Source organism: Cynocephalus volans, chromosome 3 (genome assembly GCF_027409185.1).
Source record: "Cynocephalus volans isolate mCynVol1 chromosome 3, mCynVol1.pri, whole genome shotgun sequence".
NCBI lineage: Eukaryota > Metazoa > Chordata > Mammalia > Dermoptera > Cynocephalidae > Cynocephalus > Cynocephalus volans.
This window is the reverse complement of record NC_084462.1, coordinates 3,992,867-4,137,045: the sequence shown is the minus strand read 5'-3', so window position 1 is coordinate 4,137,045 and position 144,179 is coordinate 3,992,867. Positions and strand designations below refer to the sequence as shown.

Genomic DNA, 144,179 nt, shown 5'->3' with positions numbered 1-144,179 from the left:
GGAGATACAATCTGGAGTCAATCCAAGGTGACTACAGGAGGGTGGTGGCCTGACTTATTTCCAGATGTGTGTAAACTAGCTTTAGGAGCCCCAGGCAACTGGGATTTAGACGAATACTTTGATGGCCATCGGATGGGAAAAGGGATTTACATGGGGACTACGGTTTTACAAAACATAATATGAGGCCGGCCCGTGGCTCACTCAGTAGAGTGCGGTGCTGATAACACCAAGGCCACGGGTTCGGATCCTATATAGGGATGGCCGGTTTGCTCACTGGCTGAGCGTGGTGCTGACAACACCAAGCCAAGGGTTGAGATCCCCTTACTGGTCATCTTTAAAAACAAAACAAAACAGAATATGATGAAGGGCTGTTGTTTACCATCAAACTCAAAATAGAAACCCAAAATACTGCCATAGGCCCAAATAAATACTTAGTTCCAGGGGTCAAACCAAAGACTACCCCAGCACCCCCGGGTACCCAACCAGAGCCCACAGTCCCCACTGCAGGGTCAGAGGCTGCAGCACCAAAGGAAATAACTCAGCCCCCTGAGCCTACACCTCAAAAACAACCTGGGTTATTCTGCTTAATTTCTGAAGCCTTCAAGGTCTTAAATAGTACCAACCCCAATGCTACCCTCTCCTGCTGGCTTTGTTATAATGTTGCTCCCCCATATTATGAAGGAATAGCCTTCAGAAATAAAATTAATACTACAACTGATGTCTCCAACTGTCGTTGGCAGCAACAACAGTCCAAACTCACTCTGTCAGCTGTTACGGGGCAAGGAACATGTGTGGGAAAAATACCTTCCTCACACAGCCAGCTGTGCAACCAAACTCTTAACCAGGTGGTCTGGTGACACATATCTGTTGCCCCCTCCAGAAGGATGGTGGGCCTGCGCTACAGGGGTCATGCCCTGTGTTTGCTTACAGGTCCTAAAAGGGACCCAGGAGTTCTGTGTCTTGGTTCGGTTGTTGCCTCAGCTCATTTATCATCCCTATGAAGAACTATTATCATATTGGGATAAAGATAATGGGAACTACCGAACCAAAAGGGGGGCCCTAAGTATCACGCTCTCTGTTCTCTTGGGCTTAGGATTGGGAGCAGCTGGGACAGCTACAGGAGCTTCAGCTCTGGCTATTCAACATCAGAATTACCAAAGTTTACAGGCAGCCATAGATGCTGATATTAAAGGAATAGAAAATTCAATTACTAAATTACAAGAGTCCCTCACCTCTCTTTCTGAGGTGGTCCTGCAAAATAGAAGGGGACTAAACCTCTTGTTTCTTCAGCAAGAGGGGCTCTGCGCTGCACTAAGAGAAGAATGTTGTTTTTACATTGATCACTCAGGGGTAATTAAAAACTCCATGGCCAAAATTAGAGAAGGCCTGGCAAAAGGAACAAAAGAAAGGGAACAAAATCAAGGCTAGTTTAAGTCATGGTTCAACTCCTCCCCATGGCTCACGACCCTCTGTCTACCCTGCTGGGACAATTAGTTATTTTAGTATTGCTTCTAAGCTTTGGTCCCTGCATTTTAAATCGCTTAGTAGCTTTTATTAGAAAACGTGTTAGTACTGTCCAAATTATAATGTTAAGACAACAATATCAGGAATTAAATCAACAAGAGACAAGTATTTCATGACTGAAATATGCACAAGAAAAAGGGGGGATTGTAAGAATAAAATATAACTTTAACATGCGCAATTTGCTTCTGACTAGAAAACATAACTAATGCCATTTTAAGTAAGGCGGCTTCTAAGGGGATATGCAGAGGCCAGGCAAGTCAAGGCAGGCCCAGGCACGCTAAATTCCAAGAAGGGAGTAATCACCACCCAGTTCCAGGAACTGACCAGTTCCTTATCTAGAGGCCACCTGGCCACAAGGAAGATAAACGATTGGGAAATACCCTATTGCTTATCGGTGTGCCAGCCCGCTAAAGCCCACCAATAAATCCAAAGGTCATCTCTGATAACTTGTAAGCAATAAGCAACTCATCCTGTTGCCAAAGTCTATCTAAAAAACTGTATAAAAAGTGCTTGTGTTAAGAGCTCGGGGTTGCTCCTGTCCAGGAGACTGAGTGACCCCAGCACGCTGGAATAAACTCCTCTTGCTTGATTACAGCGATTTCTGTCTTGTGGTCTTTGTGAGGTGAGCCATCCCGACGTGTGGGATTTGTGCATGGTGCACAAGTCTTACACTGATTGTGAAGAAATATGTTTAGCAGATAATACATGTGAGAATGCAAACTTAGAAATATATTAAATGTGGGGTTGACTGCACCATGAAATATAACCAAATTCTATCTAAGAAAATTAATACATAGAAAAAATTGAATCAGGTTAATGAATTGGGGAAAGCATTTTCCTTACAAATAATTTTCTAAAGTAGGTTATGTTCTTGCAGTGAATACAACTTTGATAATGAAAATATTTCAAAAGTATGGAGATGAAACAGGTGTTCACTGCTTTTCTTTTCATAAACTGAATGAGACTTTTAAAGTGTGTAAATAAATGGAATAATCAGAACAAAAGATGAAGTTATCAGCAATTTTGGCTGTATCTAAGGGTTTTGTTCCTGAGAATGTCCTGAAATGTAAAATTTGTGGCTTTTTGAGTTTTGTATGGAAGTATAACTTTTCTAAGCATAAGATGAATACATGTATTGTTTGGTAACTTTAACAAATAATTTAAAAATTACAGAAAAGTTGCAAGTAAAGTGCAAAGAACTCTTCATTCAAATTTCTCAATTATTAACATTTTACTACTTTGCTTTAGTATTTTCTCCTTCTGCCCCCCTCATATGTACAAACATATTTTATTTTTCTGAACCATTTAAGATTTTCAGACATGAAGCCTCTTTACCCCTAATTACTAAAGTGTGTATTTACTAAGAACAAGGACATTCTCTTACACAATCACGGTACAACTATTAAAATCAGCAACATTGATCCAATACTATTACTTAATCTACAGATCTTATTCAGCATTCATCAATTGTCCCTAGTGATATTATTCATAACCAAAAATATGATCTGGATTCAAAACCACATAGTTGTTTTATTTCTTCAGTCTCCTTTAGTCTTGTTTTGTGGGAGCCTTAAATCTGAAAATACTTGCATAGTGTGCACCTCTTCTGAAGAAACTCACCCAATATTGCAGTAGGTAGAGACATCGGTTTATTAGACTGATGGGAGGTGCTGGTGGTGGCTGGTCAGCTAGAAATCTGCACTGCCATGGGGTACATACAACAGTTATATAGTGCACAGATTAAAGGAGAGGTGTAAATCATTTGCATGCTTATGTGTAGACCTTCACCTGACTCAGAGCTCACAGGAGATTTGGCTGAGTAGATAAGTTAACCGCTGCTGCCACCAAAGTAGTTAACACTAGTGTTCTAACTCCATTTACATGCTAATTCATTTACTCAGGGCTCCTGCTTCCTACTGTCTTCCATTTGTCTTAAAGGAGATGTGCCTTTCCTTGGGTAAACTACTTTGGCTAGGGGCCGTTTCCCAGGGTGGAGGGGGAACTCTGGCTTACACAGGAAGGGTGGATAGGTCTATGTCCTGCATTTACCTTAAAATCTGGAAGAGTTCCTGTTTTTGCCCTTCATGACCTTGCCATTTTGAAGAGGAAAGACCACTTATTTTGTAGATTGTACTTTGAGTTTGTTATCTCCTAACGATTGGCTATGTATTTTTGGTAGGAATACTACATAAATAATATTATGAGAGATCTTCAAAAAGTTCATGGAAAGATTCATAATTTTGTCTTTATAAAGAAAAGAAATTTATTTGGCTCTTGATTCTGGAACAGTTACATCTGGTGTGGGCCTCAGGCTGCTTCTACTCATGGTGGAAAGCAGCAGAGCAGCCAGAGAGTGCAAGGAGATCACATCACCAGAGTAAGCAAGGAGGGGAGGTGTCAGGATTGTTTTTAACAACCAGCTCTCGTATGAGAACTAATCTACTCTTGGGAGGGCTCACTCATACCACCACCTCCACATTAATCTGTTCATGAGGGATCCGCCCTCATGACCCAAACACCTCCCAACACTGTTACACTGGGAATCAGATTTCAACATGAGCCTGGGCAGGATGAACATAGCTAAACTATTCCACATCTAGCCTCCCCAAACTCATGTCCGTCTCACATACAAAATAAAATAATTTCATCCCAATAGTCCCAAAAGTCTTTGCTTGTTTCAGCACCAACTTAAAAGTCCAGAGTCTCATCTAAGACTCTGTGAGCTACTAAATAGCATGCTGACAGAGTCCTTGCTATTCTGGGAATAGGCCACCAAGGCTGGCTTCCTGTTTCCCTGTTTTCGTCTTCTTCCTTCCCTTGAGGTCTGACTTTTGATTGAAACTGGGACCCTGAAAGCTTTGTAAATGAGGAACTTATACTCTTATTTTGCTGGTAAGTGGTTATCCATGAACCTTCCAGCACCGTGGCAGTGGTGAATGTTCTATAAATAGCTTTGTACCAGACATAATTGACTTAATCAGTACAATTTGTCATTTTTACTGGCTTATAAAAAGGAACCTAAAATAAACTAAGCTGCTTTACAGGTCATCAACCTGTATAACCCTCCTGATCCCATAAGCATGTTTCTTCAATTCCCCACCATCTCCCCTTGGGAACTGGTCAACAACAAGTGGTGCCCAAACATGGATCTGAGTACAGAGAAACTTCTTGGAAGGTGAGGGAATCTTCATGTTTTAGGGTGTGTACCTATTCTGTTTAGGAAGGAAGGCATATAGTCAGGCATAAAACTAATGGGGCAAGGAGGGAGCAAAGGGCGGGATATCTTTCTCTAAGTTTTGAAATCTATGCTTAAAGCCCAGGGCTGCAAGATCTCTATTGTTCAATTAGAAAAATGTTTACATCACATTCAAAGTCTGCCCTTGATTTCCTGAAGAAGGGACAGTCAATATTGAAACTTGGGAACATATTGGGAGACAGCTCTGAGACCATTATTGTGTTGTGGGTCCTTCTAAGGTCCCTGTTGATACCTTTTCTTTATGGAATTTAATCAGAGACTGTTTACATCTCAGCCATGGGTCTTCTAAAGCCCCTGTGGTCTCAACTGTCTCTAAACCTATTGAAGTTTCTGATATACTTTCTCCCCCCACTGATGTTAGTGAAAAATCTTTGATTGGGGAATGCACTGAAGAGATAGAGGATAAGGAGGAAATAGATAGGCAGAATCACTTCCTGCTGAGCCATTCCCTCCACCCCCACCTATGGCCGTTGAGTCCCCTTTTTGTTGGCTTTTAACCATCTGATGAAGTTCTGCCATCAAAATCTTACAGTCTTCAAAGGCATCCTCTCTGTGTTCCCATGGCCCTGTGGCACCTCAAACACTCCCTATCTTATGCTGTGCCCCTCAAATTTCTCCTGTACAGAAGGCTCTCTTACTGGCACAGGATAGAGGGAAAGATGGCTTGCATGGATACAGATGTTATCCTGTTACTGTGTCTTTAAATGCTGAGGGACAAGCAGTGCAGGATTATCAACTGCTCCCTTTTAAAACTCTGAAGGAGCTAAAACCACTGTTGCACAGTATGGGGCCACAGCTCCTTTCACTTTAAGCTTACTTGAGACAATGGCAGTCATAGCTCTCTCCCCACTAGACTGGAAAAATATATCAAAAGCATGTCTTAGTGGAGATGAATACATTTTTGGAAATCAGAGTTTTCTGAACATGCTCATGAAAAATCTGAGCACAATCACTGGGAAGTCCCAGCAACGGAGATGCATTTTGGTAAAGGAATCACAGGCAGCTCTTGATTAGTGGTGCACGTCTGTGGTGGGTCAAGTCAGGTCTTTTCAGCCCCAAAGTTTTGTTTCTCTTTCTTTCAGTTTTAAAATATGGGGACTCCCTTATCTAAGGAGGAGACTCAACATAAATTATAGTTGCAATGTCTCCTTAAAGCAGCCAGCTGTAAAGTAACTAAATGGTAGCTTGTGAAACTGTTAGTGGTTATTAAACATTGTCCTTGGTATCCCAAGGGAGGAAGCCTTGACATAATAATTTGGAAATGAATTGGTCACTGGTTAATTATGCAATAGGTCTTGTCAAGGATTCCCACCTAACAGTTTGGAATCCATGTCAAGTCACTCTAAGACCTACTCTAGACCTTAACAAAGATAAAAGACATGTTTGTGTCACCAAAATAAGGATAAAACTTAATCTTTGCCAGTAACTGAAAAAACTTTAAATTGGACAAACTAAAGTAAAAAAAAAGTTAATATTTCTTTTCAACCTTGATTTTGTTTGAACATGTTTTCTTTTCTTAACTTCATGTGCTTCTCCTCTTTGCCAGGGACTCTGAGGCTTCCTGAGAAATGCAGCCCTGGCACCAACCAGACCTCCTTTTGGGAATGCTGCTTTTCTCTTGAAACCCCAAAAGTCAATGGTTATATCTCTGTTTGCTCTTTAGCTCAGCCTTAAGCTCAGTAATTCTTTTTAAAAACAAAAAACTAAACTAAAATCAACCTGTTTTGTTAACTTATTTTCTCTAAAACAACGTGAGGCCTCGCAGATAAATTTTGACATTTTTTAATAAAGGAAAACAATTTAAATCTAACTTTCCTTTTATGCTAGTGAGTTTTCTATTTTATCTGTCTATTTATGTCTACATATGTGTATATAAGTGTACGTTATGTCTATATGTTCATGTCTATATGTGTGTTTGTATTGTCTGCATGGTACCAAATTGATATATTAGTGTGCACTCATTAAATAAATAAGCATACTTTTCAAGTTCATGTGACTTTAATTTTCTAAAGTTTTAATAAAGTAAATATGTTTTCAAAATTTGATTTAAACCTTCTGCCTAAATTTGCCTTTGGGTTAACACATTTTGTGATATATTTGGTACTTGTTTAATTTTTATTTAAAAACTAAAAACTACAAAAAAAAAAAACTGCTGGGTTTCTCTCAAACCCTACACATGCCTTGTTGTTAGCTTATATTTAAATTATTAATCAAACAAGATTATATATGTCTTTACTAAAAACGTTTTAGTTATAAACTCAAACTATAACAAAATGTTTTATCTTAACTTTAAAACCTTGATCTATAGCTTTTGCTTTTTCTTTTAATTAAATAAATAAATAAGAGAGATATGTGGAGGATGGATCTATAATTCCTGCAGTAAATAGGTCTGTTAATTACTCTGCTCATTCTTCTGCTTTATCTATTTGTTTTACCACTAAGCCTAGGTTCAGTTGCTTTTATACTCACATCCAAGGAAAATTGGCACACAGGATAGTAGTGTCTTCAGAAAGACTCCAATCTCGTCCAGGAGCTCATATGCAGACTGTAATGATGTACTGGTTGGATGGGATAAAAAATAAAATAACTGGTGCTTGAGGAGCCCTCCCAGGTCTGTCTTCCTGTGCGGATCAACATGGACAGCCTTTTGTCAACCCCCCTCCCCACTGGATGGAATGTTATCCCACTCCTGTATTGCACCACCCTGTTGGGTTTCCTGCAGATGATGAAAAGGTATAATGGGACTGGTATCATCATCACCTAAAATCCCAGATGCTGTCCAAATGGGTGGTACCTGGGGGCTGGGTGACTAGTATATGGTATACAACTCAGGGTATAGCCCATCTGGACTTGTGGGGATTGCTTGCTTCATTCAGTGTTGTTACTGTATCTATCATAGACCAAGTTCAAAATCTTGTGGTTTCCTATGGTCTACACTCCTGTGTAACTCCTCCCAATGTGCTACTTGTGGGAAAATTTGAAATAATGCCCCATGGTAGTGGTTATAATATTTCCTGTAACCAATGTATTTTAACATCCTGTATCTCTTCCAGTGTTGGGAATGAATACAAAGAAAGGAGATTAATGGTTTTGACCCAACCCCCTTTTGTAGTCCTTCCTGTGCATGTAAATGGCTCTTGGTATGAGGATACAGGTACTCAGGTCTTATCTCATGTTTCTCTACTGTTATCTTGAAATAAGTGCTTTCTAGGGTTGCTTATTGCTGGAGTCCTTGTGCTTATTTCTGTTGTGGCTAGTGAAGTGGCCTCTATTCTTGCTCTGTCTCAAAGTATCCATACTGCCCATTATGTAAATCAGTTGGCTCAAAATACTTCATGAGCCTTGATGGTACAAGAGGAGATAGATAGAAAAATTAATGCCAAGCTTAATGCTCTTGAAATGGCAGTAGACTATTTAGGAGAAGAGGTACAGATTTTAAAAACGTGCATGTCATTGTGATGCCATGCTGCCTTTAAATGGATTTGTGTAACTGCAAAGCCCTATAATGAAACAGAACGGGAATGGGAGAAAATACATCACCATCTGCTGGAGGTCTGGCATTCAAACAATTTTAGTGTAGATTTGAACATTTTACATCATGACATTTTAAGCATTCAAAATAGTCAGTTAGATATTGTGGCTCCTGAGGAACTTGTGAAGACATTGAGTGATAAATTGTCTCAGCTAAATCCTTTGAATATGGTGCAATAAATGTTATACCTGTTGGTAGCTTGTATAATTGCCTTGGTATTTGCCCTTTTGTGTCTTTCAGTCTGCCTCCACTGTAACAACCACCAATTGCAACAACTCCATACTATCGCCCACCAATTATGACTTCAGATACGAGGTCCCAGCGTCTTCATCATCCAAAATACAGAAGGGGGAAATGTGAGGTACTAAATAGCAAGCTGACGGAGTCCTTGTTATTTTGGGAATAGGCCAGCAAGGCTGGCTTCCTGTTTTCCTGTTTCCCCCTTCTCTCTTCCCTTGAGGTCTGACCTTTGATTGAACCCAGGACCCTGAGAGCTTTGTAAATGAGGAACTTATACTCTTATTTTTCTGATAAGCAGTTAGCCATGAACCTTCAAGCACCATGACAGTGGTGAATGTTCTATAAATAGCTTTGTACCAGACATAACTGACTTAATCAGTACAATTTGTTATTTTTACTGGCTTATTGAAATGAACCTAATATAAACTAAGCTGCTTAACAGGTCATCAACATGTATAGCCCTCCTGATCCCATAAGTCTGTTTCTTCCATTCCCCACAATCTCCCCTTGTGTACTGGTTGACAACAAGACCCAAGACAAAACTCCTTCCAGTTGTGAACCTGTAAAAATTAAAAACAAATTTATCTAATTCCAAGATACAATGGTGAACCGACACTGAGTACATATTCTCAATTTGAAAGGGAGGAATAGGCCAGAAGAAAGGAGGAACAGGCCCCAAGGAAGTTTGAAACCCAGCAGGGCAGGCATTAAATCTTAAAGGTCCAAAATAATTTCCTTTGGTTCCAAGCCCCACAACCTGGACATTAGGTAGGGTTTGGACTCAAACCCTCAGGCAGCCCTGCTGCCATGGCTCTGCAAGGCCCAGTCCATGTGGCAGCACTTCTACCTATGGGTTTTCCAGGTGGGTGTTGCAGGCTGCCATTGGCTGTATAGTTCTGGGATCCTGGCAGTGGCCTCACTTCAATGTCTCTACTTGACATTGCCTGGTGGGGGCTTCAACCTCACATTTCTGTTCTGCATTGCTCTAGTAGATGCCCTCTGCAGGACTCCACCCCTGTGGCAGGTCTCTGGCTGGGCCCCCAGGCCTTTCCACACATCCTCTCAAATCTTGATGGAGGCTGCCACAGCTCCACAGCTCTTGCATTCTGCCAGCCTTCAGATTTAATGGCACGTGGACACCACCAAGACTTACTTGCACTCTCTGACATGGCTGCATGGACCATATTAGGGAAGCTTGAGGTATGGCTACTCCAGCATCCCCTCCCAAGGTGGCACAGGGCAGCAGGTCTTTCTCCTGGAACAATTCAGTGCCTCTGAGTTTGTGATGGGAGTGGCAGCCTGTAAGACTTGTGAAATGCCTTTGGGGCCTTTCTCCCATTGCTTTGGCTATTAGCACCTGCTGCCTCATAGCCATGCTAATATCTTCAGCAACCAGTCCCTCACTGCACCATTTGATTCTTCTAAAAAATGCTCTCTCATTCTCTACTACATGGCCAGGTTGTAGATTCTCCAAATCTTTATGCTCTACTTTCCTTTTAATTGTAAATTTGGTCTTTAGGTAATTTCTCTGTTCTCTCATTTTACTATATGCAATTAAAATCAGCCAAGCAACACCTTCAATGTTTTGCTTAGAAATTTCATCTGCCAAATATCCCAGTTCATATCTCTTTTGTCTCATCTTCCATAAAGCCCTAAGGTGTGGTATTGGGAAAATAGAGTAATTTAATCAGGCCACCTTGCCTTAGGTCTGGTTGGGAGTGGTATGGTACATTCTTTGTAAATAAGTTGTGTGGGAGTGGAGTTAGTGCACATGCATGGCACTGTGACTTGGCTGGTGTTGACTGCCTCAGGTGTCCACCCCACATGGCCATGCTCTTGAACCTATGGCTTCCAAGGACCTTTTGGCCAGTTACCTAGATCATAGACCTGTGTGTGAGGTGTCTGATGACCCAACCTGGTGTGTGAGGGGTCTGGGGACCCAGCCTGGTGTGTGAAGGGTTTGTGACCCAGTCTGTGAACATGCCGTAGCTTGACACATGGACACAATGCAGCCACATTCTTTGCTACAGTGTAGCAAGAGTGATCTTTTTTCATTTCCCAATAAGTTACTCATTTCCATCTGAGACTTCAGAATGTCCTTTACTGTCCACATTTCAATCAGCATGCCAGTCACAATCATTTAACTAATCTCTAAGTTCCAGCTCTTTCCTTATCTTTTCATATTCTTCTGAGCCCTCCCAAATCCTCCAATCTCTGCCCACTACCCAGTTCCAAAGTTGCTTCCACATTTTCAGGTATCTGTATAGCAACACCCCATTCTTGGTACTAATTTTCTGTATTATTTTGTTTTTGTGTTGAGACTGGGTAATTTATAAAGAAAAGAGACTTATTTGGTTCATGATTCTGGGACAGCTGCATCTGATGCAGGCTTCAGGCTACTTCTACTCATGGCAGAAAGTGGCAGAGCACCCAGTGAGTGCAAGGAGATCACATAGTGAGAGGAAGCAAGAGAGTTCATAATATCTTTTAATTCTATTTTTCCGTGACCTTTTAAAAGTACCCTTGTACATCGAGAGGCGCATGATGTTGGTTTGTCTCACTACTGGTGATATGACCTCTGTTCAGTTGGTCAGGTGTTACTTGCTTTGTTTATCTAACCTAAGGTTATTATTTTTCACTTAGAAGTTAATAGTTTGTGAAGAGATCATTTGAAAGTAGGTATATATCCTGTTGCTTATCACACTTTCATTAGTTTTATCAACCATTAATCATTCTTACCTGGGTTCAATTATTATCATGATGGTGGCAAAATAGCGACTTTCTAAATATTATTCCTTATGTATTTCATAACTGGTGTTCTACTGTAAGGAAGAGTTTCCCTTTCCCCCCATTCATTTCCTTAGTTTTTAAATGTTACTGTGAATTCAAGGGTTTTATTTTATTCATTGGTTTATAATCCATTATAATCATTGTTTTGAGCTAGTTTTTCCAGATTTGGCCAGTGCAAACCCTGTCAAATTGGCTTCTGTGTGTTTTTGACATGTTCCAACCATTTTTTTTAGCACTTCTTTCTGGCTCAAGAATATTTTCCAGGCTCTTGTATTTTTCTTGCCGCAGAACTGGAATCAACCATTTTTCCATGGGCTCCTGTTTTTTGTTTGCTTGTTTGTTTTTTAAATGCAGAACTGTATTTAGAAATCAAGATTAGGGTGCAAAGTGTACTCATCATGCTCAGGTGTCTCAGTGGACAGAGTTAAGAAATACACCTCACACATGCACACACACACACATGCACACATCTCTATACATCTGTGTATGTGTGTATATATGTTTGTGTGTGCATATATTTATAATTATGAATGACATTTGTAGTTTTCATTTTAATCCAGTGCCTCAGATTTATTCTAGTCTTCCTCCTTTTCATATTTGTAACTACTTTCTCCAACAGTGAGAATATCTTTCTTATATTATTCTAAAAATATTTACTTATTTCAAAGATCTAGAATACACAGAAAGGAATTTCAGAATACCTAACCCATACAATTGTAGAAAACAAACTTTCTAACTAGAATTAACATTCATTTATAGTACTTTTTGTCTCAAATATGAAGGTACATAATTAAAGTATTATGTTTAAAAGTTACTTGGAATGGTTTCAAAAATGACTTTGGTGTGATTATGAATAGTATAAAACAGATTATTTTCTGTTTGTAATCCATTTTAAGTTTTTTCCACCCATCCTTGTTGACGTTATTTTGTGTGCAAAACATTAGCATGGTTTTTGAAGTCAAAACTAAACTCAAAGGTATACTCACCAAAGTAATCCATGTATTTTTAACACATAGACTTTCCATAAAAAATTCCAACATTTGTATTTTATATCATAACAATGCAATATCATTATAACTGAAGTAGTATGACTTACTATACCTACCTGCCTATCTAATTACCTATTTTTTTGCATGAGGAATACCTAAGGGGATAGAGAGAAATATGAGGCCATTTCCCTCCAATATTTCAGAAAGGATTGAATTCCTATTTACCATGCTCCTTCATAGCATGGACTAAGAACAGGAATAGTTTCTTTTAAAAAAAAAAGATAGCTAATTATTTCATATATTTTGTATGTGCAAAGTCAAAAAACTCACGCATTCATCAATGGGACACTATATCAAGGTGGAAAGAAATGACCTAGAGCTATATACATCCATGTGGTCGATTCTCACAAATATAATGTTGATTAAAAAAATCTGATCATAGAATACCAAACAGTATAATACTATTTAATAAAGTTAAATGGTTAAAAACAAGTTTCTTAGATGTACATATATGGCAAAACTATAAAGAAAAGTAGGAGAATGCTAAATAAAACATTGAGGAGAGTAATTACTTTTTGGTATGAAAGGGGAATTTGAGAAGGGCAAAGAAGAGGCTTTCAGCAGTGTCGTAGTGTTTTCTCTTGCAAGCTTTTGGTGGATATGAGGCCTGCCTATGAGGTGGATGTGAAAAATTTGATGGGCTTTTTTTTCTTCTATCTTAAATACATGTTATTTATAGTACATTTTTGGACATATATTACAATTTCAAAAAGTACTACTCTGTGAATAAAATAACTTCTCTTTGTCTTCACTGTGATAAGTATTTGGAAAAAAGCTCAAGTACTTTGGAATCAAGGACCCAGTTGTGTTTGATCGTAAGATTTCACGGTGTCTTTCCATTGCTTTTTATCATCTTAGGAATTTACAAAGTTTATGACAATAAAGTCAGAACAACCTTATTATACTAGTCAAATACTTCATAAATACTGCATGCAGAGATTTTGGAGCAATTAGAATTTGAAAACTTGTCATAATTTTTGCTCTACTGCAAATTTCCACATGATGACAAGTTATTAGAAACCGAGGTTTATTACTGTTTTAAAGAATGAGGTATTTTTTTCTTCCATTTATTGCCATAATATCAGTGTAAGAAAACTGTTGTAAAATCACTAAGGTGCCAAGTTATGCCTCCCTTTAAAACTGTATGATCCAAACATTACTTAATATATCGATTCTTCTCAATTATGTCTGACCATGTCAAAAAACCCATAGCTTTTCTGGAATGTTGGTTACAATGAAAGATAAATTAATATTAATCTGAATACCACTTCACAAAAAATTACATTATTCCTCAAGCACAAGTTTTATATTGAACTTATGTATTTAAAAGTAAACTGGGAAGTGGTTTTTTCTCCTGTATTTCCTGGAAGTGTTTCTGGTAAGACTGGGGTTTCTTCGTTCTTAAGTGTTTAATAGAATCCGCAGGTGAAGCAACACAGGCCTGGAGTTTTTAAATGGATTTTGATTGGGAATTCAATTTCTTTACTAGGTATTGTGCTAATTTGATTTTCTATTTATTTTGATGTCAGTTTGCTACATTGTGCTTTTCAAGGAATTTGTCTATTTAATCTAAATTGTTAAACATAGTAATGCAAATTTATTTATAATATCCTTTTAATGCATTTAGTATCTGTAATAATGCCCTCTTTTTTCATTCTTAATGTTGGTAATTTGTGTTTTCTCTCTTTTTCATGATTTGTAATGCTAGAAGTTTATCAATTTTATTGACAGTATAAGCTACTTCTTTACTTTCTTGATTTTCTTTATTGATTGTTCTCTATTTCATTGATTTCCAGATTTCTTGTTATTATTTCCTTATATTTCTTTTGAGTTTAATTTTACCTTTTTCTGTTTTCTTGAGGTAGAAGTTTAGATCATTGCCTTCGCGTCTTTATACTTTTATAAAAACACTGGATGCAGTCAGCCACAGAAAAACTAAAAAAGCAAAACCCCAAAACACTGGAAGGTAAAATTTTCCCTCTAAGAACTGCATTTAGCTGTAAATCACAAAGTTCAATATGCTGTATTTTTATTATCATTCAGTGCAAATATTTTCTTTTTTTTTTTTTGAGATTTATTCTTTGACCCATGGATTGTTTACAAGTATGTTGTTTAACTTCCAAATATATGGGCACTTTCTAGTTATGTTACTTCTATTGATTTCTAATTTGATAGCTTGTGGTCATAGAATATACGTTGTATGTCCTAAATCCTTTGAATTTTATTGAGACTTATTTTCATCCCAACACTTGAAAAGACATTACATTTTGCATTATACTGCTGTTGGGTATAGCATTTTATATATGTCAATTAGGTCACTTAATTAATTGTGTTGTTTAAATCTTTGTATATATTTACTGATTTTTTGTTAGATTTTTTAATGTTTTCCTAAAGATCTTGGATATTCTATTCTGTTTATCCTCTCACTATTTCTCACTTTTTCTTGCAATTTGGATTCTTTCTATTGATCTGAATTTAAGTCCACTGATTCTTGATGTTGAGTTCAATCTGTTGTTAAACACATCTGATATTGTATTTTTTATTTCTACCATTTCCATTTGATTATTTTGTGCAATTTCCATCACTCATGGGATTTCCCAGCTCTTCACACATGTTGTCCAAGTTTTCCACTAATTCCTTTAGCATCTTTGCAATAATGATGGTCCTGTCTGGTCATTTGAAAACCTGGGCAATTCTCTGGTCTACCTTCTGTGTGTTTCTGCTCTTGCATATGTATCACATTTTCTTACTTGTTTTAGTGTGTCTTCAATTTTTTATTTCATGCCAGACTTCTTATATATAAAAAAGTAGAGGCTGAAGTTAATATTTAACTTCTGCACAGTGCTTTTTACAGATCTCTCATGATCTATATTACTTTTCTTTAACCTTTTAAAAATTATTATTGTGAGGTATAACAGAAAAAAATGGCACTTTTTACCGTTTCTTTATTCACACTCCTTCCTATTGGTGGACTCCTGGGATTTTTCCGGATTGGGGCTGTTATGAATAAAGTGGCTATGAACCATCTTGAATTTTTTTGGTAGAAATTTGTTGTTTCTCTTGGGTAAGTATCTAAAAGCTGGGGAGCCTTTTCAGAATACACAGTTTCTTTATCTGCATTTTTATCTTCTTTATTTTTAACTACCTCCCTAGGTGATTCTGTTGTGGCCGCACTTGAGGTCAACATTTTGGAAAATGCCACAGGTGGTATTTGGAGGTGGGGTAAAGGAAGGAATGGGAATGTGAAGGGAAACAGTCGAACAACAGAGACTGTCCTAAGATTTTAAAACATTCATAAACAATTTTATTCTTTCTAATAACAGTGAGGGGTGAAATGAGTTCCAATCCCTGGATGGATGAGGATGTCCTGGATTACAGGGAGGTTGATTATTCAGAGGGTCTCAGAAAACTCACTCTGGAGAAGCTGACAGGGAAGTAAGCAAGCTCTCCTCCTAAGAGTCTCTCCCAGTGAGAATGTAGAAATGAGATTTAGCTAAACTCTCACTTACTTAAGTGTGTTTTAGCTCCAAGCAACCACGAGGTGGAAATTGTGTTTTAACTTCAGTCTTCATTAGTTGTTGGGACAAATAAGGGTAACACGAGTGGCATCAACATCAGGTCAAACTACGGTTGTTTTACTTTTGCTGTCCTTTTGCAACACCTACGCCCCATACCCAATTTTCTTCTCCTAAAAAACCCAATTTAAGACAACACAGTTCTGATATCTAGGAGTGGATTTGTTGAGTCATGGAAAGATTTTGTTTTAATGTTTAAAATGAAAAATTTAAGCATATGCAAGAGTAGAAAGATTTACTTTTTAAAAACATTTTGTTGCTCTCTCATTGATTGCTTTTCCTTTCCCCCGCGGCGTGTTTCTAATCAAGACACATTAGAAATAATTTCCCCCTTAAATACTTTAATATGCATCCCGAACAGAGAAAGGTTTCAAAAGAAAATATAGCCATAGTATTTGGGGCATTATTATACCCCCAAATACTTTTTAAATTGGATTGATCTTTATTAGCCAGCCAAATTGAGCTTTTAGATATACATCAACAAGTCTGTCTCACGGAGAGAATTATCAATAGGCTGAAAAAAAAAATGAAGAGAACATCAGTGACCTGAGGGGCAATATCATGAACCAGTATCCAGCAGTCCTTGAAAAGTCTGATTATTTTCCTTCCATACTGAATAGTCATCCTGGTAAGTGGCCGCAGGTTCCTTTGGGGAATATTAGAAGGATAGATAAATGAATGAATGAATTTATATAGCTATATATATATTTCATTATATTTATTATATATAATTATTCTTGCTGTCATTTATACACAACCTTATTTTCTGTGTCTAGAAAGAAATGGTCATAGGCCTATTTTTTCCCCATCTTTAGCCCTATTTCTCTGCTTCACTTCATAGTCAGAGATCTTGAGAGATGTGCCTATATAATTCCTAACTCCCTTCAGCACCTCACATTTTCCCCTTAAGACACTCTAAACCAACTTCTGTCGTTGGCACTTCCCCGAATGTGCCCTCCAGAATGCTAATAACCTCTTTGTTGACAAATTCAGTGATTAAATCTGTTTTTATCCTGACATCTCAGTTACTTGTGACCTAGTAAACCACTGTCTCCTTTCTCAAACATATGTGTAGATATATATTTTTCATTGTGAACACAGAACTCTTAGATGATGTCTTTCTAGCTCAGCAGCCACTCCTTCTCAGCCCACTGTACTTGTGCCTTCTCTACTTGAAGTCTATATTCAGAATGTCCCAGTACTTCTGTCTGAGCCCTTTCCCTTCTCTACCTACAATCTCTCCACAGGTAATTGCATTTTACCCCATGGTTTAAGATACTTCACCCCTAACTGTTAATCTAAATCTTCAGCCTGGGACTCTTCCCAAAACTCCAGCTTCATAAAATCAATCAACTTCTTGGTATCTCCGTGGACAGAAGCAATAGGCATGTCAAACTAAACATTCTGAAAACAAAATCCCTGATTCTGTCTGTTGGGAAAAATATAGAAAAATGGTCAGGGCCCCTCAGATGTTCAGAATCTTGCCAAGCATCTGATGTGAATATGCAGTGCTCCCAGGTGTTCCTTATTATTGTTTAACGTGATTGCGCATGTGCACCCAGGTGTTTTGAGTTGTGGACTTGAGTATAAAGGACTAATGGCTCTGATAGGTGAAGCTTCTAGAGATGGTCCGGGAAGCCACTAGGGCAGCTGCTCCTAGCTCTGAATAAAGCCTATTATTTCTTCACCCATGGCTCCCAGGACCTTTTCCTGTTGCCTACCTCATAGACCTGCATGTGAAGGGTTTGTGACTCAGTCTGTAAAATGGGCTCACGGGGTCTGTGAGACCTAGCCCTAGCTTTACAATTGGCATAGTCATCAGCAGGATTCTGAGCAGGTACAGGAGGCAAGAACCCCTTGGGAGAAGGAGGAAATGTGGCTAATCTTGAATATGCTCTGCCCTATGGCCGCTTTCTTGTTGACTGGGATCTGGTTGCTGCTCACCATACTGCAAGTCAGCATAGGCCAGGCACTCCATGAAGCAGTGCAGCCTCAAAATATGCAGCAGAGAGCCCCTTGGGAGGGGGAGGAAATGTGGCTGTCCTTGAGTATGTGGTGCCTGGTAGCTACTTTTCTGCTGACCGGAGCCTGGCTGCTGCTCACTATACTGCAAGCTGATTGAGATTTGAAGTGGAAAGCAGAGTTGTTGGAAGTGTGGGAAAATGTCCTGGAGGATGATATGCAGCAACTGGCTACTCCTGCCTCTCACACCAGGGAAGACGACAAACCCAGTGGTGAGTTGGGGGAGACTGTGCGTCTCCAGGCATGACCTGTTGTGCATCAGAAATTGAAACATGAGCAGACTATGGGACTCGGTGGACAACCAGTGTGCAATCAACAGGTGACCCAATTCACTACCTATGTCCTGTATACCTGGGTTGAATTAGTTGACTTGGGGAGACAGTTTTGGTAGAAACAGGGGGACCCCTGGCTGCTTGGTTGCTGCAGTTATGGGACCTAGAGGTGGATAGTGTGATACATTCTGGTGAGGAGATGGAAAAATTGGCCTCCATTACAATACACCTGTCCCTGAGGCAGGGGCTACAGAATAGCCATAGATATGCACAAGGGCCAGGTAATCACTCCTTGATGTAATGAGTGAATGCAGCTGCCTGAACCATGTGAGCAAATGCTGAAGAACTGCCCAAGATTGTTAGTAAATGGAAAACATGCTGAATTGGTTCAAATAATTTGGGAGCTGGGGATGTGGTAGTCCATGCTTAATTTGAACACTCATGGCCTGGACAATGAAAGTTTTACAGGCAGCATGAGAGATATAGTGCTTCAAAATGCCCCATCAATGTCTTTTGGGTCACTGATGGCCATACTGGCCCCATACATTGGTCATCCTATACATGAAGTAATGACCATGATAACCAGCCTGGGTGAAGTAGAGGATAGAAGACAACAAAAGGGGTCCAAAAGGTGGCTAAGACCAAACCCCAAAGAAATGCTCAGGATTTTATTCCAAGGGGACCAAGCAAGACTAGCCTTAAGCAGATGTGGCTTGACTTGGTTGCAGCAGGGGTTGATAGCAAGAAAATTGACCGGCAGCCAAATGCAGTCCTATTTGCCTTGTGGCAGCAATTGCACTCTGAACAGCATTTCACAAAACGTCTGGAAACAGGTAGCAAGTTATGCTCCATGGATTTAAAAGATTTTTTGGTTGCTCCCAAGGAGGCAGATGAACTGTTCCATTTTGACTAGGGAGCATGTCAAGGCACTCATCTTTGGGGGGCAGGTGAGGACTGGAGGCCTCATGTTGAACTGGCAATATATTGGTTGAGGAAAAATGTGCAGCGTGTTTTGGCACTGGTGGATACAGGTGCAGAATGTAGCCTGATATATGGCAAACCAGATAAGTTTCCAGGGGCCACAGTTCGTATAGATGGTTATGGAGGACATACTACTGAGGATAAAGCTGTGTCATTGCCATTGGGCATAGGAAGATCACCTCCTCATGTATACACTGTATATATATATCCCCAGTAGCTGAATACGTCTTGGGTATGGATGTACTTTATGGTTTGTACCTGCAAACAACAGCTGGAGAATTTCAGTTGTGAATACGGACAGTAAAGCCTGTGTTACAAAGATATGTTAAATATGACCCACAGGTGTTACCCAAGCCAAGACATGTAGTTAATGTAAAGCAGTATCGCCTACCAGGAGGACATGCAGAGATAAGTGCCATTATATTGGAATTAGAGAAAATTGGCATTATTTGTCTGGCTCATAGCCCATTTAATGCTCCAGTATGGTCAGTGAAAAAACCTGATGGTACCTGGAGAATGACTATAGACTATCGAGAACTAAACAAAGTAGTGCGTCCTTTGCATGCAGCTGGGCCTTCAGTTCATGACTTGATGGATCAGCTGATGATTCAGCTGGGAACTTATCATTATGTGTTGGACCTTGTAAATGCTTTTTTCTCTATCCCAATTTTGGCTGATAGCCAAGATCATTTTGCATTCACCTGGGAAGGTAGGCAGTGGGCCTTTCAAGTATTGCCTCAAGGTTGTCTGCATAGCTCAACCATCTGTCATGGTTTAGTGGCTCAGGGACTTAGCCAAGTGGACTAGGCCCAGCACAGTTACAATGTTTCACTACATTGATGACATGTTGCTAACCTCTGATTCTCTTACAGATTTGACCCAGGCAGCTCTAATGCTGCTAAGTCCTTCAGAACAATGTGGGTGGCCGTGAACACAGCCAAAGTGCAAGGACCTGGGCTGTCAGTCAAATTCTTAGGAGAGGTCTGATCTGGTAAAACGAGAGTCATCCCAGAAGCTATTCAGATAATGTATGGTACCAATAACTCTTCTGTCTTTTCATCCTTAGTGTTCTGGCTGTAGGCACCACACCAGAGTCACGTGATCAATGTGTCGGCCTACTGAATATGCATTGAACTTCCCATCAGTATGACTACAAGATTCCCACAGAAAATCACACCAATGATGACTACTAACTGGATATGTGCAGCTAAAGAACAAAACTACAGGACAAGCCTTAAGAACAAGCCTTAAGGCATATTGAACAGACAATAGGTTATATGAATATAAGGGTCATTTATCCTCACTAAGGGAACATCACGGAAGATTCTGAACATGTAAATTGTATGGCAAGGGACCCTGAAGGAGTGGATTATGTGGAAAATAGAGTAGTTTAGTGAGGCCCCCTCACCTCAGGTCCAATTGGGGGTGGTGCAGCACGTTCTTTGTAAACAAGTTGTGTGGGGGTGGAGTTAGTACGCATGTATGCCCATGTATCTTTTTAGTTTGTTGCTATTCTTGTGTGTGTGTGTGTGTTTTTTGTCTTTTTTTGTGTGACCGGTAAGGGGATTGCAACCCTTGGCTTGGTGTTGTCCGCACCATGCTCAGCCAGTGAGTGCACTGGCCATCCCTATATAGGATCCGAACCCGCAGCAGGAGCGCCGCTGCGTTCCCAAGCACCGCACTCTCCCGAGTGCGCCACGGGGCCAGCCCATATTCTTGTGTGTTTTTGAGGGTGTGGAGTAGCAGCTCTGAACTGCTGGTCCAGCAGTGAGTTTGCATCTAAAAATAGAGCATGTTTACTTTGCTGGCAGCTACTCAGTTTTTCTTTGGACTTTACTGGTAGCAGTTAGCTTCTCTTTGGACTGTCTAGCTCTTAGACACGGGTGTGCTGAATAAAGACTATTCCTACTTCAACCAGGGCTCCAAGGACCTTTTCCTGTTACCCAGCTAATAGACCTGTGTGTGAAGGGTTTGTGAATGGGCTCGAGGGGTCTGTGAGACCTAGCCCTAGCTCTACAGTGGGGCAACTAGCAGTATATTATCAGAGAATAAGGTTTGGGTTACATTAAGTTCATGGGTAAATGTCTGAATGGTCACTTTAAAGAAAGTGGAGGTAAAAGTGGGGAGCCCAGATTTCAAGACAGGAGAGATGCCTCTAAGTGCTTGTCTCTGGCCACCAGTTTGAGCCACTGGGATGTGGTATAGAACTGTAGACTGTGTCAAGGGTGGCTGAGCCATGCTTCTGGTATTGAAAAATTAAACCTGTATTCAAAAATGGATGCCTAGGCAACATAAAATTATAACCATTTACTGTAATTTACCTCTTGATGCCTCAGCATCATGTTTAAATAGAAGGCAGTTGTAGCTGAGTGGTGGTGATCTGTTGACTATAAGGGGAAAGAGTAGTTGTGGTGGTTATGTTTGGATATGCAAGGCCTGAGACTGTGGCAGAAAGTTAAAGGGTGTAGAAGAAAAAGACATCAGGGTATGGGTGGTTCTCTTTCCAGGGAATCAAGGAATGAACAGATATGAGTCTGGTGCCTCCTGAGAAAACCAATAATCTGCATTAATATCATTAGCATCTATGGAAGCACTCCAGGATCATGGACTAGGCAGACAGTGAGTTCAGGAAGAAAAACAAGAGCTGTCCTGTGTCCATTTTCTGCTTGAGGAGAGGCAGTCCATGGGCGTCATTGGGAGAGGTTTTAGCCTCCAGCATTGAATTCTTGGGTTGGGGCATTGTCATCCAGAGTGATCTCACCTCCAGCAGTAAGATATTGGACCAGGGCTATGTCATTTGGGATGTGAGACTGAGGTGTTCTTTTTAAGAAGGTACCTGCAGTTAATGTTGCCCTCAGCATTTGTAATGTTGGTTGAAACCATGGTCTTCTGGAGGGTTTGAACCTCTGGTGGTAAATCAATGAAAGCACCCAAACCAGTGGTGATAAGACGAATAATCAACAGAATAGTGTGCAGCTCCACGTGACAGGGTTTTGTTTTGGATGGAAGTTTAGGTTTAAATGGGTCTATATCCAATGAGCAGCTGTCTAGCCTGTGAGATGATCTATGGCAACTGGGTCCCAGGAGTATGTATGCCCTTAATTTGGCTTCTAACCCTTGTGAGAAGCAAAATTGATTTATTTTAAGAAATAAGTTAAAGCCTGGGGCAAACTAGAGGACTTTAGGAGTTTATTTTTTGTAATTTGAAAGGAGTTGTTTGAGGACATCATTATGTTTTTTTAGTTAATCTGACTATTAGAACCTATCAAGGACGTGAAAGTTCTACTGAATGCCTCTTCCAAGAGCCCAGTGTGGTGTATTCTAAGTGAAATGTATGCCTTGGTTACCACTGGTAATCTCTGTAACCCCAAAGGGCATAAGGAGTGTTTTAGCAAAGACTTGTATTGTGGCCTTAGTACAAGGGCACTTCAACAAGTTCATGGAAAGATTCATATTATCTTTCAATTCTATTTTTCCTTGAACTTTTTGAAGCAATTTCGTACATGTGGAGATGTGTGATTTTAATTTATACTTTGAGGTGTGTGAGGCAAGAGATTCCCAGAGGGTTTTTTTTTCCCCCTTGAAGGAGAGAATTTTTAGGTAGTTGCCCAATAGTTTATAATAAATATAAAGATGAGATTATTTGCTGGACAAGAAATTGAGTGCTACGACAGCTGCCTGAAGTTTGACCGAGGGTGTTATTTCTTGGGTCCTATCCTTTATCAGGGCCTTCCTAGGTAAGGAATGGGAAGCAACACTCCCCTCTAAACTCCATCATGTATGATGGTTGGCAGTGCCATTTGCATAGTTCATAAACTCCCATTACTGTTTACTCAGTTAATCCCAAGGAGATCCCAGGTAGCGCAATGGTCTGCGGAAGGGATGACCTCCTCCAGCAGCCTGGCATTTGGCAAGACTGAAGACAGGGGAAGCCATCCCCTCCTGCAGGTGAAATATACCAGAGGGCTCATGTTTTGTTCCATCCTGTTTTAGGGAGGCCTTAGTAGCTGTGCCAAGCTTGTAGAGTATTGATTCCACAACCCAAAGCATAGTGGTATGGAGGGTCACAGAATTAGGGTCTGTGACAGCCTCTATTTTCAAGAAATCCCAGTAGATAGCCTATGGTTTTAGTGGTGTATAGCACGAGGCCAAGAGGGGAAATATCTTGTGTCAGAAGCCCTGGGGTAACTAATGGCCACCATGAATGGTCTGGAGACTACAGGAGGCATTATAAAGGGTTGCCAAAGCCTCTACAGTGAGAGTTTTTGAGTTCACTAAGAGGAGTGCCTGTTGGTTTTTAATTTAGGGTAAAATTTATAAATGAAGAATATGTTGCCACCAGAACCCCAAAATACTATGAAATATTGGACTTAAATATCCCTAATGTGTATATCAAATAAATCTCCTTGGAGGAGGATGTCCTCAATGTAATGTTGTAACTGTGCTTCTGGAGAATGTGGATGTCATTGAGATCTTGTCTGCAAAAATTGGGTGTGATGACTAAACTATGGAGGTCCGCCATGGGCAGCTTGGAAAGATTATATTGTGGCCGTCCAGAAGGCAGGCAAACTGCAACTGAGAAGCTGTTGAAAGAGGCACTAAACAGAACATGTTAGCCAAGTCTATAAGAGCAGAACATTTACCAGTTATTGATTGAACAGAATCAGCAATTTTTAATAATATTACATATTGAGAATGGGACCATAGCATTAAGATATTAAGAGTGGAGTAATCCATCAGAAGGCACCCTTTATATGTTTTCTTTTTATTTAGAAACAGAGAAAATTTGGGCTGCTAAATGAAGAAGCAATGGGGATAATCACATCTTTATTAATTAGGTTTTATATAATAAATTTTAGTCCTAGAATGCCCCGTTTCAACTTATAGTGGGCCATATTAACTAACTTAACTGGAGGGTTTACAGGATCCCATTTTATCCAGCCAATTTGCAAGTATCAAAATGTTATTTTGATTTATTACTTATTGTGTCAGAGCATCTGTGTCCAATGTAGAATATGTTACGACATGGGTATATAACTGTGAGAAATTTAGGCAAAGCTGCATATCAAGTGAGCCATACTCATTTTTAAAATTTGTATATTTAGTTATCTTCTCAAAATTATAGGGGCCTGGTGTTAAATTTAGAGGGATACCCAGGTAAAACTATAATTTGAGCCCCAGTATTGATCAAAATCATGGAGTTTTGTCAATTAGTGCATTTTAGGAAATGTTAAAATTAAGTTAGAACCTATGTTGTAGAGGTACAAAAGCCAATTGGTGCCCTTTTATCTTTTTGTGATGTAAGTTCTTTAGTATATAAATTAATGTATGAATTTTAAATTTCCAATCAAATAAAGTGATTAAAGTTTGTTTTGATTTGGTTATGTATCATATATACATATTTTTTCTTATATATATGTATTAATATATATATGTATATGTAATTTATTTAATTTCTTTTATTACACCTTCCCTGCCTTGTATCTAGGGTTTGTTCATAAATCAGTAAGTAATCTGGATCTAGCATTATGTATGCTACATCTGGCATTTACTCAGCACTTAAAGTTTAAAGTTCCTCTTTTATTTCTAAAGTGGCAGCAGTCTCTTTTCTTTTTTTTCTCTTTTCCTTGTTTTTTTTTTTTTAGGCTTTTAGCCACCTGAAGCTGAAGTTCATAGTTGATAAGAAAAGTGGGAAGAGGAAGAGAGCCCAGTGCCTCTTGGCAGTAGCCTTTCACTGGGAGTGCCCTGATCACAAGGTATAGTAATTAGTTTCTCTCCCCATTTTTTTCCTTTTATATAAAATCTTTAGAATGGCTTGCATTTCTAGATGGTGCATATTTTTTTTCTAGATGGTGCATATGGATATTCCACCCCTATCTGGATGTTTACCTGACAAGCTCCTGATGGTGTGAAGTAGCCCCCTGTTGGTTTGATTTTACAGATTATTACCTGAAAAAATTTGGGGATGACCTCCATGCTTACTGATCTGAACCTGTAAACAGCTGCTTACCTTTCCAGGGTGACCTCTGAGGGGCTGGGGAATGAGGGGCAACAGCAGCAAGGAGTGCGGCCACACAGGAGGTGATGCCTCAGCAGCACTTGTTCTTGTGAAACACCGCGCGGACTCAGGTGAAGTCACCCTTTCATGGGTTAGGGTTAGGTAATTTGTTCCTTTCACCCTGGCTCCGCTGCACTGACATAGTGAAGCTCAGCACCATATCACCCTCTCTGACTTGACTAAGGGAGAACCTCTGCCGCCCTAGAACCTGGGAATGCACATAGAGCTTCACTGTCTTGGAAGCTCATTCTGGCTGAACACTAGGAATTCACCATTTATAGCCAATACAGTCCTGACCACTATGATGACCCCAGGTCACTGGAACTATACATCTGGCTAAAAGGGCAACACACCCTCTAGTAGTGGTTTGCTGTTTAGGGACCCAATCCCAGGAAGGGTGGCTGATGCCATGTAGGGAAGCACACCTTCCTTATGCTGGGACCTGCCCTCTGGCAGCTTCAGGGGAGCCCATCATCTGAGAGAGCCATCTATAGACACCACATTTTGGGAGAACTCCCAAGGGAATGACTGACAGTGGTATGCAGCAGCACGGGCAGATGCCAGAAAGCAGAAGTGCCATTTCAGACACACTAGGCATCTGGAAAGTCATTTACAATGGACAGACATTGGGATTTTGGGCAGACTGCCACTGCATTCCTGCTGGCTTTGCCAGCTGCTTTGAATAAAACTCTTCAAGTTTCTCTATCAATTTATCTGATAGCTAAATCTCCAGCAGTCACCAGAAGCCCCAACAAAAGAGCATCAGAGGGAATCCACCTGAATGAGTCCCTTGGGGGTAGTGTATATCAGGGAGTAGGGTGTGGTTCACTGCAAATTGACAGGCAAATATCTGAATGGTCCTTCTAAAGGAAGCAGCGGGAAGAGCAGGGGGCTCAGTCTCCTAGGTGGGAAAGATATCTTAAGTTCTTATCTCTGGCCACCAGCTTGAGTCATTGGGAAACTGTGTCAAGGGTGACTGAACCCTGCTTCTGATATGAGAAAACTAAACTTGTATTGAAAAATGAATGTAGAGGCAACATAAAATTATAAACATCCACTACAGTGAAGAAAGGGGATTAACACCAGGTAAGCATCTGGCAATCTCTACAGCTCATCCTACCCAACATCCCTTTACACTCTTCTCCCCCAAAAGAAAAAGCTGTCCCGTCCTTCCCAAAAGAGATATCCCCAAAGATCTGTTTTGGAACTGTAGACTAAATTGGGTCTACAAGACTTTCTTTGTGGTAAGTATTCCCTAAACTTATAAGCATCCTCAGCTTCCAAAGACCCCAGTATACAATGGTGCAGTGAGAAGTTGGAATACACAATTAAAATTCCTAATGAAGAAAAGAAAAATGGAGAGGATGTAGCAGATGCTATTCTATTGCAATTAACCGAGGCCAGTGGGCAGGAATAGTAAGAATTTCCTACCCTGGCAAGGGAGGAAGTTTCTTAATAAGTCATCTGCAAGCACTAGTTCTCCATCTAGAGGTTGGATATTGTCCTTCATGACTCCTGGCTTTTCCCTCTTGCATTTTTTCTTTCTTATTTTCTATGGCCACACCTTAGTTTGAAATTAAAGTGCAGTCTTCCCTCTCTATCTGAGGATTCTGTATCTGTGGATTCAACCAACCATGGATTGAAAATATTTGAAAAAGAAAAAGATAAAAAACAATATAACAATAAAAAATACAAATAAAAACACCAACGTAGTATAACAACCACTTGCATAGAATTTATGTTGTATCAGGTATTATAAGTAATCTGGAGATGATTTAAGTTATACAGGAGGATATTCGTAGGTGATATGCAAATACTGTGTCATTTGTTATAAGGAACTTGAGCATCCATGGATTTTGGTATCCATGTGGAGTCCTGAAGCCAATCCCTTGCAGATACTAAAGGATGACTGTATATTGCTTTGCCTCTCATGGATTTACTACCCCTTTTTCCCCTGGGTGATGGATCCTCCAAAGATTACTCAAAACCCATCTCTTCTGAGCAGTGAGATGCCCCAGAAAGGGGTTAATCTCCCAGAACCTGCAAGAGAGAGGCATTCCTTCCATTTGGGAAATTAACCATGAATTGGGGTTCTCTTCCCGCATTTATTCTCCAGACCAGGAAGTCACAGGAAGAGAACAAAGGAGGGGTTTTTGCTAAGTACAGTTTAACAAGTTTAAAAATAGAAGCTGCTAACATGCAATTAAGTTGATCCACTAACAAAAGCTTGATTTTAGCAAACATTCTCTTCTTACAGCAATTTCCCAGTATCTTTACATATCAATCAGTAATCTGTCTGTCTTTGAGCCAGCAACTTTGCTGTGTTACAATTCTTTATCTTACAACAGAGACTATATAGCCTGGGGAAATTTTCCTGTCCTTTGCCGGGTCAATATTTGAAATTGCAAGGCTTTGGAAAACCAGGCCCTGTGAGGTACATTTGCTTTATGCATACTCTACAACTGTATACATTTCTTAGGAACTTGAAAGCATTTATAGGAGTCAAGAATGCAAATGAAATGAGTAAACTGCTCTACCTGGAAAGTGCCAAGAACTTTGAGAGAATCATGAGGGAAATGGAAAAGAAAGATGACTGGGTAAAGCTTGGAGTGAGTGAAAAACTTTTAATAACAGGGCTGCCTAATATTCGTTTGAATTTCTTCTTTTGCCAATGCATCTGGAAAGTTCATTATACAATAAAAGACCATTTATGAGTGGTTATTGGCAGAAAGCAAGGAAAAGGGTTGAGTAATATTGTGGGTTGATTTATTTTGAAACAAAGTCATCAGGCAACAGTTAGTCAGAACCAGAGATATTCATGAAAATGTAAGCCACATGGGAATTTGTAAATCTTGTAGGCATGAGGATGATAGTTTAGTGGACATGGCCTGGTTCATGTTATGAGGGTTAGAGATAATTTAATTAGACATTAAATGTTCTCTCTTGACACCTAGGTGATACTATTGTTTATTGACTCATTAATTCAATAAATATTTATTGAGTGCCTATTACTTGTCAAATGCTATTTTACATACAGGGGATGGGGATCAGTGAACAATACAGACCCAAATCCCTGCCCTCAAATAGCTTACATTTGCATTATTTGAAAGAAACTAAATCAAGTTCTGTACACAGTTATACTGTTTCATGCTAATAAATTTGACAGTTTACATGAAATGCCCTAATTCCTTGAAAACCACAGTTTATTGAAAGTGACAGAGCAGAAAAAGAAAACTGAATAGTCTAATAACTGTTAAAGAAATTGAACCTGTTGTTAAAAACCTTCCCAGAAAGAAAATTCAAGCCCCAGTTGGCTTCTTTGGTGAGTTTTTCTAAGCATTTAAAAAAGATATAATACCAGAGAATAGAATCAGAGGAATCAATTTCCAACTCCTTTAGGAGACCATCATAAATTTGATGTAAAACCTTACAAGGACATTAGAAGAAAGTAAAATAACAGCCTTCTTTATGTAAACATAAACACAGAAATTCTAAACAAATCTAGTGAGATAAACTATAAGCATACAAAATATGTCATGGCTAAGTGTGGTTGATTCCAGGAATGCAAGGAAGGTAGTTTGACATTAAAAATTTAATCAATGTAATTTATGATAATGTAAATAAAAGCATAAAAAATAATTATTTTAATATATATAGAAAATGCATTTGATAATATCCAACAGCCATTCATAGTTCTTTAAAAACAAGATGTAAACTCTTAGAAAACTAGAAATAGAAAGGAATTTCCAAATTCTGATTTTAAAAAAGTAGCTACAAAATACCTACAGCAAACATTTTACTTAGTGGTGAAATAATAAAGTTTTCCCCTTACTATACACTATCTCATCTAAGCCTTGCAAATTTCAATCACTCTTCCTTCTTTCTTGTACTCTTTTACCACAACCACATCCACCATTTACCTGAAGGTACAGGCCAAGTTCCCAAAACCAAAAATGACAACCATAGTAGCTTCATTGTCTTTTTCTTTTTTTTTTAGTTGATTAATTAATTATTTTTACTTTTTTTTTACATTCTAAGATGTTGTGGAGCAGTTGGGGGGAGGAGGGAAAGGGGATAGGGATAGGGTGGAAGGAAGAGGAAGAAGGGAGAGAAGGGTTGTCAAGGCTCGTGGCACCCCCCCTCATTCCAGCGGGGGAGCCCAGGGGTCTTCTCGTGGTGGCTTGGTCATTGCTGGGCTGGATGCAGCCATTGGTGGGTGTGGCTGAGGTCCTTGGCCTTTCCCCACCCTGGCTTGGGAGCCTGGGGAGCTTCCAGTCCTTCTAGGTTTTATAGGTGTTCATTGGTGGTGCTAGACCTTTACTGGTTGACATCAGAATTTTGTCTCTGATCTGTGGGTTTTTTCATTTTTTCTTTCAGTTCTGTGTTGGATTATTTACTATTTCCAGCACTTAAACTCTGCACAGGAACTAATTTGTTGTCCTTTGCTTACTTCTAAAATGGAGGAACTTCCTGTGGCAACCAGTAATTGAGCCCTGTGGTTGAGCTAAATTTTTGCTTTGCTGCTAATTCCCTGAGGAAGGCTTTTTGTGCAGCTCAGTTTTTAATTGTTGACTTTGGGTCTTGTGAAGTCCAGTACACATGGGTTGTAGGGAAACTCTGGTCTGGGCCTGAGTCTTTTCAGAAGACGGCACCCCCTGCAGATCTATACTCCTGATCAGTCTCCACTGAGTGGTCCTGTGCTGACTGGGGGGCAGATCAGCTGTCCATGCTGTACTCCTGTGTTCCCCCAGTGGGCCCATCTCCTCCACCCCCCACATGCCAAACACTTCTCAGGGGAGGTGGGTGCACTGGGCTGGGTCACTTGTGATGACTCCCTGGCCCCTGAGTGGCTCCTTTTTTCATCTGTCTGTGGCCCCTTGCTCCAATATGGGTCCACAGGATCCTTGTCAGTGGTTTTGCAGGCCTGGGGTCCACCAAGGCCCTCCTCTCCCTTGCAGCCTCCAAACAACTTCATATGAAGGGCACAGCTGTGGCTCTTGCTCCTTGTGCTCACCAGGGCTATCCTTGAAATGGCCAAGGGCTCAAAATGGTCAGAGCGGTCCCTTCCTTCTCTCATCTCAGTTTCTCCCACCTTTATGGACTTTGTAGTTCTCTCCTCCTCTTCCCCTGAATTCTAGCAGCCTGAGCTTGGTAGTCATTGCATTTTTAATAGTTGTGAATTGGTCGATTGTGGGAGAGAGTGGCACTAGGGACCAAGAATGGCACATTTTAGGAACTGAAAAGGTAGTCAGTGTGGCTGAAGTGGAGAGTGAGGGGGTGTAGTAAGGAACAAGATGAATTGGGAGAGGTAAGAGCTAGAACTTGTAAAGCGATAATAAGGATTTTGGATTGTATTCCAGGAGAAATGATAAGCCATTGAAACTTACCATTAGTAGCCCCAGCTTGGCTGTCATTATTTTTTAATAGTTGTAAATTGGTTGATTGTGGGAGAGGATGAGGCTAGGTGCCATCTGTTCTGTCATCTTGATCGGAAGATCATTGTCTTTTTCTTACCCCCAAATCAGGGTGCACAGAAGTTTTTTTCCCAGTAGATACTTGAGCCACTCATACTTGAGCAGCTCAGCATGACCCAAGGTTAGGTGAAGAAGAAGCTGGGATCCGGGTAGGACAAGGCAGAGCTCAAAAATCTTTCTGAGTTCCTTTCTCACATTTCCTGTAACTCTGCCTCCGTAGGCGGTGAAGCAGAATTGGTTTCTGTGTCACTGGTTTGGGCTTAGTCCTCACTCAGGGCCCTCTTCAGAGTAGCAGGCAGGGAGTGGATCAGTCTCTCTTGGAATTTCTGGCCCATGAAGACATAGAACATTGGGTTGAGGCAGCTGTTGAAGAAGGCCAGGGAGTAGAAGGATTTTGTGCTTGCCATCGAACAATATCTCTTTAAGCCAGGCTGTCATTAGGAGGGAAATCAGTTCACAGGGGAACCAACAGATAAAGAAGGAAGCCACAACAACAGTCAGAATCTGTAAGGGGCAATTGTACTTAATCAGGACCTTTTTTGGAATCTTGGCAGAGATGAGCCCATAGCAGATAGCGATAATGGACATGGGCATGCTGAAGCCAGTTGTGAACTGGATGATCACCGTGACCATAAACATGGCAATGCACACCTTCAAGATCTCTTCAGGTGTCACCCCATAATGTAATGTTCAAAGTACGGTATGTATCCCCTTCCTCAGTGTGTACTGTAGTCACAAAGATGAAAACTGGACTAGGGCAAAAATCCAGACCCCACTAACTACTTTCTTGGCCAGACTTACGGTACAGTGTTTCTGGGACCTAGATTGGATTCAGGACACAAATACAGCAATCCAGAGCAATGAGAGCGATCAGAAAGACAGTTCCATACAGGGTTGTGTCTGCCATGAAATGAACGGACTCAAAGAGGAACCAGCCAAAAGGCCATTTTTGTTGCATGGCCTTTGAGACAATGAGAAATGGTAGGGTGGCAGTGAAGAGAAGTCAGCTAAGGCCAGGTTCAGGTAGCAGAGGGTGGTGACCGTGCGTGTCATCTGGAATCCAGCCACCCAGATCACAAGCCCATTGCCCAGGACACCGAGAACAAAGGCGACCCCAAGCACCACCAGTGAGAGCATCAGCACAGTGTAGACAGCAGACTCATGGAGCACCTCTTCATATTCATTCAGAGCAGTGGAGAGGTTGGTTTCCATCTTGACCAGACCTGAAACATTTCAACAATGGCCATTTCTCACCTGTGGAACCATCATACAACATCTCTATTCATAGCCCACACCAACTTCTACTATATCTCCCACTTCAACCAAGAGACCCACTCTTCTGAGTCTTGTAGTCAGTGATACTATAAAACTGGCACTGTCTCAGATGTTCTTTTGGGTAAGTGTAGTTCTCCATATTCTCATAATTATTAATATGGATTTTGCCTATCAGAATGATTATTTTACAAAGAGGATTACAAGGCCCCTGTCCAGAAGCAGAAATACTAAACAAAAGGTGTAGAGACAACAAAAAATTAAGAATAAGCAGCTTCCACATAGAGAGGAAAGCACTAGATGCAGAATCAGTAGGTTCAAATCAATTTCTACCCATGACTCAATGCAAAAATGCTGGCAAGCTCTGCAACCTCTTCCAATGCCAGGTTCCCCAGCCCCTGTTCCTCTCCACTGTGAGAAACTTTTGCCTATTGTTTAGTTAGTATTCTAGTTAAAGTTTTAGGGTTTAGCTTGAGTTTATAGTTGAAGAGAATCTTGAAGAATTAGTTGCAATATGGAGTAATATGTTACATTCTGTGTATCCTGTGCTGAAGGAAGTCAGCGAGGGGGCGCTATTTCTACTTCAAGTCTCTGTTTTTCATCGTCCCTGTATGATATATAGTTCTTCTCTGTTTGGGATGCAAAGAATGTTTGCCCATTGTATAGATTTAGTATCCACTGGGATAATCAATATGAAAGCAATAAGTTTTGTTAATATATGAAATGTTCTCGTTAAGAGGCCATGCATTGTGTTAATTGCTATATATGGGATCAAGTTTAATCTACATAGTAGCTATAAAATTTTTGCTATTTTTAGTTTTTATAAAAATAAATTGATGTTCAGAGTACTTGTGAAATCCGCTGAAGGTAAATAATATGAGGGTTCTCCAAAAAATTCATGGGAAGATTCATATTATCTTTCAATTTTATTTTTCTACAAACTTTTTGAATTACCTTCATAGTGAAAAAGAACTTCAGTTCAGCTTGGTCTGACTTCTAAGTTCTTCCTACATGATACCAGTTGTGACAGATGTTGGTGGTTGTCCATCCAACATCTCTTTCCACGTCCTTCTTTGCTAACCAAACCACAATTTTGTTTAGTTACTCAGGAAAGTTGCTCACTATCCACCTTCGGATGTAAATCCTGATCAATCTAACTAGTAACTGGAATCCCTTTTGCTCTGCCAGGGATCACTTTACTGGTGGACATATGACTAGATGCTGGATGATAATACCTTGGGAAGATACTCTGGGGAGCTTCTGGGACCAATTTCCTTGCTTTCAAAAACAAGAATTAAAAAGAAAATGTAGTCCCTGACTCTGGACCAAGTCACATCCACAACCATTGTATCCAATTTCAGCTACAGATCTTTGTGACCCCTATGTCCATGTACTGATCAAACTTCTCTGTACAGTGGTCTGTGAGATATATCAGAAAGTTCTAGGATATCTTTTAAAATAGTTATTCATCAACTTCACCCTAGAATTTTTTTGCATAAAATCTAGGATGATTTTCTATTGCCACAAAAATTTAAGAATCATCATACCCTAGGCTATTATGTCTCTATGAGAAATAATTCCTGAGCACTATTGAATTTAACACTCAATAATATTATGAGGCAGCCATTACCATTCCTCTTTTACCAGGGGGAAATTGTGGCCAAAGGTTTTTAGTAGTTTTTTAAACATTATTCCCAGCCAGTCAGTGGAGGCCCCAAGATTTAAAAACCATATATAACCAATTCCAGAGACACTGCCTTTGCCTGTCTATAGCAGTCTTTGAAAGGGGTACCTATAAGGCTACCTGGATATGACCATACCCTAGTGCAATGGTGTTTCTTCATATTTTTCTTTCTCAGTTTCTTCTTTTCTTTCTGTCTTTAACAGTCATTTTCACTGAGGTCTTCTGTGGGACATTGCTAGGTATAATAGAGGCAGGGTTTCTCAACTTTAGCACTACGGACATTTGGGGCTGGAAAATTATTTTTAATAAATGGGGGACTGTTCTATACACTGTAGGATATTTAGCATCATCCCTTGTCTCTATCTTCTAGATGGCAGTAGTAACCTCTTCTTCAGTTGTGAGAACCAAAATTGTCTATAAACATTGTCAAATGTCCCCTACGGGGCAAAGTCACTCCTAGTTGAGAGTCACTGTGAGAGTGTAAAGACTAAAGGGCTCTGGAGTCAGATAGCTATGTGTTCTACTCTCATCTCCAACACTTCCCTAATATGAGTGTTAGGTAGGATGTCTCTTTGAGCTTCAGTTTCCTCATCTGCAGAATGGGGGCAGTAATGTGGTGAAAACTGACTTGAAGGTGAGGATTACATGAGACTAGACATTTATAGGCCAGACAGAGTGAATATTTAACAAATGGAGACTCTTGGTCTTTACCAGGCTTTTTGCTGTTTCTGGGCCATGCATTGCAGAAACTCAAAATCAAGTCAAGAACAATGCTCATAACAATAGTAGCTACTACTTATGAACATTGTCCACATGCCAGGAGCTTCTCTTTTAACTCTCAGAATAACTCATCTCGTAGACTTTTGTGGGTTGCATGTGTTAATATGTGTAAAGCAGTGAGCACCCTCTGAGATACTGTAAACATTAAATAATATTAGTTATAACTAGTGTAACCATCATTCAGAGGAGGAAGCTAAAACTTAGGTTAGTTACATTAATTGTTTAAGGCCCCAAGTGAGAAAGAGGTAGAGACAGAATTTGAGCTCAGCCAGACAATCTCACTAGAGTTATGCTGTTAACCTCCTCCCACCCCATATTTTCTCAACAGACTCAGGTTCACTCTACCCACCTTCAAAATTCTACAAGGCATTTAGCAGATATGACATACTCTTAATCTCTAAATCATTAATTTTAAAATGTTGATACAAGGAAGCATGATTGTGCAATGACACAAGAGGACAGGCCAACCAGGCAAAGTTACAAAATTATGGGGCCATCCCATCTTAGTTGCAAGGTGGGGAAGAGAACATGTGAATCACAGGTGATACTTGTACCATTATGATGGCTGTTATTTGGCAAGCCCCTAGTATGCGCCAGTCACTCTACATTTTATCCTCTTTAATTACAACATCTTTGCCTTGGGACAAATATCATCATCTTGTAATGCAAGAGCAAGTGATGTCTTAGGGCGAATGACCTGCCTGCTGTCACAATTATTAAGGGGTGCAATTGAATTTATGGCCACAGATTTTAGATGGAAACTTAGGACTTCCTTGTTAGCCTACTCTACTTCTCTAGCATATTTGCTTTTCCATGCTTTAAAACAACTTTAAAGCATTCTGGTTCCTTCTTTTAGTCCATCCCCTTTCTCCTCAAACCACCTAACTTCCATCACTATCTACCCTCAGCCAATGCCCTTGACTGATATTTTAAAGAGAAAATGGTCACAATTAGATGTGAAATTCTTAGCCTTCCATGACCAAATACTCCAATTTACCTGCACCTGTGACCGTGGATAAAGAGTTCTCTTTCATTCCAAAGACTAACATCACCACTTTTGCTTCAGATCCCTCTCTCTTTCTCACCTTCCCTGTAAGAACCCAAATGCCCCAAGGGATCACACCGAGGAATGTAAGAACCCAAATGCCCCAAGGGATCACACCCTGATCACATAAGTCCTTCTCAGCCACACCCCATCATGGCGCTTGTTACCCTTCTCTTCCATACTCTCCTTCCCGCTGGCGCGAATCGCACACCAATCAGCTCACCCCAAGCCCCATGCGGTATGCTAAGTAGGGATTGTATTTTAAGCCAATCAGCCTTCCCTAAAAGCCCTATATATATGTGTGTGTGCCGCCTAATAAACGAGCTCTCTCCAGTGGATCATCAACTGGTGTCGACTCTTCCTTTCATTTGGTGCCAAAATCCGGGATGGAGCTTCTCTCGAGCGGCGACACTTTTCGGATCGCAGTGGCAACATCTTCCAAGTCGCCCCTCAGGGCTCCCTCGAGCTGTAACACTTTTCGAATCACAGCGGCAGCACTTTCCAAGTTGCCCCTCGGGAACTCCGTCCCACCAGGACTGGCCTCCGTTCCACCACTCACCATTGATGGTCCACCCTCGTCCATTCTTTTCGGCGCTGGCTCCTTCCACTCACCACCAGCTCATCATTAGGTAAGCCCCCTTTCCTAAAGGGCACCACCCCTTTTTCAGGCTACCACAGGGAGTCTAGATCGTCCGGTAGCCCCTAACACCAATACCCCACCCCATCACGGTCTTCACAACCACCATAAATTCCCAACTATAACAGGTTCCAAAGCCCCGGTAAACTTTTACTTTCATTTTTGGAGGTTAAAAGCCCCATTCTGTTCTCTCCTTCACCCTCCTGTCCACCACTCTCTTCTCTCCACTTCCAGGGTCCGGGACCCTATCAGAAAATCCTGGCACTAGGTTCCTTCAGGCACCAGGCTTTTGCCCTAGAGAAGTGGAGGTCTGAGTGACGACCCACACCTCCCTTCTCTTCTCCTGGTTCGTACCTGAACCTGCTGGGACGGACGTGACCTATTGGGGACGCCCTCTAGGATCCCACCTTTCCCAACCGGCTGAAGGATCTGTCCTATCACTAAATCTCTGTCCGATTTCTGTCTAAATTCCCATTAAGAGACCAGAATAAGCACTTTCTCCTCCTCCCTAGGGGACTCTCCACTTCAATGCCTTCTGAAAAACCTCACCAACCTTTCCCTCAGGCCAGGTATTGAGCCCAAACTCCTCACCAAATTCTGTACACAAGATTGGCCTTATTATCCTTTAGATAATCAAAACACATGGCCCCCTGAGGGCACACTAGATCCTAACATTCTACGAGACCTCTTTAACTACTACCAGCACCTAAAAAAATGGAAGGAGATCCCCTACATCAAGGCTTTTTGCCTCTTGGCTCAGAACCCTGCCCTCTGCTCCTCCTGTGCTCCCTCTCAAGTCCTTTTAGCCTGTCATCCGTTTCACCTTCTGCACCTCCTGCACCATCCACTCCCCCATCTTTACCCTCACCTACTCCTGACCCACTAAGCCCCCCTTTCACCCATTCCTGAGGACCTCCCCCCGCCCCTTTAACAATCACCCCACTATGTGAGGTAGCTGGGGCTGAAGGAGTAGTTAGGGTCCATGTTCCCTTTTCCCTAGCTGACCTTACAGAACTAGAAAAAGGACTAGGCTATTTCTCTACCGACCCTACCACCTACATTAAAGAATTCCAATGGATCCTGCAGGCCTACAGCCTCACACATCACTACATCTTAATAATTGGCCTCAAAAAATCGGCTCAGAAGGTCGTCAATTTCCAAAAATTCAAGAAATTGTCCAAAAAAAGGAGGAAACTCCCTCCGAGTTCCTCAATAGATTAACTCAGGCCTTTCAACAATACACTAACTTAGACAGCTGGCATGTCCTTACGACCTATTTCCTGGCCCAATCCTACCCCGACATTAAAACTAAACTTAAAAAATTAGAGCATGGTCCTGCAACCCCTCAGACCGAAATCCTGTCAGTGGCCTTCAAGGTTTTTCATAATTGGGAGGAGGAAAAAGAACATCAAAAACAAAAGGCCGACCACGCCAACTTCCAGATGTTGGCCCAGCTTATCAAACCCCCTGGGCGCCCTCCCACAGCCTCCACCTCTAAGCCTCCACCTGGAGCCTGCTTTAAATGTGGAAAGGAAGGGCATTGGGCCAAGGCTTGCCCCACCCCCAGGCCACCCACCACTCCTTGTCCAAAATGCAAAAAGAAGGGACATTGGGGATCTGATTGTCCCCTTGCCCGAAGGGGTGAGGGACCAACTGCCCCACAGTCCCCCGAACCGTGGACACCACCTACGGTGGGCCTCGCTGAGGAGGACTGAAGGAGCCTTGGGCCCTTCCCGACCATCTCTATAACAAAGCAAGAGCACAGGTTATCCATGGTTGTGGACGGCCACCCAATATCTTTCCTCCTAGACACTGGAGCCACCTTTTCGGTCTTAAGGGAATATAAAGGCCCCACCACCTCCAGCAGCTCTCCTATAGTCGGGGTAGGAGGTAAACAATTCTTTCCCCCAAAAACCCCTCTTTTAACCTGCTGCCTTCAAGGCACTCAATTTGTTTTCTCCGATTCCTTTCTAGTCATGCCACAATGCCGCGTCCCTTGTTGGGTCAGGACATTCTATCACGGCTTCAAGTCTCCATTACTTTGCCCCTGTCCTCTTCCTCTTCCCCCATTTCCTTCCTCCTAGCGCTAGTTCCCAAGATCCTACTAATTCCACCCCTCCAAAGAAGTCCTTACCCATGCTAATGCACCCTGTTAACCCCACATTTGGGACACTGCCAGCCCCACTCTGGCCCAGTGTTCCCGTGTACACATAAAACAAAAAGACCCCTCCAAATATATTTGTCTCAGTATCCATTAACCACAACAGCCCTCCTTGGGTTAAGCCCCATCATTCAGGCAATACCCCCATACTCGCTGTAAAAAAACCTAATGGCGCCTTTCATGTCGTCCAAGATCTCCACCTTGTACCTATAAAAACAGTTGGACCCCACTGTACAAGGCTGGGCACCCTGTCTAAGAGCCCTGGCAGCGAAGCAGTTACTGCATAAGGAGGCATCCAAATTAACATTCGGGGCACCTCTCACCATTCTCTCACCACATCACCTTAAAGACCTCCTTACCTATAAGGCTCTCCAATCCCTCCCACCTTCCAGAATCCTAACCCTCCTATCCTCGTTTCTGGAAAATCCTGCCCTATCCTTCACTACCTGCCCACCCCTAAATCTGGCCACCATACTGCCTATACCAGATTCCCCCAACACCCCTTTGCACAGCTGCATAGAAAGCCTTCAAAATTTTATACCTTACTGCTCTTCCATCACTGAGGGACCCCTATCTCACGCTGATCTCACATGGTTCACGGATGGGTCCTCATTCAAGGAAGGAAACACTCATTACGCAGGGTATGCCATAGTCTCCGTTGATTCGGTTATAGAGGCCCAACCTTTACCCAAGGGTATTACGAACCAGCAGGCCGAACATATCGCCGCCACGCGAGCCTGCGTTCTAGCTGAAGGAAGAACTCTTAACTTATACACTGACTCCAAATATGTCTTTCATATACTTCTCTCTCATGCCGCCATTTGAAGAACGTGGTCTGCTTAACACCAAGGGTAACACAATCACTAACACAGCTTTAATCTCCACATTAATTGAGGCATCCCATTTACCTTGTGAATTAGGAGTCATTCATTGCAGATCCCACCAGAGGGACGATTCCCCAATCACTCGCTTGAATTGTAAGGCTGACCTCGCTGCACGCACTGCGGCACGGCACCCACAGACACAAAACCAACTTCCCATTCTTCCATACGGCTCCCAAGGTTCACAGATACCCTCTCAGCCTCAACCGCCTAATGATGATAAATCCTCTCTGTTTCACTTGCTACGTGTTTCACTCTAGCCCTCAAGCTTTCCTCCTCATGCACAATCTGCCAGCGTACCAATCCTAACACCCCTCTCAAACCTGGGCCATACCCCTCCCACCAGGCCAGAGGTCTCACACCCACGGCCGACTGGCAAGTCGATTTTACGCACATGCCTTCTGTCCGGCGCCTCAAATACCTCTTGGTGTTTGTTGATACCTTTTCAGGATGGGGAGAGGCATTCCCAACATCCAATAAAAAGGCCTCCACCATAGCCCAGACTCTCCTTTCCCAAATCATCGCACGATTTGGGATGCCCACTTCCATTCAATCTGACAATGGATCTGAATTTACCACCCAGGTAATACAGAAACTCTCCCAGTCACTCTCTCTCCCCTGGCACTTACATTGCCCTTACCGACCTCAGGCATCCGGAAAGGTAGAGAGAACCAACAGAACCTTAAAGGACATACTAACTAAATTGTCTCTGGAATTACACCTTGATTGGGTCCGTCTTCTACCTCTTGCTCTACTCAAGACCAGAGCTCTCCCAAAAAAGCCCTCCAATCTTTTCCCTTTTGAAGTCATGTATGGTAGGCCCCTCCTACCCCTGGGGATCACAGCAACTGAAGGACCCATACCACCCACCATGGCCTTACCCTTGCTCTCCCACCTTCGCACCGAATTATGGAAGTACCAGGACTGGCTACTTCCAGATCCGTCACTTTCCAATAAGTATTCTACACTTCCCCGGAACCCAAAACCCCCCTAACCCCTAAGTGGGAAGGCCCATGTCCTGTCATTCTTTGCACTCCAACTGCTGCTAAACTTACCCTGCCAGGTAATCATGTTACTCCATGGATTCATATTTCCAGACTGAAGTCTTACACTCAGGATCCGCCCTCGGCCACTGAGAACTCCAATAACAAGCTGCAAAAGAACTTAACACACCATTCTTTTAAGTGTATCCCTCATCCTACTGACCCTTTCAAACTCCGCCTATCCCAGACCTCAGCCTTACCCACAATTCCGGAGACATGAACCTTCTCCTTGGCCTTCTCCCGTTCTTTTAATTTCACCCAGGGAGCTTTCAGGCCCCTCTGCTAGCTCCCCAGGGTCACCCATTTACACCTGGCAACAGATCATTTCTGAAACACTCATCTTTTTCTCTCTCTCCCGGAAATGTTTTTCTCTCATGCAACCGCTCCTGGTGGCCGTCCCCTTAAACGCTTCCCATCCTCAACCATTTATAACCACACCGTCGCCCCACCAGGCTCTTTTTCTGGTGCAATGGAACCCTCTCTACCTCCATTCTGCCCAATCTTACCTCTTTAGCTCAGGTCACCCTCCAAAACCGTAGAGCACTAGACCTCCTCACCACAGGAAAAGGAGGTACTTGCATCTTCTTTGGGGAAGAATGCTGTTATTACATCAATGAATCTGGTCTAGTAGAAACAAACATCATCAAACTCACTGACTTAGCTTCCAGCCTACAAACCACATCCAGTTCTAACCCCTTTTCTTCTTTTATCTTAAACCCTATCCTAACTTGGATTTGGCCCATTTGGGGACCTCTAATCATTATCCTCATAACCTGCCTTTTCTTGCCCTGCATCATTAGGTTTCTTCAAACCCAAGTGGGAAAAATCTCTAATCAGGCCTTTAACCAGCTTTTGCTTAGAAACTACCAGCTTCTAGGTACCGATGAACCCCCCACCTCATCTCGTGAGCACCTCAGCCGATGCTGAAGAGACACCACCTTACAGAGGAAACGCATTCCTACACGCCCTTGCCACCGAGGCCTGGCTGCTCCCTCCAGTCTCCAACTACGAACAATGGAACTGGTGCATATTCGACTTGTGGCTTCAAGGAACGTTTATGGACTTTTCCCCTTTTGAAATTACTTGTTTCTCCACCCTCCTTTGGGGTTTCATAATGGGTATTTATGTACCTTTCTCCCTTTGCCCCCCCACAACACCCCAGTTCAGCAGGAAGTAGCTCGATGACTTCAACACCCCCTTTCCTAAAACAAGAAAAAGGGAGGAATGTAAGAACCCAAATGCCCCAAGGGATCACACCCCGATCACATAAGTCCTTCTTGGCCACACCCCATCATGGCGCTGGTTGCCCTTCTCTTCTGTACTCTCCTTCCCGCTGGCACGAATCGCACACCAATCAGCTCACCCCAAGCCCCATGCAGTATGTTAAGTAGGGATTGTATTTTAAGCCAATCAGCCTTCCCTAAAAGCCCTATATGTGTGTGTGTGTGCCGCCTAATAAACGAGCTCTCTCCGGTGGATCGTCAATTGGTGTCGACTCGTCCTTTCATTCCCAAGAACTTTCCTCCTGCATTTTTCCTTCTCTCTTTTGCAACCTCCCCCACAATATTTTCTTTCTATTAGATCATTCTCACTTTCACATATACATTTGCATATCCCCTCCCTTTAAAAGGAAATCATCCTTCACCTATAGTCCTTTCCAGCTTCAGCCCTACTTCTCTGAAGAGAACTCTTTCTGTAAAGAGAATTCACAGCCAAACTTTAGACAGAGTTGTCTATAGTTGCTCACTTCACTTCCTCATCTCATGTTTTCTCATGAACTCACTTCATACTGATTTCCAACCTCAGCACTCCACTTAATGAGCTCTTCTCGAGGATGCTCATGACCTCCATGTTGACAAATCCAGTGGTGCCTTCTCAGTTCTTATCCTGATATCTCAGTGACGTAGGACTCATTGGATGCCTTCCTCTTTCTTAAGACATTTTTCTTATGCCATCAGATGGTAAAATGTACACACAACACCCTTATAGATCACTTGACCACCTCTTTTCAATCAAATTTACTATTTTTTTCTGCTTTAAACTTGACTCTAAATTTTGGGGTATTCCTCAGCTTGTACCTGCTACCCTACCTCCCATCTTCTCTATATAGTCTTTTTGTAGATGATATCATTTAGTCTCATGGCTTAAAATATCATACTGAACTTTTATATAAATCAACAGCCTTGGCCTATCCATGGAGCCCTCAACTGATATAATCAACTGACTTCTTGACATCTCCCATGGGAGTCCCATGGGCACACCAGACCTAGTTTTGCCCAAACCAAACTACTGAGTGTCCCATCCTCCCAAACCCACCACTGGCCCCATACTCTGTATCTATTTGGATAAACATTTAGTTCTTCAAGCTTAAAATCTGGAACTTATCATTGATTTTTTTTTTCTCTTGCCACCCAATCCAATCCAAGTTCTATTGATTCTATCTTCAGAACTTGCTGAAAACACAGCCAGGATCATCTCCATCATCAGATCCCTTGTCCATGGCCCTTGCCTGGCCTATATATTTGCACTAATCTTGTAAATAGCTTTCTCCTCCTCCTAATCCCCCTTCCCTAAAATCCATTGTTCAGACAGAAGCCGAATAATCTCTTTTGTTTTATTTTGTTTGTTTGTTTGGCAGCTGGTGGGTATGGGGATCTGAACTTAGGACCTTGGTGTTAGAAGGCTATGTACTAACCAAGTGAACTAACTGGACAAATAATCTTTTTAAAGGACATAGAAATTAGAATGTTATTTCAACACCCTCTAGGGGCTTTCATACTTCTAACTGAAGCTTACCAAACACCCCTGGATAAACCCTGTCTATCCTTCATACCTCATATATCCACCCTTATCTTATACACTGTGTTCAACCACACCGGTTTCTTTCAATTTCTTGAACATGTCAAGCTAATTGGCATCTCCGGAATTTTGCATTCTGTATTTCTTCTACCTAGAATGCTCTTTCTTTTAAGCTTCCCACACCAGGCTCTCTGAATATTCATATCTCAGCTTAAATATTACATTTTCAAAGAGGTTCTGCCTGACCCACAATTCAAAGTAGCTACCATAGGCAGAGCTTATCTCACTAGATACTTCTCTTGTTTATTTATCCATTCATTTATTTTCTATCCTAAATACCTTCTACACTAGTATATAAGCTCCAGAAGACTACCAAGTTCTTTCAGTGTTATATCTCTAGAGTAACACTGTTCAAAAGAAACAAAAGGTGAGTCACAAATGCCAGTCACATATGTGACTTACAATTTTCTAGTAGCCATGTTACCAAAAAAGTTTAAAAAGTGTGCAGGAATTAATTTTAATACTATATTTTATTTAACCCAATATGTGAAAAAGAATATTATTGCCACATGTAACCAAAATAAAAATTTTTAATGAGAAAGTTTACATCCCTTTTTTCATATTAAGTCTTCAAATATGTTAGGTCCATTTATTATAGCACATTTCAGGTCAAACTAGAAATATAGCAAAAGCTCAAGAGCCATATGTGGCAAGTGGATACTATGTTGGTCACCACTACTATAAAGTTTATGAGATGGCTTTCAAACAATAATTTCAAAGTTGTCAGACCCCAACTTACCACCAGCTGAGATTCTTTTGCTGTGGTTTCTTTCTGGCTTCCTGTGGAGGAACTCAGGCTCTAAGGGCTTGCCAAAAGACCAAATTACAATAAATTTAGTTTAGTGATCTTAATTGGCTTTATTTGCAATTCTAGAACCAAGCAACATCTCATTCTAAAGAACAGAATGAGTGGTTTGATGTGCTGAGCAAAGGAAGTTGATTTTATAGGTAGAGAAGGGCTGAACAAAGCAGAAACAAAGAAGGAAAAGCAGATTAGTCATTTTTAATTCACTGTTTTTGTAAAGCGGGAGCAGAGAAACAGAACAAAAGAAAAATATCTGATTGGTTGATGTCAAGTTACTTCAGATTACTTTCTTTGTTAGCATTAAAGCATAGGGAACTTCCTTATCATGTCAACTGAAACTGGCCTGTTTCAGAATTTGCCCATTATCTTTGCTTCCTAATTTCTAAGAAGGTCAGATAAACAGCTTAGTTTTGGTTTGGTGATGTGGAACTTTAGTATGATTGACTCCATTTTGCTTCCTGGTAGTATGGCTCAGTCCAAGTCCAGAAGCCTCACAACCAGGTGAGCCAGTGGTGTGATTCTCAGCCTGAGGTCTAAATCCTGAGAGCTGGGATTGCCCCTGGTGTATGAAGAAATCTATTACTAAAAATATTTTTGAAATTAGGTAATTCTGAATCTGAACAAAATTGAGTTGAATTTAACCCTTCCACTCCTCCCATCTACTGTTTTTCTTCCATGGGCTTCTTGAACATGACCACAAATGGCTGCCACTGCTCCAGACGTCACAGCCACATGACCTCTCATGGCGGAAGGATGAAGAAAGACAGAAAAAGTGACTTTGTTCTCATACTTCTCTCATATAAGGAAGAGAAATCACTTCCAGAATCTCTTCAGGACCTCTTTTATCTTTCATTGGCAGAACATGCCATCTCTAGATCAACCGTGGCCAAAATAAATAGATAAGTAGGGCATGTGGTGGCCCAAGAGTGTGGGAGCTGTGCTGGGGCCTCTGCCCAGTGATGACTGACTGGGCTTCACTTGTACAAGCACATTACCTCGCAACCAGATGGCAGGTGCCACCCATGAGGCATGAGGCATGAGGTGAGGAAACATAATGTGCAAAGGCCCAGAAGCCACAGGGAATACGGGATGGAGCCAGGGGAAGCCAAATCTAGCCACAACCAGGTAAAGAGCACACCAAAAGCATCATTTTCAAACGGGTAGCCCACCATAGCCACTGTAATTGCCACTGCTGCTGCAAAAATGGCTAGTATCTAGCCACTGTGCAGATGTCATGCCAGACTCTCAATTGCACTGACAAAAGAAGAGGCACCAGCAGAACCAAAAAAAAAAAGAAAAAAAAAAAGAAGAGGTCCTTTCTCTCCACAAAGCACCCTCCAGAGTAATAGAAGGAGCATCTGCTTTATGATAATAGGAGAGGACTTGATCACAGCTGTCTCAGTCCTGGATAGATCATCTAGACAACAAATCAACAGAGGAGCAGTTAATCTATCAGATGGAGAGAGCAAATCTATGGTTATCGGAGGAGGGAGGGGGAGAGAAAGGAGGGGGGAGAGATTGGATAAGAGGCATAAAGAATAAGTATGATTTGTAATAATGACTATTCTAATAATTTTTTTTCAGCTGGCTAATATGGGAATCTGAACCCTTGAACTTGGTGTTATGGCATTGCACTTTACCACCTGAGCTAACCAACCAGCCTAAAATTTTTTTAAATGAAGAATTATTGTGGTATAACATATGTAGTCAAGTGCACAAACCTTCCATGGCATTGCACAGGTGCACACACTCATGTGCTGACCGCCTAGATTGAGATAGAGAGAAATGCCAGCTCCCCCGAGCCCCGTGCAGTCAGTTCCTCTTCTCCCCTTCCCCGGGTCCCTGTGGATCAGACTCTGTCACCAGAGAATCCTTTTCCCTGTTCTTGAGCATCATATAACCAGAATCATGCAGCGTTTAGTCCTTTGCATCTGGCTTCTTCCTCTGAACGTGATGTTGGTGCGCTTCACGCATGTGGATGTGTGTGGTTCCATGCATTCATTCATACTGTGCTGCAACATTCCATTGTAGGAACAGGCCACCAGCTGTTGTTCATGGGTCCTGTTATTGATGAGTTCTATGGTTTCTAGTTTGGAGCTGTTATGAATAGTGCTAATATGAGCTTTCTCGTATGTGTCTTTTGGTGATCGCATTTCTCTTTGGCATATGGTTGGAAGCGAGATTGTGGGGTCTGAGGCTGTGCACATGTCCAGCCTCAGGAAATACTGAGATTTCCACAGATTACTAGAACGTTGTATCAATGCACACTCCCTGCACACTCCCTGCAGCAGCGATTGGGAGTCCCGGTTGCCCCCATCCTCACCACACTCGGTTTTGTCCTTTTTATTTTGCCTCTTCTGATAGGTGTGTTTCAGAGGGCTGTTCATTTGAAGGTGACAGAGGTCAGGGGTCACTAGGGATGCTTAGGTCACAGGCTGTGCGGTGAGTGTGGCCACTCATGAAACCTTCTGTGAAGAATCAGTGGTTGCAGGGCTTTTAAGATCAGCTCTTGTCCAGTACAGGATCCTGATAGAATGTATAAAATCACCTGGAGTCTGTGAGAAACGCAGACTCTTGAGTCCCACCTCACACCCACACTATCAAGACCTCTGGTGATGGGGCCTAGCTCAGGATATTTCTGCAAGCCCCAGGGGACACCAGAGCAAACACATATGTGACAACCACTGTCCAGAGTTCTGTAACCTTGAACTTCGTGCTTAACCTGTCTGGCCACAGGTTCTTTGTGTGTAAAATGGGCACAGTAGCAGTACCTACTTCATAGGATGTTTTTGAAAATTAAATGAGCTCATATTTGCACTGTGCTTAAAACAGTCCTTGCCATCTAGCTAGCACTCAATAAAATTTGGCTGTGAAATTCTGCCTGGCCCAAGGGAGGTTGGCACCAATGTTGCCTGACACATGAGTTCCTATCATGGTTGGTTTTGTTGGAACCTGTGGAAAAGCTTCCACTGACTTCCAGGCAAATCTTCGAGGCTGGGGGTCTGGGGGAGGCAGACTGTCACTCCAGGACTTTCAGGGCAAGGGGCCCTCCTGGCACTTATCTCTGAGAAGTGGCCCCACAGCCAGGTCCCTCACTCTCAAGGAGCTTCCAGCACTGCCAATGATACCTTTCCCTGGTTTCACTTTCAGTTTCTTGGAAAGGGCATTCCATCCACACCCCAACCCCCTCCCCTCAGCCCCCACCCAGGCACTGCAGGCACCAGGCATCTCATGGCCAGTCCTAGGCTGGCAGATAAGAAATGGGCCTTGTATCATACACACCTGGGTGGGGCAGTCCCCCTCTGGGAGGCGCAAGATGACTTAGCACAGCAATGCCAATGGTCATAAAAGACTGGAAAGAAGCTGGGTGCTCAGCAGTGTGGAAGTGGAAAGGTGAATTACACTACGTCCGTACCATAACCCATGTTTCAGCTTGCATGTGCAAGTGTTAAAAGCAAGGGCCAGGTCTGCATGTAGAAAATGCTGCCATTCAGCTATTATCAACGAGACAGAAAGTAACAAATGCTGGCAAGGATGTGGAGAAAAGAGAACTCTCCTATGCTGTTGGTGGGACTGTAAATTAGTACAGCCATTGTGGCAAACAGTATGGAGTTTCCTTAGAGAACTAAAAATTAAACTACCTGTGACCCAGCAATCCCACTACTGGGAATATACCCAAAGGAAATGAAATCAAGATATCAAAGAGACACCTGCACTCGCGTGCTTATCGTAATGCTATTGACAATAGTCAAGAGATGGAGTCAACCTAAATGCCAATCACCAGATGAATCGATTAAAAAACTGTGGCATATATACACAATGAAATACTGTCATTTGCAGCAAAATGGATGGAACTGGAGACCATCATGTTAAGCGAAGCAAGTCAGGCACACAAAGACAAACAATGCATGACATCACTCATATGTGAAATCTAAAAAAAAAAGTGATTTTCATAGAAGTAAAGAGTAGAATAATCGTTGCAAGAGGCTGGGGGTAGGGAGGGGAGGGGGAGAAGTGGTGGACTAACTATGCTATCTACCCTAAGTGAATCATTGTGCAGTATATGCATGCATTGAAACAACATACTGTACCCCACAAATATGTGCAAATGAATGTCAAAATAAGTAAATAAGTAAATAATAGATAAGTAAATATAAATAAATAGTTTGCCCTAACTGGCTTAGGCCAATCATGATTGATCTCCTAGAATGGTGTCACATTGCCACCTGAATAAAATGGAATTTATTTATAAAAAATAAGGGGTGGTAAGTATTGTACAGGTACAGCCCCCTGAAGAGGTGCTGCCTTGCTGGATCCTGAAGATACAGAGATCAATCAGACATAAATGCTAACCCGGAAAAGCTGAGGATACGGATGGACAGATGAGAGGGTACAGTTCTTAGTCACAGTAGAGTGGGGGTATATTTAGTGATAGAGGATGCTGGTTCATTATGGGATCCCCAAAAGGAAAAACAATCTCAGACTGACAAGGTCTTGGGTCACTTCCTGGAGGAGATAACATCTAGGCTGAGTCTTGTAGCCTCACGTAAGATAAGGGAAAAAATGTTTTGGTTTTTTTTTCCCAGGTAGCAGTAAGTAAAAGTGCAGAGGAAAGGGGCCAAGAAATATAGCAAATTACCTTTTTTTTTGGAGCATAGGTTATGAAGCAGGGAGCAATAAGTGATGAGCCTGTAAAGGGTGGCAGGGACATCTCTTGGAGGGTCTTGAATGCTACAAGAAGGACTTGGAATTCTTAAGAAAATGAAAAATCATTTAAGTAGGAGAGAGATTTGTCAGTATGTGATCCAGAAAAATATTGTTCTAGAGTCCTGCAGGGGGATGGACTTGAGAATGTTCCCAATTGGAGGCAGGGATCTGAGAGTGAAAAACATTGCAACAGAGAAAGGTAAACTTGTTGAAGAGTTACCCAGGGGTGAAATAGTGTGATAGGGAGGAGGTGTGGTTTGGGAGAAGATTGTCCAGGCTTTGTAGACCAGCCTTGGAAACTGGATGGCTGTGGGACATAAGAAAGAATGAGGGCTCTTTATTAATCCCCCAATCATAAAGTTACTGTTGCTGCATCATAAACCACCTGCTATGGTCTGGATGTTTGTGTCCCATGCCTAGAGTCAGGCATGTTGAAATCCTAACCCCTAAGGTAATGGAAGTGAAAGGTGGGACCTTTGAGAGGTGATTAGGTAATGAGTCTCTGCCCTCATGAATAGGATTAGTGTCCTTTAACAGAGGCCTGAGGAAGCTTGTTTGTTCCTTGTACAATGTGAGGATACATATTAGATACTCTTTATGAGGAACAGGTCCTCACCAGATGCTGAATCTGCTGGCACCTGGATCTTGGGCTTTCTAACCTCCAGAACTGTAAGCAATACTTTCATGTTGCTTATGAATTGCCCAGACTAAGGTATTTTGTTATAGGAGCCCAAATAGACCAAGAGAAAAATTGGTACTGAAAAGTGGGAATGTTCCTATAACAAATACCTCAATATATGAAAGTGGATTTGGAACTGAGTAGTGAGCAGAGGCTGCAAATGTTTGGGGGTGTGTGCTGGATAAAGCCTGCATTGCTATGAATGGAGCATTAACAAATTCTGGGGAAGGCTCCAGAAAAGAGAGCTATAGGAAAAGCCTTAATATTCTTGGAGATTACCTAAGTGGTCATGATCAGAATATTGGTAGAAATATGTAAATAGAGGTTATTCGAATGAGGTCTCATATGGAAATAAGAAATGTTATTGGAAACTGGAGGAAAGGCCATCTTATAAAGTTGCAAAGAACTTGGCTGAATTGCATCTGTATCCTAGTGCTTTGTGGTGGGTACAACTTCTAAGTGATAAAATAGAATATTTGGTGGGGCAAATATCTAAGAAAAGTGTTGAGAATGCATCATGGTTTCTCTTGACTGTTTATGGTAAATTGCAAGAAGAGAGAAAGAAATTAAGTACAGCAATTATAATCAAAAGGGAAGCAGAACCTAAAGATTTGAAAAATGATCAGCCTGTTAAAGATGAGAAAATACGTTCAGGTGAGAATACCAAGGGTATGGCCAAGGGAACATTTGATAAGGAGATTAGAATGGATAGAAAGCAGCCAGATGCTATTCATGAAGGCAATTGAATAATGACTCTAAAGGCATTTCAATGATCTTCTGGGTCTGTCCTGCACATCACAGGCCCAGGATGCCAGGGCCTTGGGTACAGAATGATTGCAAGTCTCAGTTCCCCACATTCCAGTGCAGCACTTCTTGGCCACCCCAGCTGTGACTTAAGCAGGCTCAGATATGGCTCAGGCCACCCTCTGGAGGGCACAGGTGGTACGTTTATATGATGTCATCTCTACCAGTGTACAGAATGCATGAGCTGTGGGGCTGTGGCAGCCTCCACGCAGATTTTGAAGAGTGGAACGACCTAGAATCTTAGGCATGTGACCTAGGCAGAGGGCTGCCTCCAGGGTGGGGCTACCACAGACAGCCCCCACTAGAACAATGCCTAATAGAGCCCTGGGGGAGGGGTTGCTCCTGAGTAACCCAAGAACTGTAGAGACACCAGTGTGCCAGCTTGAAAGAGTTGCAGGCACCTGAATTCAATTTCTAAGAGCTGCTGTGTGGGCTATGCCCAGCAGAGCTGTGGGTATGGGGCCCAATCCCTGCACGAATGTGTCCAGAAGGTGAGACACGGAGTCAAAGAAGATTATTCTCAGGATTTAAGATTTAATGTTTGCCAAGATGAGTTTTGGAATAAGTTACCTGTTTCTTTCTTGGAATCAGTTACCCCTTTGTTCCTTCTTCCTATTTCTCTCTTTCAGAATGGAAATGTCTATTTTATGCCTGTCCCACCATTGTATTTTGGAAGCACATAACTTGTTTTTCACAAGCTTACAGATGGAGAGGATTTGCTTCAGGATGAGTCATACTTTGAGTCTCACTCATATCTGATTCAGATAATATTTAGTTGAGACTCTGGACTTATCCTTTTGAGTTGATGCTAAAACAAGTTAAGACTTCTGGGGCTACTGGGATGAAATAAATGTATTTTACATGAGAGAAGAACATGGATCATGGATTTTGGAGCGGAAGGGTAGAATGCTATGGTCTGAATACTTGTGTTCCCCCCAAATTTATGGCAAATTCCTAACCCCCTAGGTCATGGCATTAAGAGGAGGGACCTTGAGAGGTAATTAGGTCATGAAGGCTCTACCCTCATAAGTGGGATTAGTACCTGTATAAAAGAGGCCTAGAGGAGATACCTAGCCCCTTCCACCCCATTTACCATGTATGGATGCAGGAAGAAGGTAGACACTGAATTGCTAGACACTGAATTGCTGGTTTCTTGACCTTGGACTTCCCAACCTCCAGAACTGTGAGCAATACATTTATGCTGCTTGTAAATTACCTGGTCTAAGGTATTTTGTTAAAATATCCTGAAGAAACTAAGGCACTATCCCAAAACATAGTGATGTAAAACAACCATTTTATTATGCTCATGGAGTATGTGGGTGTGAAATTAGGATAAGGCACAGAGGAGAGGCTTGTCTCTGCCTCAAAGATTCTAAGGTTTGGGGAAGACTTGAAGGCTGGGGACTGGAGTCATGTGGAAACTTCTTTACTTACATTTCTGGTACATGAGTTGAAATGACTCAAATGCTGAACTAGGCTGGGACTACCAAGCAAAGAGCCTACACACTGCCTCTTCAGCATGGCAGTCTAAGGGAAGTCAAATTTCATTCAAGATGGCTGCCTTCCTTCAGAAGAAATGTACCAAGAGAACTAGCAGAAGCTTCATGGCCTTATCTGACATAGCCAAGAAAGTCATGTGGCATCATTTCTACCACATTCCACTTGTAAAAGTAGTCCCAACCTCATCCAGATTCAAGAGAAGAGGGCATAAACCTTACTACTCATTGGGAGAAATGTCAAAGAATTTTGTGGCCATTTTTGAAAAACTACCACACTGGGGTTGTTGGGTAGATTTGGAGGCCATCATTGAGATGGGAACCCATGAGGAGAAGCAGAATGTATTAGTTTGCTAAGGCTCCCATAACAAAATACCATAGACTGAATGACTTAATAATAGAAATTAGTTTTCTCAACAGTTCTAGAGGCTGGAAGTCCAAGATCAAGGTGTCAGCAGAGTTGATTTCTTTTGAGGCCTCTTTCTGTGGCTTGTAAAATGGTGATCTTCACCCTGTGTCTTCACATAATTGTTCCTCTGTGCTTGTTTGTCTTAATCTCCTCTTTTTATAGACACTAGTCATATTGGATTAGGGCCCTCCCTAATGGCCTCATTTTAAGTTAATTACCTTTTTAAGGTCCCTCTCTCTGAATACAGTCACACTCTGAGGTGTGGGGATTTAGGGCTTAAACATAAGAATTTGAGAATGGGACACTATCTATTTCCATAACACAGAGTTATGGGAGAAGGTGATGAAAGCAAATGCTGGATATTAGTTTGAAGAGACCAATGAACCCCAGATGATGTGTCTGGAGCTCAAGAGAAGAGACTGAGCTGGAGACAGAGATTTGGGGATTGTTGTCTGAGGCATGGTTGAAGCGTTAAGCATGGATAGGTTTACCTAGAGAGCATGTAAAATAGGAGATAAAGAGATTTTATTCTAATTACCAGAATATAAATAATGTGTTGCACAAGAATTTAAGCTATGTGCTTTGCATCAGTTATCTTATTTGTTCTGCTACAAAGAGACTTTTGTAAAAGTTCTCAATTCACAGATAATGTTACTGAGACTCAGTGCAGTTAAATTAAGGGTCAAATCCAGCCCACCACCTGTTTTATTTGGCCTGTGAGCCAAGAATTGTTTTCACATTGTTCACTGGCTGAAGAAAATCAAAAGAAGAATATTTTGTGACATCTAGAAATTACACAAAATCCAATTGCAGTTGTCCTTAAATAAAGTTTTATTGGCTCACAGTCGTGCTTACCATTTACATATTGTCTACGGCTATACTTGTGCTATGACGGCAGAATTGAGTAGCCGTGCTGAAAACCCTATGGCCTGCCAAACATAAAATATTTACTATTTGGCCCTTTAGATAAAATGGTTGTGGACCGCTGGGTGAAATGGCTTGTCCAATCACAGAAATAGTGAACAATAGGCCTGGGATTCCAGACTAGGCAATCTAGCTTCACTGTCTCAGGTCCCATGATATACTAGAGCCTTTGCTGCTCAAAGAGACCATATCAGATGTTTCAACTATTAAAAAGTCAAAGATTTTTGCAGTACAGGCAGAAATTTCCCCCACCCAGGTTATCCCAATACTACTTCCACTTCAGCTTTACACATTAGCAATGGAGCCACACAAGAGTGGAAGTCCATTTTGATACTTTTCCTCTTTTCTTCACCCTGGCCGCTTTGGGCCACACACACCTGCCTCCATTTATTTTTGCAAATTCTGGTGTGTTAATTACAGGCCATTTGGTAGCAAGGAATGAAACCTGCTTATCCTTTAGGGATGAGGACTTACGTACCGGGGCATTCCAAGAAGTCCAGTTTCAGGATGAACAGCCAGACTTTAAGTGACTTGGGTATTTGTCTGGCAGTTACTCTCTGTGGGGTCCCTTGTTTCTTGTTTCATCTCAGCACCTGAGCCCTTCTTCTCTATGCATGATGGTGGCCTCTGCCATTCCCTTTATTTTGATTCCTTCACAAAATTTTGGCTTCCTTGTAACTCTTATTCACACTCACACTTTTTACTCTTCCTCTCTTTGGGATTTTCTAAAATGCAGCTGTTATGTATAAGAATAAAAAATTTTTATGTAATACAAATCTGAACATATCCCACTTTTGATTAAAAATATTCAGTGACTTCTCATTTTGTCCCCATCCTCTTGGCTTGGAATGCTGCTGTGTGAAGTCGGGAGCAAGGGCAGTTATCTTGCAGCCATGATGTGGAAATCCCCAGTAAGAAAGTCACCATATTGGAGATGATAAAGTGGAAGAATTAAAATAAACATGTTTCTTAATGATGATATTATTGAGACAGAACCTACACTCGTACCACCCATGTCCAATATTCTTGCAAAGTAAGCTATAAATGTCGTGTTTGGCCTAAGCCATTGTTAGGTGTAATTGTAAATTGAAAATTTCTTACAATTGAAACAACCTAACTGCAATGTCTTAAAAATAAAGTTTTTAGGATGACTGTCCTCCCCGCTGTCTCTGTCACTGACTTTCCATTGTGTGATACTGATAATTTCAGAAAGACAGTCTTTTGTTTGAAATAGACGCCTATAAATGAGCTTTCACAGGAGCAGAGTATTATGGGATTAATCTTTGCAGAGGTGGGTGTGTGAGGAGTGCTCTGTCCTATTCACCTGTCTCAACTTCTCTGCTGCCTTCATATACATATTTCTTCATACGTAAGAAATGGCTCCCTGGGGGCTGGGAAGCTTGACAAAGGCACACGCAGTAGAATGATGGGAACGTAACTCTTTCGAGTGAGTTTTAGAGACATGCAAGGTAAAGAAGTGAATACAGCAAACTATGCAACTCTTTTTTTTTTTTTAAGGTCAATTGATTTCTTTATTTAATTTATTTATTTATATTGGTTATGAACATTCATGGGGTACAAAGCAAATTGTCACCACTCATGCCTAAGATGTGATGGCCAGATCCATACTGACAGCATGCCCATTACCACAAATTGTGATCATACCCTGTGTCCCCCACCCATTTATCCCCCCATTATCCACAATGTCCTTCCCCATCCCCCTTTCCCCACTCCGCTTTGTATCCCTAGGTATGTTCTCTCCCTCTGCAAGTCCTACACACCATTCTGGTCTTTCTTTCCTTCCTTCTTTCTCGCTTCGCTCCCATTTATGAGTGAGTACATGTGGTATTTATTCCTCTGTGCTTTGCTTATTTCACTCAACATAAGTTTCTCCAAGCTCATCCACGTTGTTGCAAATGGGAGAATTTCTTTCTTTTTTATGGCAGAGTTGTATTCCATGGTGTATATATACCACAGTTTCCTTATCCAATCATACATCGATGGACATTAGGTTGGTTCCATATTTTGGCTATTGTAAACAGAGCTGCAATGAACATGGGAGTGCAGGTATCCCTTTGACATGATGATTTCCATTCCTCTGGGTATATACTCAGAAGTGTGATTGCTGGATCATATGGAAGATCTATCTGTAGTTGTTTGAGAAACCTCCATACTGTTTTCCATAGTGGTTGTAGTAATTTACACTGCCACCAACAGTGCCTTCTCTCCACATCCTCACCAGCATTTGTTTTTCTTTGTCTTTTTGATAATAGCCAGTCTAACTGGGGAGAGATGAAGAAGAATGGAAAGATGGCAAGTGAACAACCTAACACTTCACCTTAAAGAACTAGAAGAACAAGAACAATTGAAATCCAAGTTAGCAGACAGAAAGAAGTCATTAAGATCAGAGCAGAACTTAGCTATTGTAAACACTGCTGCAATGAGCATTGGAGAACAGGTATACCTTCAACTTGATGATTTCCATTCCTCTGGGTATATTCCCAGCAGAGGGATAGCTGGGTCATATGGTAGATCTATCTGCAGTTGCTTGAGGAGACTCTAGGCCATTATCCATAAAGGCTGCACCATTTTGCAGTCCCACAAACAATAAGGAGAGTTCCTTTTTCTCCACAACCTCTCAGCATTTCTCATTCACAGTCTTTTGGATATTAGTCATCCTGACTGGGTGAGATGGTATCTCAGTGTAGTTTTGATTTGCATTTCCTGAATGCTGAGTGATGTTGAGCATTTTTGTATGTGTCTGTTGGCCATTTGTATATCTTCCTTTGAGAAATGCCTATTTAGCTCTTTTGCCCACTTTTTAATTGGGTTACTTGTTTTTTGTTGTTGTTGTTGTAAAGTTGTTTCAGTTCCTTGTATATTCTGGATCCTTTGTCAGATGTATATTTTGCAAATATTTTCTCCCACTCTGTTGGTTATTCTTTAACTCTGTTAATTGTTTATTTCACTGTGCAAAAGCTTTTTAGTTTGATATAATCCCATTTGTTTATTTTTCCTTTAGTTGCCCGTGTTTTGGGGTCATATTCATGAAATCTGTACCCAGTCCTACTTCTTGAAGTGTTTCTATGTTTTCTTTTTTCTTTTTTTTTCTTAATGTTATTTTGTTGATATACAATGTGGTTGATTATTGTGGCCCATTACCGAAACCTCCCTCCCTCCTCCTTCTCCACCCTCCCTCCCAACAATGTCTTTTCTGTTTGCTTGTCGTATCAACTTCAAGTAATTGTAGTTGTTATGTCTTCTCCCCCCCCCCCGGTTTGTGTGTGTGTGTGTGTGTGTGTGTGTGTGAATTTATTTATTTATTTTTAGCTCCCACCAATAAGTGAGAACATGTGGTATTTCTCTTTTTGTGCCTGACTTGTTTCACTTAATATAATTCTCTCAAGGTCCATCCATGTTATTGCAAATGGCAGTATTTCATTCGTTTTTATAGCTGAGTAGTATTCCATTGTGTAGATATACCAAAATTTCCGTATCCACTCATCCGATGATGGACATTTGGGCTGGTTCAAACTCTTGGCTATTGTAAAGAGTGCTGCGATGAACATTGGGGAACAGGTATACCTTCGACTTGATGATTTCCATTCCTCTGGGTATATTCCCAGCAGTGGGATAGCTGGGTCATATGGCAGATCTATCTGCAATTGTTTGAGGAACCTCCATACCATTTTCCATAGAGGCTGCACCATTTTGCAGTCCCACCAACAATGTATGAGAGTTCCTTTTTCTCCACAACCTCGCCAGCATTTATCGTTCAGAGTATTTTGGATTTTAGCCATCCTAACTGGGGTGAGATGGTATCTCAGTGTAGTTTTGATTTGCATTTCCCGGATGCTGAGTGATGTTGAGCATTTTTTCATATGTCTGTTGGCCATTTGGATATCTTCATGAGAGAAATGCCTACTTAGCTCTTTTGCCCATTTTTTAATTGGGTTGCTTGTTTTTTTCTTGTAAAGTTGTTTCAGTTCCTTGTATATTCTGAATATTAATCCTTTGACAGATGTATATTTTGCAAATATTTTCTCCCACTCTGATGGTTGTCTTTTAACTCTGTTAATTGTTTCTTTTGCTGTGCAGAAGCTCTTTAGTTTGATATATTCACATTTGTTTATTTTTCCTTTGGTTGCCCATGCTTTTGGGGTCGTATTCATGAAGTGTCTGTCCAGTCCTATTTCCTGAAGTGTCTCTCCTATGTTTTCTTTAAGAAGTTTTATTGTTTCAGGGTTTACATTTAATTCTTTAATCCATTTTTAGTTGACTTTAGTGTATGGTGAAAGGTATGGGTCTAGTTTCATTCTCCTACATATTGATATCCAGTTCTCCCAGCACCATTTGCTAAAGAGGCAGTCTCTTCCCCAGTGTATAGGCTTGGTGCCTTTGTCAAAGATCAGATGGCTATAGGTGTGTGGGTTGATATCTGGATTCTCTATTCTATTCCATTGATCAGTGTGTCTCTTTTTATGCCAGTACCAATTGTTTTCATTATTATAGCTTTGTAGTATAGCTTAAAGTCAGGTAGTGTTATGCCTCCAGCTTTATTTTTGTTGCTCAGCATTGCTTTGGCTATGCGTGGTCTTTTGTTATTCCATATAAATGTCTGGATAGTTCTTTCCATTTCTGAGAAAAATGTCTTTGGAATTTTGATGGGGATTGCATTAAATTTGTATATCACTTTGGGTAGTATGGACATTTTCACTATGTTGATTCTTCCAATCCAAGAGCATGGGATATCTTTCCATCTTCTTGTATACTCTCTAATATCTCTGAGCAGTGGTTTGTAGTTCTCATTATAGAGATTTTTCACCTCCTTGGTTAAATCAATTCCTAATTTTTTTCTTTTTTTGGTGGCTATTGTAAATGGGCAGGCTTTCTTGATTTCTCTTTCTGCATGTTCACTATTGGAGAATAGAAATGCTACTGACTTTTGTGTGTTGATTTTGTATCCTTCTACTGTGCTGAAGTCATTTATCACCTCCAAGAGTTTTTTTGTAGAGGCTTTAGGCTGTTCGATATATAGGATCATGTCATCTGCAAACAGGGACGGTTTGACTTCATCTTTTCCAATCTGGATGCCTTTTATTTCCTTCTCTTCTCTGATTGCTCTGGCTTGTACTTCCAACACTATGTTGAATAGGAGTGGTGAGAGTGGGCATCCTTGTCTAGTTCCTGTTCTTAAAGGAAAAGCTTTCAGCTTGTCCCCATTCAGGATGATATTGGTAGTGGGTTTATCATATATGGGTTTAATTATGTTGAGATACTTTCCATCTCTACCTAACTTAGAGGGTCTTTGTCATGAATGAGTGTTGAATTTTATCAAATGCTTTTTCAGCATCTATAGAGATGATCATATGGTCCTTGTGTTTGATTTTATTAATATGGTGTATTACATTTATTGATTTGCATATGTTGAACCAACCTTGCATCCCGGGGATGAATCCCACTTGATCGTGGTGAATAATTTTACGTATGTGTTGCTGTATTCTGTTTACTAGTATTTTAGTGAGGATTTTTGCATCTATATTCATCAAGGATATCGGCCTGTAGTTTTCTTTTTTGGTTATATCTTTACCTGGTTTTGGTATCAGGATGATATTTGCTTCATAGAATGAGTTTGGGAGACTTGCGTCTGTTTCAATCTTTTGGAATAGTTTATAAAGTATCGGTGTCAATTCCTCTTTGAATGTTTGGTAAAATTCTGCTGTGAATCCATCTGGTCCTGGGCTTTTCTTTGTTGGGAGCCTTCTGATAACAACTTCAATCTCCTTTATTGTTATTGGTCTGTTCAGATTTTCTACATCTTCATGGCTCACTTTTGGGAGCTTGTGTGTGTCCAGAAATTTATCCATTTCCTCCAGATTTTCAAACTTGTTGGCGTATAGTTGTTTATAGTAGTCTCGAATGATTCCTTGTATTTCAGATGAATCAGTTGTAATATAACCTTTTTCATTTCTGATTTTTGTTATTTGAATCTTCTCTCTTCTTTTTTTTTGTTAGCCATGCTAATGGTTTGTCAATTTTATTTATCTTTTCAAAAAACCAACTTTTTGATTCATTGATCTTTCGTATTGTTTTTTGGGTTTCAATTTCATTAAGTTCTGCTCTGATCGTAATGTTTTCTTTCCATCTCCTAACTTTAGGTTTGGATTGTTCTTGTTTTTCTGGATCTTTAAGGTGAAGTGTTAGGTTGTTCACTTGCCATCTTTCCATTCTTCTGAGGTGAGCATTTAATGCAATAAATTTCCCCCTTAATACTGCTTTTGCAGTATCCCACAGGTTTTGGTATGATGTATCATTAGTTTCATTAGTTAGAATGCTGTTTAATTTCCATGTGTTAGTATAGTTTCCAGAATTTCGTTTGTCATTAATTTCTAGTTTTAATCCATTATGGCCTGAGAAAATACATGGGATAATTCCAAATTTTTTGAATTTGTTGAGACTTGATTTGTGACCTAATATGTGATCTATCCTGGAGAATGATCCATGTGCTGATGAGAAGAATGAATATTCTGAGGTTGTTGGGTGGAATGTTCTGTAGATATCTGCCAAGTCCAATTGGTCCAGAGTATTTTTTAGATCTTGTGTTTCTCTGCTGATTCTTTGCCTAGATGATCTGTCCAATATTGACAGTGGGGTGTTCAGGTCCCCTGCTATTATGGTATTAGTGTCTATTTCCTTCTTTAGGTCTAATAGAGTTTGTTTTATCAATCTGGCTGCTCCAACATTGGGTGCCTACATATTTATGATTGTTATGTCTTCTTGATGGATCAGTCCTTCTTTCATTATGTAGTGTCCCTTGTTGTCTCTTTTTATGGATTTTAGTTTAAAGTCTACTTTGTCAGATATAAGAATAGCTATTCCAGCTCGTTTTTCTTTTCTGTTTGCATGGTAAATCTTTTTCCATCCCTTCACTCTAAGTGTATATGAGTCTTTATGGGTGAGGTGGGTCTCTTGAAGGCAGCATATAGTAGGGTCCTCCTTTTTAATCCAGTCAGCCAGTCTGTGTCTTTTGACTGTGGAATTTAAGCCTTTTACATTAAGAGTTGTTATTGAAAGGTGTTGATTTATTCCTAGCATTTTTTTGATTGTTGTTTGGTAGTCTTAGGTGTCTTTTTTTCCTTGCTTTCTGATTTACTGTTTGTTTTCTGTGTTTGTTGGTTCCTTAGGTTGTAGATAGCCTTTTTGTTTGTTTGTTTTCTCTTCATGTATGACATTTTTATTATACTAGTGGGTTTTGATTTTTCTTGGGTTTTTATGTTAGTGGTAGTTATTTTTCAGGAACCAAGCCCAGTACTCCCTTGAGAATTTCTTGTAAGGGTGGTCGTCTGGTGGTGAACTCCTGCAGTTTTTGTTTGTCTGAGAAATATACTATTTGCCCTTCATTTTGGAAGGATAGCCTTGCAGGGTAGAGTATTTTTGGCTCACAACCTCTGTCTTTTAGTATTTTGAATATATCATCCCATTCCTTCCTGGCTTTTAGGGTTTGTGATGAAAAGTCTGATGTTAGCCTGATTGGGGCTCCCTTATAGGTGATTTGATGCTTCTCTCTTGCAGCTTTTAAGATTCTCTCTTTGTCTTTGAGTTTTGCCAATTTGACTACAACATGTCTTGGAGAAGGCCTTTTTGGGTTGAATACATTTGGAGATTGTTGAGCTTCCTGGATCTGAAGATCTGTGATTTTTCCTATACCTGGGAAATTTTCTGCCACTATTTTGTTGAATATGTTTTCAATGCAATCTCCGTTTTCCTCCCCTTCTGTAATACCCATGACTCAGATATTTGAGTGCTTAAGGTTATCTGATATCTCTCTCAGATTTTCTTCAATGCCTTTTATTCTTTTTTCTTTTTTTTGTCTGCTTGTGTTATTTCAAACAGCCCATCTTCAAGTTCAGAGGTTCTCTCTTCAACTCCCACAAGCCTGTTGGTTAAGCTCTCCGTTGTGTTTTTTATTTCGCTGAATAACTTCTTCAGTTCAGCAAGTTCTGCTACATTTTTTTTCAGGGCATTGATTTCCTTGTACATTTCCTCTTTCAGGCCCTGTATACTTTTCCTCCTTTCATCATGATGTCTAGCTGAGTTTTCTTGTATCTCATTCAGTTTCCTTAGAATTATCACTCGAAATTCCTTGTCAGTCATTTCAAAGGCTTCTTGTTCTATAGGATCTATAGCTTGAGAGTTATTATCCTTTGGTGGTGTACTTTCTTGATTTTTCATATTTCTGGTATCTTTTCTTTGATGTTTATTCATTGTGGCAAGGGGTTTCACAGTCCACATGTTTGACAGTATTGACTGACTAAGATGTTCCTGTGTTTGCCAATTTGGTATCGCTACCTCAGTGACTCCCTGTTCCGTGCGTTCTGGTCCAGGCTGCTTGGATGCGCCGAGGCACCGCAGAGCGTGTGGTCTCTGCAGAGCTTCCCCTTCCCCTACAGGATGTCTCCCTGCTCTGTGCACGCTAGGCCGGGCTTGGGATGGAGCCCAGTGATGGTGATGAAGCCTACCTGCTCCTGGATTGTGCGGCAGCAGTGTGGACTCTGTGGAGTTCCCGCCTTCCCTGCCAGACTTCTCCCCACTCTGTGTGCACTGGGCTGGGCTGTGAATGAAGCTGGGTGGCAGCAGCAAAGCCTACCTGTTGGATGAAAGAATGTCAGCCCCACAGGGTGTGTGGTCTCTGTGGAACTTCTGCCTCTCCTGCTGGATGTCTCCCTGTCTCGGCCGTGGGTTGATTCACTTCCTGCTCCAGGTAGGGGAGGGTGGGGGTGGGGGTCAGAAGCCGTGGTCACCACTGCAGCCCGGGGTGACACATGGCAGCTCAGGACTCCATGTTTCCACCTCTCGTTTCTATGTTTTCTTTAAGAAGTTTTATTGTTTCATGGTGTATATTTAATTCTTTAATCCATTTTGAGTTGATTGTAGTATATGGTGAGAGGCATGGGTCTAGTTTCATTCTCCTGCATATGGATATCCAGGTATCCCAGCATCATTTGCTGAAGAGGCAGTCTCTTCCTCATTGTATAGGCTTTGTACCTTTGTCAAAGATCAGATGGCTGAAGGTGTTTGAGTTGATTTCTGGATTCTCTATTCTGTTCCATTGATCAGTGTATCTGCTTTTATGCCAGCCCAAATGTCCATCATCAGATGAGTGGATACGGAAAATGTGGTATAATGACACAATGGAATACTACTCTGCTATTAAAAAGAATGAAATACTGCCATTTCCAACAACATGGATAGACCTAGAGAGAATTATACTAAGTGAAACAAGTCAGGCACAGAAAGAGAATTATCACATGTTCTCACTTATTTGTGGGAGCTAAAAATAAATAAATAAATACACAAATAACCTGTTAGGGGAGGAAAGAAGACACAACAATTACAATTCCTTGAAGTTGATATGATAAGAGAACAAAAAGGAGGTTGTTTTGAGGGAGAGGGAAAAGGAGCAGGGAGGGAGGTTTCATAATGGGCCACAATAATCAACCATATTGTATATTGACACACACACAAAAAGATCAGAGCAGAACTTAATAAAATTGAAACCCAAAAAAGGATACAACAGATCAATGAATCAAATAGTTGGTTTTTTGAAAAGATAAAGAAAATGACAACCACTAGCATGGCTAACTAAAAAAAGAGAGAAGACCCAAGTAACAAAAGTTAGAAATGACAATGGAATACTACTCAGCTATAAAAACGAATGAAATACTGCCATTTGCAACAACATGGATGGACCTTGAGAGAATTATATTAAGTGAAACAAGTCAGGCACAGAAAGAGAAATACCACATGTTCTCACTTATTGGTGGGAGCTAAAAATTAATATATAAATTCACACACACACACACACACACACAGACACACACACACACACACACACGCACACAAACCGGGGGGGGGGAAGAAGATATAACAACCACAATTATTTGAAGTTGATATGACAAGCAAACAGAAAGGACATTGTTGGGGGGGAGGGGGGAGGGAGAAGGGAGGGAGGTTTTGGTGATGGGGAGCAATAATCAGCCACAATGTATATCGAGAAAATAAAATTAAAAAAAAAAAAAATAAATAAATAAATAAATAAATAAATAAATAAATAAAAGAAAAAGGTGATATTACAACGATACCTCTGAAATACAAGGAATCAGTAGAGACCACTGTGAACAACTATATGCCAACAAATTTGAAAATCTGGAGAAAATGGATAAAGTTCTGGACACACACATACTGCCAAAACAGCCAAGAGGATGTAGAAAATCTGAACAGACTAATAACAATAAAAGAGATTGAAGCTGTTATCAGAAGGCTCCCAACAAAGAAAAGCACAAGACCAGATGGATTCACAGCAGAATTCTACCAAACATTCAAAGAGGAATTGACACCAATTTTCTACAAACTACTCCAAAAAATTGAAACAGAGGCAATTCTACCAAACTCATTCTATGAAGCAAATATCACACTAGTACCAAAACCAGGTAAATATACAACTAAATAAGAAAACTACAGGCCAATATCCTTGATGACTATAGACATGGAAATCCTCACTAAAATACTAGCTAACAGAATGTAGCAACACATATGCAAAATTATACATCATGATCAAGTAGGATTCATCCCAGGGATGTAAGGTTGGTTCAACATATGCAAATTAATAAATGTGATACACCATATCAATAAAATCAAACACAAGGACCATATGATCATCTCTATAGATGCTGAAAAAGCATTTGATAAAATTCAACACTCATTCAGGATAAAGACTTTCTACAAATTAGATATAGATGGAAAGTATCTCAACATAATTAAAGCCATATATGATAAATGCACTGCCAATAGCATCCTGAATGGGGAAAAACTGAGTGCTTTCCCTTTATGAACAGGAACTAGACAAGGATGCCCACTCTCCACCCTCTTATTCAACATAGTGTTGGAAGTACTAGCCAGAGCAATCAGAGAGAAGAAGGAAATAAAAGGCATCCAGATTGGAAAAGATGATGTCAAACTGTCCCTGTATGCAGCTGACATGATCCTATATATCGAACAGCCTAAAGCCTGTACAAAAAACTCTTGGAGTGGGTAAATGATTTCAGAAAAGTTGCATGATACAAAATCAACAAATGAACATCAGTAGTATTTCTATTCTCCAATAGTGAGCATGCAGAAAAAGAAATCAAGAAAGCTAGCCCATTTACAATAGCCACCAAAAAAAATAAAATACTTAGGAATAGAGTTAACCAAGGTTGTGAAAAATCTCTATAATGAGACCTGCAAACCACTGTTGAGAGAAATTGAAGAGGATGCAAGAAGATGGAAGGATATCCCATGTTCTTGATCAGAAGAATTAACAAAAATGTCGATATTACCAAAAGTCATCTACTGATTCAAGGCAATTCACATCAAAGTTCCAATGACATTTTTCTCAGAGATGGAAAAAAGTATCCAGGCATTTATACGGAATAACAAAAGACCACGAATATCCAAAGCAATCTTGAGCAAAAATAATAAAGCTGGAGGCATAACACTACCTCACTTTAAACTATACTACAAAGCTATAATAACCAAAATGGCATGGTACTGGCAGCAAAACAGACATACAGATCAATGGAATAAAATAGAGAACCCAGAAATCAACCCACACACCTAAAGCCACCTGATCTTTGACAAAGGTACCAAGTCTACACACAGGGGCAGAGACTGCCTCTTCAGCAAATGGTGCTGGGACAACTGGATTTTCATACACAGGAGAAGTAAAACTAGACCCGTACCTCTCACCATATACCAAAATCAATTCAAAATGGATTAAAGAATTAAATGTACATCCTGAAACAATAAAACTCCTTAAAGAAAACATAGGGGAAACCCTCCAGGAAGTAGCAGTGGGTACAGATTTCATGAATGTAACCCCAGAAGCACAGGCAACTAAAGGAAAAATTTAAAAATGGAATTATATCAAACTAAAAAGCTTCTGTACAGTAAAAGAAACAATCAACAGAATGAAAGAGAACCAACAGAGTGGGAGGAAATATTTGTGAAATATACATCTGACAAAGGATTAATATCCAGAATATACAAGGAACTCAAACAACTTTACAGCAGAAGAACAAATAACCCAATTATAAAATTGGGAAAGAAGTTGAATAGGCTATTATCAAAGGAAGATACATGGATGGCCAACAGACCCATGAAAAATTGCTTAATATAACTCAGCATCTGGGAAATGCAAATCAAAACTACACTGAGATACCACCTCACTCAGTCAGGATGGTTAACATCCATAAGACTGAGAATGGTAAATGCTGAAGAGGTTGTGGAAAAACGGAACTCTCACACACTGTTGTTGGGACTGCAAAATGGTGTAGCTTTTATCAAAATTGGCATGGAGGTTCCTCAAACAATTACAGATAGATTAACCATATGATCCAGCTATTCCACTGCTGGGAATATATCCAGAGGAATGGAAATCATCGTGCTGTTTTTTTTTTTTTTGTCTTTTTCGTGACCGGCACTTAGCCAGTGAGAGCACTGGCCATTCCCATATAGGATCCGAACCTGCGGCGGGAGCGTCGCTGCGCTCCCAGTGCCGCACTCTCCCAAGTGCGCCACGGGCTCGGCCCAATCATGGTGCTGAAGGGATATCTGTACTCCAATGTTTATTGCAGTACTTTTAGTAATAGCCAAGAGTTGGAACCAGCCCATATGTCCATCATCAGATGAATGGATAAAGAAACCATGGTATATCTACACAATGGAGTTCTACTCTGCTATTATAAAGAATGAAATACTGCCACTTGCAATGACATGGATGGACTTAGAGAAAACCAGTCAGGCACAGAACGAGAAATACCACATGTTCTCACTTATTTGTGGGAGCTAAAAATAAATAAATAAATAAATACACAAAATGGGGGAGGGGGGAAGAAGACACAACAATCACAGCAATTCCTCCAACTTGTTAAGACAAGTGAGCAGGTATGATGTGTGGGGGGAGAGGGAGGGTGAAATTGGAAAGAGTAAAAGGTCACAAAAATCAACTACAATGTTTATTGAGAAGTTAAAATAAAACAATAATTATAATAAAAGAAAAACAGGAAGAGAAGAACATCAAGTCACATATAAGGGAATTTCCATCAGACTACCAGCAAATTTCTCAGCAGAAACCTGACAGAGAATGGATGATGTATTCTAAGGTCCAAAAGAAAAAAACTGCCAGCCATGAATGCTATACTTAGCAAATCTATCCTTCAGAAATGAAGGAGTAATAAAGTCACTCCCCAAATGATAAAGCTGAGGAAATTCATCACCACCAAACTGATCCTACAAGAAACCTTAAGGAAGGACTAGATCTGGAAGCAAAAAGATGTTTACTACCATTATGAAATCATGTGAAAGAATAAAATTCACTGGTGGAGAAGACAAGCAAATGAGAAAGAAAAAACATTATATCTTATCACTACAGAAGACAACCAAACTGAAAAGGCAAACAATAAAAGAGGAAGAAAGGAACAAAGGACATACAAAACCACAATGAAACAATTAAGAAAATGGATAACAATGTTGAATGTAAATAAATTCTCCATTAAATTCAATTAATTAATTAATTATTTTTAAAAAGATGACCAGTAAGGGGATCTTAACCCTTGACTTGGTGTTGTCAGCACCATGCTCTCCAAAGTGGGCAAACTGGCTATCACTATATAGGGATCCAAACCCTTGGCTTTGGTGATATCAGCATCACACTCTCCCACGTGAGCCATGGGCTGGTCCTACATTCTCTATTTTAAAGATATTGACTGGCTGAAAAAATTAAGAAGCAATTTCAATTATATGCTTGGTATAAGAATCTCACTTCATCTATACAGACATATATAGACTAAAAGTGAAGGGATGGGAAAGGTATTCCACACAAATGGAAAAAATATGAGCATTAGTAGCTATATTTATATAGGATAAGGTAGACTTTAAAAAATTTTAAAAGAGACAAAGAAGGTCATATAATGAGAACAAATCAATTCCAACAGCATTGTAAAAATATATGTACCAAACATCAGAGCATCCAAATATTTAAAGCAAATATTGTTAGATTTATAGGGAGAGATTCCAATGCAATAATAGTTTGGAGACTTCATACCTCACTGTTAGCATTGGACAAATCATTTAGAGAGAAAATCAACAAAGAAACATCAGATTTAAACTGTACTATATACCAAACGGACCTAACAGACACTTACAAAGCATTTTCTCTAAAAGCTGCAGAACACACATTCTTCCATCAGCACATGAAACATTCTCCAGGATACAAAGTACTGTTGGGTCACAAAACAAAAAATGAAAAAAAAAATTACATCAGGTATCTTTCCTGACCACAGTAGAACAAAACTAGAAATCAATAGCAGTAGGAGGATGTTTCTGTATTTGATAGGCCCTGAGAATCTAAAGCCATCAGTTCTGGGGAAGCCAGCAGTGCAGAATGATGACCATTCTTAGCCATCAGACTGTTCACATTCCAGAAAATGTCAACATTACTCTGAAGGGATGCACAGTGATGGAGTTTGGATGTGTTGTCCCCTCCAAAAGTCATGTGGAAATTTGATCCCCATTGTGGCAGTGTTGGAAACTGAGTCATGGGGGTGGACCCCTCATGAATGGATTAGTGCTCTTCCTGGGTGAGGGGGAGTAATGAGTGAGTTCTTGCTCTATTAGTTCCCACAAGAGCTGGTTGTTTATAGGACCCAGGTACCTCCTCTCTTTCTCTCTCTTGCTTCCTCTCACCATGTGATCTGCTTGTACCCGCCAGCTGCCTGTCATTTTCTGCCATGAATAGAAGTATCCCGAGGCCCATGCTAGATGCTGCTGTCCCAGAATCATAAGCCAAATAAACCTCTTTCCTTTATAAATTACCCAGTCTCAGATATTTATTTTATGCCAACACAAAATGGACTAAAACACACAGTTATAGTGAAGGGCCCCAGAGGAGGCCTGTGAAAGGATTTCAATTATGTCAATGTAGAGCTCAGTCTCCTTGAAAAGAAAAAGAAGATGCTTCAGGTTGACAAATGGTGGGGAAATAGAAAGGAACTGGCTACTGTACACACTTGTAGTCATGTACAGAACATGACCAAGGCTGTTACACTGAACTTCAATTACAAGATGAGGTCTATGTATGCTCACTTTCTCATCAGCACTGTCATTCAGGAGAATGGTCTCTTGTTGAAATCAGAAATTTCTTGAGTGAAAAATACATCCATAGGGTTTGAATGTGGCAGGTGTTGCTTGTTCACTCTCTCAAGCCCAGAAAGATGCATTAATCCTTGAAGGAAACAACATTGAACTTGTTTCAAATTCAGCTGCTTTGATCCAGGAAGTCACAACAGTAAAAACAAGGATATCAGTAAAATTTGGGGTGGTATCTATATCTCTGAAAAAGGAACAGTTCAGCAGGCTGATGAATAAGATCTAAGAGTTGCACAGCCACAGAAGCTACAGGATGATTCCCAAGACATGCTTGTAAATTTTAATGATGGAATAAAGATCTATACATTTGGGAAAAAAAATAACAGGAGGAACTTGTAAAACTGTGTAAATACATGGAAATTAGACAAGATGACCCTGTATGACCAGTGGGTCAATGAAGAAATAAAGGAAAAATTTAAACAATTTTTTGAAATAATAAAAAAAACACACTACATACCAAAAACTTATGGGTAAAAGCAGTACTTAGAGGAAAGTTTATAGCAATAAACACCTACATCAAAAAAGTTTGAAAATTTTAAATAAAAAACTAATACTGTACCTCATGGCACTAGAAAACAAGAATAAACTAAACTTAAAATTAGTAGAAAAAAAGAAATTTAAAAATATTGGAGCAGAAATAAAAAAAAATTGATACAAAAGATTGACAAAGGGAAATATTTTTTCAAAAAGATAAACAAAATCAGCAAACCATTAACTAGACTAATAATAAAAAAGAGAAGACCCAAATAAATAAATTCAGAAATAAAAGTGGAGACATTACAACTGATAGCACAGATATACAAAAAATCATTAGAAACTATTATGAACAACTACATGCCAACAAATTGAAAAACCTAGAAAAAATAGATAAATTCCTGGACATATAAAACCTGCCAAGATAAAACCATTTTCTTAGAAGAAAAATACCTGAACAGACTAATAACAAGAAACAAGATTGAATCAGTAATAAAAAGTATCCCCAAAAAGAAAAGACATAATGACTTCGCTGCTGTGTTCTAACAAACTTTTAAAGAAGAACTGACACAAATTCTTCACAAACTATTCCAAAATATGTAAGGGAAGTGAATTCATTCTATGAGGTCAGCATTACCTTGACACCAAAACCAGAGAAGAACACGACAATAAAAACAACAACTATATGCAAATATGTCAGATGAACATACATGCAAATATTCTCAACAACATACTAGCAAACTGATTCCCACAGAACATTAAAAAGATTATAACTATGGTCAAGTAGAATTTATTCCAGTAATGCAAGGTGGTTCAATATATGAAAATTAATAAATGTGATACATCAAATCAACAATCGGAAGGGAAAAAAACCCTTATGATCATATCAAGAGATGCAAAAAAAAAGCATTTGATAAAATTCAACATTTCCTTCATGATAAAATTCTCAATAAATTAGGTATAGAAAGAACATACCTCAACATTATTAAGGGCAAATATAACAAACCCACACCTAACACAGTGAATAAGAAAAAGTTGAAAGATTTTTCTCTATAACTGAAACATGACAAGAATGCCCACTTTCACTACTCTTATTCAATATAGTTCTATAAGTTCTAGCTAGAACAATTAGGCAAGAAAGAGAAATAAAGGGCATCCAAATTGGAAATAATTAAGTCAAATTGTCTTTGTTTTTAGATGTCACGATCTTAAATATAGAAAAACCTACAGACCCAACCAAAAATCCTCAGAATTAATAAATGAATTCAGTAAAGTTGCAGGATAAAAAATCGATATACAAAAATCAGTAGCATTTCTATGCACCATTAAAGAACTAGCTGAAAAAGTTATCAAGAAAGCAATCCCATTTACGATAGCTATGAACAAATAAAATATCTAGAAATAAATTGAACCGAAGAGGTGAAATAGCTCTGCTATGAAATTTATAAATTTTTGATTAAAAAAATTTTTAACGGGCAGAAAAAAAATGGAAAGACATAAATTGGAAGAAATAATATTGATGAATGACCATACTACCTAAAGCAATCTACAGAATCAGTGCAATCCCTATCAAAACAGCAATGACATTCTTCACAGAATTAGCAGAAACAATTCTAAAATTTGTATGGATCCCAAGAGACTCCAAGTAGCCAAAGCAACCTGAGCAAAAAAGAGGAAAGCTGAAGGCATAAGACTACCTGACCTCAAAATATACTACAAAGCTATAGTAAAACAACATGGTATTGGCATAAAAACAGACACATAGGCCAATGGGACAGAATAGAGAACCCAGAAATAAATCCACATATTTCCAGCCAACTTGTTTTCAACAAAGGTGCAAAGAACATACATTGGGGAAAAAACAGTCTTTTCAATAAGTGGTGCTGGGAAAATTTGATATCCATATGCAGAAGAATGAAACTAGATCCAGATCTCTTAGCATATGCAAAAATCAACTCAAAATGGACTAAAGACCTAAGTATAAGACACCAAACCATGAAGCTACTAGGAGAAATCATAAGGGAAATGCTTCAGGACATTGGTCTGGGCAAAAATTTTATAAATAAGACCTCAAAAATACAAACAACAAAAGCAAAAGAGCAAATATTTGAAAACTATTTATTTGACAAGGGATTAATACAATATGCAAGGAGCTCAAACAGCTCAAAAGCAAATAAACAAACGATTGAATTTAAAAATGGGAAAATAATTTGAAAAGACATTTTCAAAATAAGACATATAAATGGCCAACAAATATATGAAAAAATTATCGGCATCACTAACAATCAGAAAATAAAAATTAAGACCATAATGATATCTCATCTCACCCCAGTTAGAATGGCTATTACCAAAAAAACCCCATACAAACAAATAAACAAACAAAATCCCTCAAAATAATAAATGCTGGTGAGAATGCAAAGAAAAGGGAACTTATACATTGTTGGTGGGAATGTAAACTAGTACAGCCATTATAAAAAAATTAAAAGCATGAAAGTTCCTCAAAATATTAAAAATAGAAGTACCATATGATGGATCCCACTGTTGGGTATATATCCAAAAGGAAAACAATTTATCCTTGTATAAATTAATCCATTCATGATCCAATCACCTCTTAAAGGCCCCACCTTTCGTTTCCCCATATTGGGGATTAAGTTTCAACATGAATTTTTTAGGGCACAAAAATTTAACCCATAGCAAGCTGAGCACATAAACTGATCATGTGAAGTTCAGGGGAAGAACGTTCCAGGCAGGGGAGTGGTTAGTACAAAGATTCTGAGATGAGAAATAGCTTACTGTGTCTGAGAAACAGAGATATGAGTAGCATAGTTTCATAACAATGGGTGAGAAAAAAAGTGTTAAGGGAGAATATCAGAAGTATAGGTAAAAGGCAGATAATATGAGACTCTGGGAGCTAGCCAGAGGATTTAAATCTCTATTTTATTAATACAATGAGAAGTTATTAGAAGATGTTAAGCAAGGGACATAATTATATTTATATTATGAAAAAAACTTTGGCTGCTGTATAAAGAATAGATTGCTACAGAGCAAGAGTGGAAACAGAAAGACCAATTAGGAGACTATTATAATGGTCCTGCTTTGGCATTTGGATTAGTGTGGTAGTAGTGGATAGCAAAGAAACACACAGATTTGGTTCATGTTTTTCAGATAGTCAATGGGATTAGGTGGTTGTGAGGAAAATAAGATAATTTAGTCAGGCCCCCTTGGCTCAGGTCTGGTAGGGGGTCAAGCAGCATATTTTTAGTTCTTTGTAAACAAGTTGTGTGTGGGTGGAGTTAGAGCGCATGTGCACCAATGTATCATTTGAGTTATTGCTATTGTGTGTTCTTCAGTTTGAAGAAGCTGGCTGCAGAGCTCACGTCTAAAAATAGAGCATGTTTACTCTGCTGGCAGCTGCTCAGTTTTTCTGTGGACTTTGCCGGTACCAGTTGAGTTTCTGAGTTTCTCTTTGTACTGTTTAGCTATTAGATGTGTGTGTGCTGAATAAAGACTATTCCTACTTCAGCCAAGGCTCCAAGGACCTTTTTGCCCATTGCCTAGCTCATAGACCTGCATGTGAAGGGTTTGTGAATGGGCTTGAGGGGTCTGTGAGCTCCAGACCCAGCCCTACCTCAAAGTTAAGCCCTACCTTTGATTAAGAGAATCAAGAATAACTTATATTCAGCCTTTTGGTTACACTGCATGAGATACCATTTAGATTTCCAAGAGGAGCTAAGATAGGTAGAGGCTCAGTTTCCCTGGGTTCAGGTTATAGGACATGCCTCTGGGTTCCAAGCCATTCCCCAAGGTTTCAAGTCCTTCCTCTAGGCCCTCCCATAGAGGAAAGTTACTGTTGTTAGTTCGAGCTATTTTTGGCACTCACATGAGGAAATTGAGAACTCAAGGGGCTGGCTTATGCAAATAAAGTAGCTTGGCATGCCCAGTAGAGAAGGATTATATAACCCTGGTAGCTGAATGACCCTCCACTAGGGATGCTAAAGATCACAGAATGTTCTTGAAAATGTCTGGTGCATGCGATGGGATTTGACCAAAGGACATGCTCCAAAAAGGAGACCAACTGAGCATGTGCAAAACTATGTTCCATAACTGGGAACCACCCCCTTTATTGAATATACATAGTTGCAAAACTACGAAAGCCAGATCCCAGCAGAAGGTGAGGTTGCTGCTCACTGTCCTAGAGCTGGCCCACTCTGCCTGTGAAGTGTGTGTTTCTTTCTTTTTCTATCAGACTTACTTTCAGCGAGTTGTTGCTCGCTTTCCTTGGGCCAACCCACACATCCCCAGCTGCACTGTGTGCTTTCTTTTGTATCAAAGTTACTTTCAGCTAGTGGCTGCTCATTCTCTTGAGCCAGCCTGCACTCCGCACTAAACTTTAAGTGTGTATTTTTACTTTTGCATTAAACTTGGTGTGAGCCCTGCTCAGTCTCTGGAGCTATGCTGCACTCTCTGTGAAATCTGTATCTCTTATTTACTGTATTAAATTTGCTTTTGAATTCTTTCCTGTGGTGGAGTCAAGAACGTGGTGAGAGGATGGGGTTGATTGAGGCCAACTCTCAGGCTCCTCAGACCTTTCCTCCAGCATCAGAGATGAAGAAGAGGGAGGTAGACATGAGTGTGGACTCCTGAGGGGAGGCTATTTAAGATAGAGGTTTGGGGGTCATAATGTACAGGTGGTATTTAAAGTTAAAGGGACACATTACCTAGAGCATTGGTAAAGGAAAAAGAAGAGGAGGTGCAGATTTGAGCCCTCAGATACTCCAATATTTAGACGTCCTGTGCATTAAAATTAATATTCAACACTGTACCCCACAAATATATATAATCAATTATTTTTTCAATTACAAAAAAGATGTCAATTAGAGAAGAGCCAACAGAGCAGACTGAGAAAGATAAGTCACTGAAGTAGGAGGAAAATCAAAGTGTGATGTCACCAAGAGAAGAATATATTTAAGGATGAAAAGAGGAGTCACCTGAGTCATATATGCTTAGGGGTCTCAAGATTACAACGTTATCGCTGAGATCATCGTTTTACCCATTGGCTTCTGAGCCAAGCACCAAATGTCTGAACCTGCAGTTTTATAACATGACAACAGATGTCCATGTTGTTTTTGATAAGAGTAGTCTCAGTAGAGCAATTACGACATAAGCCCATATATAATGCACTGTGGAAAAAATGTAATATGAGGTAGTAAAGAAAGAAACTGGAATTGACCCTTGGGTTTGCCATCAAGTACAGGAGAATATGTGTGTGTGGTGCAAGAGGTTTTCTTTTTTTTTTTTTTTAGGGTAGTAGACTGTAGAACATATGTGCGTGCTGATAGTAATGGTAAAATAAGAACTGATAATATAGAAGAGAGAGACGGGAGAGAAAGGGAGAGAGGGAGGGAGAGAGAGAAGGTACTGTTAGAAGGGGATGTTTCAAAAGCATTATATTCAATACTCCGTTTAATGGTTTCCACCAAAATTTTATTTTTTGATTTAATTTTGGTATGTACCATACACTACTGGAATTCAATGTTTGTTTCATGTTAACATGTTTTCAAAAATCAACACTATACAAAAAGGTATACTTAAAGAAGCATCACCATCCCTGTCCCTTCCACCCCATTCCCTCCATCTCCCTTAGTTTACAGTTTACCATTCCTCTGCTTCTTTTTAAACAGCAGCTAATGCACATGTATCAGTCAGAGTTCTACCAGAGAAACAAAATACGTGTGTGTGTGTGTGTGTGTGTGTGTGTGTGTGTGTGTGTGTGTGTGTGTGTGTGTGTGTGAGAGAGAGAGAGAGAGAGAGAGAGAGAGAGAGCGCAAGAGATTTATTGGTTTATGTGACTGTGGGGTTGGCTCGGCAAGTCTGAAATCTGTAGGGCAGGTCTTCAGGAAGGCAGGCTGGAAACTCCCATGTAGGACCTTCAGTCTACATGCAAAATTTCTTTTTCTTCATGGAAACCTCAGTTCTGCTTTTAAAACCCTCAACTGATTGATCAGGCGCACCCAGCTTAACTTAAATTCAACTAGTTGTAGATATTAATCACACGTGAAAAAAAAATCATTGCAACACCTAGAGCACTACTTGATTGATTAATACTATACTCGAGCCACATTGATGAATAAAACCAATCATCACAGTCCATTCTTGTCAACTTGGCACCCATATGCATCTCTTTAAATCGTATTTAATCTCCAAAGAAAGACAGAAACAAAGAAATATTTCCACCTAACATGATACACCATGATACAACATGGTTCTGCCTATAACCCAAAATGCGCTAATTCTTTTTCCAGAAGAGAATGCAGAGTCCTCGGGCGATATTCACTTTTCTCTTTGATATTTTCTAATATAAATACCATGATATAAAATTACCTATTAATACATTTTCTTCTTTTTTCTTTTAAAATTTATTTATTTACAATTATTATTATTATTTTTACATTCTAAGATGTTGCAGAGCAGTTGGGGTGGAGGAGGAGGCAGGAAGGGGGGGCCAGGGGAAGGAGGAAGAAAGGGGAAGGGGGCATGGTGGAGGCCTGTGGCACCCCCCTCATTCCAGCAGAGGAGCCCAGGGGGCTTCCAGTAGTGGCTGGGTCATGGCTGGGCTGGATGCATCAAGGGGCATGGCTGAGGCCCTCAGCTCCTCCTCCAAGTTCAGGAGCCTGGGGCACTTCCAGTGGTTGTCATTGCTGGGCTGGACATGGATGTTGGGACGGCATGGCTGAGGCCCTCGGTCCCCAACACCCTGCTATGGGAGCACAGGGCACTTCTGGTGGTGGCTCAGTGGTCATCACTGGGCCACATACAGATGTCGGGGGGGGGCATGGCTGAGGCCCTTGGCCCCCCCACTGCCCCAACTTGGAAGCCTGGGGCACTTCTGGCAGTGGCCTGGTGGTCACCACTGGGCTGGATGCAGACATGGGGGTGTGTGGCTGAGCCCTTGGTGCCCCCATATCAGCTCGGGAGCCTGGGGGTTTTCCAATGGGGACTCAGTCACCGCAGGGATGGATGCGGACATTAGGAGGGTGTGGCTGAGGCCCTTGGCCCTCTTCCCACCCTGGCTTGGGAGACTTCCATTCCTTCTAGGTTTTATAGTTGTCCTTTGGTGGTATTAGACCTTTACTGGTTAATATAAAAATGTTTTCTCTGATTCATGGTTGTTTTGTTTTTTCTTTCAGTTCTGTGCTGTATTAGCCACCCCCACCACTTAAACTCTGCACTGGAACTAATTCGTTTGCTTACTTCTAAAATGGAGGAACTTCCTGTGGCAACCAGCACTCAAGCCCTGTAGTTGAGCTAAATTTCTGCTTTGCTCCTGATTCTCTGGGGAAGGCTATTTGTGCAGCTCAGGGTTTAATTGTTGACCTTATAAACCTTTCTGGGTCTTGTGAAATCTGGTACCCCTGGGTTGTGTGGGCAACTCCAGTGTGGGACTGAGTCTTTTCAGCAAACTACACCCCTTCAGATCTATAGTCCTGACCAGTCTCCACTGAGTGGGCCTGTGCTGACTGGGGGCAAATCAACTGTCCATGCTATGTCCCAATGTTCCCCCAGTGGGCCTGTCTCCCCCATCTCCTGCACCCCAAACACTTCCCATGGGATAGGCCATGCACTGGTCCCTTGTGATGACTCACCAGCCCTCTCAGTGGCTCCTTTTCTCAGTTGCCTGTAGCCCCTTGCTCCTATGTGGGCTCACAAGAATGCTGTTACTGGTCTAGCTGGCCTGGGGGCCACCAAGGTTCTCTTCTCCCCAGCAGCCTCTGAGCAACTTCATATGAAGGGCACAGTTGTGGCTTTTGCCAGCTCTTGCTCCATGTGCTCACCAGCACCAAACTTGAAGTGGCTGGGGCTCAAAACAGTCAAAATGGTCCTTTCTTCTCTCACTGCAGCTTCTTCTGCCTTCATGAACTCCATAGATCTCTCCTCCTCTTCCCCTGGGCTCTAGAGGCCCCAGCTTGGCAGTTGTTGCTTTTTAATAGTTGTAAATTGGATGACTGTGGGAGAGAGTGAAACTGGGTACCAACTATTCTGCCACCTTGACCAGAAGTCCAATACATCTTATCTTAGATGATAAAAGAGGGAAAATTTTGATATATGCACAAACATATTAATGACAAATAAGAAAGATTCAGAAAAATTAGCCTTTGTTTCTGCAAATGAAAACATGATCATAGCTGATATATGTAACTGCTTTCTTTCACTTCCCATTTCATGTTCCAATAACCCTCAGGAAGTACCTCAGCTGATCATCATTCTTTGCCTGGTGGCGTGACCCAAAACTTCATTCCTGAAAGGTCTAGGCTGTAAGCAGCCCTGCCTAATTTGGGTTTTCTTTCTTTCTTTTTTTTTTTTTTTGTAGTTTACCATTGACTTTAACAACAGAACATGGTAGTAGTAAGAAATGCCCTACGGGGCCTCTTGTATTCCAGACATACTCTTCTTTATATCCGTAGTGCAGAAGCAGCCCAATTTTCTTCTTGGTAATCAGGATCAATCACCCCAGTCAGTACAGTAATTCCCTTCTTTGCCTGTTGAGTAAAAGACAAGAGGAACCCAAAGTAGTGGTGGCAGTCTTACCTTCCAGTTCAGGGAATTGTCATTTCTCTGGGTGGGTACATTTCTCCCTTTGAAACTAAGGCCTCTTAGCCAAGAGAGCATAATGCTATGGGGATGGGAAGCAAAAATTTTGCTAGTTGATCACTACGGGTAATAGTGAGTGGTGCCACTCCCATTTCTACTCCTTAATTCCTGAACCTGTAAATCCTAGTAGGATGAAGGAAACAATACTATATATTGGATGCTGATTTAGAGCATAGGCAACCTCTTGGAGGACATTGCCTCAGCTCTGCAAGGTGTTGCCGTCTAGTGGATGCTGTAAGTGAGTCATCAAAAGGCCATTCCACCATTCTATCCAGCCAGCTACTTCAGGACGGTGGGGAATTTTGGAAGACTAGGAAATTCCAGAGCATGAATGCATTCCCAACTTTCATTTGCTGTGAAGCATTTTTTGGTCAGAAGCAATGCTGTGTGGAATACCAGGATGATGGAAAAGGCATTCTGTTAGTACACAAATGGTAGTTTTGACAGAAGTGCTGTGTGTAGAGGACACGAATCTATATCCAGAGTAAATGTCTTCTCCAGTAAGAACATGACATTGCCCCTTCCATGATGAATGTTGCCCAATGTGTTCAACCAGCCACTAGGTAGCTGACTGATCACCCTGGGGAAAGGTGCCAGCCACATCATGGACCCAGTGTTAATCTCTTCTGCTGGCAGAGTGGGTGCTCCACAGTAACTGTAGCAAGATTGGCATTGGTAATTGGGACGTCTCTGCTGATTCCTGGAACAAACTTCATTCCTGCCACCAACACTATAGGGAGAGGAAGGAAACAGGTTAGAATGATCAAGAATAGAAACTAAATTTCTCTGGATACATCCACTGCTTTTTTTTTTTTTTTTTGACCAGTAAGGGGATTGCAACCCTTGGCATGGTGTCATCTGCACCACGCTCAGCCAGTGAGCACACCAGCCATCCCTATACAGGATCCCAACCCATGGCCTCGGCGCTACCAGCACCGCACTCTCCCAAGTGAGCCACGGGGCCGGCCCCATCCATTGCTTTTCGATATTTTGATAGTAATGGTGATGGAATAGGAAGTGATAAACTGGGAAGACATTGAATCAGGTGTAGAACATCATAGACTATATAAAGCTTTGTTAATGATCCGTCCTATTGAGCTGGACTTAAAATTTATATTTATACTCTCATAATCTAGACACCTATCATAAGCGGTCAAATGCTTACTGTCATTTTACAATCTAGAATGATCTCTAGAGGCTATGACAGACTGTATTTTCCATAGATATTTATGCTGTATATTTATTTTATCCCACCTGCTCTCCTTAGAGATAACTCACACTCTTCCCACAGAGAGATGGGGTGTTTGTTCCTCCCCTTTAATCTGGGAGGGAACTGGTAACTGTTCTGACCAATGAGGCACAGTGGAAATAGTGCTATGTAACTTACAAGTCTATGTCATTAAAAGAGTGAAACTTCCACCTCATTCATTTTCACTCAGATCACTCATTCTAGGGGAAGCCAGCAGCCATGTTGTGAGGATACTCAAGCAGTTCTGTGGAAAGGAACCAACTTACCAACAACAACTCTTCAGCCATGTGATTATATAACTTGGAAGTAAATCTCTTAGCTCTGGTTAACCCTTCAGATGACCGCAGCCTCAGCTGACATCTGACTACAACTTCATGAGAGATCCCAAGCCTGAAATTCTCAATAAAGCCACTCCCAAATTTTAGACCCACAGAAATTGTAAGAGATAATGAATTATTTTACTATTGTTTTACACCACTGAGTTTTGGGGATGATTTTATACGCATCAATAGATAACTAATACAGGGACTGTTTGGTAAAATATTAGATCAGGTGTGACTTGAAATTAGGTTAAACATTATAAATTACAAAGACTTTAATCAACCAGAAAGTCTTCCAACTCTATGTGAGTTTGACAAAATATCCTTCATTAGTTTGCTAACTCCTTGACTATATTTTCTAAAATTCACTCCTAGATTGCAACTTCAACTGGAATAAAACACCCTGGTCAAGAGAAACCATTTGACAACTACTTCTCCAAAAACTAGAACAGAAAATTTGTGTTAGAACCTGAAGAGGTGAGAGGAAATGGCATGGTTTATGGGAGAGATATTCACTCTTTTTTGTATCAGCGATTGTCCTTCCTGTTTCATTGTCTATTGCTTTATGTATCCATACAAAAGCTGATCCAGATTTAGGTGTATCGATGTACAGCACTATTTGTGGTAGGAATTGAGATGGAGGTTGGGAGAGAGAGGCTTCTTTCTGATTAATTATTGATTCTGCACACTGTTTCTGAGCACCTCTCCTCCAGAAGAACAGAATATTAACAGCATAGCTTGCTCACAACTGCCACTTCAAGACAAAAATTGCTCCCAGAGGGTCTTGCACAAGATATTGGGAACAAGAGCCTTTCCCTCAAGATTTATTTTGCTAACTGAACTTTGGCCCACATCCCTCTTCCAATGGCTGTCATCATCTTCATATGAAGAAAACCATTTGCTCTGGGATGTGGACTTTAGAGATATATCTGTGTTCCTAATACACAATATTAGTTCTTATTCTCATGGTCAAATATTAGTTTTTATTGTGTTGTCTAAAAAAGAGAGTATTCAACTGCAAATAATCAGGGGAATCTGGTTGCACATCTCAATTACCATGAAATTCGTAAAGTGAATAAATCCAGTCTGAATAAACATAGATTCCTGAGTTCTGCACCAGATTTTATGAATCAGATACCTTGATGCTTCCTTGACATAACTTGTACTTTAAACAGTACATCCCCAGGTGATTCTGATGGAATAGGATCAGTTATAGATCAACATCGGGGACATAGTTATCCATATGGTGTTTAAAGCTGGGAAAAGTACAAGATGGGAATGTGAGTGGGAAACACAGTTGAGCAATCCGCAGGATCCCAAGATTATGAAACATGTACACAGATTTTCTTTTTATCTAGTAGCAGTGGAAACTTAGGGTGGGATGAGACACAGGAGAGATCTCCAGACTCTCCAGTCTCTGCAGAGTACATTCTAGAATGTAGGGGACTGCCTGGATTGAAAAATAAACTTTCCTATTAAGATATGCTCAGAAATTCATACTGGGGGAGCTCATAGAAATATAACCAGGTTGTTCTAGAGTTGTCTCCCAGTGAGGTCAAGACTGAGAATGAGGCAAGACTTTCATTTTCTTGTTTTGTGTTTTAGCAGCCACAAGATGGAGCTCGATGGCTAATGAGTTAGTTTTATTAGCACTTGAGACAAAAGCCAGTGATGCCAGAATTATTTATTGCCCTTGCCTTTGACCCCTCACTTTTCCCTGTCCTAGGAGATCCAAATTTAGAAAATTATAGTGCCTGTATAAATGGTCACCCTACTTCAAGCAGCCTAAACCCGGAAGCTATAAAGCTTTCCTGGTGTAAAGGAACAGGGACCGAGTTTGACTGGCTTATTTTTTTAAACTTCAAAAATGTGGAATATGATAAACCCCTCCACAAAAAAAGTATAAAAGATAAACATGAAGATTAATACATTTTTGTAAAATAAACACCCATGTAGACCGATGCAAATCAAAAAACAGATCATCTCAGCATTCCAGAAACCACCAGCCATAACATAGTTCTCCCTAATCGTTGTCCTTCACAATTGTAATCACTGTCTTTACTATTATGGTAATTAATTCATCACTTTCCTTTATAGTTTTATGACATGTTTATGTATCCCTAAATTTTATAGCTTAATTTTGCTGACTTAAAATTTTTTTATATAAACAGAATTATATTTTATATACTATTTCATGTCTTCTATTTTCTAAGCATAATATTTAAGATTAATCTATATTAATGTAGTTTTAAAAATATTTTGTTGTTGAATAATAATTTATTGTATGAATACACTACAATTTGTTCATTCTCTTGTTGATGAACTTTCAGATTGTTTACAGTTTTTGGCTACTATGAACAATTATGCAGTGAATATTTGTGAACATGTATGTTGCTGAACATGAATAAATATAATTGAGAGTATTTATTTACAAGTAAAATTGCTGGGCAAAGGACAGCCTTTCAAAAAAATGTCTTGAGGGGTTGTTGCTTACTTATCCTGGGTTCGGACTGCATTTCACTGGCGAGAGGAGAAGTTTGAAGATGGCGGTGGCTGTGGCAGTTGGTGCGGAGTAGCTGAGGTGGAAAAGGCAGCCACTGGGCCTCAGGCAGCCGGGAAATTTGTGGACCTTCCTCTCGCCATCTCTTAAGGGAGGACCGCTGCTGGTGGCCGGTCGTGGGGGCTGACCACCACTTTGCCCCCGGCAGGAGAGGCTGCCTCATTTACAGGCAACAGCTTGGAAGTGTGGAGCAGGAAAAGAACTGTTTCTTAGCTGCAAAAGCAAGTCTCTAAACAGGGAACATGGCGCCAGGGCTGCTGTGGATGCAGACAGGATCTCGGAGGCCGGGGCCACGCTGAAGGTGGCCAGCTGCCCTATTCAGGATTCGAGGTTTCAGGCCAGCATAAAAGAAGATTCCTGGGAGCACCCGAGCCGCACCGCGGGACCGACTGAACAGCCCGAGGCGGCAGCAGCCGAGAACGGGGAAGGCAACAAACCAGAGGCAGAGAGTGAGCGCCTGACCTGGCACAGCCCTGTGAGTGACCCCTGGCCCAGCCCTGCTCAGGGGGCTGATGCCCACCCGGCTTCCACCTGCATCACCGGTTCACGCACCACCCCGGGGCTGCCTCCATTTTCCCAGGTGCTGGCAGCTCTGGCCCGGCTCCGCTCGGTTCCTCACTGAGCATTCCCAATTGCTTGGCCCAGCGCAGGGCTTCCCGGGGACTGTGGGCTGGCCCCCCCACTACCTCCGCAGTTCTCTGGTGGGGCTGGTGGCGTGGAGCATCCCCGGCCAGTGTTGGGAGGGCAAGGAAGTACAGGCAGGGCCGACTGTCACTCCACCACACCCTGGACTCTGCCCCGGTAAACTCCCTGTTACTGGGAGGCAGATACCATCTCTGTGGCCACCTGTTCGGAAAAACACCTAACCAATTTCTGGTTGGGAACAGTGTGGTAGGAGAGTTCCCAAGTCGGCTTAAACCTGCCGGAGAGCTGGCTGAAGGCGGGCGCCACACTCGGTCCATACCGGGGGGATACAAAGGTGAACAAGTCCCGAGAAAGATCTACACAGTGCTACAAAGGCACCCAGAGCGACCGGTCATCTGTGCCTACGAGAAACCTGGTAGACTTCCTGGGCGAGGTGGTGCCGAGCAGGGTCTTGAAGGCCCAGCTGATAGACGAGGGTTGCAGAAGACACATCCCAGCCCAGCACAGTGCGCACAGAGTGGGGAGACGTGTGGCCAGGGAGGCGGAGACTTGACAGAAACCACACACCCTGTGGGGTAGCCACTGCACGATCCAACAGCCTGGGACAGAGCACACGGAACAGGGAGAAATCCTGCATGGGAAGTGAAAGCTCAAAAGAGATCACACACCCTGTGGTATGTGATCCACCAGGCCAGCAGAGCCCAAGCTGACCAGAAAGGTGGCTCCCCGGAGAAGCCCAAGAACCGAGGCAACCATACACACAAGGCACTAGAGGCCAACTGAGCAGTCACAGAGGTAGCCATATGAAATTGGCAACCACAGCAACATCTTAGTTAGTCAATAGTCTCAAACCAGTGGACTGTGAAACCCCCTGCCACAATGAATAAACATCAAAAAAAAGATACCAGAAATACAGAAAATCAAGAAAGTATACCACCAAAAGTTAATAAATCTCAAACTCTAGATCCTAGAGAACAAGAAGCCCTTAAAATGACTGACAAGGTATTTCAAGTGATAATTCTAAGGAAACTGAATGAGATACAAGAAAACTCAGCTAGACATCATGATGAAATGAGGAAAAGTATACAGGATCTGAAAGTGGAAATGTACAAGGAAATCAATGTCCTGAAAAAAAATGTAGCAGAACTTGCTGAACTGAAGAAGTTATTCAGCAAAATAAAAAACACAACGGAGAGTTTAACCAGCAGGCTTGTTGAAGTTGAAGAGAGAACCTCTGAACTTGAAGATGGGCTGTTTGAAATAACACAAGCAGACAAAAAGAAAGAAAAAAGAATCAAGGACATGGAAGAAAATCTGAGAGAGATATCAGACAACCTTAAGCACTCAAATATCCGAGTCATGGGTATTCCAGAAGGGGAGGAAAATGGAGATTCCATTGAAAACATATTCAACAAAATAGTGGCAGAAAACTTCCCAGGTATAGGAAAAATCACAGATCTTCAGATCCAGGAAGCTCAACGATCTCCAAACGTATTCAACCGAAAAAGGCCTTCTCTAAGACATGTCATGGTCAAATTGGCAAAACTCAGAGACAAAGAGAGAATCTTAAAAGCTGCAAGAGAGAAGCGTCAAATCACCTATAAGGGAGCCCCAATCAGGCTAACATCAGACTTTTCATCACAAACCCTAAAAGCTAGAAAGGAATGGGATGATATATTCAAAATACTAAAAGACAAAGATTGGCAGCCAAGAATACTCTACCCTGCAAGGCTATCCTTCTGAAATGAAGGGCAAATAGTATATTTCTCAGATAAACAAAAACTGCGGGAGTTCACTACCACATGACCACCCTTACAAGAAATCCTCAAGGGAGTACTGGGTTTGGTTCCTGACAAATAACTACCACTGCCATAAAAACCCAAGAAAAATCAAAACCCACTAGTATAATAAAAAAGGCATTCATGAAGCGAAAACAAGCAAACAAAAACGCTATCTACAACCTAGGGAACCAACAAACACAGAAACCAAAGGGTAAATCAGAAAGCAAGGAACAAAAGACACCTAAGACAACCAAACAACCAATAAAATGCTAGGAATAAATCAACACCTTTCAATAACAACTCTTAATGTAAAAGGCTTAAATTCCCCAACCAAAAGACACGGACTGGCTGACTGGATCAAAAAGGAGGACCCAAATATATGCTGCCTACAAGGGACCCACCTCACCCATAAAGATTCACACAGACTAAGAGTGAAAGGATGGAAAAAGATTTACCATGAAAACAGAAAAGAAAAACGAGCTTGAGTAGCTATTCTTATATCTGACAAAATAGACTTTAAACTAAAAACCATAAAAAGAGACAATGAGGGACACTACTTAATGATAAAAGGACTGATGCATCAAGAAGACATAACAATCATAAACATGTATGCACCCAATGTTGGAGCAGCCAGATTGATAAAACAAACTCTATTAGACCTAAAGAAGGAAATAGACACTAATACCATAATAGCAGGGGACCTGAACACCCCACTGTCAATATTAGACAGATCATCTAGGCAAAGAATCAGTAGAGAAACACAAGATCTAAACAAGACTCTAGACCAATTGGACTTGGCAGATATCTACAGAACATTCCACCCAACAACCTCAGAATATTCATTCTTCTCATCAGCACAAGGATCATTCTCCAGGAGAGATCACATATTAGGTCACAAATCAAGTCTCAATGAATTCAAAATAATTGGAATTATCCCATGTATCTTCTCAAACCACAATGGATTAAAACTAGAAATTAATAACAAACGAAACTCTGGAAACTATACAAACACATGGAAATTAAACAGCATTCTACTTAATGACATATGGGTCCAAGAAGAAATCAAGCAGGAAATCAAAAAATTTATTGAAACTAATGAAAACAATGACACATCATACCAAAACCTGTGGGATACTGCAATAGCAGTATTGAGGGGGAAATTTATTGCATTAAATGCTCACTTCAGAAGAATGGAAAGATGGCAAGTGAACAACCTAACACTTCACCTTAAAGAACTAGAAAAACAAGAACAACCCAAACCTAAAGTTAGCAGATGGAAAGAAATCATTAAGATCAGAGCAGAACTGAATGAAATTGAAAACCAAAAAACAATTCAAAAGATCAACGAATCAAAAAGTTGGTTTTTTGAAAAGATAAATAAAATTGACAAACCATTAGCATGGCTGACAAAAAAAAAAAAAGAAGAGAGAAGACTCAAATAACCAAAATTAGAAATGAAAAAGGCGATATTACAACTGATTCATCTGAAATACAAGGAATCATTCAAGACTACTATATAAAACTATACGCCAACAAATTTGAAAATCTCGAGGAAATGGATAAATTTCTGGACACACACAAGCTCCCAAAACTGAACCATGAAGACGTAGAAAATTTGAACAGACCAATAACAATAAAGGAGATTGAAGCTGTTATCAGAAGGCTCCCAACAAAGAAAAGCCCAGGACCAGATGGATTCACAGCAGAATTTTACCAAACATTCAAAGAGGAATTGACACCGATTCTTTACAAACTATTCCAAAAGATTGAAATGGACACAAATCTCCTAAACTCATTCTATGAAGCAAACATCATCCTGATACCAAAACCAGGTAAAGATATAACCAAAAAAGAAAACTACAGGCCGATATCCTTGATGAATAGAGATGCAAAAATCCTCACTAAAATACTAGCAAACAGAATACAGCAACACATATGTAAAATTATTCATCACGATCAAGTGGGATTCATCCCAGGGATGCAAGGTTGGTTCAACATACACAAATCAATAAATGTGATACACCATATTAATAAACTCAAACACAAGGACCATATGATCATCTCTATAGATGCTGAAAAAGCATTTGATAAAGTTCAGCATTCATTCATGACAAAGACCCTCTATAAGTTAGGTATAGAGGGAAAGTATCTCAACATAATTAAAGCCATATATGACAAACCCACTGCCAATATCATCCTGAATGGAGAAAAGCTGAAAGCTTTTCCTTTAAGAACAGGCACTAGACAAGGATGCCCACTCTCACCACTCCTATTCAACATAGTGTTGGAAGTACTAGCCAGAGTAAACAGAGAAGAGAAGGAAATAAAGGGCATCCAGATTGGAAAAGATGAAGTCAAACTGTCTCTGATTGCAGATGACATGATCCTATATATCAAACAGCCTAAAGTCTCTACAAAAAATCTCTTGGAGTTTATAAATGATTTCAGAAAAGTAGCAGGATACAAAATCAACACACAAAAATCAGTAGTATTTCTATTCTACAATAGTGAACGTGCAGAAAGAGAAATCAAGAAAGCTTGCCCATTTACAATACCCACCAAAAAAGTAAAATACTTGGAATTGAGTTAACCAAGGATGTGAAAAATCTCTATAATGACAACTACAAACCACTGCTGAGAGAAATTAAAGAGGACACAAGAAGATGGGAAGACATCCCATGCTCTTGGATTGGAAGAATCAACATTGTGAAAATGTCCATACTACCCAAAGTGATATACAAATTCAATGCAATCCCCATCAAAATTCCAAAGACATTTTTCTCAGAAATGGAAAAAACTATCCAGACATTTATATGGAACAATAAAAGACCACGCATAGCCAAAGCAATGCTGAGGAAAAACAATAAAGCTGGAGGCATAACAGTACCTGACTTTAAACTATACTACAAAGCTATAATAACAAAAACAGTATGGTACTGGCATAAAAACAGACACACTGACCAATGGAATAGAATAGAGAATCCAGAAATCAACCCCCACACTTACTGCCATCTGATCTTTGACAAAGGCACCAAGCCTATTCACTGGGGAAGAGACTGCCTCTTCAGCAAATGGTGCTGGGATAACTGGATATCGATATGCAGGAGAATGAAACTAGATCCATACCTCTCACCGTATACTAAAATCAACTCAAAATGGATTAAGGATTTAAATATACACCCTGAAACAATAAAACTTCTTAAAGAAAACATAGGAGAAACACTTCAGGAAATAGGACTGGGCACAGACTTCATGAATACGACCCCAAAAGTACGGGCAACCAAAGAAAAATAAACAAATGTGATTATATCAAACTAAAAAGCTTCTGCACAGCAAAAGAAACAATTAACAGAGTTAAAAGACAACCATCAGAGTGGGAGAAAATTTTTGCAAAATATACATCTGACAAAGGATTAATATCCAGAATATATAAGGAACTCAAACAACTTTACAAGAAGAAAACAAGCAACCCAATTAAAAAATGGGCAAAAGAGCTAAGTAGGCATTTCTCTAAGGAAGATATACAAATGGCCAACAGACATATGAAAAAATGCTCAACATCACTCAGCATCCAGGAAATGCAAATCAAAACCACACTGAGATACCATCTAACCCCAGTTAGGATGGCTAAAATCCAAAAGACCCTGAACGATAAATGCTGGCGAGGTTGTGGAGAAAAAGGAACTCTCATACATTGTTGGTGGGACTTCAAAATGGTGCAGCCCCTATGGAAAATGGTATGGAGGTTCCTCAAACAATTGCAGATAGATCTACCATACGACTCAGCTATCCCACTGTTGGGAATATACCCAGAGGAATGGAAATCATCAAGTCGAAGGTATACCTGTTCCCCAGTGTTCATCACAGCACTCTTTACAATAGCCAAGAGTTGGAACCAGCCCAAATGTCCATCATCAGATGAGTGGATACGGAAAATGTGGTACATCTACACAATGGAATACTACTCAGCTATAAAAACGAATGAAATACTGCCATTTGCAACAACATGGATGGACCTTGAGAGAATTATGTTAAGTGATACGAGTCAGGCACAGAAAGAGAAATACCACATGTTCTCACTTATTGGTGGGAGCTAAAAATTAATATATAAATTCACACACACTCACACACACACAAAAAAAACCGGGGGGGGGAAGAAGATATAACAACCACAATTACTTGAAGTTGATACGACAAGCAAAGAGAAAGGACATTGTTGGGGGGGAGGGGGAAGGGAGAAGGGAGGGAAGTTTTGGTGATGGGGAGCAATAATCAGCCACATTGTATATCGACAAAATAAAATTAAAAAAAAAATAATAAAAATAAAAAAATAATAATAATGAAAATAAAAAATAAAAAAATAAAAAAATTTATTTTTCCCAGGTCTGTTTCCATATTTGAAAACCAATTAATGTACCCATCATACCAACAGACTAAAGAAGAAAAATCACACAATTGTATTAACAGATGTAGAAAAATCATTTGACAAAATCCAACACTCATTCATAGTGAAAACTCTCAGTAAAATGGGAATAGAGATAAACTTCCTCAACTTAATAAAGAATGTTTACAAGAAACCTACAGCCTGCATCATACTTAATGGTGAGAAACTTGAAGCTTTCCCACTAAGATCAGAAACAAGGCAAGGATGTCTCCTCTCATAATGCTTTTCAACATTTTACTGAAAGTCCTAGCTAATGCAATAAGACAAGAAAAGGAATTTAAAGTTATACAGATTGAAAAGGAAGAAATAAAACTGTCTTTGTTCACAGATGACATGATTATCTATGTAGAAAATCCAAAAGAGTGGATAAAAAGCCTCCTGGAACTAAAAAGTGGCAAGGTGGCACAATACAAGGTTTATACAAAAAGACTATCATTTTCCTATATAGCAGCAATGCACAAGTGAACTTTGAAATTAAAAACACAATAGCATTTACATTAGCACACCTCAAAATGAAATACTTAGGTATGAATATAATAAAATATGTACAAGATCTATATGAGGAAAACTACAAATTTTGAATGAAAGAAAGCAAAGCACTAAAAAAAGATTGAGAGATATTTCATGTTCATCACTAGTGTATTAGTCCATTTCTGTTGCTTATAACAAAGTACATGGAACTGGGTGATTTATAAAGAAAATGAAATTTATTGCTAACAGTTTTGGAGGCTGGGAAGTCCAAAGTCCATCTGGTGGTGGTGACAGTGACCCAGGGGTCTCACATTGCAAGGTGGTGGAAACAGAGAAAGCAAAGAGAAAAACAGATTTTCCTCTTCTTTTAAAGCCCCCAGAACCACACCCTGAACACCATTTTAAATCCATTCATTACTGCATGGTCCTACAATCCAATCACCTCTTCAAGGCCCCATTTTACAATTACCATAATAGGAATACCCACCCTCTTAACAGTCACAGTGATGGCTAAGTTTCTAATACATAAAACTTAGGGGACACAATTCAAGCTTCAATGAGTTTTAGGGGGACATAATTCATTCTGCCCCTGGCCCCCCAAAACTCATGTCTCTTCACATGCAAATACATTCATTTCATCCCCAAAGTCTTAACTTGTTTCAACTCAGAAGTCCAAAGTTCAAAGTCCCTCTGTTAAATCAGTATAAGTTATCTACTTCAAGATACAATGGTGGGACAAACATAGGGTACATATTCCTGTTCCAAAAGGGAGAAATAGGCCAAAAGAAAGGGGTAACAGGTCCCAAGCAAGTCCCAAACCCAACAGGGCGGGCATTAAATCTTACATCTTATACCTTGACTCCATGTTCGGTGTTCTCTGCGCCAGTGGTGCAAGGGTTGGGTCACCATGTCCTCGGGCAGCTCTGCTCCTATGGCTTTCCTGGTCACCGGCCACACTTCAGCTCTCCCAGGCTGGTGTTTCACTCTGGTAGCGTCACATGTCTGGGGTCTCCATGGTGGTCCTGTTCTCATGGCTTCACTAATCATATCACTGTTGGGGTTTCTCTGTTGCAGCTCTGACCCCACATTTCCACTCGGCATTGCTCTAGTGAAGTCTGTCTTCAGTGACTCTGTCCCTGTGACAGATCTCTTCCTGGCCCCCAGACTTTTCCATACATCCCTTGAAATTGTGGTGGAGGCTCCCAAGGCTTCCCAGCTCTGGCATTCTGTGAGCCTGCAGACCTAACACCATGTGGACTCTGCCAAGTCTTCCCGCTTGTATTTTCAAGCCACACCTGGGGCCAATTTAGCTACTCCTGGGGCAGTCAAAGTAGCTGGGGTAGTGGTATAGGGAGTAGCATCCCAATGTGGCCCTGAGCAGTGAGCCTGCGGAGGATGCCTTAGGCCTGTTCCTCAAGACCATTCTGTCTCTCTAGGTCTTTGGGCCTGAAATGGAAGTGTTGGCCCCAGAGTCTTCTGCAATGCCTTCAGGGCCTTTTTCTCCTTCTCTTGATAGTCCCTTTCTTTTGCACTAACCTTCTTAACTAATGCTCACTGGGCTGCACCATTGCATGTTTTCTGCTTCTTTACCACACAGCCAGGCTTCAAATTTTCTAAATTTTAACACTCTGCTCCCCTTTTAAGTTATGGCTTTATGTTATATTATGCCTTTGCTGCCATAACTCAGCATAGGCTGTTACAAGTATGCATGCAGCTTCCTTAATGCTTTGCTGCTTATAAATTTCTTCTGCGATACTCTGATTCATACTCTGGTTCACAACTCTTAAGTTCCAACTTCCACAAAGTCCTAGGCCATGGACAGAATGCAGCCGAGTTCCTTGCCAGTTCATAACAAATGTGATCTTTGCCCTAGATTCCAATAAATTCCTTCTTATTTCTGTCTGAGACCTACTCAGAATGGTCTTTACAGTCCATATTTCCATAAGCATTCTGGTCATCACCATTTAACCAGTCCCTAAAACATTCCAAACTTTATTTAGTTTTCTTGCCTTCTCAACTTTCACCAGCATCTAGGCTTTGTCTAGCCCATTCTTCCAAATTCCTCCAGCCTCTCCTCAACACCCAATTCCAAAGCCACTTCCACATTTTCAAGTATTTGTTATAAGCAACTCCCCACTTCTCTGGTACCAATTTTTTGTATTAGTCCATTTTGTGTTGCTATAACAGAATACCTGAGATTTGGTAATTTGTAAAGAAAAGAGGTTTGTTTGGCTTACAATTCTGGGACAGCTTCATCTGGCATGGGCCTCAGGCTGCTTCTATTTAAGAAGGAAAGCAGCAGGTAGCCAGTGGGTACAAGCAGATCACATGGCTAGAGGAAGCAAGAGAGAGAGAGAGAGAGGTGGTGCCAGGTCTATTAAACAACCAGCTTTTGTGGGAACTAATAGAGTGAGAACTCACTCACTACCCTCACCCCTCAGGGAGAGCATTAATCCATTCATGAGGGATCTGCCCCCATGACTCAAACAGCTCCCAAAACTGCCACATTGGGGATCAGTTTTCCACATGAGTTTTGGTGGAGACAACATATCCAGACTCTATCAGCTAGGAAGACTCTATATTTTCAGGATGTCAACTCTTCCCAACTTAATCTGTAAAGTCGATGCAATCCCAATCAAATTCCCAGCAATTTATTTTGTGGACAAGACAAACTGAGTCTAAAGTTCACACGGAGAGGCAAAACACCCAGAATAGCCAACATAATACTAAAGGAGAAGAACAAAGTTGGAAGACTGACACTACTTGATCTCAAGACATACTGCAAAACTACAGTCATCAAGACAGCATTGTATTGGCAAAAGAATAAACAAATAGATCAGTGAAACTGAATGGAAGGTCTAGAAATAGATCCACATAAATATAGTCATGTGATCTCTGAAAAAGGAGCAAAGGCAATTCAAAGGAGAAAAGATAGTTTTTTCAACAAATAGTGGGGTAACAATTGGATATCCATGTACAAAATAAATAAATAAATAAATCTCGAAACAGACTTACACCCTTCACAAATTTTAACTCAAATGGATCACAGATCTAAATGTAAAATGCAAAGCTATAGAATTCCTAGAAGATAACAAAGGAGAAAATCTAGATGACCTTGGGCTTAGCATTGACTTTGTAGATGCAATCCAAAAGGTACAATCCATGATAGAAAGAATTGATATGCTTGACCTCATTAAAATTAAAAATGTCTGCTCTGCAAAAGACACTGACAATGAAAAATGAAAAGACAAGTCACAAACTCGGAGAAAATGTTTGCAAAAGACATATCACATCAAGGACTGTTATTGAAAATATACGAAGTGTGGAGTATAATAACATTTATAAAGCAAATGTATCTCACAGGGCCTAGCTTCCAAGGTTCTATAGTTTCAGGTATAGCCTAATTTTTAAAAATTATACATAGAAATGTTAAGCTTATAAAAGACAGGAAACTTTCCCCGGGCTAAAGTCTCTGCTGTAGATAAAGAATTGTAACACAGCAAAATTGCTGGCTCCAAGGGCAGATGTCTGTGGTGCAGCCAAACCTAATGATTGTTGCCATGACAATTATCTTACTGTTCTTTGTAACCACCTATGTTCCTTTTCTGTAACTTTCTGGCTTGGAAAATAAATACTGGGAGAAGACCCTAGTTCAGTGCTATTTTCCAAGGAGGAATGCCTTTCTCTTGAGGGTTCCTGGAAATTAACCCCTTCAGGGCTTCTCACTGCTCAGAAGAAATGGGCTTTGAGTAATCCTTTGTGTCTCCATCACCCTGGGTGAGAGGTGACACAAAGAACTCTTAGAACTCAACAATAAAAACATAAATAGCCCATTTAAAAAATGGGCCAAAGACCATAACAGATATCTTAACAGAGAAGATATACAGATGTCAAATAGACAATAAAAAGATGCTTCACATCATGTAACCTCAGGGAAATACAGATTAAAACAAGAAACCACTATACACCTATTAGAAATGGCCCAAATCCAAAATACTGACAACACTAAATGCGAGCAAGAATGTGGACCATCTTCATTGCTGGTGGGAATGCAGAATCATATAGACACTTTGGAAGACAGCTTGATGTTTTTTTTACAAAACTAAACATTCTCTTATTATACAATTCAGCAGCAGTGTTCCTTGGTATTTACCTAAAGTAGTTGAAAACTTATGTTTACACAAAAACCTGCACATGGATGTTTATAGCAAAAACTTGGAAGCAATAAGCATGTTTTTCAATAGGTTAATGGATAAATGAACTATGGTGCATCCAAACAATGGAATATTATTTAGTGCTAAAAATAAATGAGCGATTAAGCTATGAAAAGACATAGAAGAAACTTCAGTGAATATCTCTGAGTGAAAAAAGTCAATCTTAAAAGTCTACATACTGTATGATTCTAACTGTATGATATTCTGGAAAAGACTAAACTGTGGAGACAGTAAAAAGACCAGAGGTTATCAGGGGTTAGGGAAGAGAGAGGGATGAATAGGTGGAGTACAGAAGATTTTTTATGGCAGTGAGTAAAATTACTGTACTCCGTGTGATACTATAATGGTGAATACATGTCATTGTATATTTGTCCAAACTCATAGAATGTACAACACCAAGAATGACCCCTAATTTAAACTATGGGCTTTTGATGATAATAATGTGTCGATGTAGGTTCAAAAATTGTAAAAAATGCACCATTCTGGTGGGGGATGTTGATAATGGGGAAGGCTGTGTATGTGTGGGAAAGCAGGTAGATGGGACATCTCTGCACCTTATGCTCAATTTGCTGTGAATCTAAAACGGCTCTAAAATATAGTCTATTAAAAATGAGAGAGAGAAAAAAAAGAGGAAGCCTCTTATGTACTGACATGATACAACCCTTGCATTTTACTGCTTAGAATTTATTTGCATCTATTTGAAAAAATGGCTGAGAAAAGTATTATTTTAGTTGGATGAATTGCCATCCACGTTATTAATAAAGGAGGCGGATAAATATTGGGTAGGCAGCTGGCAGTCTCTACCACAGCTCACGACATCTCTCTAACACTCTTCTCTCCAAAGAAAGATTTAGTCCTATCTTTCTCCAGGATAATAGCCCCAGTTTTATTTTGGAGTTTTAGACTTAATCAGGCCTAGAAATTTTTTTTTTTTTTTTTTTTTGTGGTAAGTGTCCCATAAACTTAAAAAAAATCCTCCTCTTCCAAAGATCCCAATACACTATGGTGCAATGAAAATTGGAAATCCACAATGAAGACTTTGAATGAAGAACAGAAAAGTGGGAAGGATAGAGCAGGCACTATTCTGTTGCAATTAACTAAGGCCAGGAAGCAAGAATAGTACGAATTCCGGCCCTGGCAGTGGAGGAAGTTTCTTAATTAGCCAATCCGGAAGCACTGGTTCTCTATTTAGAGGTCGTACAGTGTCCTTCGTGGCTCCTGGCTTTCCCTTTCCGCATTTTTTCCTTGTTATTTATTTAATATGGCTGCAACTCAGTTGGGTATTTAAGAGTGTACCTTTCTTGGGAATTCACTTATAGGAGTTAAGAATGCAAATGAAATGGGGAACCTGCTCTGCACTGGAAAGGCAAAAAAACTTTATGGATGAAATGAGGGAAAGGAAAAAGAAAGATGACTGGGTAAAGCAGTGAAGTGAGTGAAGAACTTCTGATAACAGAACTGTTTAATATTCATTTTGCATTATTTCTTTTGCTAATGCATCAGGTGAGTATATCACATAGTGAAGCGCCATTTGAAGTGGTTATTTGCAGAAAGCAAGGGAAAGGGTTGAGTACTGTCGTGTGTTGCTTTCTTTGAAAACAAAGTCATCAGGCAACAGTTAGTCAAAGTACCTTACATGAAGAAGAGACTCAGAACCAGAGATATCCATGAAATTGGAAGCCACATGGGAATTTGGAAATGTAGGCCTGAGGATGGAAGTTTACTGGACATGGCCTGGTTCATGTTACAAGGGTTGAAGATAATTTTAATTAAAGGTTTTCACTTGATACCTAGGTGATACTATTGTTTATTGGCTCATTAATTCAATAAATATTTATCGAGTGCCTGTCACATGTCAGGCACTATTTTATATACAAGGGGATGGGGATTGATCAGTGAAAAATACAGATCAAAACACCTGCCCTCAAATAGCTTACATTCTCATTATGTGAAAGAAACTGTATCAAGTTCTTTTCACAGTTATTATACCATTTCATGTCAATAAATTTGGTGGTTTGGATGAAATGGCCAAATTCCTTGAAAATCACAGTTTACCAAAAGTGACAGAGAAGAAAAAGAAAACTGAGTAGTCTAATGATTGTTAAAGAAATTGAACCTATTATGTAAAGCCTTCCTAGAGAGAAAACGAATACCCAGTTGGTTTCACGGGTGAACTTTTCTACACATGGAAAAAAGATATAACTCTAGAGAACAGAATTAGAGGAATCATCTCCCAAACTTTTTAGAGGATGAAATGGAAAAAACACAGTTTCTCCCACTATAGTCTCACAACACGCTTCTGACACCAGATGTGTGGGTGTTTCTCCCCACATGTGAAGCAAGTAATCAGTTCTGCAGCAGACACCATCCGAGTACCCTCCAATTCAACTCAGTTATGACACTATCTACCGAATTCTGGTGCCAATTGCAAGCTAGTGGTTTTCTTTACCTGGGATTCCAACTGACTGGCTATAAACTGGCATTTTTCATGTCCCCCTCCTTGGGTTTGACTAATTGGTTGAGCAGCTCACAGAACTCAGATAAACACTTACTTGCATTTACCCATTTATTATAAAAGATATTACAAAGGATACAGATGAAGAGATGCATGAGGTGACATATAGGGGAAGGGACCCAGAGCCCTCGTGCCCTCTAGGGCATGCCACCCTCCAGGAACCTCCCCATGTTCGGGTATCCAGAAGCTCCCTGAACCCTGTGCTCTTGGGTTTTATGGAAGCTTCACTATATGAGCATGATTGAAGTGTGGAAAACCCTGTAGGGATGTTTTTGGACACAAAGGGTATAACCTAATGCTAATATGCGGAGTGGGGAGACCCAGTAAGTCCCGTCTGTTCACATTTTTCTTGGTTTCTCTGTGCAGCATTCCTTCCTCCTGGGCATAAGGCAGGACCCCTCCTGAAATGGGAGTCTTATCACCTACAATTAGACAAAGTAAGGGATGCCTGGATTTAATCAGGCCTTTTTGTGTGTGTGTGTGTGAATCTTGGCAGCAATGAGCCCACAGCAGATAGCGATGGTGGACATAGGTACACTGAAATCAATAACGAACCAGATGATTCTTCTGACTGCCAACATGGTGATAGCCAACTTCCAGCTCTCTTCAGCGGTGTCGCCCCAGGATGAAAAGCTGAAAGTACAGTATGTATCCCCTTCCTCGGTAGTGACTGTAGTCAAGAAGATGAAAACTGGCAAAGTAAGGACTAGGGCAAGAATCCAGGGTCCAGTGACCACCTTTGTGGCCAGAATTACAGTGTGGTGGTTCTGGGCCCAGATTGGATGAAGGACACAAATACAGCAGTCCAGAGCAATGAGAGCCATCAGAAAGGTTTGTGTTGCCACAGCGTGAACTAACTTTCATAGGAACCAGCCAAAAGGCCATTTTTGTCTCATGGCCATTGAGATGATGAGGAATGGTAGGGTGGCAGTGAAAGAGAAGTCAGCTAAGGCCAGGTTCAGGTAGCAGTTGGTGGTGACCACGCATGCCATCCAGAATGCTCCCACCCAGATCATGAGCCCATTGCCCAGGACACTAAGGACAAAGGTGACCCCAAGTACCACCAGTGAGAGCATCAGCAGAACAGTGTAGACAGCAGACTCATGAAGCACCTCTTCATATTCATTCAGAGCAGTGGAGAGGTTGGTTTCCATCTTGACCACACCTGAAACATTTCAACAATGGCCATTTCTCCCCTGTGGAACCATCAAACAGCATCCCTATTCTTCTACTGTATCTCCCACTCCAGCCAAGAGACCCACTCTTCAGAGCCTTGTAGTGAGTGATACTATACAACTGGTACCATCTTACATGTTCTTTTGGGAACAGATAGTTCTTCATATTCCCATAATTATTAATATGCATTTTAATCAGGCTGATTATTTTACCAAGAGGATTACAAGGTGCCTGTCCAGAAGCAGAAATACTAAACTGAGGGTGTATAGACAACAGAAAATGGAGCACAAGCACCTTCCACATAGTGAGGAAAGCATTAGACTCAGAGTCAGTAGGTTGAAATCTTGTTTCATGATTCAGTACAAAAATGCTGGCAAGATCTGCAACCTCTTTCAACCCAGGTTCTCTCAGTCTTCCAGCTCCTATCCCTCCACACTGTGAGAACCCTTGACCTATTGTTTGGTTAGTATTAGTTAAAGTTTTAGGGTTTGGTTTGAGTTTATAGTTCAAGAGTTACTGGAAATGTGAAGTAATATGTTACATCCTGTGTACCCTGTGCCACAGGAAGTCAATGAGGGGGCCCTAACTCTACTTTCAATCTTCTTTTTATTGTTTCTGCTTGATATGGAGTTCTTCTCTGTTTGGGAGGCAAAGAATTTTTCCCATTTACAGCTTTAGTGTTATGGGGCATGAAGTGTATGAACAATACATTTTGTAAGTGTATAAAAAATAAGTGTACAAACAATACATTTTGCTAATATTTGTGGGGTTCTTATTTGAGACCATGCATTGTGTTATATATGGGATCCAGTTGGGTGTACATAATAGCTCTATCGTGTTTATTATTTCTAGTTTTTTATAAGAAAAAATTGATATTCAGAGAAATTATAAAGTCTGCTGAGTAGTAAATAACAGCTTGGTCTGACTTTGAATTCCTGCCTCCAATGTACCATTTGTGAGAGACGTTGCTGGTTACCCCCCTCCCCCAATATTTGTTCCTCCATCCTTTTATATGAACCAAACCACCATTTTGTTTAGTTGCTCACCCTTTGGGGAATGTGTTCCTTTTTTCACCTTTGGGGGTAAATCTGGATTAGTCTAATTGGTAGCAGGAATCCCATTTTCTTTGCAAGAGATTGCTTTGGTGGAGGGCACATCATTAAATTCTGTATGTTAACATGGTGGGAAGATATCCGGGGAAGCTTCTGGGATCAATTTCCATGATTTTAAACATAAGAATCCCCAAATTTAGTCCATCTCAGCCTCTGGACCAAGTCACATAGGTAATTATATCTGATTTAACCTACAGGTCTCTATGACCCCTATGTTTATGCCACTTGATCAAATTTCCTTTACTGTGGTCTGTGGGCTAATGTTCTCTGGAAGGCAAAATTACCCCCAGTTGAGAGTCACTCTTATAGTGTAAAGACTACTAGACTCTGGAGTCAGCTCTGTATTGCACTCTCATCTATGACACCACCCCAACATTAGTACTTGGTCAATAACGTCTCTTCAAGCCTCAGTTTCTTCCTTTGCAGAATAGAGGTAGCTTTGTGAACACTGGCTTTCAGATGAGGATTAAGCAAGAATAGACATTGAAACTTCTAGGACAGACAGAGCAAGTCTTTAACAAATGGGGGCTCTTGGTCATCACCACGTTCTGTGCTGTGTTGTGGTCTCATCCTGAGCCAAGCATTGTAGAAGTTTAAGGTCTGGTCAAGAACAAATGCCCAGGCGGAGTAGCTGAGGTGGAAAAGGTGGCCACTGGGCCTCAGGCAGTCGGGAAACTTGTGGACCTTCCTCTGGCCATCTCTTAAGGGAGGACTGCTGCTGCTGGCCGGTCGTGGGGGCTCAACGCCACTTTGCCCCCAGCAGGAGAGGCTGCCTCATTTACAGGCAACAGCTTTGAAGTGTGGAGCAGGAAAAGAACCGATTCTTAGCTGCAAAAGCGAGTCTTGAAACAGGGAACACGGCACCAGGGCTGCTGTGGATGCAGCCAGGATCCCGGAGGCTGGGGCCGCACTGAAGGTGGCCAGCTGCCCTATTCAGGATTCGAGGTTTCAGGCCGGCATTAAAGAAGATTCCTGGGAGCACCCGAGTGGCGCCGCGACTGAACAGCCCGAGGCAGCAGCGCCGAGAACACGGAAGGCGACAAACCAGAGACAGAGCGAGTGCCCGACCTGGCACAGCACTGTGAGTGATCCCTGGCACAGCTCTGTTCGGGGGGTGGATGCCCACGCGGCTCCCGCCTGCACCACCAGGCCACTCACTGCCCCGGTGCTGCCTCCATTTTCCCAGGTGCGGGCAGCTCCGCCCTGCTCGGCCATCACTGAGCCCATTTGCTTGGCCTGGCGCGGGGCTTTCCGGACCCTGCGGGCCGGCCTCCTCTCCCACTCCCTCCGCGGTTCTCTGGCGGGGCTGGGGGTGTGGGGCGTCCCGACCAGTGTTGGGAGGGCTAGGAAGTACGGGCGGGCCGCTGTCACTCCACCACACCCTGGACTCCGGCCCCGGTAAACTTCCTGTTACTGGGAGGCAGATACCATCTCTGCGACCACCAGTTTGGAAAAAAGCCTAACGAATTTCTGGTTGGGAATAGTGTGGCAGGAGAGTTCTCAGGTCCACTTGAACCTGCCGGAGAGCAGGCTGCAGGCAGGCACTAGACTCGGTTTATACCGGGGGGATACAAAGGTGAACAAGACCCGAGAAAGATCTACACAGTGCTACAAAGGCACCCAGAGAGACTGGTCGTCTGTGCCTAGCCGAAACCTGGTAGACTTCCTGGGCGAGGCGGTGCTGAGCAGGGTCTTGAAGGCCCAGCTGATAGACGAGGGGTGCAGAAGACACACCCCAGCCCAGCACAGTGTGCACAGAGGGGGGAGACGTGCGGACAGGGAGGCGGAGACTCGACAGAAACCACACACCCGGTGGGGTCGCCACTGCACGATCTAACAGCCTGGGCCAGAGCACACGGAACGGGGAGAAGTCCTGTACAGAAAGTGAAAGCTCAACAGAGATCACACACCCTGTGGTACGTGATCCACCAGCCCAGCAGAGTACAAGCTGACCAGAAAGGTGGATCCCCGGAGAAGCCCAAGACCCGAGGCAACCACACACACAAGGCACTAGAGGCCAACTGAGCAGTCACGGCGGGAGCCATACCAAATTGGCAACCACAGCAACATCCTAGTTAGTCATAAGTCTCAAACCGGGGGACTGTGAAACCCCCTGCCACAATGAATAGACACCAAAAAAAAAGACACCAGAAATACAAAAAATCAAGAAAGTACACCACCAAAAGTTAATAAATCTCAAACTCTAGATCCTATAGAACAAGAAGCCCTTGAAATAACTGACAAGGAATTTCGAGTGATAATTCTAAGGAAACTGAATGAGATACAAGAAAACTCAGCTAGACATCATGATGAAATGAGGAAAAGTATACAGGATCTGAAAGAGGAAATATACAAGGAAATCAATGTCCTGAAAAAAAATGTAGCAGAACTTGCTGAACTGAAGAAGTTATTCAGTGAAATAAAAAACACAACGGAGAGTTTAACCAGCAGGCTTGTCGAAGTTGAAGAGAGAACCTCTGAACTTGAAGATGGGCTGTTTGAAATAACACAAGCAGACAAAAAGAAAGAAAAAAGAATCAAGGACATGGAAGAAAATCTGAGAGAGATATCAGACAACCTCAAGCGTTCAAATATCCGAGTCATGGGTATTCCAGAAGGGGAGGAAAATGGAGATTCCATTGAAAACATATTCAACAAAATAGTGGCAGAAAACTTCCCAGGTATAGGAAAAATCACAGATCTTCAGATCCAGGAAGCTCAACGATCTCCAAATGTATTCAACCCAAAAAGGCCTTCTCCAAGATATGTCATAGTCAAATTGGCAAAACTCAGAGACAAAGAGAGAATCTTAAAAGCTGCAAGAGAGAAGCGTCAAATCACCTATAAGGGAGCCCCAATCAGGTTAACATCAGACTTTTCATCACAAACCCTAAAAGCTAGAAAGGAATGGGATGATATTTTCAAAATACTAAAAGACAAAGATTGCCAGCCAAGAATACTCTACCCTGCAAGGCTATCCTTCCGAAATGAGGGGCAAATAGTATATTTCTCAGACAAACAAAAACTGCGGGAGTTCACTACCACAAGACCACCCTTACAAGAAATCCTCAAGGGAGTACTGGGTTTGGTTCCTGAAAAATAACTACCACTGCCATAAAAACCTAAGAAAAATCTAAACCCGCTAGTACAATAAAAATGGCATTCATGAAGAGAAAACAAGCAAACAAAAACACTATCTACAACCTAAGGAACCAACAAACAAAGAAACCAAACAGTAAATCAGAAAGCAAGGAACAAAAGACACCTAAGACAACCAAACAACCAATAAAATGCTAGGAATAAATCAACACCTTTCAATAACAACTCTTAATGTTAAAGGCTTAAATTCCCCAATTAAAAGACACAGACTGGCTGACTGGATCAAAAAGCAGGACCCAACTATATGCTGCCTACAAGAGACCCACCTCACCCATAAAGATTCACACAGACTAAGAGTGAAAGGATGGAAAAAGATTTACCATGCAAACAGAAAAGAAAAACGAGCTGGAGTAGCTATTCTTATATCTGACAAAATAGACTTTAAACTAAAAACCATAAAAAGAGACAATGAGGGACACTACTTAATGATAAAAGGACTGATCCATCAAGAAGACATAACAATCATAAATATGTACGCACCCAATGTTGGAGCAGCCAGATTTATAAAACAAACTCTATTAGACCTAAAGAAGGAAATAGACACTAATACCATAATAGCAGGGGACCTGAACACTCCACTGTCAATATTAGACAGATCATCTAGGCAAAGAATCAGTAGAGAAACACAAGATCTAAACAAGACTCTAGACCAATTGGAATTGGCAGATATCTACAGAACATTCCACCCAACAAACTCAGAATATTCATTCTTCTCAGCAGCACATGGATCATTCTCCAGGACAGATCACATATTAGGTCACAAATCAAGTCTCCATAAATTCAAAAAAATTGGAATTATCCCATGTATCTTCTCAGACCACAATGGATTAAAACTAGAAATTAATAACAAACAAAACTCTGGAAACTATACAAACACTTGGAAATTAAACAGCATTCTACTTAATGACATATGGGTCCAAGAAGAAATCAAGCAGGAAATCAAAAAGTTTATTGAAACTAATGAAAACAATGATACATCATACCAAAACCTGTGGGATACTGCAAAAGCAGTATTGAGGGGAAAATTTATTGCATTAAATGCTCACTTCAGAAGAATAGAAAGATGGCAAGTGAACAACCTAACACTTCACCTTAAAGAACTAGAAAAACAAGAACAATCCATTCCTAAAGTTAGCAGACGGAAAGCAATCATTAAGATCAGAGCAGAACTGAATGAAATTGAAAACCAAAAAACAATTCAAAAGATCAACGAATCAAAAAGTTGGTTTTTTGAAAAGATAAATAAAATTGACAAACCATTAGCATGGCTAACAAAAAAAAGAAGAGAGAAGACTCAAATAACAAAAATTAGAAATGAAAAAGGCGATATTACAACTGATTCATCTGAAATACAAGGAATCATTCGAGACTACTATAAACAACTATACGCCAACAAATTAGAAAATCTGGAGGAAATGGATAAATTTCTGGACACACACAAGCTCCCAAAACTGAACCGTGAAGACGTAGAAAATTTGAACAGAGCAATAACAATAAAGGAGATTGAAGCTGTTATCAGAAGGCTCCCAACAAAGAAAAGCCCAGGACCAGATGGATTCACAGCAGAATTTTACCAAACAGTCAAAGAGGAATTGACACCGATTCTTTACAAACTATTCCAAAAGATTGAAACGGACGCAAATCTCCCAAACTCATTCTATGAAGCAAACATCATCCTGATACCAAAACCAGGTAAAGATATAACCAAAAAAGAAAACTACAGGCCGATATCCTTGATGAATATAGATGCAAAAATCCTCACTAAAATACTAGCAAACAGAATACAGCAACACATACGAAAAATTATTCATCACGATCAAGTGGGATTCATCCCAGGGATGCAAGGTTGGTTCAACATACGCAAATCAATAAATGTGATACACCATATTAATAAACTCAAACACAAGGACCATATGATCATCTCTATAGATGCTGAAAAAGCATTTGATAAAGTTCAGCACTCATTCATGACAAAGACCCTCTATAAGTTAGGTATAGAGGGAAAGTATCTCAACATAATTAAAGCCATATATGCCAAACCCACTGCCAATATCATCCTGAATGGGGAAAAGCTGAAAGCTTTTCCTTTAAGAACAGGCACTAGACAAGGATGCCCACTCTCACCACTCCTATTCAACATAGTGTTGGAAGTACTAGCCAGAGCAATCAGAGAAGAGAAGGAAATAAAGGGCATCCAGATCGGAAAAGATGAAGTCAAACTGTCCCTGATTGCAGATGACATGATCCTATATATCGAACAGCCTAAAACCTCTACAAAAAAACTGTTGGAATTGATAAATGATTTCAGCACAGTAGCAGGATACAAAATCAACACACAAAAATCAGTAGCATTTCTTTTCTCCAATAGTGAACATGCAGAAGGAGAAATCAAGAAAGCCTGCCCACTTACAATAGCCACCAAAAAAATAAAATACTTAGGAATAGAGTTAACCAAGGAGGTGAAAAATCTCTATAATGAGAACTACAAACCACTGCTGAGAGAAATTAGAGAGGATACAAGAAGATGGAAAGATATTCCATGCTCTTGGATTGGAAGAATCAACATAGTGAAAATGTCCATACTACCCAAAGTGATATACAAATTCAATGCAATCCCCATCAAAATTCCAAAGACATTTTTCTCAGAAATGGAAAAAACTATTCAGACATTTATATGGAACAATAAAAGACCATGAATAGCCAAAGCAATGCTCAGCAAAAAAAATAAAGCTAGAGGCATAACACTACCTGACTTTAAGCTATACTACAAAGCTATAATAACCAAAACAGTATGGTACTGGCATAAAAACAGACACACTGACCAATGGAATAGAATAGAGAATCCAGAAATCAACCCACACACTTACTGCCATCTGATCTTTGACAAAGGCACCAAGCCTATTCACTGGGGAAGGGACTGCCTCTTCAGCAAGTGGTGCTGGGATAACTGGATATCGATATCCAGGAGAATGAAACTAGATCCATACCTCTCACCGTATACTAAAATCAACTCAAAATGGATTAAGGATTTAAATATACACCCTGAGACAATAAAACTTCTTAAAGAAAACATAGGAGAAACACTTCAGGAAATAGGACTGGGCACAGACTTCATGAATACGACCCCAAAAGCACGGGCAACCAAAGGAAAAATAAACAAATGGGATTATATCAAACTAAAAAGCTTCTGCACAGCAAAAGAAACAATTAAAAGAGTTAAAAGACAACCAACAGAGTGGGAGAAAATATTTGCAAAATATACATCTGACAAAGGATTAATATCCAGAATATATAAGGAACTCAAACAACTTTACAAGAAGAAAACAAGCAACCCAATTAGAAAAGGGCAAAAGAGATAAGTAGGCATTTCTCTAAGGAAGATATCCAAATGGCCAACAGACATATGAAAAAATGCTCAACATCACTCAGCATCCGGGAAATGCAAATCAAAACCACATTGAGATACCATCTAACCCCAGTTAGGATGGCTAAAATCCAAAAGACTATGAACGATAAATGCTGGCGAGGCTGCGGAGAAAAAGGAACTCTCATACATTGTTGGTGGGACTGCAAAATGGTGCAGCCTCTATGGAAAATGGTATGGAGGTTCCTTAAACAATTGCAAATAGATCTACCATACGACCCAGCCATCCCACTGTTGGGAATATACCCAGAGGAATGGAAATCATCAAGTCGAAGGTATACCTGTTCCCCAATGTTCATCGCAGCACTCTTTACAATAGCCAAGAGTTGGAACCAGCCCAAATGCCCATCATCAGATGAGTGGATACGGAAAATGTGGTACATCTACACAATGGAATACTACTCAGCTATAAAAACAAATGAAATACTGCCATTTGCAACAACATGGATGGACCTTGAGAGAATTATATTAAGTGAAACAAGTCAGGCACAGAGAGAGAAATACCACATGTTCTCACTTATTGGTGGGAGCTAAAAATTAATATATAAATTCACACACACACACATACACACACACACACACAAACCGGGGGGGGGGGGAAGAAGATATAACAACCACAATTATTTGAAGTTGATACAACAAGCAAACAGAAAGGACATTGTTGGGGGGGAGGGGGGAGGGAGAAGGGAGGGAGGTTTTGGTGATGGGGAGCAATAATCAGCTACAATGTATATCGACATAATAAAATTAAAAAAAAAAAAAAAATAAGAACAAATGCCCAGCTCATAACAATAGTAGCTACTACTTCTAAACATGATCCACATGCCATGAGCTTCTCTTTCAACCCTCTCAGCACTCATCTCATAGGCTCTTGAGGATTTTATGTGTTTGTATGTGTAAAGCACTGAGCACACTGAGATATCACAAATGTTGAATAATCTTAGCTATAATTAGTATAGCCATTGTACAGATGAAGGAGTTGAGATTAAAATTGGTTACATGAATTGTTTAAAGCTCCCAGTTAGAAAGAGATAGAGATAGGACTTGAGTTCAGCCAGACTGATCTCACTAGAGTTGTGCTATTAAACTTCTCCAACCTCATATTTCCTCAAAAGATTCAGGTTTACTTCACTCAACCTTCAAAATTCTACAGGGCATTTAGAAGACAAAATGTAATTATAATCTCTAAATCATTGATTTTAAAATGTTGATACAACAAGGAAGCATGATTGTGCAATGACACGAGAGGACAGGCCAACCAGGTAAAGTTACAAAATTATGGGGCCCCTTAGTTGCAAGGTAGTGGAGAGAACCTGTGAATCACTGATGACATCTGTACTGATTGAAATGGCTGTAGTTAAGTGAGCCCCTAATATGTGCCAGTCACAGTACATTTTATCATCTCTAATTACAACATGTTTGCCTTTGGGCAAGTATTATTGTGATGTAATACAAGAGGAAACCATGTATCAGAGAGGAGAAGTGACTTACTCAATATTTCAATTATTAAGGAGTGCAATTGTATTTATCACCACAGATTTCAAATGAACACTAAACACTTCCTCATCAGCTTATGCTACTTCTCTAGAATATTCGTTTTTTCCATGCTTTAAAATAATAATTTCAGTCCTTCTTTCTCTTCTTTCAGTCCTGCTTTCTCTTCAAAATACCTGACTTCCCCTACTATTCTCACTGTCAGCTGATGCTCTTGACTGATATTTTAAAGAGAAAATGGTCACAGGTAGACATGAATTTTTTTTCTTTTCCTCCTGTAACCCTCCAATATGCCTGCACCTGTTAGTGTGAATAAAGAGTTCTTGTTCATCCCAAAGACTACCCTCCCTATATGCTTTTGCATTTATCTTTTTTTTTCTCTGCCAAATCCCTCCCAACATTTTCTTTCTACTTGATCATTCTCGCTGTCACATACATGTTGTTATATCCTCTCCTTTTAAAGAGAAACCATTCTTCATCTACATTCCTTTCAAGTTCCAGCCCTATTTTTCTTAAGAAACTTCTTTCTTGAGAATAATTCATTGCCAGGCTTCAGAAGGAGTTACCTCTATTTGCTCACTCCACTTCCTCACCTTGCATTTTCTCCTGAAATCATTCCATGTTGATTTCGGTCCTCAGCATTCCACTGAAGGCTGCTTATAACCTCCATGTTGCTAATTTCAGTGTATCCTAATAGCTCAGTGACATAAGACCCATTGGACCGCTTCTTTCTTTTTGAAACTCACTTTCTTATGCCTTGAGTCGGTAAAATGTACATCCAACACATTCTGGGCTGTCTTTTAGCTCAATTGGCCACCTTCATTTCCATTTTAGCTTTTCTTTCTCTAAATTTGAGTGTAAATTGTGGGCTGTCCTGTGGCTTATACTTGCCTTCCCAAACTCATCCCCTTTATGTAGTCTTTCCATAGGTGACATCATCCAGGCTTGTGGCTTAAAATATCATACTGATAACTTCTGATCTAAGTCATTAGCCTTGGCCTGTCCCCAGAGCTTTCACCTGATATAATTGGCTGACTTCCTGACATCTCCCCACGGGAGTTTCACAGGCACCCCATACCTAACAATGCCCAAACCAAACTGGTGATTGTTCCATCCTCTCAAATTTGCCATTCTCCAAATATTCTGTATCTATTTGGAGCTTGAACATCCAGTTGTCAAAGTTCCAAATCTAAAACTTAACTTTAATTTTCTTTTACCTTACCACCCAATCCAATCCAAGTCCTACTGATTCTATCTCCAGAACATGCTGAATACACAGTCAAAATCATCTCAATCATCACTACCCTTGTCCATGATTTATGTCTGACCTGCATATTTGTACTGACCTTGCAAATAGTTTGTTCCTTCTCTTGCTGCCCCTCCCCTAAAATCCATTGTCCAGACAGAAGCCAAATGATCTTTTAAAACAGTAAATAAGATCATGACATTATTGTGCTCAACACCCTTCAAGGATTTCCATATTTCTTTAAGCTTACCACACACCCCTATATCTGTCCAGTTTATCCCTCATATCTCATATATCTTCTCTTGTCTTATATACCATGCTATATTTACACTAGATTCCTTTAATTCTTTGAATATGCCAAGCTCATTGTCATCTCAAGGCTTTAGCATTCTCTGTTCCTTCTGCCTACAATGCCTACAATGTTCCTTCTCTCCACACCTACCTCTTTATGAATATTCATATCTCAGCTTAAGTATCACATCCTCAGAGAGGTTCAGTCTGATCCACAATGCAAAGCAGCTGCTGTGGGCACAGGCTACTTCACCAGATACTTTTCTTGTTTACTCATACATTCATTTATTTTCTATCTTAAATACTCTCCACACTAGTACATAAGCTCCAGAAGAGTACCAAGTTCTTTCATTGCTATATCTCTAAGGTGACACCGTCCAATAGGAACCTAATGTGAACCATAAATGCCAGCCACTTGTGTGACTTACAATTTTCTAGTAGCCATATTTTCAAAAAAGTGAAAAAAGTATGGAGAAATTAATTTTAATAACATCCTTTATTTAATCCAGTATGTCAAAAAGAATATTGTTGGAACATGTAACCAAAATGAAAATTATTAATGAGAATGTTTACATTCTTTTTAAACACTAATCTTCAAACATATTAAGTGCATTGTACACTTATGGTATATTTGAGATTAGACTAGAAACATAGCAAGAGCTCAATAGCCGTATGTGGCAAGTGGATAACACACTGAACAGCATCCTCTCGAGTTTAGGAGGTGTTTTTATATAATAGGCATTACAACAATATTTTAAAAGTTATCAGATCTCAACTTACCACCAGCTGAGATCCTTTTCATGTGGCTTCCTGTAGAGTGAGTCAGGCTTTAAGGGGTTTAACAGAGACTTTACTGAAGGACAGGGGGAGGTAAAAATGGATCTGGAGCCAATCAGGTGATAGAAACTCAGGGCTTCTTAGAATTTCCAGAAGACACGACAGATATGTTATGAGCAGACTCTTCTTAGAAACTGATGTGTCTGAATATTCCCTCACCTTTGACTTTCTGCAGGAGACAGGAATTCAGTCCTCTAAATAACATGAGTCAAGGAATCCGGGTGTTCAGGTCGTTTCTTCTTCAGAGATTCAGGAAAGTGAAAGAAACAATTACTATGGAAAGATGAATTAGAGGCAAGCAGTAAAAAACAGAGATGCTGATTAAGCAGGAACTCCTTTCTCTACTAACACAACACTTCTTTTTTTAATCTTATTTTTAAAATTTTTATTGAATCATAATTGATTATACATATTTTGAGGGTTCAGTGTTGACATATGTTGATCAAACCAATATTACTAGCATATATATTGTTACAAATCATAATTATTCTTTATGCCCCTTGTCCAATCTCTCCCCATGCTCCTCTTCCTCCCCCTCCCACCTCTAATTACCCTAGATTTCTTCTCTCCTTCTGAAAGAGTAATGGTTACTCTGTTGATTTGTTGCCTAGATGATCTGTCCAATGCTGAGAGGTGTGATCAGGTCCCCCAATATTATCATAGAACAGGTGCTTCTTCCATCACTCTGGAATGGGCTTGGTGGAGAGAGACATCCTCTTCTTTTCTTTGGTCTCTGCTAGTGACTCTCCTTGTGTCAATGCACTCCAGTGGCTGGCCAACCATTTGCATGGTGGTTGTGGTATCTAGCTGCTTTCACAGCAGCCATGGTTATTGTGGTGGCTGTGGTGGGCCATCCACATGGAGGTGATGTTTTTGGCATGCTCCTTACCTAGTTGGTGGTGGTGATGGTGGTGTCCCTGATTGTGGGAGGGGGTCTGGTCCCCAGATCCATTCCTCAGGACCCCGGGCAGGCCCTGTGGCACTGGCAGTGACACAACACCTCTGACACCAAATATGGGAGTTTTATTTGCACCAAGCAAGTCTTCATTTTCTGAAAACACCAACTGGATGTCCTACAATTCAATTCAGTTCTGACTTTATCTACCAGTAGTTAGCATCAGATCTCACAAGTAAAGGGCTGTCCCACAAGAATGTCCTCAGTTAAGACGCCAAATGGAAGTCCCCAGTGGCCACCTGTACTTCTCATGGACTGGCTATAAACTGAGGGTCTTATGAACTCCTTCTTAGGTTTGATGATTTGCTAGAATGGCTCACAGAACTCAAGAAGTCACTTGACTTACTTTTAGGAGTTTGTTATAAAGAGCATAAATCAGAAATATTCACATGCTTTTCTCATTTTGTGAGGGAGGAAAATCATTTCCAGAGTATCTTCAGGACTCTGGATGCATAGGGCAGGTATGTGTTGGGGAGGGGGTGGTGTGGTGCATGCAGCTTCTGTGCTCTGTCCAGGCACACCAACACCACCATCCCATCACTCCTATGTATTCAACAGTTTTGAAGCTCATTGAATCTCATTGTTCAGGAGTTTTTATGGAGTTCAGTCTCCAGTCTTCACCTCCCTTTCTGTGAGGTCAGTGGATAAAGTTAAAAGTTTCAACCCTTAGTCTTTCTGGTGACCAGCTCCATCCTGAAGCTCTCTAGCGGCTCCATCTTAAGTCATTAATTTAAACCCAGGTATCATCAAAAGGAACTTCTTATGAGTAACCAAAGACACTCCTATCACTCAAGAAATTCTAAGGGTTTTAGGAACTTTATGCCAGGAACCAGGGACAAAGAGAAAATATATTTATTACTATATCACAAAGGTATTAAAACAAACAGCAACCAGGGACACAGAGAAATGTAAGAGAAGTCTGTGAGAAAGTTACCTTGACCCAATGCTATGACCAAGATTAATCCCTTAACCTTCTGATCCTGAGGGAGATAATTTGTGGTGATTGATCTGAGGAACTGGGCCTTTTCTGAGGTTTTAAGCACCATCACAATATTGTTCTCAAACCCAAGCAATACAACCATGGAGAGAAGTGAAGAGCCAGAGAACAAGAGTCAACTATTTTCTCTTTTCTTCCTAAATTCCTGTACCAATAAGATGTTTTCAGAGATAAGGTTTAACAAAACTGTAAATTGCTTAAAACATGAAAAAATTTATTACTAAAAATTTATTTTGAAAGGAAGTAGATTCTGAGCCTGAACAAGAATTGAGTTTAATTTAGCCCTTCCAGTCACCCATCCTATCAGTTTTCTTCCAGGGACTTCTTGAACATGGCCACAGGATGGCTGCCACTGCTTCAGACATCACAGCCACATGGCCTTTCAAGCCAGAAGCATGGGGGAAAGAAAGAAAAGATGGCTTTATTCGCATACCTCCCTCATTTTATGAAGGGGAAAAATTATTTTCAGAGTTTCTCGGGACCTCTCCGTAACTCTTATTGGCAGAATTGAGTGACATGTTTATATGCAGGTCAATCCCTGGCCAAAAATAAAAATAAAATAAAATAAAAAATGAGGTTGCCCTAATTGGCTTAGGCCAATTGTGATTGATTGCCTAGATGGTGGCACATTGCCACCTAAATAAAAGAGTTTACTTATTAAAAAAATAAGGGGAGGTACCTATTATATAGGTACAGGACTCTGAAGAATTGCTCCCTTCTTGACTCCTGAAGACGTACATAGAGATCAATCAGACATGAGCTCTGACATGGAGAAGCTGAGGACCTGTATGGAGAGATCAGAGAGCACAGTGCTAAGTCAGAGTAGGATGGGGGTCTGTATAGTGACAGAGAGACGCCTGGTTCATTATAGGATCCCCCAAAGGAACTACTAACACAGACTAACAGGGTCTTGAGTCATTTCCTGGAGGGGGTAACATCTAAGTTGAGTCTTAAATACCCAGGTAAAGAGGGTAAAAAAATTACATTGCAGTCAGAGAGGACTGAAAGTATACAGGAAAGCGGCCATGAAATAGCAGGTTATGTGTGGTTATTGGAGCATAGATGGAGAGGGAAGGAGCAATAAGTGATGAGTTTGTAGAAGGTGGCAAAGACCATCTCTTGGAGAATCTTCCGTGCTACAGAAGGCCTTGAAATTTTCCCTTAAGAACATGAAAAACTATTTAAGCAGGAGAGGAACTTGTCAGGTATGTGCTTTAGAAAAAAATTGTTCAAAAGTCTGGCAAAGACATGGATTTAAGAATGTTCCCAATTGGAGGCACAAATCTCAGAGTGCAGAATGTTGCAAGAGTTCAAGGTGAACATGTTGAAGAGTTACTCAGGGCAGGAATAGTGTGATATAAAGAAGCTATGGTTAGGAAAGAGATTGTCCAGGCTTAGTAGACTGGCCTTGAAGACTGTTTGGCTATGGGGAATAAGGAAGAATGAAGATTCTTTATGAATCCCACAATCATAATGTTACTATTGCTGCATTATAAACCACCCCAAAACATACTGATGTAAAACAACCATTTTGCTATGCTTGTGGCTTACATGAGTTGAGAATTAGAATTAAGTACAAAGGAGATGCTTGTCTCTGTCTCCAAAGACACGAAGGTATGGGGGTGACTTGAAGGATGGGGAGTGGAGTCATGTGGAACTTCTTCGTTCACATGTCAGAGAACTGGGTTGCAATGACTCAAATCCTGAACTAGGCTGGGACTACCAACCAAAGAGCCTATGCACTGCCTCTCCAGCATGGCAGTGTCAGGGCAATTAGATTTCTTGCAAGATGGCTGGCTTCCTGCTGAACACATGTCCCAAGAGACCCTTCATGGTCTTTTCTGACCTAGCCTTGAAAGTCATGTGGCATCATTTCTATCACATCCCATTTGTCAAAGTAGTCCCAACCCCACCCAGATTCAAGGGGAGAGGACACAGATACTACCACTCGGTTGGAGAAGTGTCAAAGAATTTTGTGGCCATTTTCTTTAAAACCACCTCACCAAGCTAATAGTGTAGATTTGGTGGCCATCACGGAGGTGAGATCCCATGAGGAGAAGCAGAATGTATTAGTTTGTTAAAACTGCCAGAACAAAATACCGTAAACTGAGTGGCTTAAACAATAGAAATTTATTTTCTCAACAGTTCTGGAAGCTGGCACATTAGGTGTCAGTAAGGTCTCTCTCCTCTTTAAAAGTAATTAGGTAATTTGAATACAGTCACATTCTGAAGCACTGGGGTTTACCACTTCAACATAAAAATTTGGGGGTTGCACAATTTATTCATAACACAGAGTTACGGGAGATGATGAAAGCAAATGTCAGAGATGGGGCTAAAGGGACAGATGAACCCCAGATGATGTGTCTGGAGTTCAACAGCAAGGTCTGAGCTGGAGACAGGGATATGGGTATTGTTGGCTGAGGTTTGGTTAAAGCATTAAGCACGGATACCTTCACCCAGAGAGAATGTAAAACAAGAGATGAAGAGATTTTTTAAAAATTATCATGATATAGATACATTGATTGCACAGGAATTCATGCTAAGTTCACATCAGTTCGTTTGTTCTGTTCAAAATAGGCCCCTGTAGGTTAGAGGTTACCAGAAATGAGGGAGAGGGGAAGTAATGAGAAGTTATTGCTTAATGGGCACAGAGTTTATGCTAAGGATGATGAAAAAGTTTTGGAAATAGATACAGGAAGTGATTATACAGCACTGTGAATGTAATTAATGCCACACAATTGTATATTTTAAAATGCTTAAAATGGAAATTCTTACATTGTATATGTTTTGCCACAATTAATTTTTTAAAAAGACCCCCGTGAATGTTATTGCTCTCAATTTACAGATGAAGTGACTGAGACTCAGTGCAGTTAAATCAAGGCTCAAATTCAGCCCACCACTTGTTTTTATATGGCCATGAGTCTAGAATGGCTTTTTACATTTTTCACCAGCTGAAGAAAATAAAAAAATACTTTGTGACATGTAAAAATTATGTAAAATCAGATTGCAGTGTCCTCAAATAAAGATTTATTGGCAAGCAGTCATGCTTACCATCTACATATTGTCTATGGCTGTATTTGTGCTATGATGGCAGAACTGAGTAGTTGTACTGGAGACCCTATGGCCTACAAAAAGAAAAATAGTTACTATCTGGCCCTTTACAGACAGTGTTTGCCAACCACTAGGTTAAATGGCTGGTCCAGTCATAGAAGCAGTGAACAGTAGACCTGGGATTTTAGTGCAGGCAATCTGGCCTCATGATCTCAGGCCCTGCGATTTACTGAGAGGCTTTGCTACTTAAAGAGGCTCATTCAGGCATTTCACCTACTAGAAGTGTCGAGGATTTTTGCAACACAGGCAGGAATTCCCCCCACTCAGGACAACCCCAATATCACTTCCTCTTTGGCTTCACCCAAATTAGGCAATGGGGCCACGCAGAAGTCAAAGTTCATCTTGAGACTTTCCATCTTTTCTTTATCCCAGTCACTTTGGCCACATACTTGCCTCTGTCCATGTTTGCAAATCCTAGTGTGTTAATTGTAGGCCACTAGGTAGCAAGGGACAAAACCTGCTTGTGTTTTATTAAAAGAGGCTTAATGGAAACATGCAAGAGCATCCCAAGAAGCCCAGTTTTAGAAAAAACAGCCAGACTTCAAAAGACTTAGAAATTTGCCTAGCAGTTACTCTCTGTGGGGTCCCCTGTCTCTTGTTTTCTCACGGCATCCGGACCCTTCTCCTCTATGCATAATGATGTCCTCTGCTATTTTCTTCATTTTAATGACTTTACAAAAATTTGGCTTCCTTGTGACTCTTGGTAACATCCACACTTGTTATCCTTCCTCCCCTAAGAACCTTCTAAAATGTGTGTTTTATGTATGACTGACCACCCCCCCCAAATTTTGTATAAAGTACAAATCTGAACATATTCCACTTATGATTTAAAATCTTAAGTGACTTTGTTTCCCATCTCTCTTCCTCTGGCTTGGGATGCTGTAGTGTGAAGTCAGGAGCTATAGCAGCTGTCTTGAAGCCATGGGGCCATGAGGTGGCAATCCCCAGAAAGAAAGTCACCGTATTAGTGATGAGAAATGGAAGGATTAAAATAAACATGGTTTTTGATGATATTCTTCAGACAGAACCCAACCCACCTCTAAAATTCTTGTAAATGAAGCCATAAATGTTTTCTTTGTTTAAACCATTATTAGTTTAATTGTAAATTGTAAATTACTTGTAACACACTAATTGAAACAAGGCCTTGTAAATAATGTTCTGAGGATAACTGTCCTTGTCTCGGTGTCTGTATCCATCTTTCCACATTTCTCCATATCATTCTTTCACCTTTGGATGATACCTAAAATTTCAGAAAGACCAGCACATCTTTGGGGTGGGAGTCTACCAATGAGCTTTCACGGGAGCATAAAATTATGGGATTAGTCTGGGAAGGTGAAGAGTGTTCTGTCTTATTCACCTGTTTCAACTCTCTGCCTCCGTCACCTCTTTTTTGTGTTTCTTTGTACCTTTCTCATCTTCATCTCTGCCTCTCATTGTTTACCTCTGATTCTTACCACCTCAGTATTTGCCCTCTGTCTACCCTGATGCGTGAAGAGAGAAGGGGCTTGGACACCCAGATTCTTTAACCCTTGACGTGGAGAGGGTTGAACCTCTGTGTCCCACAGAGGATTGAGGCTGGGAAAAATAGTCAGATACTTGAGTTTCTAAAAAGGCCCAGCCAAGTTCCCAAATGCTATTAAAACTGGTAGCATATTGTTGGGACCATTGAGGTCACAAGGAGCTCTGGTTTCCTGTTTCCCAATTGATTTTAGTTCCCTTATTTCTACCCCATCTTTTGGTATTTCTCATGCTGAGACCATTAAAACCAGAGTCACTCTCCTCAGAAGACCAGGACTTAGAACTGCTCAGATCAAGGACCACAGCTGGTTGAAATTCCAGGTGAGAAACATATCCCTGGGAGCTGAGGAGCTTGACAAGGGCACATTCAGTAGGTTGGTGGGAACACAAATCTTTTTGCAATGAGTGGTGGAGAAATGCAAGGTGAAGAAGTAAATACAGCAAACTCACAGTTCTTTTAAGATGTTCTGTAGCGAAGAAGAGTCAAGGTATTGGTTGGAAACTTAAGAAGGGTGTAGAGTTGAAGAATAATTTTTTTAAAAGATAAGAAGAGGTTTTAAAACATATTTGGGTGCCGATGGGAATGATGAAATAAAAAGAAAATATTGATGCTGCAGGAGAAAGAGGGGGTAAGTGAAGAAGGAAAGATCTTTATAAAATGAGAGAGGTGGCATTTGGAGGACCAGTAGAGGGCAGGTCTTGGGCAGGGGTGCTTGTTTTCTGGTCACAGAGGTGAAGGCAGAAGAAGGCATGAAGGTGGGTATGGTGGAGCATGAAGCAAGGGCATCAGCTGTGAGTGGGCCGGGAGGGGAGGTTTGGAGCTTTCTCTAGACAGCAGAAGGGCTCCAGGAATTATTATGGGTCATGGGAAAATGAACGTAACAGGGAAGCAGTGGCCTCTCAGAGCAGTACTGAGTCTCCACGTGAAGAGACTGGTCCTGGGTGTTGCATGGGACCCGTCAGCAGAATTCAGCTCTGTTCTCTCCAGAATTGCAAACATAGGATGGGTCACTTTCCCTCTCAAAGCTCAAGTTTCTTCTTCAGTCACATGTGATGATGATGTTTAGTCAATGCCAAGCTTGTTGAGATCAGAGGCAAGAAAGGTATGAATGGGGTACAGTGATTGCCACATGGAAGGGCTCAGTGAATGACAGCCACCCTGATCTTTGGTCATCCTAAATCACAGGTTTTCTCCCTCCAGCCATGGGGGAAACATAATTGCATGCCTTTTGCTCTTTGGCGTGTCCCATCTTGTCACTGCAGAATCTTCCTTATTCACTGTATCAACTTTTTCGGATGGTTGCCTCAGAGATTCTTGAAGACAAATAGTTCAGAGTGCCGCGCTGGTCACATGGGGGAGTGTGGGAGGCATAGGGGTGAGACTGTAGAGTATCAAGGTTCTGTAGAAATGTGAGCCACATATATAATTGTTTTCTTTTTGTTTACTTATACTCTTTGATGAGTTTTTTTCTGAGTAATAGATTTTATTTTTATAGCAGTTTTAGGTTTATAGAGCACTGGAGCAGAAAGTATGGATAGTTCCCATATTGCCCCCCACCCATACAGTTTCTCCCATTATTAACAAGTCACATTAGCGTGGTTCATTTGTTAAAATTGAGGCAATATGAATATATTATCATTAACTCAGTTTTACATTAGAGTTTCCTTTTTGTGTTGTACAGTTCTCTGGGTTTTGCCAAATGCATAGTGTCATATATTCAATGTCGTATATGCCAATTTATAGGTGTGTGTAGTTGAAAGGGACAGTGGTGACGATGTTCTGCAAGGAGTGGGAACTCTAGGGGAAAGTGAGGGAGGCTGTGAGTGGGAAAACTGGTGGGTGTAGGCATGAGGGCATGGGAAAACTGCATGGAAGTTCATAACTAAGAAATGGCCATTGGTGAACTATTTCAGGAGTGGACAGAATGGACACCAATTCCTCTCTCCCCATGAATGCATCTGGAGGAGCTCACACTGCATCTGCTGGTTATGTTGTCCTGGATGTCTTCTCATATTTGGTATTTGCAATCACCTTTGTCCTTGGTGTCCTGGGCAATGGGCTTGTGATCTGGGTGGCCGGCTTCCGGATGACACGCACGGTCACCACCATCAGTTATCTGAACCTGGCCATAGCCGACTTCTGCTTCACCTCCACTTTGCCATTCTTCATGGTCTCGAAGGCCATGGAAAGACACTGGCCTTTTGGCTGGTTCATGTGCAAGTTCATTTTTACTATAGTAGACATAAACCTTTTTGGAAGTGTTTTCTTGATTGCTCTCATTGCCCTGGACCGCTGTATTTGTGTCCGGCATCCAGTCTGGGTCCAGAACCACCGCACCGTACGTCTGGCCAAGAGGGTGATCAGTGGACCCTGGATTCTTGCTCTGCTCCTGACCTTGCCAGTTATCATTCGTGTGACTACAGTGACTGACATAAAGGGGAAGACGTACTGCACTTTTAATTTCTCACCCTGGACCACAGACCCTGTAGAGAAGATGAAGGTGGCCATCACCATGTTGACACTCAGAGGCAGCATCCGGTTCATTATTGGCTTCAGTGCACCCATGTCCATCGTTGCCATCTGCTATGGGCTCATTGCCACCAAGATCCACAGGCAAGGCCTCATTAAATCCAGTCGACCCTTGAGGGTTCTCTCTTTCGTCGTAGCTGCCTTTTTTGTCTGCTGGTTTCCGTATCAGGTAGTGGCCCTCATAAGCACAATCAGAATCAAAGAACTCTTGGGTGGAATGAGCAAAGAATTTAGAATTTTAGTGGATGTGACAAGTGCCTTGGCCTTCTTGAACAGCTGCCTCAACCCAATACTCTACGTGTTCATGGGCCAGGACTTCCGAGAGAGACTGATCCATTCCTTGCCTGCCAGTTTGGAGAGGGCTCTGAGTGAGGACTCAGCCCAGACCAGTGACACAGCAACCAACTCTACTTCACCTCCTGCAGAGGCTGAGTTACGGGCAATGTGAAGAGAGGGCCTTGGGGCAGTTTTGAGCTTCCAGTCCTGCTTCATCTCACCTTGAGTTATATTGAGCCCCAGGCATTCCCTGCTTATCTTTGTGTTACGCACTCATCAAATATTTTATGTCTCATGATTTGGGTAGATAAATGAATATAAAACTACTCTTGGTGTGTTTTTTTATCTTGGTCATTAGACCTCAGCCTGGGTGGTCAGAGTTTAGAAAAAAATGGGGAGGTCATGCATCCTAATCTGCCCCAAATGGCCCTGAATGATACCTAAGCTATAATTATTAATAGTGCCCACTTCCATTTTCAAAAGTGTGATCCTATGGACAATAAATTATATTGTCACCCTAGGAAAATGAAGAAGGAGGAAGTATAAAAGAGTGTGACTTAAGTTGGGTAGGTATAAAAAGAGTTACTTTATATAACGTCCTCAGCCTTTATTGATCAATAAGTGAGTAAAAATATAAAGTTATCTAGTTGTCATCTGAATACCTCTAGTTTCTTGAGATCTACACAATAGTGCCTAATCCTTTGTATCATAAATTTCAGGAAACTGATTATCCTCCCCTTAGGGGAGACCCCAAAGAGCCTGTGTTTTCACTTGTGACTCTGAGTCTTGCTTCAACAGAATTAGTCAGGCTCACGTAGTATCTGGTTCTTGCTATCTTTGTTCTGAATGGAATTAACACAGTGTGGAACTCAGGCACTTTCCTCAACAGCTACTTGCACAAGATCTTTCAATGTGGAGCACACATTACAGAAGTTTGACAGTGTGGGAGTATACACTGGCCAGCAACAAGTGTGAAAGCCTCCAGCTGTACTTTAGACACCCTTGTTTTTAGAAATTCGTGTTCCCTCTTATCTCCTCATTTTCAGATTTCTGCTGTTTTGCAATGAACAGAAATTACCCAGCATACCCTTGACTCTTTGCTTATCTCCAGGTCTATTTTTCAAACCCATTAGTAATAGCATCCTCCTCAAGAAAATGTCTGGTGCCAGCCCTTGAAGGAATCACTTAATACTATCAGTCATCATCATTTTATTACAAATAAGAAAGAGAAGAGAAAATGGAGAATGAACAGAAAAAAGAAGCATGAGAGAGAAGGCTAGGAGTGTCTATAGTCAATAGGTAAAAGAACATGCACTTTGGTACGGGGCTGATTGATAATGGCTGATTTCATTCCAGCTCAAGTGGAGATTCCTGAGGTTTGACTACATGGTGTGGCCCTCAGGAATCAACCCCTTCTCTAGACTCCAAAAATGACATTTTCTGTACAACATCCAATAAGCCCTTCAAGCCTTGCATTACATCTTCTAGTGCATTTATCTAATTAATTCCACTAAGCCTTGAGCTCTTGGAAGGAATCATGCAAACCTTCCTTAAATCGTGGTTTAAATAAAAGTTTTGTTTCTGTGCCTTTTTAATAATTACCTAGGGTACTTGCATATCCAGTGACTCTCAGATCACCAACTTCATGAAGTCTGCTGAGTCCTTCTTCCTATTTTCACACATGAGAAAATTGAGGCCAAGAAAGAAGAGGGTATGATACGTTGGGACCCGCCACAAGGTTAGAGGGCACAGTCTTTATACAAGTACACCCTCCCTTCTGACACCAACTTCAAGACTCCCCAAACCACCCTCAGGTTTGATATTTTGCTAGAAAGACTCACACAGAGAGAATAGAGCAAATGGTCTGAATAAAACAGAGATGGGAGATGACGAAGCCCCAGATTGTAAGGGGCAGAGAGAAGTCACACACTCACAGGCAGAGAGAGGAACTTGATAGTGTTCCAGTTCCTCTAAGGTCTAGATGTGGTCTCTGCGGTTGGTTTTCTTGAAGTTCCCTTGTGTTCTTCCCGCAAGTAGGTTTACCTTAAGACAGTTTGAGTGGGTTTCTGTAATTTGCAACTAAACAATTCATTTCTAAGATACCTATGATCATGAATACGTGATGCTGTCTCTGACTGAGATATACCATTATGAAGGGAATGGGGAAAAGATGTGGCTTGGGGGAAGGGGGTACTCTTCAGGTAATTTAGGGGGATCTCCTGGTCTTGCATGAACCAGCAAACAGAGGAGGAAGTGGAATGGCCTATGATGTAGCCTAAGAACAAGGATAAATGATAGTCCCTGTCTGCTCCCAAATCCTGACAATATCCAGCTCAACCCCAAATGGTGCCTCCAGTTGTGACAACTGATGTGTCTGCAGACACTGTTAAATATACCCCGTGAGGCAAAGTCACCACCAGTTGAGAGTAACTGTTATAGTGTTAAGACTACTGGGCTCTGGAGTCAGATTTGCAGTCTACTCTCGCTCTGACCCTCCTCAAATATGAGTTCCTGGTCAATCACATCACTTTGAGTTTCCATTTTCTCCTCTGCAGAATAAGGGCAATTTTGTGGTGAAAATTGATTTTCAGGTGAGGATTAAACAAGAATAGACATGGAAATCTTCTAGGCGAGGCAGAGGTAGTCTTTAACAAGTGCTGGCTCTTGGTCCTCACCACGTTCTGTGCTGTGTTGTGGTCTCATCCTGAGCCAGGCATTGCAGAAGTTCAAGGTCTGGTCAAGAACAAATGCTCAGCTCATAACAATAGTAGCTACTCCACATGCCATGAGCTTCTCTTTCAACCCTCTCAGCACTCGTCTCATAGGCTCTTGAGGATTTTATGTGTTCATATGTGTAAAGCACTGAGCTATGAGATACTGCCAATGTTGAATAATCTTAGTTATAATTAGTATAGCCATTGTGCAGATGAGGAAGTTGAGATTTAGACTGGTTACACTAATTGTTTGAAGCTCCCAGTTAGAAAAGAGGTGGAGACAGAATTTGAGCTCAGCCAGACTGATCTCACTGGAGTTGTGCTCTTAACCTCCTCCCACCCCATATTTCCTCAAAAGACTCAAGTTCACTCTACTCACCCTTCAAAATTCTACAAGGCATTTAGAAGATATGATGTACTCATAGTCTCTAAATCGTTGACTTTAAAATATTGATACAACAAAGAAACATGATTGAGCAATGACACAAGAGGACAAGCCAACCAGACAAAGTTACAAAATCATGGGGACCCTTAGTTCCAAGGTGGGGAAGAGAACCTGTGAACCATGGATGATACCTGTACTGATTATAATGACTGCTGTTAGAGGAGCTCCTAATATGTGCCAGTCACTGTGCATTTTATCATCTTTAATTACAAGATCCTTGCTTTGGGACAAGTATCATCATTGGGTGATACAAGAAGAAACCATGACTCAGAGAGGCGCAATGACTTGCCCAATGTCACATTATTAAGGGGTGCAATTGAGTGTATGACCACAGATTTCACATGGAAACTGAGCACTTCCTCATTAGCTTACACTACTTCTCCAGCATATTTAATATCGTATGCTTTAAAATAACAATATCAGTCCTTCTGCTTTTTCTTCTAACTACATAACTTCCTCTCCTATTCCCACTCTCACCAATGCTCTTGGCTGATATTTTAATGAATAAATGGTCACAATTAGACGTGAACTTTTTAGCCTTCGCTGCCCAAACCCTCCAAAATACTTGCACCAGTTACTGTGAATAAAGAGCTCTTTTGCATTCCAAAGACTACCCTCTCCAAATTTGCTCTAGAGCTTTCTCTCGCTCAACTTCTCAAGAAACAGTCCCTTGCCTTTTTGTTTCTCTTTTCTGCCACCTCCCACCCCACCCATATTTTCTTTCTAAGAGATAATTCTCACTGTCACCTAAACATTATCATATTCCATCCCTTAAAAAAAACAACAACTATTTCTCACTTACAGTTTTTTTTTCTAGCTTCAGCCCTATTTCTGTGAAAAGACTTCTTTCTCGAAGAGAATTCATAGCCAGACTTTGGAAGGGGTTGTGTTGTCTCTAATTGCTCCCTTCCATTTCTCAGTTTATGTTTTCTCCTGAAGTTGTTGCATACTGACCCTTGTCCTCAACACTCCACGGCCTGTGCTCTACTCAAGGACGCTTCTGACCTCCGTGTCGCCAAATCCAGCAGCCCCCTCTCAGTTCTTATTCTAATATTTCAGTGAAATAAGCCCCAATTGGGCCTCTTCTTCCTTTTAGAGACTTGTTTTTCTTGTGCCTTGAGACGATGCACAAACACATTATTGGTTGTCTCTGTAACCCAACTGCCACCTCTTTTTAGTCCAATTTACTAGCTTTCTCTTGTCTAAATTTAGGGGTGTCCCATGGCATGTACCTGCCCTCCCTATCCCTATTCTCTCTACACTGCTTCTTCATAGGTCATATCATCCAGTTTCATGACTTTAAATATCATACTGACAACTTCTAATCTAAGTTGTTAGCCTTGGCCTGTCCCCCAGAGCTTTCACCTGATATAATCAACTGCCTTCTCAACATCCCACCCACGGCGATCCCTTAGACACCCTAGATCTAATATTACCCCAACCGAACGGTTAATTGTCCCATCCTCCAAATTTGCCATTCTTCAAGTGTTCTGTATCTATTTGAAGCTTAAACACTCAGTCGTTCAATCTTCAAATCTAGGGTATGGAACTTATCTTTGATTTCCGTTTCACTCACCACCCAGTTTAATCCAAGTTCTATTGATTCTGTCTACAAAACATGCTTAATACACAGTCAAAATCATCTCCATCACCTCACCTATCCTTGTCTGTAATTTATGTCTGTCCTGCATATTTGCTCGGACCTTGCAAATAGCTTGTTCTTGCTCTTGCTGCCTCCTCCTCTAAAATCCATTGTCCAGACAGAAGCCAAATGATCTTTTTAAAGGAAAAATTAGACAATGAAATTATTCAGCTCAATACCCTACACGGGCTTCTAAACGTCTAACTCAAGCTTAGCTTACCAGGTACCCCTGTATCTGCCCTGTTGATTTCTTATACCTCGCATATCCACACTTGGCTTACACATTGTGCCCAATCCATACTGAATTCTTTCAATTTTTTGAACATGTCAGGCTCATTGCCATCTTAGGAATTTTGCATTCTTTATTCCTTCTGCCTACAATGTTTTTATTTTGAGCTTCTCACTCCTGACTCTCTCTGAGTGTTCATATCAGAGCTTAATTATTAGGTCTTTAGAGAGGTACTGCCTGACCCACAATGCAAAGCAGCTGCCATGGGCACAGCCTATTTCAACAGATACTTTTCATGTGTGTCTATCCATGCACTTATTTTCTATACTAAACACCCTCCACACTAGTACGTAAGCTCTGCAAGACTACCAAGTTCTTTCAGTGTTATATCTGTATGGTAAAACTGTGCAATAGAAACATAATGTAAGCCATAAATGCCATAAGAGACTTACATTTTCTAGTAGCTCAGTTTTAAAAAAAAAGTCTGGAGAAATTAATTTTAATAACGTATTTTATTTAACCCCATATATCAAAAAGAATATCATAGGAACATGTAACCAAAATAAAAATTAGTAATTAGAATGTTTATATTCTTTTTTAATTCTAATCTTCAGGTATACTAAGTGCATTTTACACTCACAGTACATTTCAAGTTAGACTAGAAACATAGCAAGAGCTCAATAGCCATTTGTGGCAAGTGGAGACTAAACTGGACAGCATTGTTCGAAAGTTTAGAAGCTGTTGCATTATAATAGAATTTCGAACAATATTTTATAAATTGTCAGACCTTAAATTACCACCAGCTGAGATTCTTTTCCTATGGCTGGTACCTTGGCTTCCTGAGGAGTGACTCAGGTTCGAAGGGCTTCAGCAGAGACTTCACTGAAGGTCAGAAGGATGAACGATGAATCTGGAGCTAACTGGGTGACAAGAACTCAGGTTTCCTACAAAGTCCAGGAGGCACCAAAGAGATGTTGTCCGCAAATAAAAAAACCTAGGAAGCAAGCAATTTTGAAATGTTTGTCATATATCAGTACTTTATAGATGAGAACCATTTCATAATTTCAAAAACATGTTTCCCCGTAATCTTTTTTAATGTGTGTATTAATAGACCCAAATGTGCTGAGCCTTTCTGTGAATTTCAAAAGCCATGAACAAACTTATATTTATGTTTAGCCCATTTATGTTTCAGTTTTCAAGCTCTTATTTGGAAGTGATTCAGACATTTCATGAGTACCCGTCATTTGAATTTAACATAAATTTAAGATGTTAAATAACATTAAAAGTTTATTTACAAATGTTTTCTTTTTTCTTTTTTATTATTATTATTTTTTATTTTGTCAATAAACAATGTGGTTGATTATTGTGGCCCATCACCGAAACCCCCCTCCCTCCTCCCTCTCCACCCTCCCCCCCAACAATGTCCTTTCTGTTTGCTTGTCGTATCAACTTCAAGTAATTGTGGTTGTTCTATCTTCTCCCCCCCCCCCGGTTTGTGTGTGTGTGTGTGTGTGTGAATTTATTTATGTATTTTTTGCTCCCACCAATAAGTGAGAACATGTGGTATTTCTCTTTCTGTGCCTGACTTGTTTCACTTAATATAATTCTCTCAAGGTCCATCCATATTGTTGCAAATGGCAGTATTTCATTCGTTTTTATAGCTGAGTAGTATTCCATTGTGTAGATATACCACAATTTCCATATCCACTCATCCGATGATGGACATTTCGGCTGGTTCCAACTCTTGGCTATTGTAAAGAGTGCTGCGATGAACACTGGGGAACAGGTATACCTTCGACTTGATGATTTCCATTCCTCTGGGTATATTCCCAGCAGTGGGATAGCTGGGTCGTATGGTAGATCTATCTGCAATTGTTTGAGGAACCTCCATACCATTTTCCATAGAGGCTGCACCATTTTGCAGTCCCACCAACAATGTACGAGAGTTCCTTTTTCTCCGCAACCTCGCCAGCATTTATCGTTCAGGGTCTTTTGGATTTTAGCCATCGTAACTGGGGTGAGATGGTATCTCAGTGTGGTTTTGATTTGCATTTCCCAGATGCTGAGTGATGTTGAGCATTTTTTCATATGTCTGTTGTATATCTTCCTTAGAGAAATGCCTGTTTAGCTCTTTTGCCCATTTTTTCATTGGGTTGCTTGTTTTTTTCTTGTAAAGTTGTTTGAGTTCCCTGTATATTCTGGATATTAATCCTTTGTCAGATGTATATTTTGCAAATATTTTCTCCCACTCTGTTGGTTGTCTTTTAACTCTGTTAATTGTTTCTTTTGCTGTGTAGAAGCTCTTTAGTTTGATATAATCACATTTCTTTATTTTTCCTTTGGTTGCCCGTGCTTTTGGGGTCATATTCATGAAGTCTGTGTCCAGTCCTATTTCCTGAAGTGTCTCTTCTATGTTTTCTTTAAGAAGTTTTATTGTTTCAGGGTGTATATTTAATTCTTTAATCCATTTTGAGTTGACTTTAGTGTATGGTGAAAGGAATGGGTCTAGTTTCATTCTCCTGTGTATTGATATCCAGTTCTCCCAGCACCATTTGCTAAAGAGGCAGTCTATTCCCCAGTGTATAGGCTTGGTGCCTTTGTCAAAGATCAGATGGCTGTAGGTGTGTGGGTTGATTTCTGGATTCTCTATTCTATTCCATTGATCAGTGTGTCTCTTTTTATGCCAGTACCATACTGTTTTGGTTATTATAGCATTGTAGTAAAGTTTAAGGTCAGGTAGTGTTATGCCTCCAGCTTTATTTTTTATTTTTTTTTCCTCAGCATTGCTTTGGCTATGTGTGGTCTATTGTTATTCCATATAAATGTCTGGATAGTTCTTTCCATTTCTGAGAAAAATGTCATTGGAATTTTGATAGGGATTGCATTGAATTTGTATATCACATTGAGAAGTATGGACATTTTCACTATGTTGATTCTTCCAATCCAAGAGCATGGGATATCTTTCCACCTTTTATATTTGTCTCTAATTTCTCTCAGCAGTGGTTTGTAGTTCTCATTATAGAGATTTTTCACCTCCTTGGTTAACTCAATTCCTAAGTATTTTATTTTTTGGTAGCTATTGTAAATGGGCAGGCTTTCTTGATTTCTCTTTCTGCATGTTCACTATTGGAGAATAGAAATGCTACTGATTTTTGTGTGTTGATTTTGTATCCTGCTACTGTGCTGAAATCATTTATCACCTCCAAGAGTTTTTTTGTAGAGGCTTTAGGCTGTTCGATATAGAGGATCATGTCATCTGCAAACAGGGACAGTTTGATTTCATCTTTTCCAATCTGGATGCCCTTTATTTCCTTCTCTTCTCTGATTGCTCTGGCTAGTACTTCCAACACTATGTTGAATAGGAGTGGTGAGAGTGGGCATCCTTGTCTAGTTCCTGTTCTTAAAGGAAAAGCTTTCAGCTTTTCCCCATTCAGGATGATATTGGCAGTGGGTTTATCATATATGGTTTTGATTATGTTGAGATACTTTCCGTTTATACCTAACTTATAGAGGGTCTTTGTCATGAATGAGTGTTGAATTTTATCAAATGCTTTTTTGGCATCTATAGAGATGATCATATGGTCCTTGTGTTTGATTTTATTAATATGGTGTATCACATTTATTGATTTGTGTATGTTGAACCAACCTTGCATCCCTAAGATGAATCCCACTTGATCGTGGTGAATAATTTTACATATGTGTTGCTGTATTCTGTTTGCTAGTATTTTAGTGAGGATTTTTGCATCTATATTCATCAAGGATATCGGCCTGTAGTTTTCTTTTTTGGTTATATCTTTACCTGGTTTTGGTATCAGGATGATGTTTGCTTCATAGAAAGAGTTTGGGAGATTTGCGTCTGTTTCAAACTTTTGGACTAGTTTGTAAAGAATCGGTGTCAATTCCTCTTTGAATGCTTGGTAAAATTCTGCTGTGAATCCATCTGGTCCTGGGCTTTTCTTTGTTGGGAGCCTTCTGATAACAGCTTCAATCTCCTTTATTGTTATTGGTCTGTTCAGATTTTCTGTATCTTCATGGTTCAGTTTTGGGAGCTTGTGTGTGTCCAGAGATTTATCCATTTCCTCCAGATTTTCAAATTTGTTGGCGTATAGTTGTTTATAGTAGTCTCGAATGATTCCTTGTATTTCAGATGAATCAGTTGTAATATCGCCTTTTTCATTTCTAATTTTTGTTATTTGAGTCTTCTCTCTTCTTTTTTTTGTTAGCCATGCTAATGGTTTGTCAATTTTATTCATCTTTTCAAAGAACCAACTTTTTGATTCATTGATCTTTTGTATTGTTTTTTGGTTTTCAATTTCATTCAGTTCTGCTCTGATCTTAATGATTTCTTTCTGTCTGCTAAATTTAGGTTTGGATTGTTCTTGTTTCTCTAGATCTTTAAGGTGAAGTGTTAGGTTGTTCACTTGCCATCTTTCAATTCTTCTGAGGTGAGCATTCAATGCAATAAATTTCCCCCTTAATACTGCTTTTGCAGTATCCCACAGGTTTTGGTATGATGTATCATTATTTTCATTAGTTTCAATAAATTTTTTGATTTCCTGATTGATTTCTTCTTGGACCCATATGTCATTAAGTAGAATGCCGTTTAATTTCCATGTGTTTGTATAGTTTCCAGAATTTCATTTGTTATTTATTTCTAGTTTTAATCCATTATGGTCTGAGAAAATACATGGGATAATTCCAATATTTTTGCATTTGTTGAGACTTGATTTGTGAGCTAATATGTGATCTATCCTGGAGAATGATCCATGTGCTGATGATGAGAAGAATGAATATTCTGTGGTTGTTGGATGGAATGTTCTGTAGATATCTGCCAATTCCAATTGGTCTAGAGTATTGTTTAGATCTTGTGTTTCTCTGCTGATTCTTTGCCTGGATGAATCTGTCCAATATTGACAGTGGGGTGTTCAGGTCCCCTGCTATTATGGTATTAGTGTCTATTTCCTTCTTTAGGTCTAATAGAGTTTGTTTTATAAATCTGGCTGCTCCAACACTGGGTGCGTACATATTTATGATTGTTATGTCTTCTTGATGGATCAGTCCTTTTATCATTAAGTAGTGTCCCTCATTATCTCTTTTTATGGTTTTTAGTTTAAAGTCTACTTTGTCAGATATAAGAATAGCTACTCCAGCTCGTTTTTCTTTTCTGTTTGCATGGTAAAACTTTTTCCATCCTTTCACTCTTAGTCTATGTGAGTCTTTATGGGTGAGGTGGGTCTCTTGAAGGCAGCATATAGTAGGGTCCTCCTTTTTAATCCAGTCATCCAGTCTATGTCTTTTGATTGGGGAATTTAAGCCTTTTACATTAAGAGTTGTTATTGAAAAGTGTTGATTTATTCCTAGCATTTTATTGATTGTTGTTTTGTTGTCTTAGGTGTCTTTTGTTCCTTGCTTTCTGATTTACTGTTTGTTTTCTCTGTTTGTTGGTTCCTTAGGTTGTAGATAGCATTTTTGTTTGTTTGTTTTCTCTTCATGAATGCCATTTTTATTATACTAGTGTGTTTAGATTTTTCTTGGGTTTTTATGGCAGTGGTAGTTATTTTTCAGGAACCAAACCCAGTACTCCCTTGAGGATTTCTTGTAAGGGTGGTCGTGTGGTGGTGAACTCCCGCAGTTTTTGTTTATCTGAGAAATATACTATTTGCCCTTCATTTTGGAAGGATAGCCTTGCAGGGTAGAGTATTCTTGGCTGACAATCTCTGTCTTTTAGTATTTTGAATATATCTTCCCATTCCTTTCTGTCTTTTAGGGTTTGTGATGAAAAGTCTGATGTTAGCCTGATTGGGGCTCCCTTATAGGTGATTTGACACTTCTCTCTTGCAGCTTTTAAGATTCTCTCTTTGTCTTTGAGTTTTGCCAATTTGACTATAACATGTCTTGGAGAAGACCTTTTGGGGTTTAATACATTTGGAGATCATTGAGCTTCCTGGATCTGAAGATCTGTGATTTTTTCTATACCTGGGAAGTTTTCTGCCACTCTTTTGTTGAATATGTTTTCAATGCATTCTCCTTTTTCCTCCCCTTCTGGAATACCCATGACTCCGATATTTGAGCTCTTAAGGTTTTCTGATATCTCTCTCAGATTTTCTTCAATGTCCTTGATTCTTTTTTCTTTCTTTTTGTCTGCTTGTGTTATTTCAAACAGCCCATCTTCAAGTTCAGAGGTTCTCTCTTCAACTTCGACAAGCCTGCTGGTTAAACTCTCCGTTGTGTTTTTTATTTCGCCGAATAACTTCTTCAGTTTGGCAAGTTCTGCTACATTTTTTTTCAGGACATTGATTTCCTTGTACATTTCCTCTTTCAGGTCCTGTATACTTTTCCTCGTTTCATCATGATGTCTAGCCTAGTTTTCTTGTATCTCATTCAGTTTCCTTAGAATTATCACTCGACATTCCTTGTCAGTCATTTCAAGGGCTTCTTGTTCTATAGGATCTAGAGCTTGAGATTTATTATCTTTGAGTGGCGTACTTTCTTGATTTTTTGTATTTCTGGTATCTTTTCTTTGATGTTTATTTATTGTGGCAGGGGGTTTCACAGTCCACACGTTTGACACTATTGACTGACTAAGATGTTGCTGTGGTTGCCAATTTGGTATGGCTACCTCAATGACTACTCAGTTGGCCACTAGTGCCTTCCGTGTGTGGTTGCCTCGGGTCTTGGGCCTCTCAGGGGAGCCACCTCTCTGGTCAGCTTGGACTCTGCCGGGCTGCTGGGTGACGGGGCAGTACCGTGGGGTGTCGCTCCTGCTGCTGCCGCTTCCCCCGCTGCTGCCACTGCTGCTGCTCATGCCACTGCCGCCTCTGCCACTGCTCATGCCGCTGGCTCCACTGCTGCTGGCTCCACTGCTGCCGCTTCCCCTGCTCCTGCCGCTGTTGCTGCTACCACTGATGCTGCTTCCCCTGCTGCTTCAATACTAAATTTTTAATCACATATTTCATACTGATGATGAATCCAGTTAAGTCTGATCTTCCTTTTGGGGTGAAGGTGTATCTGCGTGCAGGGAGCATGGCAGGGCCCACCCTGGCGCTCACCTCGGCTCACAGGCTCCGGAGGTGGTGGGCGCGCAGTCCCCCAAATTTTTCTATGAATTCTTACCCTTTTCTTAAAGCTTTTCAAAACATTTATGTAGCTTTTTTTGCCGTGAAAGTAGACCAGATTTTATCACTTGTTTGAACATATGTGAAGTCACTTTCCTATAAGGTAAAAATATTTGAATTACATTACATTTCTTATCAGAAATCATGGAGGCCAGGAAAATGTTTCACAGTGTTATTTTTCAAGTGCCTGACACGCAGGCGGATTACTTCACAGTGACTACCGCGGTTGCCGGGGCCACTCTGTTGGTTGATCACCCTTCCTCGACCTTTTTTCAGGACCGAGCAGCCGGGGGCCTCACTCACTCACCTTTCACCCACGTTTTTTTTTTTTTTTTTTTTTTTTTGTCTTTTTCGTGACCGGTACTCAGCCAGTGAGTGCACTGGCCATCCCTATATAGGATCCGAACCCGCAGCGGGAGCGTCGCTGCGCTCCCAGCGCGGCACTCTCCCGAGTGCGCCACGGGCTCGGCCCTCACCCACGTGTTTTAAAAAATGCCTCACACGGGGCACCGCTCTGTTGGGTCCACCGCCGGCCGACCCGAACAGCCCTAGCCTCGTTCCTTTTGGTAGGCGAGCTAATGGCCCGGATTCCTCTTTCCCTCCTGTCGCCTTCGGAAGGAGACGGGGGAAGGGAGCCGTGAAGAGAGGTGAGCACAGCCGCCCGTCCCCACCAGCCCGGTTAAAGGACACAGACACGGCGGGGGTTCTGTCGAGCCGTTCCTATTTACAAATGTTTATCCCACTTATTTTACCTAATTTATTTATTTATAACAATTATACTTGGATTACTCACAAAAACTGATATATTAGACAAAGCTAATCATCATTTCAAGTTATTTCCCTGTTAACCATTTTTATAGCCTGTGAATGTCAGGTTTTCAAGAAAGTAAAATCTTTTAAGTTAAACATATGGGTATTTTGCCAAAATTCGGAAGATACAGTTGCTTTCATTAAACCAAAAATATTGTTAGTCTTACTTATCACAGAATTACACAAACAAAGATCATTTGCTTTTAGGCTGGGTTTATAGTTTTTTTTTTATTTAAAATTTTTATTTTATTTTTGTCTTTTTTCGTGACCGGCACTCAGCTTGTGAGTGCACCGGTCATTCCTATATAGGATCCAAACCCGCGGCGGGAGTGTCGCTGCGCTCCCAGCGCCGCACTCTCCTGAGTGCGCCACAGGCTCGACCCTATAGTTTTAAACCTTCTGTCAAACACTGATACCTTAAAACAAGTAAAAGAGATAAATATAATTCTGTCTGACGAGTACACCCAGGCAGAAGTGTATGCTGACAATTTTGAAGACATTTCTATTTTTATTTTATCAGCAAATTTAAAACCAGTTTCTTCATCAAAGATTTACTTTAGTCACAAAAACTAAACATAATTTGAGTTAACTACTATATAACTTATATGAGTGCTCACTTATCTTAAGTCAATCTGAATAGAAAAAAATTTAAAGAGGTTTTTGGCTGACAACACCATAGTTTACTATGTAGACACAACATACAACATAGTACATGTACGTATATGGAAACACACCTAAACATATATACACACACAGAAAAGACCTTAAAGCTTCTGTTTTAGTCATGAGATAGAAATACAAACTCACCAGTTTATAAAAAACAGTTGGATCTAAATTATCTTTTAGACCAAATGGGACCTTTTCATATGGCTGTATTTTCCCTGAGAAGTAGTCTAATGAAGGCTGTTGAACCAGATTTTGGGTAAAGCAGTTTTTATAACTGTTTGATTTTTAAAGAAAAACTTTTTACTCTTTTTTTTTCTTTTTTTCAGTTTCAAATGTGTTTAGAGGTTAAACTTTCAATGTTTGCATTTCAGCTAGGATTGGCTGAAATGTATAAGAAAAACAAAATCTACAAGTGACTTTGAAATTTTTAATAAAAATCTATCTTTAGTTTGTGAGTCTAATTTGTTTGACCAGTCAATGCAGGTGAGGTAGCATTTTTTAAAAGTTATTATTTTCCTTCAGCTCTTTTTGGCCCACACGTGGTAGACAAAGCAACTGTTATGCCAGAAGGAGATAACATATTATTGCTCTAAGCTCAGGATTCTGAACAGCAAGGAAAAAGAGCCAAATTACTTAGAGTTGCATGTAACCAAACTAAAATGAATCCCAAATCAGAATGTTTAAAAAAATTTTAACCCTGGAATGCAGATTAAACAACATATTAAACCAGGCATACAGAACCCAAATGAATTTACCAGAACAGACATGCCTCACAGAATGTAAATTCTGTAGAAACCAGAGTACTCAAACCAAAGACACTTGTCTTTATACCATAAAGGACTTAAAAGAAAAAAACAAAGAATATTTTATCATCCTAAGAAGTATATAAGGTCCTTTATTTAAGGCAGGCTTATACCAAAAACAATTCCTGAATAAAGTCAAAAGCTTCTACATAAAAGAGGGAGGCTGGGCCTGAAAGAAGACTCACCAGGGCAGAAGAGGCAAGCCTTGGAAGCAGACAGCTCGAAGCGGTCAAGTGTGTACTGCACGCGGGTTCCATTAATCACCAGTTTCTTCCCAAGGTAATTTTTACTCCAGGTCCCACTTCTGATCATCATTTATGTTAACCTAAATAACAAATAGAGACAGGCTCTCAAAAAAAAATTTACTCTGGAATAGAGCACTGCAATGACATGCGTCATAGTAAACAATATGCATATTCAGAAAGGTAAAGGAGAACATGACTTTTAATAGAAACACAATAGAAGATTATATTATTGTTTTGGGACAATTATTCTTGGCTACAAGGATCAATAATGAGAATGACACCAGTCTGAGGCTGGATAGACAGTTGCTGGACAGTCATTCTCACAGAAGTTTTTTTTTATGTAAGGTTGCAATGGCCTTTGTGCCAGCTTGTGGTTTTGCAGAGTCTTGTGATAATTCTTATCAGGCATAAATGAATGGAAACTTCCTCTTTCATGGCCTTTCCCCGGCTCTATTTGTTGGGGTTTTGTTTTGTTTTGTTTTTAAACACAAAGGACTCCATTTCGATTAGGAAATCTTGCACAAAGCTTATGTGTCTGAATGTTCTCTCACTGCTAACCTTCTGTGGGAGACAAGAGTTTAGTCCTCTAACTATCAAGGGTCAAGAAATCTGAAAACCTGAAACTATAAAACTTCTAGAAGAAAATACAGGGGAAATGCTTCAGGACACAGGATGGGGCAAAGATTTTATGAATAAGACATCTAAATAATAGGCAACAAAAGCAAAAATAAACAAATAGGATTATATCAAATTAAAAAGCTCTGCACAGTGGGAACAATCAACAGAATGAAAAGAAAACCTAAAGATTGGGAGAAAATATTTGCAAACTATGCATCTGATAAGAGGTTAATATCCAGAATATACAAAGGACTCAAACAACTCAATAAAAACAACAACAAATAATGATCTTATTTTAAACTGGGCAAATTAGCTGAATAGACATTTTTCTAAAGAAGACATACAAATGGACAGTGTGTTAAAAATTGTTCATCACTAATCATCAGAAAAATGCAAATCAAAACTACAGCAAGATATCATCTCACCTCTGTTAAAATGGCTACTGTAAAAAGGACAGAAAGTAACAAGTGCTGGTGAGGGTGCAGGGGGAGGGGAACTCTTTTCCATTGTTGGTGGGAATGTGAATTAGTACAGCCATTATAGAAGACAATATAGAGATTTCTCAAAACACTGTAGATAGAACTACCCCGTGATTCAGCAATTCCAGTACTGGGTATATATGTATTCCTATGCTTATTGCAGCTGTATTTTCAATAGCCAAAAGCTCGAACCAACATAAATGTCCATCATCAGATGACTGGATAAGGAAAATGTGGTGTATTTATACAATGGAATATTTTTTTCCATGAAAAAGAATGGAATAATGCCATTTGCAGAAACATGGATAAACTTAGAGAAAATTATGTCAGGCACAGAAAGAGAAATATTGCATATCCTCACTCATAATTGGGAGCTAAAAGAAAGAAAGATACAGCAATCACAATAATATGCTGCACTTTCAAAAGGAGAAAACAGAACTGAGGTTACCAGAGATGGGCAAGGGGGAGGGGGAGGGGGGTAAGGGAGGAAATGGTAAAGGACTATGAAAAGCAATTATGGTGTATAATGTTGAAAATACTAATTATCTTCATTTGAGCATCACATATTGCACACAAATATTGATTTTCAACTCTGTACCTCATAGGTATGTACAGTCAACCATGTTTCAATTAAAAAAAGATAAAAAAAAAAAGAAAATGTGGTATATATACATATAAACACAATGAAATACATCCAAATCCAGGAAGCTCAAAGGTACCCAAATAGATTCAACCCAAATTGTTCATCTCCAAGACACATTGTAGTCTAACTTTTTAAAGTTAAAGACAAGGAAAGAATTCTAAAAACACCAAAAGAAAAATGTCAAGTCACTTATAAGGGAATCTTCATTAGACTAACATCAGACTTCTCAGCAAAAATCCTACAGGCCAAGAGAATAGGATGATATATTCAAAGTACTGAAAGAAAAAACTGCCAACCAAGATTATACCCAGAAAAGCTATCTTTCAGAAATAAAGGGAAATAAAATCTTTCTCAGACAAGCAAAAATTAAGGGAATTCATAACCACCAGACTGACCTTACAAGAAATGGACAGGGGAGTCCTACATCTAGAAGAGAAAAAACTACAACAGCCATCATGAAAACAACAGAAAATATAACTCTTACTGGTAAAGTAGGTACACAAATTAGAAAGAGAAAGGAACCAAACTTCATCAGTACAGAAAACCAGCAGACTGCAAGGATAAACAATAAGAGAGGAAGAAAGAAGTGAAGGAATCAGAAAACAATTAAAAAAATGACAGGAGTAAGACCTCTCATATCAATAAGAACCTTGAATGTAAATGGACTGAATGCTGCAATTAAAAGACATACAGTGGATGAATAGATTTTTTTTAAAAATGACCCATTCATATGCTGCCTACAAGAAACACAACTTAGCTACAAAGACATACATAGATTGAATGTGAAGGGATGGAAAAAGATATTTCATACAAATCGAAAACAAAAGTGAGCAGAAGTAGCTACACTTATATCAGATAAAATAGACTTTAAATCAAAATCTGTACTAAGAAACAAAGAAGGACACTATATATATTTCACTTAGAAATAAATGAAATTGAGACTAAAGTGATAAAGGGATCAATACAGCAAGAGAATCTAACAATTATAAATATATATGCACCCAACACCAGAGCATCCAAATATATGAAGCAAACATTATCAGACCTAAAGGGAGAGACAGACTCCAACACAATAACAGTTGGGGACTTTAATGCCCTACTTTCAGCATTGAACAGATCCCTGAGATAGAAAATCAACAAGGAAAAGTCTATTTAAATGGCACAATAGACCAGATGGACCTAACAGACATACAGTATTTCATCCAACAGCTGCAGAATACACATTCTTTTCATCAGCACATGGAACATTCTCCAGGATTGACTGTATGTTAGGCCATGAATAAGTCTCAACAGCTCAAAAAAAAATCAAAATCATATCAAGTATTTTTTTGGACTGTAATGGAATAAAACCATAACTCAGTAACAAGAGGAACTTGAAAAACTATACAAATATATGGAAATTAAACAACATGCTCTTGAATGACAAATGGGTCAAAGAAGAGATTAAGAAGGAAAACAAAAAATTTCTTGAAACTAATGAAGACAGAAACACAACATACCAAAACCTACAATACAGCCAAGGCAGTGTTAAGAGGAAAGATTATAGCAATAAATGCCTACCTGAACATGCACACACACACACACACACACACACACACACGCACGCACGCACGTACGCACGCACGCACACACAGAGAAAGATTTCAAATAAACAGCCTAACAATGCACTTCAAGGAAGTAGAAAGGCAAGAACAAATTAAATGCAAAATAAGCAGAAGAAAAATAATAAAACTCAGAGCAGAAATAAATTAAATTGAGACTAAAAATACAATACAAAGGATCAATCGAATGAAAAGTTGTTTCTTTGAAAATGTAAATAAAATCAACAAACCATTAGTGAGACTAAACAAGAAATAAACAGAAAATACGCAAATAAATAAAATCAGAAGTGAAAAGGAGACATTATAACGCATACTACCAAAACACAAAGGATCATCAGAGACTACCATGAACAACTGTATGCCAATAAATATAAAAACCTAAAATAAATGGATAAGTTCCTGGACACATATGAACTACCAAGACTGAACCAAGAAGAAATAGAAATCCTAAATAGACCAATAACAAGTAATGAGATTAAATGAGTAATAAACAGTCTCCTAACAAAGAAAAGTCAAGGACTAGATGGCTTTTCTGCTGAATTCTACAAAACATTTAAAGAAGAACTAATACAAATACCTCTTGAACTATTTCAAAAAATTGAAGTGGATGGAATTCTTTCAAACTCATACTACAAGGCCAACATTACCCTGTTACCAAAACCACACAAGAACACAACAACAACAAAAGAAAACTACAGGCTCATATCCCTAATGAACACAGATGCAAAAATCAATGAAATAATAGAAACCAAATCCAACACCACATCAAAAAGATTATGCACCATGATCAAGTAGGATTTGTCCCAGAGAGCAGAATAGTTCAACATATGCAAATCAATAAATGTGATACATCACATCAGCAGAATGAAAGAAAAAAAAAAAACATATGATCATCTTGATAGACACAGAAAAAGCATTTGATAAATTCAACATTCTTTCATGATAAAGACTCTCAACAAATTAGGTATAAAAGGGAAGTATCTTAATACAATACACTATATGATAAACCCACAACTAACATTATACTGAATGGGGAAAAGCTGAAAGCTATCCTTCTAAGAACTGGAACAAGACAAAGATGCCCACTCTCACCACTTCTATTCAACATAGTACTGGAAGTCCTAGCCAGAGCAATTAGGCAAGAGAAATAAATAAAGGGCATTCAAATGGGAAGGGAGTAGTCAAGTTGTTCCTGTTTGCAGATGACATGGTTTTATATAGAGAGAAACCTAAAGACTCTACAAAAAAACTCCTAGACTTGATAAACAAATTGAATAAAATGGCAAGATACACAATCAACATACAAAATCAGTAGCATTTCTATACACCAACAACAAACTTGTAGAAAAAGAAATCAAGAAAGCAATCCCATTTACAAAAGCAATAAAAATAAAATAAAATACATAAGGATAAATTTAACCAAGGAGGTGAAATATCTCTATAGTGAAAACTATAAAACTCTTATTAAAGATACTTACAAGGACACACAAAAAGGGAACAACATCCCAGGCTCATGGATTAAAAAAATCAATATCATCAAAGTGACCATATTACCCAGAGCGATCTACAGATTCAATGCAATCCCCATTAAACTACCAATAACATACTTTACAGAAGTAGAAAAAAACAATTGAAAAATTTATATAAAAAAAGAGAACCCAAATAGCCAAACCAATCATGAGCAAAAAGAACAAAGTGGGGGTATCACACTCCCTGAATGCAAAGCTTACTATGAAGCTATAGTAATCAAAACAGCATGGTACTGGAACAAAAACAGACACATAGACCAATGGACAGAATAGAGAATTCAGAAATAAATCTATGTACCTACAGTCAATAGATTTTTGACAAAGGTACTAAGAACACACATTTGGAAAATGACAGTCTCTTCAATAAATGGTGCTGGGAAATTTCTTTCATATGCAGAAGAATGAAACTGACCCCTATCTCTCATCATTTTACCAAAATCAACTCAAGATAGGTTAAAGACTTAAACGTAAGCCTAAAGCTATAAAACTTATAGAAGAAAACATAAGGAAAAGACTTCAGGACATAGGACTGGGCAAAGATTTTATGAATAATTCTTCTGAAGCACAGGGAACACAAGCAAAAATTAACAAAAGGGATTATATCAAATGAAAAATCTTCTGCACAGCAAAAGGAACAATCAGAGCAAAAAGACAACTTGCAGCAAAAAGACAACTTGCAGAATGGGAGAAAATATTTGCAAATTATGCATCTGATGAAAGGTTAATATCCAGAATATACAAGGTATACAAAGAACTCAAACAACTCAATAGTAAAAACAACAACAACAACATAAAAAACAATTAAAAATTGGCAAAGGAACTGAATAGATATTTTTCAAAAGAAGACATAAAAATGGGCAACAGGAATATGAAAAAATGCTCAATATTACTAATCATTGCAAAATGCAAATCAAAACCACAGTGAAATATCATCTGAATCTAATTAGAATGGCTATTACCAAAAAGACAGAAAATAACAAATGCTGGTGAGGATGTGGAAAACACAGAATTCTTATATACTGTTGGTGGGAATGTAAATTAGTACAGCCATTATGGAAAACAGTATAGAGACTTCTCAAACAACTACAGATAGACCTGCCATATAATCCAGCAATCCCACTACTGGGTATATATCTGAAGAAATGAAAATTAATAAGTCTAAGGGATACCTGCATTCCCATGTTTATCGTGGCTCTATTCATACTAGCCAAGAGTTGTAAACAATCTAACTGTCATTCAATGGATGACTGGATAAAGAAAATGTACATACGCACAATGAAATACTACTTAGCCATAAAAAAAAAAAAATGGAATTCTGCCATTTGCAGCAACATGGATGAGCTTGGAGAAATTATGTTAAGTGAAATAAGCCAGCCACAGAAAGAGAAATACCACATGTTCTCACTTACATGCAGAAGCTGAAACAGTTAATTTCATAGAAGTAGAGAATAGAATACTGGTTAGTAGAGTCTGGTGGGGAAAGGGGAAGGGAGGGATGGGAGAAGGTGGTTAGTGGATACAAAATTATAGAGAGATGGAAGAATGAATTGTAGTGTTATATAGCAATATAGAGAGACTACAGCCAACAGCAAAGTGCTGTATGTCTTTGAATAGCTTATCAAGATGATGTTGAATGTTCCCAACACAAAGAGGTGACAAATGTTTGAGGTGATATACTAAGTGCCCTGATATCATCATTGCACACAGTATGAATGTACCCAAATACACATGGTACTCCATAAATATGCATGATTATCATTATAGGTCAATTAAGAAAAATAAATTTAAAAGAGAGAGAGAAAAAAAGAGAAATAGAGAATAGAATAGTGGTTACCAGAGGCAGGGAAAGGGAGTGGGGAAAAGTTGGTAGACCAGTACAAAGTTACAAAGTTAGTTAGGAAAAATGAATTCTGGTGCTCTAGGGTGACTAATAATGTTGTATTGTGTATTTCAAGATAGCCAGAAGAAAGGGTCCTGAAAGTTCTAACCACAGAGAAATGATAAATGTTTAGGTGATGGACATGCTAATTATTCAGATTGGATCATTATACAATATATGCATGTATTGAAACAACAAATTGCTCCCCATAAACATGTACAATAAAAACTTTTTTTGACTTAAAAAAATTTTAAAAAGTAATCTATATTATATATATATTATATTATATTATATTATATTATATTATATTATATTATATTATATTATATTATATTATATTATATTCCCTTAAAAAAATCAGTAAACCATGTTGTAAACAGGTGTGCTGTCATCAAGGTTTGTTGTTCTATTCACAGCATACAGGCAGAATGGATTTAGCATAACTTTTTCTTTTTTTAAAGATGACCAGTAAGGGGATCTTAACCCTTGACTTGGTGTTGTCAGCACCACGATCTCCCAAGTGAGCTAAATGGCCATCCCTATATAGGGATCTGACCCCATGGCCTGGGTGTTATTAGCACCACATTCTCCCAAGTGAGCCACGGGCCAGCCCAGATTTGGCATAACTTCTAAAGGGCCTAGGATTTTTAGAATAGTAAGTGAGCATTGCCTTTTACTTGAAGTCACCAGTTGCATTAGCCTCTAACAAGAGAGTCACCCTGTCCTTTGAAGCTTTGAAGCTGGTCACTGATATCTCTTCTCTAGCTATGAAAGTCCTAAATAGAATCTTCTTCCAATATAAGACTGTTTCATCTATGTTGAATATCTGTTGTTTATCTTAGCTAGATCTTCTTGCTGCAACTTCCACATCAACACTTGCTGCTTCACCTTGCACTTCTATGTTATGGAGATAACTTCTTTCCTTAAAGCTAATGAGCTAAGCTCTTCCACCTTACAACTTTTCTTCTGCAGAATCCTCACCTCTCTCAGTCTTCATAGAATTGAAGAGAGTAAGAGCCTTGCTCTGGATTAGGCTTTGGCTAAAGGGAATGTTGAGGCGGCTTTGGTCTTTCATCCAGAACACTAAAACTTTCTTCATATCAGCAATAAGGCTGCTTTACTTTTGCATCTGTGTGTTCACTAGAGCAGCACTTCTGATTTTCTTGAAGAACCTTTCTTTGCATTCATAACTTGGATAACTGGCACAAAAGTCCAAGCCTTTAGCCTGTTACAGCTTTCAATATGCCTTCCTCCTTAAACTTAATCATTTCTAGCTTTTGATAAGGTAAAAAATGTGTGACTCTTCCTTTCACTTGAACACTTAGAAGCCATCGTAGGGTTATTAATTGGCATCATTTCAATGTTAACATGTCTCAGGGAAGAGGGATGCCTGGGGAGAGAGAGAGAGAGAGAGATGGAGGAATGGCCGGTTGGCGAAGCAATAAGAACACACACAATATTTATCAATTAAGTTTGTTGTCTTATATGGTGGGGTTTGTGGCACACAAAACAATCACAATAGCAATATCAAAGATGGTGATCACAGATCACCATAACAGATATGAAAAAGATTGACATATTACAAGAATTTACAAAATGGGACACTGAGACACAGGGTGAGTATATGCCATTGGAAAAGAGGTACCGACAGACTTGCTACAAAAAATCCTAATGGAAACAAGGCCTTGTGAATAATGTTTTGAGAATGACTGTTCTTACATCTGTGTCTGTATGTCTTTCCATATTTTTCCATATAACTCTTATACTCTTGGATGATACTTAAAATTTTAGAAAAACCACCATTTCTTTGGGCTAAAAGCCTACATATGAGCTTTTACAGTAGCAGAGGATTATGGGATTAATCTAGGCAGTGGTGGGATGGGGTGGGGAATGCTGTGTCTCGTGCAACTATCTCAACTTCTCTGCCTCCTCCTCTCTCTGTGTTTCTGATTCTTGTCTCTCTCCTCTTCATTTCTCCCTTTCATTGCTTACCATTGATTCTTCCTACCTCAGTACTTACCCCTTTTTTTAGTTGGATTACTGCAAGGGAATGCGCCTGGACACTCGGATTCCTTGAGCCTTGATGTGGAGAGGATTGAGACTCTGAATCCCACAGAGGATTAAGTCTGAGAAAAACAGGTACTTGAGTTTCTGAAAGGGCACAGCCCAGTCCCCAATTGCTGTTAAAACAAGTAGCATATTGGTGTATTCTTGGGGCCAGCAAGAATTGCAAGGAGCCCTGGTTTCCTATTTCCTCTTTCCCAATGCCTTCAGTTTCCTTATGTCTCCCCCTGTCTCTTGCTGTATCTTGTGCTGAGACCATTAAAGCCAGAGTCACTCTCTTCAGAAGACGAGGACTTAGAACTTCTCAGAGCAAGGACCACAGCTGGTTGAAATTCCAGGTGAGATATGTATCCCTGGGAGCTGAGGAGCCTGACAAGGGCACATTCAGTAGGTTGGTGGGAACACAAGTCTCTTTGGAGTGAGTGATAGAGAAATACAAGGTGAAGACGTGAATACAGCAAACTCACAGCTCTTTCAAGATGTTTCGGAGTGAAGGAGAGTCAAGGAATTGGTTGGGAACTAAAAAAGGAGGTAGAGTTGAAGAATATTTTTATTTTAAGGAGGTTCTAAAGCATATTTGGATGTTGATAGGAATGACGAAATAAAGAGAAAATGCTGATGCTGCAGGAGAAAGAGGGGGTGAATGAAGAAGGAAAGCTCTTTAGAAAATGAGAGAGGTGGCATTTAGAGGACCAGTAGAGGGCAGGTCTTGGGCAGGGGTACTTGTTTTCTGGTCACAGAGGTGAAGGCAGAAGAAGGCATGAAGGTGGGTATGGTGGAGCATGAAGCAAGGGCATCAGCTGTGAGTGGGCTGGGAGGGGAGGTTTGGAGCTTTCTCTAGACAGCAGAAGGGCTCCAGGGATTATTATGGGTCATGGGAAAAGGAACGTAACAGGGAAGCAGTGGCCTCTCAGAGCAGTACTGAGTCTCCACATGAAGAGACTGGTCCTGGATGTTGCATGGGACCTGTCAGCAGAATTCAGCTCTGTTCTCTCCAGAATTGCAAACATAGGATGGGTCACTTTCCCTCTTAAAGCTCGAGTTTCTTCTTCAGTCACACAGTGATGATGATGTTTAGTCAATGTCAAGCTTATTTAGGCATCATCAGCGGCAAAAACTGGGTACAGCAATTGCTGTATAGAAGGGGCTCAAAAAATGGCAGCCACCATAGTTTGTGTTCAGCAAATTACAAATTCTTTTCCTGCAACACTGGTGGAGTCATAGTTGCACAGCTTTTCCTCCCTGGCATGTCCATCGTGTCATTGCAGAATCTTTCTTATTCATTGCAGCAATCTTTTCAAATGGTTTCCTCAAAGATTCTTGAAAACAAACATTCCTCAAAGTGTCTCAGTTGTTAGATGGGGGGTTGAGGGAGGAGAGATAACTCCAAGTTGTTTCAGAGACTGTAGAGCATTGAGGTTCAATAGAAATGTGAGCCATATATATAATTTTAAATTGTCAAGTAGGCAGTTTACAAAAGTAAGAAGAAACAAGAGAAATTAAATTAAAATAAATATTTTACTTAATCTTACATAGCCAAATTGTTATTTCAACACTTCATCAATATAAATATTACTAATGAGATATTTCACATAATTTCATCATACTAAGTCACTGAAATCTGATGAGTATTTTAATCTTACAGCCCATCTCAAATTGGACTAGCCACATTTCAAATGCTTAAAAGCCAGATGTGGTGAGTGGCTATTTTGTTAGACAGCTCATCTGTAAAGACAGTACAGAAGCAGAGACTTCTGCTGGGATCTGATAACCTGAGCGCTCAGACAACTTCAAGCAATTTACCTAACCGCTTGAAATCTGAGTTTTCTCATTTACAAAATGGGTACAATTAAAAAAAATCAAAACAAAACCATACCAGTATTCAGTACATACTGTGTATCAGTCACTGGCTCATGCTTTGTGGTACTGACACATTTTATCCTCACAGCCACCATTTGAGGAAGTTTGCTACAAGAATTAGACAAGGAAAGTTCGTGGCAAGAGACAGAACTTTGCATGTACTTTGCATACCTAATCTACTGAAATCTTGTACCCACACATACGTATACGGATCTCCTTCTTTATCCCCAAGAGTACCGAGCCCATCCAGTGAAAGAAGAAAAGGATACCATTTACCCAGACAAGGTAATCATAAAAACAAGAATAGAATTGGGGTCTCCTGTTCTGACATCCTCTAGCACAAAATCCACAAAATTTACTTATTAATTACACATAATCTGTTATCGGTCACTGATCCATCTGACCTATTTTTTAAAACTAACCAAATATTATGTCTTGCCTCTCACAATGGCAGAGGAAAGGGAGTTTTCATGACCCCTAAAATAAAGGGGGAGTAGAGTGTGGGATGCAGAAGTTGCATATCTTCTGGTTCTCATGCAGAGAGTCATGGATGGGAGAAGGTCTTAGCTTATGTCTGTCTGACTCTGTCACTGAAGCTGTCTCCCACCAATTTTTTGATGTTCATACATCTTTTTTTCTCTTTTACTTTTCTAAAGTTGTGGTAAAGAACACAGAACATAAAATTTACCATGTTAACCATTTTAAGTGTACAATTTAGTGGCATTAAGTACATTTACAATGTTTCTCAACGATAACCACTATCTAGTTCCAGAATTATTTCCTCACCCAAAACAGAAAATCCATACCCATTAAGCAACAATTTCTCGTTTCCTTTTTCTCTCAGCCCCTGGCAACAACCATTCTGTTTTCTGTCTCTGTAAATTTGCCTATTCTGAATATTTCAAATAAGTGGAATCACAATATGTGGCCTTTTGTGTCTGGCTTCTTTCATTTAGCATAATGTTTTCAGATTAATTCATTGTGTAGCATATGTCAGTGCTTCATTTCTTTTTGTGGCTAAATTATATCCCATTGTATGCATATACCACATTTTGTTTATCCATTCATCTGTTACTGGACATTTGGGTTGTTTCCACTTTCTGGCTGTTGTGAAGAGTGCTACTATGAACACTTGTGTGCAATTTTTATTTGAGTGCCTGCTTTCTTTACACACCTTTTGCCCA

General features: G+C 40.1%; 1 protein-coding gene and 2 pseudogenes across 1 annotated transcript; 1 reads left to right on the top strand and 2 right to left on the bottom strand.

The window, feature by feature from the left end:
- Positions 1-30,964: 30,964 nt before the first annotated feature.
- Positions 30,965-31,985, bottom strand: LOC134374028 (N-formyl peptide receptor 2-like; annotated as a pseudogene).
- A 6,498-nt stretch (positions 31,986-38,483) lies between these two features.
- LOC134371873 (N-formyl peptide receptor 2-like) lies at positions 38,484-96,681 on the bottom strand (annotated as a pseudogene).
- An 18,468-nt stretch (positions 96,682-115,149) lies between these two features.
- FPR1 (formyl peptide receptor 1) lies at positions 115,150-117,825 on the top strand. Its single transcript, XM_063091572.1, has 2 exons — positions 115,150-115,168; positions 116,762-117,825. Exon 2 carries the CDS (start codon positions 116,773-116,775, stop codon positions 117,823-117,825), a length of 1,053 nt encoding a protein of 350 aa, XP_062947642.1. The 5' UTR covers positions 115,150-115,168; positions 116,762-116,772.
- Positions 117,826-144,179: the final 26,354 nt, after the last annotated feature.

Bases quoted from the DNA above. Each gene is read 5' to 3' on its own strand.
- FPR1 (XM_063091572.1), top strand. From the start codon at position 116,773: ATGGACACCAATTCCTCTCTCCCCATGAATGCATCTGGAGGAGCTCAC.